General features: G+C 39.6%; 1 protein-coding gene across 1 annotated transcript; it reads right to left on the bottom strand.

Annotated features, from left to right (window-relative positions):
• Positions 1 to 5,148: 5,148 nt before the first annotated feature.
• NXPH2 (neurexophilin 2) lies at positions 5,149 to 114,228 on the bottom strand. Its single transcript, XM_027589960.2, has 2 exons — positions 113,679 to 114,228; positions 5,149 to 7,639 (listed from the first exon to the last, which is right to left on the bottom strand). The coding sequence occupies exons 1-2, from the start codon at positions 113,727 to 113,729 to the stop codon at positions 6,896 to 6,898; spliced, it is 795 nt and encodes a 264-aa protein (XP_027445761.1). The 5' UTR covers positions 113,730 to 114,228; the 3' UTR covers positions 5,149 to 6,895.
• Between the last annotated feature and the right edge of the window lie 29,951 nt (positions 114,229 to 144,179).

The raw sequence follows: 144,179 nt of genomic DNA on the forward strand, positions 1-144,179 counted from the left end.
GGATAAAGATGAGAAGGAAAATAGAATAGATTTATCAGTGATGGAATTATGGATAGCATTTTTAATTTTAAAAATTTGGGTATTTGAAAGTGATTTATGAAATTAAAAATGGAAACAATAACAAAGAAATGCATCATAATGCTTCAGCTAACCAGAATACACACCAAAGGGAACATCATGGAAAACTGAAGAAAACATTTGTAATCATTTAAAAGACTCCAAAACATATTAATATATCTCTGCTAGGATTCACAAAAAGTTTATACTATGATTTTCCTCTCAAGATGGGAAAGGCTGGCTATAGAAGAAGGGTAGGAGAGAGGTCTTACACTGTCTACCGTGTCGATAAATTGGGAATTATAAATCCATGTAAGCATATTACTAACAAAAAATAAAATGGAAAAGAAAACAGACTTTTCCCTGTCTCAGTAGGTGAAGTAGAATTAGCATGACCCTTAAATTGTTGTTTCATTCTCTTTTAAGAATTTTCCATCACTGTTTTATGTGAGCCATTCTTAACACCAATTTTTCAAGTAAATAACTTCCTATGTTATCTTTGAATGCAATTTATCATGTATATACCACTTAAAAGGCAATGGCTTTATCTGGGCACTGTGGGACATTCAAATTAAGTACAAAATGTAATCTCTGGCTTTCCCAGAAAGATTTTCTTTCTAGGACCCATGAAGAAGTACAAAGAAGAAGACAAGCTAAAACTGTGTGTACAGAATTATTACTGCAATGCCTAGCATAGACTGAAAGACACAATTTAAACAGATGGAGATCAGAATGGGCTCTAGTCCACAGAGAAGATTTTACGCAACGTTTGTATTGGTTAGGTCAAGATGAGGTGCGGTAACAAATCCAGCCTAATAATTTAGTGACTTCAAGGGGGATATCTTGGTTTCTTTCTCTTTTTTTTCCTTTAAAGATTTTATTTATTTATTTATTTATTTATTTGAGAGAGAGAACGTGAGAGAGAGAGAGAGAAAGCGAGCATGAGCACAAGATGGGGGAGGGGCAGAGAGAGAGGGAGAAGCAGGCTCCCCGCTGAGCAGGGAGCCTGACGCGATGCGGGACTCGATCCCAGAACCCTGAGATCATGACTCAAGCCGAAGATAGACACTTAACCGACTGAGACACCCAGGTGCCCCTATATTGGTTTAAGTCTTACATCACAGTCCAGGGTGGGCTTTTTGTTAGCTGGGAGGCTCTATTCCATGGTGTGAAGGGCACTCAGACTGGCAGTTGCTTTGCCTTCTTCACTCTCCAGTATCTCAGGACCCTCAGGTCGTCTCTCTGAGGCAACCAAAGGGCAGAGGGCACAGAGACGCCTGAGTGCACTTTTATTTGAGTCTATTACTGGAATGAGCACATCCCTTCCCTTCCTCCCATATTCCATTAACTGTAGCTCACGGCATGAGAGGCAGGGGCACACAGTCTAGCTGGCCAGACACGTACTTGACCTTCTAGTGCAATGGGACAAGGAGGAAGGTCCATTCTGGTGGGCAGCTGACAGTCTCTGTCACAAATGTGGGGAACATGGATGATTGGGAAAAATAAAAAAGAATGAATGGCTTTAGCCAGGCAGGAAGGACAATAGCAACCATGCTGTTAAACCTCATCAGGCCTCCATTTCTTTATCTAAGAAACAAAACGTATTCCAGATGATTTCTAAAATTGTTTCCAGCTTTTATGTTTCTGTGGTTCTGGGAGCTAGCATTCAACGGGCATTGCGTTCAGCTGGAGCAATGTGTTCTTGTTGGAAATGGTGCATGATAACTCTTGTGTTTGTGGGTAGAGTGGGTCTTGACTGATCCTTATATTGTGCTCGAAATTTTTTAAAAAAATCAAGTGACAGATATTGATCAAGTAACCACTTTTACCAGCTAGGTGCTGTGGAGGACACAAAAGAGTTAATTCAGTCTTTTTGAGAATAGATTACATACTAATTATGAAGGAGCTGAGCTGGATGAAGAAAGGGGAAGATTAAAAATGAAGCAGAAGATGGGGTGCCTGGGTGGCTCAGTCGCTGGGCGTCTGCCTTCGGCTCAGGTCATGGTCCAAGGGTCCTGGGATCGAGCCCCGCATCAGGCTCCCTGCTCTGTGAGAGGCCTGCTTCTCCCTCTCTCACTCCCCCTGCTTGTGTTCCCTCTCTTGCTGCATCTCTCTGTCAAATAAATAAATAAAATCTTAAAAAAAAAAAAAAATGAAGCAGAAGAGGTTACATGCCTAGGATTCCGGACCTTACCATATGGGGTAGGAGATGAAGGTAAATATAAAAAGACCCTTTATCTTCTATAAGATTTTTGTGAAGAAACACATCTCTAATGAGACCTTGTTTCCCTATGATTTGTCTCTTACAATTGCACATATTACATTTCCATTCATTGAAAGTTCTGATTAATTAAACTGGGGTTAACTGTTTTTACTGCAACTAAAAATGCATGACTCCATTCTCTATTTTATAGACCAATTAATTTAAGATTCTTTATAAGGTAAAATTGGACCTTCAGGCAATTAAAGTATTTCACACAATTTACCTAGCTCTATGAAAATATATTTTCAGGTGTTATAATTACTGGAAAATTCTGCCAAATGTGGCATTTTACTGATGTTAATTCTTAGCCAGTCATACCTCTAATATATCTCAGGACTCTTATCTTTGGATATAATCACTCTATCCTGACTTTATTTTTCTATAGTGGTTAGTTTTTAAAAATTTTATGTTCGTAGGGAAATTATAAGCCTGACGATTTTGGAGGGAGAGCATTTCATTTGCCTTCTGCATCGTGTCTTGTTAGACATTCACTGCAGTTATTTTCGTTTTGTCTTGAATATCAGTTTCAATGACTTTTTTTTATGTAACACAAAACCTGAGATTAGGAGTCAGGAGACCCTCATTTCATTTGGGTCTGCCACTTACTACTGGGCATATTCTTTACTATGATGGTGCCTCGGTCTATTGTCTGTCCAATGAGGGAGCTGAACTAGAAGATAGGCAGGTTGCACTCTCTTTGAAATATTAATCTTCTACATCTTAATATTAGGTTGATCACTTTTTATTTATCAATCTATTACTTTAATTTTTGTTGTTAAAAGGGTCTGTTCCTTTATTTATTCATTTATTTTTTGGGAAGTATTTTCAGAAGCTTACTTGAACCAGCATAACCTAGGATGCTTATTAAGATGTAGATTCCTGGGAACCTGGGTGGCTCAGTCAGTTAAGCGTCTGCCTTCGGCTCAGGTCATGATCCCAGGGTTCTGGGATCGAGCCCCACATCAGGCTCCCTGCTTGGCGGGAAGTCTGCTTCTCCTCTCCCTCACCCCTTTCCCCTGCTCGTTCTCTCTCTCCCTCTCAAATAAACAAAAAAAATCTTTAAATAAAAAAGATGTAGATTCCTGTAGTCAATGATATTGTAATAGCATTGCATGGTGACAGATGGTAGCTACACTCTTGGTGAGCATAACATGATGTATAGAGAAGTTGAATCACTATGTTGTACATCTGAAACTAATGTAACATTGTGTGTCAACTATACTTAAAAAAAATTTAAAGGTTAAAAAAAAGATATAGATTTTCTATAAAAAGTATATAATCCCTGTAGCACATTCACTAAATCAGACTTTCTAGGGAAATACTTCTCTTAGTTGTTAAATGTGTATACAGGTCACATGCAGATCTTGTTAAAAAGGAAACTCTTAATTCAGTGTGTCGGGAGCTAGGACATGAGATTCTGCATTTCTAACAAGCTTAGAGGTCACACTGTGGATCTGCCCCCCGCACTCTGAATAGCAGGGCTCGCTCTGGGAGATGTTACTGCAGCTCCAACCCAGCAGAACCATGTCTTGAATGAAGACAGAATTAGCCAGATTGTGGAATGTTTAAAATGTAGCAATCATGCCTAAAATGTAGCACATAGCATCTAAATCATGTAAAATAAAGAAGAAAGGTGTTGCAGAGTGAAGATTAAAGACTATCATGCAATATGTATCAGGTGCTCTTATGGGTGGTCATATCAGAGAACTACATCCTTTGTCGCTGTTATTCGAATCATGAGAATGCCTCGCAATTCCAAGTACCAAGCAGTAAGAAAATTGTTCCCTTTTTACTGATTGCTGCTTTGCTGCGTGCTGTCCACAGGCTCTTTCTCTCATTTCCCTTCCACAGATTTTATAGAGTCTGTGGCTGGTGTGATCACATTGTTCTTAGTCATGGAAATATGGTCTCTTTCCTGATTCAGTGTGGTGAGTAAAAAGATTGTTTCTGCTGAGGGTGAAAAGGTCTTCAAACTAGTTTGCTTTCTAGTAAGCAGCAAGCCTGGAGAGCCCCTGGAAAGACGCCCAACATCTCCCTGAAGATTAAATTTCTGTTTTTTTTTTAACTTAAAAATTTTTTTATTGAAGTATAACTGATGCGTAACATTATGGTAGTTTCAGGTGACAATGATTAAATTTTCATTTTTAAAAGCGTCTATTCTTTAACTTTTGAAGACTTTGTAATTGAGTGTAAAGTTAGCTTACATGAATGTCCTTTCCCTCAACTGCAATATTCAAAGGCAAAAATGGTTTTGTAGAAATGTATGCATTTGCATGTTTAAATGGGATCTGATTTATATTGTGCCAAGTACCATTACTGACAATTATGTAGTCTTTGAAATGAAATTATGACTTAAAAATGTATGTGGCATATGTTCTACTCCAATTAAAAAATATGCCTAGGGAAACTTTCTTTCTTTTTTTTTTTTAAATTCCACAAACCCTGCTAAAATCTAAGAATTGTGTAAACGGTGATCTCCATTTTTACCCTTTGCATGGATATGTTTATATCACTCAACATTTGAACATCAGAGAGTTCTTAATCATATTTCATGTTGTAATAATAATATTAATTAATATCAATCATAATAGAAGCTCACACTCGTAGAGTTCTCACCAGGTGCCAGGCTATACATCAAGTACTTTATATGAATTATCCTTTTACTCTACATTAACATCTTCATAGCCAAGGTGCTTTGTTTAATACATACATAAGGAAAATCTTAATGCTCACTTGGTGTTTTACACACACACACACACACAAAACCCTTGTGAGAATGAAACCAAGAAGAGTCTTCAAAAAAAAAACACCCTGAAGTCATGTGACAGATTTAGCAAATTCTTTTTATTTACATAGAAATGTGTACACATACTTTCTCTGTACACAGAAAATTCCAAGTATATACACATATATGGTTCCCACATATTTTACAATAAATAGTATTTTAATCCTGTTTCTAGATGAAAATAAAAAGATGCCTTAAAATATTTCACACCAACCACAAAATTACAAAAGCACCTGATGAACTCAGAGCAAAAGTTGCAAGCTTGTACTACCACACACTAAGCCTAGTACATTTTTTACAAAAGACAAAATCAAACACTGTACAGAGATCACCCGTAAACAGAAAGGAATGGAGATGCAAAATAGAGAACAGAGCTGTTGGCTCTTCAAACAATGTAGTAAGAGAATTTTTGTTGGTTAGACTGGTCTTCTTTTAGTTTCATATTTTACTTCAACTGATATTTTACAGATAAGGGGGCAAAAGTGAACACCTACTGTAAAAACAACCATTCCTTGAGTCTTATGAGTTCTAGAAACCTTATTACTGGCCAGCCAGACCCTCTTTCTGTGCTGATGCAAAGATCATCCAGTTCTATGGCACAGGATGCCTGTTCACCCCTCCACCCCCCTCCAGAGAAGATGGCAAGGACTCCAACTGTGAAGCCACATTAATTTGGAAGTGATTTCAAAAGCCTGGTGAGTCAGGTATCTTGGTTGTTAGCACTTAATAATCAGTCATGTTTAAATATACTCTTTATTTCCACATAGAATTTGATCCCTCAAATAATTAACTAAACACAAAGAGGACTTAATCTGGGAGGCTAGAAATAATGAAACCATAATCCTGGAATTTTGTCAGCCCACTTCCAATTTTTTTTCCCCTGTCCTTGCCTAGGGAACAATCACTTTCTCTCAATTTCAGAGTTGTTCTATGCATGTATATAAACTCACACTATCAAATGAATAGAATGAGGTTACAGGTTATAGTGTAGAATACAGATTTTACGGTATTTTTGGCAATCTCACGGCACTGAATTTGGCAAAAGAATCTAAAAACATCATGATCTTCATGATTGTGGGACTGACTTAAAATATATCCAGATTCGCTTTCCCAATGGGCCAATATTACTACTCGGATGAGAATCCTAAAGATGGTGACCAACACAGGGCTAAGTGTCTGAGTCACACCCCAGCCTCACTCAGATAACAATGTGTTTAGTTCGACTGTGGCACTGTAACTGCGCACATGAGTTTTGAAACAAATTTACCCCTTCATCTCTCATATCAATAACAGCACAGATGTGGGGGGAGAAACAGTGATAAAAAAAGAATTTGATGGCAGAAATGTGATTCATCTATCAAATGCAATCTTTTCAGTTACTTTACTGAATCTATTTTTAAGGTAACCTTCCAAAACATATTTCAAAGGCAGGCTCATTTCAAGAGCAATGTTTATTACATGCATAATTTGGTTCTTTCTCATTACATGTTGCTACCATTGATGCTGCTTTTGGAGAAACAACAGTATTTCTAGGACTTAGCCATCCTACATGAAAGCGATGGCTTCACACACAGTTTGACTTTTTGGATTAAGGTACGACCGAAACAAACACATTTCACATTTAAAGGTGTTTCTTTCTCTTCTTTTCTTTTCAATTTGAAAACCTAATAGGGAACTAAGGTTCACTGCCAGAAACAAAAGGGATCCTTTACCATGAAGAGTTGGGCTTGGTTCTTGGTCATTCTAATTAAATATATATTCACCTCTCATTTATATCACTGTGGAATGATTCAGCCAGAAGATAAGTATGGAGTCTCACTATGGTAATTGTAGTCAGGACAGACTTTTTGCACAAGTTTATAATCAACACTATAAAAGGCAATGTAAATGCAAATGACCTTGAAGGGTTTGGAGCACAACCAAGACACATGGCTCTGGGTCTGCTCCTGGTAGCAGATCTTCGATGGGTCAAAGTTGCACAGGGCAGTCTTCTTCGCCCGATCTGTTTTTTCATATTCAATGCGACAATTGAAAGATTTGGATTCCTTGGTCTCCAAGGTAGACTGCGGGGAAACTTCAAATTCCACTACTTTGGAGGGGGGTACCAAACTCACTGAAACATTGCCTAGGCCTGTGGAATTATGTCGGAAATAAACACTGAAGGTCCCATTTCCATGGTCAACAATTTTCCCTGTGATGAGGAGGTTGAGTTTAACAGTTTTAATATTGGAATGGAAGTCACCCCACCCAAACATCTTCTTAAATTTTCCCGTCTTTACTATTGGCCTCCGTTTAGTTCTTGCCAATGGCTCCTGAACCTCCGTGACATTGGCCAGCCAATCCCAAAAGTTTTCCATGCTGTCCGCATATGCCAAGTGTCCAGGCTTTGGGACTGGAGACTGTTTGACAAACAGGCGCAGAGGATTGATGATCCTTGAGTGCACCACGTTTCCGACCAATGTCCCAGGAGCATCTTTGTCTTCCCAGTCCAGCCCCTCTGTGGCATGCACCACCTTCTTACTGTCACAAAATAGCTGTTTGAAAAGAAGAAAAAATAAACTTGAGTTTAGGCTTTGGGCACACATATTAAAGCCAAAGCACAGGAGAAGTGCTTGAAGTATTACTTCAATTCTTGATAAACAAGCATTTCACACACACAGTTGGTTTCAACAGTGTAACAAGATGAGCATCTATTCAAGCAGTGTAAAATCATGAGTACAAATTTCAAATTAGGAAGAAAGTATTGCATTGTAATAGGTTGATGTGGTTTTAGTCCCTGTTTCTTAATCTTTACAATACTATCATTTCGGATTGGAGGAAGTAATATATTTTGGTATCTCATTTGATAAAAACATTCAATTTTTGAGATCTTCTCTTTCAGGTAGAAGACAACTCCAGAATGCTGAAGGTTTCTACCAAGAAGCTAGAAACCATCTGAATGTAAAATACTGATAAGTCTCTTAAGTATACTTGGAAATATTAAGAGTATTATTATTTTCAAAGGCTTATGTCAAATGATTTCATGGCTTTTGATATAACTCCATCTCAAACTCTGTAACAAAAAAAGGAAAGTGAATAGTAATAGGAAGTTCTATAAAAGTTTTAGTTGAAAAAACATAATTTCAAATTTTGTGGTCCTTACAGAAACAGAAACAAATTGGAAACATCTATTTTGAATTAATAACAGACTGTAGATTATCCAATAAATTTTATTACAATGGAATTATATACACTGAAAGAATTGCTAAGAAAGAATGCAAATGTTTTATGGATTCCACAGAATGTGGTTTGGATCACACCCACTGAAACATAGTACTTTATCTGCATCTGATGTTTCTTTTTATTCTTTCTGTAGTGTAAGAGTCCTCATAACTTCTAAAAATCATTTAATTAAGCCAATATTGATTTTGAGGGACAGAATCATTATATATGAAACTGTTGCCTGGAGTGAATATTTATGGATGAGTTATAAAGTCTGGAAAATAGATGTTTCTAGTGGAAACACAGATAGCCTCTTATCTCTAATGGCACAAAGCACTCTCGTAATGATTCTCCAGAAAACTGTCAGCATGATGAAAAGGATGAGAGAGAAGTGAAGCTGTATTTATGAACTGTTCCCCCAACCCTTCCAAACTTGGTAAAGCACCTGGTAAAACTCATCTCAGATTATTACAAAAATTATTGCTTTCAATCCAGTTTTTGAGAAAAAAAAGAAGACACAGCTTGGATTATAAATATTGCACTCGAACATATGGTAGAGCTTAATAACATGAGGTTATCTTCTATAGATTCATGAAAGTTTAGAAGTTTAAGTTCTAATAGAGCTTTGTGAAAACTGTTTTCACCTATACCTCGTCCCCAAGATCACGTTAGAGTCAGAAACCAAGGACTTCAATGTATGTGTGGGTGTTTTCTTTTTGTGTACTTTGGGTGGGGAGGTGGGGGTGGGGTGGGGTACATAATATATATTTGCCTCTGATTAATTTCCTGAAGGCTCTTCTTAATGTCTAGTATTTTTTAAATTTTTTTTCCCTTAAATTACTAAGATTTGGCAGAAGGGCAAATTGAAATGATGCACAGTCTTACTATTTTGAGAACTTAAATCTGTATCCACCTTCTTAGGGGTTTAGGTAACCTGAGTCGATACCCCTTTCTTCTGCTGATGTTGAAAGGTGAGTATATTCACCAGGAAAAGAAGAATCCTTACTCTGGATTTCTGGCTCAAAATATTCTGGGTATTTCTGACACGGTAACTAGCTTTCTGATTTTGAATACTCTTTTTTTTTAAGATTTTATTTATTTATTTGAGAGAGAGAAAGAGAGAGACAGCATGGTGGGGGAGGGGCAGAGGGAGGAGAGCAGACTCCCTGCCAAGCAGCGGGCCTGAGGTGGGGCTTGATCCCTGGACCCTGGGATCATAACCCAAGCCAAAGGCAGACACTTAACCGACAGAGCCACCCAGACACCCCTGATTTTGAATACTCTTAATTACGATGTGCAAATCTCATTCAAATCCTTTGGTACTAGCCCATGGGGTTCAGTGTTGGCTTCAATTATGACTTGAGTTTCCTGAGAACTGACTGATGAAGTCTGGTCCAACTGACATGGCCAGTCTCTCCCCAGCAAGACGTCCAAGGACACATGGGCAGATAAGAAACCCCTTGCTGATCAAGGTCCAATTTCTCTTTTCTGTGGTTGTGATTCTTGTTGCCCAGAGTCTGCTATCTATTTTCCATCCATTTCCAGTATTGCATGAGATGTGCCTTGCTTGGTCCATGCTGACAGACATACCTTCCACTTGCTGAAAAGCTCGTCCACAAGAACTTTACTTCCTGATCTCCACTCCCCGACTTGGTACAACTTACAAACTTCTTTCCTCACTCTTGCCTTCCTTCCACTCCTGCATTTTCCCCTTCTAAATGGTTTTTTAAAAAAACCTCAGATCTTACCCTTATACACAGTGCTGCCGATCAATACTTTATTACAGGACTAAGACCTATTTTCCATTCAAAAAATATTTTTTTGCTCAGAAGTATGAGAACATTCTTTGTTCCCAGCAGTAACATGATCTCCCCTCCCCCCAAAATGTTTGTTTTGCATTATATATTTTCCTGAATTTTTTCTACTGGATCATTTTTCCTCATTTAGTGCTTGGCCTGATTTTCTCCTTACTTTTCCATTATTGAAAACCTATCAACAGTGAACCCACCATCCAATGACAAATAAGTTTTCAAGTTAACTGGTATTGGCCTTTTACTCATTGTAGATGCCATTATGAGACACATGTTAGAAATCCTCTTATCTCTGGGACTTCTGCTGGGCTGGTTCTGAGATTACTCAATGATAATAACAAAACAAGAATAATAATACTAAATGATCATTTACTGAATGTTAAAAAAATATGAAGACTTTCTTTGTAGTAATTTATGTCGTAAAAATTTGACCCAAACATACGTGACTAATGCTAAGAAATTAAAGTGTAAAAGAAAAAAAAAACTAATTTTATCAAACAGATAACTTAGATGCAATTATTTGCTTTTAGAAAGGCTCTTCAATTCTTCAGAAAAGATCTTCCATATGAGAATTTAAAATGTAATTTGATTTCTAAAAAATATATTCTAACACAATACTCTACTTGTTCAAATCCATTCAAGGAGCTCTTGATTTTAAGGTAGGCTTATATAAAAAATAGTAAAATTTAACTTATAGCACAGACCTATAATTGGTCCCTGCTCTAAGGAAAATGCTAACATTATTTTATTTATTTTATTTTATTATTATTATTATTAAAGATTTTATTTATTTATTTGACAGAGAAAGAGATAGCGAGAGCAGGAACACAAGCAGGAGGAGTGGGAGAGGGAGAAGCAGGCTTCCCCCTGAGCAGGGAGCCCGATGTGGGGCTCGATCCCAGGACCCTGGGATCATGACCTGAGCCCAAGGCAGACGCTTAACCGACTGAGCCACCCAGGGGCCCCAGTTTTTTAGATAATAGACATTTTTAGATAAAAAGTAGATGTACATATATTTGAATTTTTTACTTTGCCCTAGATCATCACATTTCTAACTTACTTTGACAACAATATTAAACAAGTTGAGAAAAGCTGTGTATAACTTCATCTGTTTATTATTTTATTTTTTTAAAGATTTTATTTATTTATTTGAGAGAGAGAGAGAGTATGGCGGGGGGAGGAGGCAGAGGAACAGGCAGACTCCCCGCTGAGCAGGGAGCCCAAGGCAGGGTTCAATCCCAGAACCCTGAGATCATGACCTGAACTGAAGTCAGACGTTTAACCAACTGAGCCACCCAGGCACCCCTCCCTGTTTATTACTTTAAAATACATGACAGTTATCATGAATACTGATTTCCAAATCTAAACTCGAATCTCAAAAAGTTATCAGGTAATGACAAGAGTGTAATTAAATGGGTAAATATTTCGCTAATTGTCCTAAAAAGCTGATAATTATACCTCCTCTCCCAACTCACTCTCCTTCTGGTTTAACTTGTTCAGACTTCCCCCTGGACTGTTTTGTTAAGATGACTGCATCACTGTTGAGAGGGTACCCTCTCCTAGACCAGGTCTGCAAAGATGGTTGTATGATCTAAGTCCCCAAGGCTCATGCTTAACCTCAAAGACCTAATTAGGGATGACTGGGGTTGGATGAGCTATAACCCTGCTCCACACTCATCCCTACACTCCCAGTATGGAAGCAGCATGGTGGAAAAGGCACAGGGATCCGGTGCCTGATGACCTCACATCCCTCACTTCTCACTTGAGTGTTTGACGTGAGCCCATTTTCTCACCTATATCTTCCCTGCTGATTGATTGTAAGGACCAAATAAAAGAATGGATGGAAATTCCTGAGCCCAATCTCTGGCAAAAGGCATTGAATGACTGATGGCTCTTGCATGGTCCAGTGGATAGCACCATGTTTCCTCTTCAAGAACTGTCTTCAAAGGGTTGTATGAACTCTCGGGCCTCCTGGAAACTAATTAATGGTTAATCAAGCAGCTTGTTCAGTGCCATATGATAAATTAGTGACCGAGTAGAAAATACCTTTCTCAACCCCAGAACATCAATCGTTTTCTCATATTTCCAGTCTCACTGGCATCTGAGTCATAGCCAGATCCCAGGCACAGGTGAGCTCTCTTTGCCAACAGAATGTGTTTGTGGATCTTTGATTCTAACCTACTGAATGAGTCAGCAAAAGGACACGCTGGGAGAGACTGGAGGTGGTTCTGAACCTGTTGGCAAACCACTCTGTCCAAGTCAGCATTGTTAGATGTTACTGACAAAACACATGGCTGTATCCCCTTGGTGAGTTTTGTATTTGCTGGGGCTTTCGATGGCTATCACTGCTGCCGTTGTTCCCATCGTATTACAGTAATAATGCAAAAACATTTAACTGCAAGCTCAAAATGGAGTTTCAAAAAGGGAGAAAAAAGAGGAATTGCTGTGCTTTATCTGTTTGAACATTCCCTGATTTCCACCCATTTATCAAAGTGTAAGTAATTTATGTCTTGGCAGGGTGTATCAGTTTCACAAAGCACACACATTAGCGAGATACAATGATATCATATTAGCTTTTTCTGCATCTTCGAGAGGAGCTCAGAAAGATTAATAAAAACTCAAACCTTCATCAATTAAATGAAGCAGGTGGAAGGAAGGGAGTAGAGGAAGAAGACTGTATTTCATTTCAGCTCTTTGTTTTTAGGGGGGGAAAAGCTGACAGGTTCAAATCATTCATCATAACAAGCTGGAGTTGAATTTCACTGATAATTAAATTCATTTTTTCCCAAGAGGCAGAGAAGCTGCAATGAATTTTATAGTAGCAGATGTGAGAACTGTCACGAATTATGGAAATAATTTATAAACTAAAAAGCATCTTCCTCTGCAAATACTATATCAGAAGATCCTTTTAAAAACTATATCTGTCATATACTTTTCAGTAAACATTTTATTTTAGAGTAATTTTAGTTTATAGAAAAATTGTGTAACACAGAGAGTTACCATATATCCTGCACCCCATTTCCTATACTGCTAACATCTTACGTTACAGCACACTTGTCACAACTAATGAACCAATACTGACACATGACTATGAATGAAGTCTATACTTTACTCAGATTTCCTTTGTTTTTCCTTCCTGTCCTTTATCTACTGGAGGACCCCATCTGGAATCCCACATTATGGTCATCATGAATTCTTAGGCTTGTCTTGGCTGTGACAGTTTCTCAGTCTTTCCTTTTTTTTTTTTTTTAAGACTTATTTATTTATTTGAGAGATAGCAGGGGGGAAGGGAGGGAGAAAGAACCTCAAGCAGACTCCGGACTAAGCATGTAGCCTGAGGCGAGGCTCCAATCCTTGACCCTGAGATCAGGACCTGAGCTGAAACCAAGAGCCTGATGCTTAACCAACTGAGCCACCCAGGCGCCCTGGTCTTGCCTTGTTTTTGATGAAACTGTATGTTTTGAAGAGTACTGGTTAACGGCATTTTGCAGAACGTTCTTCAATTTGACTTTGTCTGATTTTTGTCTCATGATTACAGGTCTGGGGAGGAAGGGCCATTTTCATCACTTCAGCTCAAGGGCACGTGTTGGCAACACACTTCATTACTGTTGATGTTACTCTTTGTATTCTGGCGTAGAGAGAGAAGATCCTTTCTTTAAAGTTTTCCTTCCAGGATTTTCACAAGCCTTGCTCATTTTTGCTATCATAAGCTTCGTTTAATTCACATTTAGTTCAATGGCACTTGGTTTAGGTTTATTATTATTTTTTTTAAGTCAGGAATTCTCAAGCCTTTCAATTTCTAACTATTGCATCACTGATATAAAATAACCTCAGAGTTGTTTAGGAAGTCATATGCTCCTTATAAAGTATTTCAGCAATATTGCATGCTCTACATTTGTCTGTCCTCATTATTAGTTATTTTGTTTTTAATACTAATTTCTTAAACATTGGGTCCATTTCAGTAACTGATAGCTCAGTCAGAAGAGCTTATTCTATCAATATCTTACAGAGAATGAGATGCTGACTGTATTAGATTCAAATGTCCCTTTTCTCAGGTTTGGAGCTAGCCCACCATACTTGACTCTACACACCCAGTGAGTCAGTATCAACTTTTAGATGGGGCTTTCTTTGCGCCTGTTCAGCAAGGAGCATGGAGCTAATGAAAGAAAGCCTCACAAAAGAGCGTTCTATATTCATAGTACTCTGGGTGCTACAGGATCATGAACGCTATGTCCTCTCCCTTGGGATCTGGGAACAGTGAGACCTGTGCCATAATTTTCTATATGTCCATCATTGTGACGGCTTTCTTTTTTCTCCCTAGCTGCACTATATAGGGCTGGGGAGTGGGGAAGATGAGAGATTTCTTGACACACAGTGAATAACAAAAAGGAAGTGAAGGGCATTTAAAGCTTTGAGCTTCTGGCTTTCAAATTCCATTCAATACATACCACGCCATTATCAGTCCAGGTAGCTCTATCTTATAGCACCTCTAACAGATGGTGTTTTCATTTGAAGAAATGCCGACGGAGGAGATATGTCCACCAGGTTCACTGTCCCAGTGCGGTGTTTAACAATTATAACTGACACGCTCATGTAGCACCCATGACTCTTCACTGACGTGACACCAGGGGAGGAGGAAAGGCTTGAATTTCTTAAGCAACTGAAGCTTAGCACCTGAAGCTCACTGCTTCTATATGTAGTTCTACTGACTCTGCAAGACCAGACTGGATGACATTAACACACCTCGTTTAAGAAAGTAAGAAGCCTGAAACAGCTTGGAAATATTTCCACAAAAATTATTTTAATTTTGCAGGAGTAAATTTATTTCCTCACTGGCTTTTGCCTATCCCTGCTGTCAGATGAATGCGACTGGACTCCCACATTGCATTTGCAAATGACTGGACTGGGAGAAAAAAATGGGGAGTCCCAAACAAGTCCGTGCATTGCAGAAAAGAATCTGTTGGCACATCATCCAGTAGCTGATTTTGCCCAAACTTTGCATTCAAGAGTGATGGAGTGAATAAAAGAGGCAGGTACAAGGAATTCAATCAGAATAGGTTACAAATCGCAGCAGGAAAGAACGAGGTACAGAAAGAGCTGTGCTTTGATTTGCTGGAAGGAGTTGGGGTCGGAGCACTGGGATGGCAATCTGGCACTGTCACTTATGGTCCCATCATCCTGGGCCAGTCACGACCATTTTCCCAATGGTAAAACAGTCGGGCAGGGGCCGGGGGGGGGTAGGTTGGAGTTGCACTTGGGACAGAAAAAGGAGGTCGTGAGGTAGAAAGCGAATCAGAGTGAGCCTGCTCTGTGGGCAGGGCACTTGTAATGAGGTGAGTTCTGTAGTCCAGGGGATCAAGGTGACACAGAACCGTGGCCGGAGATGCATACATTCATCTTTAATCACTGACTCAACACCTATTGATTGAATGTCTTCCAGGTGTGGCATTTATGCTCTAGGTATTGGGAGCACATTGCTCAAGGGGCAGATAGAGTTTCTGCCTTCATGGGATTTGTAGAAGAGCAGGAAAAAGAAGCATTAATCATACATAAATAGCTCACTTATTTATAGTTGTCAGAAGGGCCTGGAAATTTATCTCTATCTCTACATCTGTATCCATATATCTATATTTATATATCTACATATATCAGCACAGCAGGAAGTAGAGAGTGCTAGTCCTAAACAGGGGGAGCAACAGTGCAGGGAGTGAATAGAATTGAGTAATTAATACCTTTATTCTGATGAGAGAAATGAAATCCAAGATTTACCAGTTGATGGTTGTAATAATGAATGAATCAGTGATAAGAAAACGAATCGATTTTGGTATTTATACTCCTTTTTTCCTTCTCCAAATTGTGTATTGATTTGTTTATAATTACTAATGAGAGTGTGATAACATTATAAGACAATAGTTATATTTCTTCTAGTGAAAGGTTAATTTTTTTCGTTTTCTTCCCCCCCCAGCTTTACTGAGGTATAATTGACAAACAAAATTGTAATATATTTAAAGTGTTCCGTGTGGGCGCCTGGGTGGCTCAGTTGGTTGAGCGACTGCCTTCGGCTCAGGTCATGATCCTGGAGTCCCGGGATCGAGTCCCGCATCGGGCTCCCTGCTCGGTGGGGAGTCTGCTTCTCCCTCTGACCCTCTTCCCTCTCGTGCTCTCTATCTCTCATTCTCTCTCTCTCTCAAATAGATAAATAAAATCTTAAAAAAAAATAAAGTGTTCCATGTGATGATTTGATACATGTTTACAGTGTGAACGGATTCCCAGCATCCAGTTAATTAACACATCCATCACCTCGCAGTTACCTTTTTGGGGGGGAGGCGGGTGAGAACCCTTAAGAAAGGGTTCTTCACAAATTTCAATTATACAACACAGTACTATCAATTACAGTCACCAAGCTGTCCATTAGATCTGAAGAACTTATTCATCTTATAACTGAAAGTACATGACCACTTCTGTTAACCATAAGTGGACTCCAACGTTCAGTCAGTGCTGAATTCCTGATTAGGAGGTCTAGTGCTCATAGGTGGCAAACCTTGTCGGCCTTGTCTTTCACCCTTAAACCTCCAAAAGAACTGCTGAAGGTTTATAATACCATTGACCCTGGAACAACATGGGTTTGAACTCTGCGGGTCCATTTATATGTGGATATTTTTCGATAAATACCGTAGAGGACTATAATTATGAATTTCCTCTTCCTTAGGAGTTCCTTAACAACATTTTCTTTCCTCTAGCCTACTTTATTATAAGAATACAGTATATAACACATATAACATACAGAATATGTGTTAATCAACTGCTTATGTTATGGGTAAGTCATCCAGTCAATAGGTTATTAGTAGTTCAGTTTTAGGGGAGTTAAAAGTTGTATGTGGATTTTTGACTACATGGAGGTCAGTGCCCCTAAACCTCCCTGTTGTTCAAGGGTCAACTGTATATATTCTTGGGGTCTGGGAGAGTCAGACCTTTGCCATGATTATGTTATAACCCTTTTCTATAATACTATACAATTATATATTAATGCTGATTGATAACGAACTAAGTATGTTCTGGATAAATAACAATATTCTGAAATAATGTAGGTTTGTCTTTATGTTTCTAGCTGTGTGAGAAGATGCTAATAGACACCAAATTTGGCTGATATCTATGATTTCCTTAAGAAATAATGAATGTTCTAAATAAAAGGTAAAACAAAGCAAACAAGTTTTCTTTTTCCATAATCACAGCACTGAAGAGACATCTATACCTCAAGAGGATGTTTTCAGTTTTCTGTGTTTACACTGAATATAAAATATTTACAGCCTATACAGCTTTCCCATGAAACACTTGGCATAATATATATAACATACAGTGCACAGATTGAATAGATCATCTACCATTAACAAGGAAGGCCATACCCTTAACTGTTTTATACTGCACTAAACATATGTAGTCCTCTGTCCATTAAAGGAAAAAAAAAAATTATGACTTTCCAGGATCAGGCAGAATGAACTGAATGCCTCAAACTTGTGGATTTGTCCCAAGTTGGGAAGATTGGCTTTTCCTTCATAACAGGAGTGGTACATCCTACAAGAGATAAATTGATACTGATCTGTACAAATATTTTTTAAAGGCAGCTGGCTTGCCCCCCTTGGACATCCTGGAAGCATTCATTCATGTTCTTTTCGAGTGACAATCATTGCTAAGTGCCAGTTTGGGAGGAGAACTGGTTTGTTTAGTAGATCTGTTTATAATGTTGTTCAAGATAGAATCCAGGTAGCTGACGATTAATTATTTTACTTGGGGTATGAGTTTAAGCCAAGAACCCCCAAAGTGACCACTGTTATACAACCTAGAGGCAGCCTGCAGATCCCATTATAGAGCCAGGAACCAAGGTGGTCTAAAGCCTCATCTTTGTTGCGTCGATATAGCTTCTCTAATTGGATTGCTTTAACAATTCTGTCCTGTATCTTGTAGTTAAAACTAAAATGACAACCTGCTCACCAGGGGGAAAAAAAAAAAAAATCCCTGTCATGATCAAACTCAGCATCCCATTAAATTTTTTGCTTGTAAAGGAATCTTGGAAGGCATTTTCTCTGAGTAGAAATTTTACAGATTACTGTGGTTGCCGATGAAATAGGAGCACGCATCTGATGGACAACACACAATGCTATATTGATGATTAGTAGTCTGGCTGGCGCTAAAGTCATATTTCTGGGGCTCCATTACTGAACTGTCATAGCAGATTAAAAGAAGAATGACAAAGGGAATGAAGGATTGTAGAATCAAACCTGTATCAATATACTAATTGTGCCTATTAATATTTGTGGCAATAATGTGGCATTGTTTCAAAATTCATTTTGCAAGTTGGAAAACAAATGATTGCTTAGGAGAAGAAAGCTAAACAGTGGACATCCTTCCTTTCTGCTGAGAGTAGCAAATTCATTTTACCTTCCAGATATCTTTTAATAGCTACCCTTTACATTTTTCTAAATTGATACAGGAACTAACAGGAAACATAAATGTGAAGACAGAAATCTTAGCAGTAAGAGCCAAAAAGCTAGATTGCAATGCTTGGCAGTAGTTTTATTGCTAAGGTTAAATATGGCAATTCTTATTTTATCTTGATGACAGTAATCTGGAAAATCAATGACACAACTTCTGCAAAAAAATGTACACACACACACACACACTGATACACAGAAATACCACGTGTATAAACACATGTGTGCATGCACATACCATAATTTCTGTAAACATTTAGGGGAAATGATGTGATAGGAAACTTAGATTTCATTTTGTATTAGCAAGCTGAATAAAAGGGGCTCTTATGCAAGCATGAACAGGCTAGAAACGAACGTTGAGGATGCCCCATGGATTTTTTTTTTTTCTCCCAGTCCAGAAAAAAATGGCTCCCCGCCAAGCAGAGAGCCCGACTCGGGGCTCAATCCCAGGACCCTGAGATCATAACCTGAACTGACTGAGCCACCCAGGCGCCCCATGAATCTGTGTCTTGACCTCTAAAAGTTGACCTTTGAAAAGGAAAGTTACAACAGAGGGAAAAACAGTCAAATGAGGAGTGGAAATGCCAGATACTGTTATTTCTATCCTTTTTGGCAGAGTTTCAATGTGGGACAAGAAAACACGGTGGGGGGAGGGGTGTAGAGAGAGACAGGAGATGGGGGTTAGAAGTGCCCTTGTGCAGGGCTGTGCACTTTACCATCATATCCATTTGATATTTCAGTCTTCAGGTACCATTAGTCTGGCAATTAGCATATACTGCCAGTGATGGTTAGTTTTAAAATTTCTTATTTAATCTCTACACCCAGTGTGGGGCTCCAACTCATGACCTGGAGATTAAGAGTCACATCCTCCACGGACTGAGCCAGCCAGGTGGCCCGTGATGGTTAGTTTTAAGTGTCAACTGGGCTAGGTAATAGTGCTCAGTTATTCAAACACTAATCTAGGTATTGCTGTGAAGGTATAATGTCGATGTGGTTAAATCCACAATTAGTTGACCTTCTCTTTTTCAGTTCAAAATGTTCAGTGCTTATTGGTTACCTTCTTTCAACAGACATGACATTTATTCGTTTAAAATAAAGCTTCAAATGGTTTTAGATACATAGCATGGTATTTGACTTGAATACAAACATTCACAGTCTATTGGAGATTTTACATGATCCTACATAAATGTGCTGCTTTATTATGACCCAATATAAATATGTTTTATAAAGTCACTGATAATTTCCATATGATAAAACACCTATTTAATAAAGAACACAAATGCATATTACTTGTGTATATGAAACTGATAATAGTGTTAAAATTATTTTTTGCAATAATTATTCCTAACATTTATACTGAGAATTATGGTCTTCATAAATAACCTCATTTGATTCTTACACTTACTTTGTGAGGTGTGGAGGGTAGGAAATAGCCTTAGAGAGCTTAAGAGGGCTTGTCTAAGGTCCAAGATTGAAAGGTAGCAATAAATCTAGAAATCAAGTCTTTTTTTTATCAAATCACTGTTTTTTCCCACACTAATACTCTAATGGGTTTGACACCAAAAAACAACTTGCTCAATACAGTGCAAATAATATGGTATAATATAACATATTTACCTTACAAATAAAAAATTTCTTTTCATTATGAAATGAAGTTTATTCTAGAAAATGAAATTAAGAAAACTGAAGAAAATTAAAGTCAAGTAACTGTGAATATTTTAATGTGCATTTATATTTTCTCCCTATGTAATATAGATAATCCATCTTTTGTATAGTATCTTTAATTGCTTTTAATTGCTTTTAAGAAAATATATTGCATTCAATTGCATAACAGTTTAAATGCTTTAGAAGAAAAATATCTCGCTATTACTAAGAGTAAAATCTAAATTCAAATCTGGGTCAATTTTCTCTAGACCTCCTCCCTAAATCTTTAACACTTTGCTGTTCCATCAGTTGTCACCCAAGTCCAGATCAGAATTATTTGGATCATTTTGGGCAGGAGCAAACTCACCGTCCTCTGGGGTGGCTCCACGCGTGTAGCCCAAGGAGGTCTTGTGTGCTCTGGTCTTTGCATCCATGGCTCTGCCCTCAGAGTCATTCTTTCTTCATCTTGTCCCTTCCTGTACCTTCCCTCTCCTGTACCTTTCATTCCAAGCTGGTGATATTTCTGGTGGTATGAATCTCTTAAAACCTCATCAGTTTCCTGTGTCATTCACTGGGGTGCAAGCCATTAACAAGAGTGCCCTCCACACATCTTTTCTGGATAACTCTATCTCTCTTGGTTTCTGCTGAGACAGTTGATTGGATCCACGAGTCATACACCTAATGTCTTTAGTAAAAGTTGTCCAGCCACACCTTTGGTGTTTTCTCCAGAGCACATCAGTCTGACTCTTAAGTAAAGGAGATTATTCTTGTTGGTGTGAGTGGGCATTATCCAATCAGTTGAAATGTCTTAAAAACAAAATTGTGGTTTGCCCGAGGAAGAAGGAATTCTGCCTCAAAACTGCAGCATTAACTCTTGCTTGAAAGTTTCTGGGGTCTGCCCTCAAATGTCGGACTTGCCAGCCCCCACAATTGCAAGAGGCAATCCCTTGAAATATAGCTTTTTAGGTTTCCATTTATCTAACCATCCATACATCTTTTATTTATCATCTATCTATCCTGTAGATTCTGTATCTCTGGAGAACTCCAATACACTACCTTTTAATTTTAGTAATTATGGTCATGTGTGAATATCTTATTTTCATGACTCATTTATGCCTCTTGCTTTCTTATATTGTCCGTGGAACCTAATAGAGGGGATACTTGATTGTGATTTCATCACAAGTTCAGATTTAGCGTCAAGTGTCTCCATGGTCTTCCAACAGTAAACTGTAAATCACTTCACACCTGTCATGTTATTATCATTATTATTTATTTTTTACTTGACTCTTCCTCCTGTAGACTCCTTGGAGGCAGCTACTCTATTTTGCTTGCCTTTATGTCTCCAGTACTTATCACAGTGCTTGATTCACAATAAGTGCCCAATAAAAGCTGAGTTCATAAACCTGACTGGCAGTGTGTAACATCCTGGACCTCTCACAACTTTTTATTTCCTTAGGCTTTGCTCTTAGGCCACTTTGGAAAATGTTCTAAATCCTAAATAAAATGGAGTCGATAAAGTAGTCAAGCAGAAAAACAGTGGAGACGGGGAAAGAGGAGCTACACGTTAGGAGTATGGAACTGAATAAGTAGTAATGATAATGTGATAGAGGAAGAATGAAAACTAAATAGAAAAAAATTTCAAAATAGTATTTGAAAGAGTTGGCAGTAATTATTGAAAAACTTAATTTACAGAGTATTATTAAAAAAAGACTGAATTCTATTACTCTCAAGGGGTAATCATTACCGTGACTTTGTCCTCCACCTAGAAGCTGAGATCCACTCACAGATCTTTACCTTTAGCCCCAGCTTTACCTGGAGTTCAAGATCTATGGATCTAGCTTTCCAACAGACAGGTTCACTTTAAAGAAGGATAGTCAGAAGAAAAGCAGGCAGGGACATGGGGCCCCGTCCTAAAAGGGAAACCACCCTTAAAAGGAAAAAGACTGAATCCTGTTATTCTAGGCTTTACTCAGTGCCCCAGCTTTAAGTCCTCCTACTGGGAGGACTTAGAACATGTATTTAACAGTATGGAAGGGAATGGTCTTGGGTGTTTTAACCCAGGCCCGGGGGCCAGCTCAACAGCCAGTGGGATATTTAAAAACGAAGAGCTTGATCGGTGGACCGTGGCCGGAAGGCATGCCTTAGGGCAGTGGCAGCCACCGCCCTCTTGATCCCCAAGGCTAAGAAACACCACCCTGGAAGGAGCCCTCCACCCTGTCCCAAGTGAACAACTACCTGATAGGTAGATGAGCTCGTGGACAAAAACCTGACTGGGTGACAGGTGCAGGGAGCATTAATCAGATTAAAACAGCCCACACCAAAGAACCCATAAAACCCCCTAGATTTAAAACGCCAAATTGGCAACCCTCTCGGTCCCCTCCCTCTTCTTCGGGAGCTTTGTACTCTCAAACTTTGCTTTGCTGCTAGTCATTCTTCTTGTCTGGTCTACCTCTTCATTCTTCTAAGTGGCCTGACCAAGAACCGGGGGCACTAAAGGAAAAGAAATCCTGCAACAACTTTAACCATGGAAAGTACACACCAGTTTCCCACTTTGTAAAACATATGATTCCTCTGTGATAGTGTAAGTAGCAGTTAAAAATGAGGATAGAAGGTTTTTTTTTAATGGGGGGGTGTAGGGGAGCTCTGTTACAACTCAAATGATTACAACGTTGCTTCATGTAGTCTCTACTGGGCAGAAGTTGTGCTCACAGGGCCCCATGGGCTTTGTACCTTGTGACAACTGGCACAACTATGGACACACCTAGGGAGCTGTCTTCCAGTCATCTGATACTGGCTAAGATCAGCCATGGCTTCTTTCTCAGTGTCTGCAATCATTTGCAAATAGGATCAAATCCAAGTCTTTGAAATTCTTGAGTAGGCCTTTCCTCCGTTCTCTCCATCCCCTTCTCCCAACACGTGGTTCAGAAGTCGTGGGGAAGGTCGAACAGGACTGTCCTGGGATGAGGAGCTGGTTTGGGCCCACAGGCAGTGGCCATGGCAACTTCTTGCCAACATTTCTGGTCAAGCCAGACCCATCAGGCATCTGGCCTCGTGCATTTTCTAAGATCTACTGTGATCTGATTGTGAGCCTTTAAAAAGCTCCCTGTTACCTAGAGCGATATCTTCACAATTACAAAGCAACGGAATGTTTTTTTTTGCCTCAAAGTAAGTTTTGTAGAATTTTAATACATACAAGAGACACCAGTGTTATTTATTAATGCACAATTATATGGGAGTTCAAATGTGTAACAATTATTATAAGCTTCATGAATGAGAGTAATAAGGATCTTAAAACAAACATAAAACCTGAAATCAGAGGTAGTAGATGATTGTCGCAGTCATATCGGCCTCAAAATAGTTCATGGCAACATCTCCACCATAGAGTGTCTTTGACAATGTAATGGACTTGGTCATTCTGAGTAAGGGACAGGTGGTGCTAAGTAGGGAGAGACAGATAGGGAGCTATGTGATCAGGCTCACAGAAATCCCCAAAATGTGGAGGTGTGGGGAAACCACAGATAAGGGAACAAACCGGACCCACCCTGCCCTAAGCACGTGGGATGGGTGTCTTTTTTATGATAATCACCTGTGACCAACAAAGAATAATCAGACCCTAAAAAGGATGTAAGCCATTGAAGGTGTTATCACTAGTCCTTGCTCAATGGTGATACCAACTGAGATGTTAAAAGGATTTAAGTTCCCTGGTTAGCTTTCTGTAAAAGATCAACCCTAAAGGCCCTCGTTGGCAACCCTGTTGGGACCCCTCACTCTTGAAAGTTTTTCTGTATCTTCACTTAATAAACTTCTATCACTTTACTCACTCTCTGTTGTCCGTGAGATTCATTCTTTGACTCCGAGTCAAGAACCTAGCTCTCCAGCTTCAATTCCCCACCTATTGGTGGGCCCACCATTATACTCCTATGAGAGCACCTGAGTTGGTTGGTGTCCCTTCATTAGGCTGAATTATTTTGAGATACAGACATTTTCTTATCCTTGATTATGTTCTCAAGGCCCACCATTTATTTTATGTCTAAAGTACACATGTGTAGTAAGCATACGTTGCTGAAAAAGTGTTAACTCTTCCCATAAAGTGCCAGTATAATTTCAATATTAACTGAATGACTTGGTTAAATTTTTTCAGGAGATTTCATATATTGTAAAATCATCCCTGGATTGTACCCAAATGACCATATAACATTTTTAGATTACTGGGGATCAAATTCAAAAAGTTTAACTGTCTGTTGTTTTTGTAGGGAACCTGGAAAGAAAAGCCATACTTGAGGAAGGAACAAGATGGGATGCTACAAACAATTTCTGATGGGATCCTGGCTACTCTGGACCTTGGAGACTTAAGCATAATCTCAGCCTCTGGGATCCAGAAGACAAGGGTTGTTAGGCTTAGTTGAGGAGTACTGTCAGATTCAGATTCTGCAAAAGGGATGTTGTGGCTTACCCCATTTAACCAGTGAAAGGGAAAAGACTACTGTGAAGAGTGTCCTCCAGTGACAAGGGGAGAATTGGTGCAGCATCCCCTGAATTGCTAAGGAGAGAGTATACTTTTCTAGGAGTGTCCATGTCAAAGTAAAGGACCAGGGGAAAAGCTACTTAGATAAGTTACAGTGTTGTGGAGAGATCTGATTTTTTCAGACTAAAAGTGCTCTGGACCTGAATCACATAGGTAAACGCTCCATTTCTCACTGTACTGCGCTTGGCTTTGGTAGGCATCTTTAACAATCTATGAAGTAAGCCAGAATACTTAATAACCAGTGGACACTTTCCCAATGTGTTATTGGGAAAGAGGAACAACCAGTGATTCACTAGGTCTTTAAGTACAAGTAAGTATTAAGAAGTAATCAACCTGTTAATTAAACTCGGTTCACATTGGTGCTTATTGAGCAACTATGATGTAAAGACCACTTGGGGAACATTCTCTCATTAAGAACTTGGCAGTGAAATGGATGGGGAGCCTGCAGGTGGTGGCAGAGGGAGGAAGTGGTCAGAAAACAAACAGCTAGAGACTGAGAAACTTGAAATGTAAACTTATCCTCAATAGTGCCCAACCCTTATGCAATAACTGGACATTTGTGCTTATTTCCTTTCTGATTTCTTTCTTGCAAACGTATTCTCCCCCCTCTGCTGCCTTATCTTTCCCACCTGGTGCATCTCCCTACACCAGTAATTCAACCCAGATCCTTGTGTTATGCTTGAAGCCCTCCCCCGTTTTCACCTTCCCCCATCTAATTCATCACTAATTCCTGTATTCTGTTCCCAAATCTATTTTATTTTATTTTATTATTTTATTTTTTGAGAGAGAGAGAGTGCACACATGTGAGTGATGGGAGGGGGACAGAGGAGACAGAGAGAGAGAGAGAATCTCAAGCAGACTCCCCGCTGAGCATGGAGCCTGCCTCAGGGCTCAATCTCATGACCCTGAGATCATGACCTGAGCTGAAATCAAGAGTCAGGACACTTAACGAACAGAGCTACACAGGTGCCCCCCAAATCTATTTTAAATCTGTCTCCTTCTCTTCACCTCTGCTATCTCCTCCATCAACAAGGTGGTCTCTCTCCTGGACACCTTCAGAATCTCCCGTGTCCCATCTTGACCTTTTCCTCACTCTCTGCATGGTGACTTTTATACGACCGGGCCATGTCCCTCAAACTCATCAGCATACTCCACTGCATTAAGAATAAAATTCAGACTCCTCAAATGGTGAGCAAGGTCCTCCGGCTATGGCTTCTTTTGCCTTTCCAGTGTGCATTCCACTTTCTCCTGGGGAGACACCTTCTGTGACCGACTTTCTGTCTATCCTTGAAAACCAACAGAGAACTTTCCTCATGGTTATCTTAAGGCACATTAATAGTCTGCTTCATTTTGCCTTCTCTCATTAGATTGCAAGTTTACTTTGGGTCTCAACCTATAACATCCCTTCCACACACACTTTGGGAGCACCTTGCATTGCAGGCACTGGGCTGGGCAATGAGGTGCAGTGGTAAGACGTCACGGCTCCCACTTTCTGGAGTGTGGTGTCTAGTGGGGAAGACCAACAGGAAATTTCTAAACAAATGCATTTACAAAATAAATGCAAACTGTGGGGGACTGCAGAGAGAAAAACCAACAGAAGATGCACCGGAGAATAGGGTAGGTCACTTTAGAGGGGGTGGCATTTAAGCTCACGTGGACAGAATTCCAGGGACATTGCAGACAGAGTGCTGTGGGCAGACGGGCAGCTTGTGAAAGGCCTCATGGCCAGGTAAAGCTTGGTGAATTCCAGGAATTATAATGAAGGCGGTTAACGGCAGGAGGAAGGGCACGAGGTGATTTTGGAAGAGCAGGCAGGGGTCAGGTCATTTGGGCATCAAGTTGAGCATCTTACTTGTAGGAAGTGTTTACTAAATATTTGTTGAGTTTTCATGAAATGACTATATACCAACTGCAAAATTCTACAGGTTAAGAAATCGAGACCCTTAAAATTAAAAAAAAATCTAGAACTAAGGTCTCCTCATTCTCTGTTGAGAGCCTTTTCTAAGTATCCTTACAGACTATCAAATATAAATGAAGACACAGAAGTAGTGTGGAGATGTGATTGCTCAGCATCTGCCAAAGACAATACCAGCTTCTATCACGCACAGATAGAACGTGACTGACGTGCATGAACCGACAGTCTCTTATCAGGATGTGTGACAGCTACTGACAGTTTTCCTGAGTCTGTCCTCACTCTAAAAGCAAATACTACTCTCTGCCCACATGCTCCCGCTTCCCCTAACTCCTTTGGGCTCGTATGCCCTGTGTTTTCTCTATCAGGAAAGTCTTTCCTCACTATTGGGACCGAATTACAGCTCTGTAATCTATGCACTCTTGGAACCTGAGCAGGCAGGTAACAAGTCAAATTACTGTGCTGGCAAGACTGTGTGTAGATGCTCTGAAATTACATGGTGAGGGCAAGGAGCCCAGGTGACCCAAACTTCCAAGGCCCCCCCATGCACATGAGTAAAGCCATCCTGAGCTCTTCAGAGCTGTTCCAGTGCCACGGAGTATCTCCAAGTGATCCCAGTAAATGCCGCTCAAAGCAAGAGAATCCATCAACTAAACCCTGTCCAAATCTTGGATCCGTAATATCACGGAGATATAATAAAATGGCTATTGCCTGAAGATTTCCAAATGTTGAGGATAGTTTTTTAAGCAGTCAGTAATGGAAACATGGAGGGCGTGTGTAAGTCTGTGAGGGGACAGAGTACGAGCCACAAGGTGCGAGCACTAACAAGATAATCAGAACTTTGTCCTGTAGACAAGGTCGTCTGCATGTGACGCTACCTGCAGCATTAGCCTGGGTGATTCAGCCCCGAGTCAGTCGGATTTATGGATCCCATACAGAGCCTGAGGGCCTTCCTAAACTCTGCTTCGAGGATTTCACAGTCCTTGCTGAGATGGTTCTGGAAAAGTCCAGACTCAACCTCGGGCTCCCCTGAACATGACCCCCTGATTCCAGACTGCTGGTATAGCTTCCACAAGACATGTTTGTACCACCAAGGAACCAAGGCTAGCTCCTTGCCAGCCAGTGCAGAGGTCTGGTCAATTTATATGTTTCAAGGATATTCGAGAAATGTGTATGACAAGCTCCAATGCTAAGTAACCATCTCTCTCTTTTCCTTTGCTTAAGAATTCCTAGCTATCTTGGGTCTTAATCAGGCACCTTTTTGCCCTGAAAAGGATTCTTAAAGGTTAATTCTGAATGGATATCTAAATAGAAGAAAATGATTGAGTATGTACTATTAAGCCAGGCCAGCAGAAAGCAGGTGAAATTCAGGATCATTGGTTTTTATTTATTTAATATACTCACAACAGACATCATTTTTATACAGGGCTTATTTGATCTTTAATATATCTCACTTCTCATCTTGTTATGACCTAATTCTAAAAAGTGGGTGCTTCAGAATACTTGGAGATGTGCAATATTTATGAAGGAATCACATCAATAGAAAACGATAGCAGAGGAGAAAACATTTAGAAGAGGCCTGGTTTCTTGTCAGTTGTCAGAACCTCAAGAAAGTCTTTTTCAAGTAAGTTAAAGTTTTTCCCCCTCTTACACAGTGCAAGTAAGTTGCATTTCCATTTCATGCATATTTTTTAAAAGGCGATTCAAGCACGGAATTAATGATTAATAACATTTAAAAACCTGCCTGTCTCTTTTCCATAGTATCTCCTTTTTACTGTCTTTGCTTGATTTGCTCTCATTGTTTGCCCCGTGAATGTACTTGCTTCTCATACTTTGTCTCTCAACATAGCTCAAACACGTAGGAGCAGTCACCTGCTCTGGCCACCATGGTCAATGAAAAGGTGGCTAAAAAATAGAAATCACCCACTTCCTCGTGACCTATGCACCTGTAGGAGAGAACTCACTGTTACAAACATGTGGGTGTTTCTCTATTACTGGCTTTTGGTCAAGTTAAAAATGTAAGGTTAAGGTCTATGCCTGTGAGTACGCTGGGTCAGGTATGATAAAGATCAATTCAGATACTCTAAAATCATGCAAATCAGCAGAATTTGAGACTACACTCTGAGATAACTGGTGAGGATCAGGAAAGGGTATTGAAAACTCACAAGTCCTATCACCTAGCTTTATTATGTGCACCTCTGAAGTATCTTCTATCAACTGGTGATAAGGAGTTTCCATATAATTTACAAATTCTTGATTGTGGCCAATTCTTGATTTCTTTCTCTCTTTCTTTCTTTCTTTCTTTTTTTTTTTGTGCATCAAAGGTGTGGCTATCTCTAAACAGTGAGCTATGGGTTTTTTGTACATCTGAAGGGCTGTCCAACGGAAGTCAGGTGAGATTTATAGTGGTTTGCCCTAGGTCTAAGTATGGAGACAAGAAGTAGGCAGACCATGGTTTGGTAAAAGGAAGGGATTTCTAACCAGAGGCCTGCCCATTGATAGAACAGCCTGCTCCTATGAGAGTGTTAGAGGTTGGATTGTGTCCCCTCAAAGACATGTTTGAAATCCTAACCTCCAGTACCTGTGAATAAGATCTTATTGAAATAGGATCTTTGCAGATATAATCAAGTTAAAATGAGATCATTAGAGTGAGCCCTAATAAACATGACTGGAGTCTTTATGAGAAGAGAAGAAAAAACACACAGGTAAAACTTGGGAAGGCAGAGACACACAGATGCAATCTCTCAAGATGGAGGCAGAATTGGAGTTACGCTGCCACCGGCCAAGGAACACCTGAAGCTGTCAGAAGCTGAAGCAGGCAAGGAAGCATCCTTCCATAGAGGCTTCCAAGGGAGCCTACTCTCGCCAAAACCCTGATTTCGGACCTGGAGCCTGCAGAGCGCTACAGAATAAATTCCTGTTGTTCTAAGCCACCCAGTTGGTAGCGCTTTTTACAGGCAGTGGATTCCTCTGTCCTCATCACTCCAGATATTAAAGCAGAGTGTCTGAGGTTGTAAAGGAAATTCATAAATTAACTAAGCATTAACTTAGACAAACTTTATATTTTTTTCCAGTCTCAAATTACCTTCATTTTTAATATACTTTCCTGTGGTCTGTAAATGATACCGGAGGCTTTGAGATTATAGAGCTACTATTACCGTTATTATTTAAAATCGTTGCCGAAGTTCTGACCAATCCAATAAGGCATAAGGAAGATAACTGGAAAAACTCTTGGCAACAAAACGACTACATTAGCACTACCTGCTGAAAAAAATAAGTTGCATAAATAAGGAATGCAAGGGAATCAAATGAAAGGATTCAAAACTGATACTAGTCCAACAAAGTAGCTAAACGATCAATAAAAAGCAAAAATAGTTTTCTATATCTTAATATTAAAAGCACTAGAATGTGATTTGAAAACGATGCTGTTGACGGTAGCAACCTAAATTCTGACATATGTACAAGTGGCTTTAACGGGAAATATCTAGGACTTCTATGGGTAAATTTACAGAACTCTACCAAGAGAAACGAGGGAGGTCTGCACTCAGTGGAGACGTAGCATGTGCTTGACTGGGAAGAATGGATTGTGCCAAATAAACGTATGTATTTTATGTCATTTGATCTACAAACCCTAACGGGATCTTTTGGAGAACATGAAAAAATGATTTTAAAGTCCATTCAGGGGGCGCCTGGGTGGCTCAGTCGTTAAGCATCTGCCTTCGGCTCGGGTCATGATCCCAGGGTCCTGGGATCGAGCCCCACATCGGGCTCCCTGCTCAGGGGGGAAGTCTGCTTCTCCCTCTCCCACTCCCCCTGCTTGTGTTCCCTCTCTCGCTGTGTCTCTCTCTGTCAAATAAGTAAATAAAATCTTAAAAAAAATCATTAAAAAAAGTCCATTCAGAAATAAATATTAAACACCTCTTGATATAAAAAAAGATTAATGAAGTTAAAATACAAGCACAAACTGATAAATTATTTTGAATAAATATGGTAGAAAAGAGATTCATTTCTTACCATATAAAGTGATTTTATTTTATTTTTTATTTATTTTTTTAAAGATCTTATTTATTTATTTGTCAGAGAGAGAGAGAGAGAGAGAGCACAAGCAGGGAGAACAGCAGGCAGAGGGAGAAGCTGAGCAAGGAGCCCGATGGGATTCGATCCCAGGGCTCTGGGATCATGACCTGAGCTGAAGGCAGACACTTAACCGACTGAGCCACCCAGGCGTCCCGAGATTTTAGATACCATTAAGAAAAGAGGTAAGAATCACGATGGCAACACAAAGGATAAAAACATAAATTTCATAAGAAAAGATATACAAGTAGCCAATGAATACTGGGATAAATAGATAAATATCTACTTAAAAATAATCAGATGGTATTTTCCAAAAGTTAAGTTGTTTTAAAAGTGACACAATCAACATTGAAGGTTGGGAACATGTCTGGAAAAATAAATAAGATGCCATCTTTCTAGAGAGAAATTTAGGCACATTAACTAACAGCCTTAAAATCTTTGATACCCTCAAGCCCAATATTTCATGTTTAGGAATTTACCCTTAGGCAAAATGATGTCCAAAGCAATGGGGCAAAATAGAGAGCCCTGAAATAAACAAATATACATATATCTATAGGCAACTGATTTGCAACAGAAGTGCCAAAGTAACTGAAACGGAAAAAAGTGGTCTTTTCAACTAATGGTGCTGGGTATCCACAAGGAATAAATGAATCTCTTACACCAAACACAATAATTAGATAAATCCAATAATTATTGGATCTAATGGACCTTAGATGTCGATGTAAAAGTTAAAACTATAAGACTTCTAAAAAAAAGGAAATAATCTTCAACAACTTGGCATAAGCCCAAAGGTTTCTTAGGATGTAAAAAACAAAAAGTATAGAAGAAAAAAATTAAATTGTATGTCACCAAAATTCATATGGTCTGCTCTTTGCAAGATGCTGTTAAGAAAGTGAAAGACAAGCCACAGTCTGGGAAAACATATTCACAATACATTTATCTTACAAAGGGTTTGTATCCCGAATATAGCAAAGAACGCATTCAACTCAATAATAAGAAAAACCATTCCATTTTTAAAAATGGGAAATGGTGAGCAAAAGAAGATATATTTCACTACAGAAATACAAATGGCCAATATATTCATTACAAAATGCTCCACCTCATTACTCTTTAGGGAAATTAAAATGAAATCCACAAGAGAGAGTACCACATATTCACGAGAATGGCTAAAATGGATAAGACTGACAGTATCAGATGGTAGCATTAGAATTAGATGTGGATTCACTAAAATTCTTGTACATTGCTGTTGGGAAAGTAAAATGTAAAATGCAACTTTGGAAGGCAATCTGACAGTTTCATATAAAATTAAAGACATACCTACACTAAGATACAGCAATTTTACTCCTAGGTATTTATCCAAGAGAAATGAGTATACAGGCATAACCTTGCATATATTGTGGGTTTGGTTCCAGACCACTGCAATAAAGCAAATATCACAATAAAGCAAGTCAAATAAATTATTTGGTTTTCCAGTGCATATAAAAGTTATGTTTGAAAAAAAGTAATGTTTATACTCTATTGTAATCCATTAAGTGTGCAAAAGCATTATGTCCAAAAAAAGGAATATACCTTAATTTGAAAATACTTTATTGGTAAAAAATGCTAACCGTGATCTGAATTTTCAGTGAGTTGTAATCTTTTTTTTTTAAATATTTTATTTATTTATTTGACACAGAGAGAGAGAGCACAAGCAGGGGGAGCAGCAGGCAGAGGGAGAAGCAGACTTCCCGCTGAGCAGGGAGCCCAATGCAGAACTCGATCCCGGGACCCTGGGATTATGACCTGAGCCAAAGGCAGACGCTTAACTGACTGAGCCACCCAGTCGCCCGAGTTGTAATCTTTTTGCTGGTGGAGGGAGAGTGGAGGGAGCGTCTTGCCTTGATGTTGATGGCTGCTGACTGATCAGGGTGGTAGTTGCTGAAGGTTGGGGTGGCCGTGGCCATTTCTTAAAATAAGACAATAGTGAAGTTTGCCATATTGATCGATTATTCCTTTCATGAACAATTTCTCTGTAGCATGCAAGCTGTTTGATGGCATTTTACCCACTGTAGAACTTCTTTCAAAATTGGAGTCAATCCTCTCAAACCCTGTCATCGCTTTTAACTAAGTCTATGCCATATTCTAAATCCTTTGTTGTCATCTTAGCAATTGCCACAGCATCTTCAGGAGGAGTAGATTCCATCTCAAGAAACCACTTTCTTTGCACATCCGTAAGAAGCAACTCCTTACCTGTTAAAGTTTTATCATGAGATGGCAGCAATTCAAATATAATAATAATGAAAAAGTTTGAAATGGTGCAAGAATTACCAAAATGTGACACAGAGACATGAACTGAGCAAATACTGTTGGAGAAATGGTGCTGAGAGATTTGCTCAACACAGGGTTGCCACAAGCCTTCAATTTGTTAAAAAAAAAAAAAGTGATTATCTGTAAAGTGAAATAAAGGGAAGTACAATAAAACGTGGTATGGTATGCACTTGTATATATCCAGACAAAGACTTTTACACAAATATTTATAGCAGCTTTATTCATAATAGTCCCAAAGTGAAAACAATCCAAATATCCAAATAATGGACAACCAAATATGAATAATTAAATAATGGATAATCAAATGGAAAATAATGGATAATCAAATTGAAAATAAAAACAATAAAACCACTAGATAAAAAAGTAATTCTCCAAAGAGGAATATAAATGGATAATTTCATACACTGAAATACCACTTAGCAGAAACAACAACCTACGGATTCAGAAAATAAGAGTCTATATATACAGCATGGTTCCATTGATAAATTCTAGAACAGGTAAAACTAATCTATAGGCAGATCAGAGGTTGCCTTTGAGCAAGGGGTTGGTGGTGTTGATTTCAAAGGGACTTGAGAGAAGTGTTCAAAGTGATGGGAAAGTTCTATACCTTGATTGTGGTGGTAGTTACACATGTGTACATATCTGTCAAAACTCTTGGAACTGTCCTCTTAAAATAGTTAAATCTATTATATATAAATCATACCTCTTAGAAGTTGATTAAAAATTTAAAAGAAGGGGCAGCTGGGTGGCTCAGTCAGTTAGGTGTCTGCCTTCGGCTTGGGTCATGATCCACGGTCCTGGGATCGAGGCCCACATCAGGCTCCCTGCTCCGCAGGAAGCCTGCTTCTCCCTCTCCCACTCCCCCTGCTTGTGTTCCCTCTCTCCCTGTGCCTCTCTGTCAAATAAGTAAGTAAAATCTTTAAAAAAAAATTTAAAAGAGATGATGCACACAATTTATGTACAAGAATTATAGTATTGGGGCGCCTGGGTGGCTCAGTCGTTACGCGTCTGCCTTCGGCTCAGGTCATGGTCCCAGGGTCCTAGGATCGAGCCCCGCATCGGGGTCCCTGCTCCGTGGGGAGCCAGCTTCTCCCTCTCCCACTCCCCCTGCTTGTGTTCCCTCTCTCGCTGTCTCTCTCTCTGTCAAATAAATAAATAAAATCTTAAAAAAAATTATAGTATTACTCATAATGGCAATAATATACAGTATATACATTTAATGGAAGCAATAAAATATAATTGATACAAGAATCCATTAAAGTAATGTAAAAAAAGAAAATTTAATAACATGAAAAATGAAATACTACTAATTGGGAAAAAGTGACACATTTTTGGAAAAAAATAGTTTATATACACATTAAAAATTATTGGCAGGACCAAACAAGACATGCAGATGGCCAACAGATACACAAAAAGACACTCAACATCACTCATTATCAGGGAAAATGCAAATCAAAACCACAATGAAATATCACTTCATACCTGTTAGAATGGCTAGTATCAAAAAGTCAAGAAGGAACAAATGCCAGCATGCATGTAGAGGAAAAAGGAACCTTCATGCACCATCGGTGGGAATGTAAATCAGTGCAGCCACTGTGGAAAACAGTATGGCGGTTCCTCAAAAAATTGAAAATAGAACTACCCTACAATCCAGTAATTGCACTGCTGGATAGTTACCCAAAGAAAACAAAAACACTAATTCAAAAAGACATAAGGTGCCTCTCTGTTTATCACAGCATTATTTAAAACAGCCAAGGTATGAAAGCAACTGAAATGCCCACTGATAGATGAATAGATAAAGAAGTTGTGCTATATATGTGCAATAGAATATTACTCAGCCATAAAAAAAGAGTGAAAATCTGGCCATTCACAATGACATGGATGGGCCTAGAGCATATCATGCTAAATGACATAAGTCAGACAGAGAAAGATAAATACCATATAATTTCCCTTATATATGGAATCCAAAAAAAACAAACAAATGAACAAATAAAAAAACAGAAGTAGATTCATAAACACAGAGAACAAACTGGAGGGGAAGGGGGGATGGGTGAAATAGGTGAAGGGGATTAAGAGGCACAAACGTCTAGTTATAAATAAGTCATGAGGGGTGCCTGGGTGGCTCAGTTGGTTAAGTGACTGCCTTCGGCTCAGGTCATGATCCTGGAGTCCCGGGATCGAGTCCCGCATTGGGCTCCCCGCTCAGCGGGGAGTTTGCTTCTCCCTCTGACCCTCCCCCCTCTCATGTACTCTCTCTCTCTCTCTCTCTCATTCTCACTCTCTCAAATAAATAAATAAATCTTTAAAAATAAATAAATAAATAAATAAGTCATGAGGATGAAACATACAGCATAGGGAATATAGTCAATAATATGGTAACAACTTCGTACAGTGACAGATGGGAAGGACACTTATGGCGAGCACTGAATAATGTACAAAATTGTCAATTCACCGTATTATACACATTGTACACATACAACATTATATGTCAACTATACTTCAATTAAAAAAAGTTGGCAAGAGTAGAAAAAAAATATTGGCAGGACATATACCAAGACACTAATTGGTTGCCTCAGGATAATGAATTCTTGGTGTTTCTTCTTTGTAGTTACGCTATGTTTCATTTTCTACATTAAATTTGTATTACTTTTCTAATTTGAAAAAAATTTAAAATGCTGGTATTGAAGAAAAAATAAAAATTGTAACTGACAAAGTAATTCTCTTTAGACTAAGTATAAGTGGATAATATTAACATTTAATAAAATATTCAACCTTATTACTAATGGAACAAGTACAAATTAAACAGATGCTTTTGCGACTAACAAATCAGAAAATAAATAAAATAAAAAAATAAATAAAATGTATGAAAACAAATTATGCTTTCAGAATGAGAATATCTACTACTGGAAAGGATATTTTCCCTACTTTGTTATGGCAATATAAATTAATAAAGCATTTCTGGAAAGCGATTTATAATATGAACAAAAAAACCTTAAAATTCCTTATTCCTTTTGATGTAATAATAATTGCACTTCTGAAGTACTAGCCTTAGGAAAATTTTTCAAAATACCAACTGTGATGTATGTACAGTGATGTCCACTACAGTGTTATTTATACTATGATAAACTGCATACAACCAAAATCTCTAAAAATTTAAGAAAATTGTTAAGTGATTTTGATACATCTATTTAAAAGCTTATTAACTGACATTTAAAAATGATATGGATTTTAATGACATGGGAGAATGCTTACTTCTACAATGTTAGGTTAAAAATGCTACAAAATTGTCTGTAAGGTATCATTTCAACTACAGTATATTAAAAATAAACGGAAAGAGGTTAGAATAAATATCCTAAAATACTTGTAGGTTACAACTAGGCAGAAAGGTCACTGATAATTTCCCCCCATTTTTTAAAAAAAGATTTTATTTATTTTTGCCAAAGAGAGAGAGAGCACAAACGGGGCCGGGGGAGGGGAGGGAGAAGCAGACGCCCCGCTGAGCAGGGAGCCCGATGTGAGACTGGATCCCAGGACCCCGGGATCATGACCTGGGCCGAAGGCAGACACTTAACCGACTGAGCCACCCAGGCGCCCAATTTCCCCCCATTTTTAATGTATTTGTATATTTTGAAAATAATCAACAATAAATATAGGTATAAATATAACTACTACCAAGTAAAATTCTGGAGTTAAAATATGCCCAGACCAAGGTTAACAGATAGCAAATTGTTATCTAAGGTAGAATCCTATAGTCTTCCAGAGTGGTGAAATGGAAAAGAGTAATAAATTTTAGGAATCAAACTACTTCAGTGCCTAGACAGAAAACAACAAGGCTTTAAACAAAGTTAGATTTGTATATAATGATGCCTAGCATAATATCTGGGACAAGATGGTTAAATAAGTGTGAGTTACAATGAACAGAAATGAAAAAAAAATATTGAAGATGTATATGAATGTGTATGTACATAAATACACACACATGATATAAAGCAATCTCCCAAACGAATCAACAGTATGTAAAAGGTTTCAACCCTATATGCAGAGAAAATTGGAATGAACACAAACCCCTTCCGCAGTGGTCAATGAAGTGCAAGTGTAATCTTTTGTGGGCAGAAGGAGTAAGTGTCTACTGAAATGCAGGCATTGCCCCAAAGCCCTGGGAGGAAGGTGCTTTTCCTCATCCAATCCCACCAGGGAGCTGTTGAAAGTAGAGGAAGTCAAGGAACAATACAACCTAGGTTATCAGTTGACACCTTGTGAACAGTTCATTAGGAAGAACCGTCCTTAATAGAGCAGAGGAAGAGAGGGCAAAATATTCCCTTCTTTGCTTTGTGCTTTATCTAATCTAGAAAATACTTCCTGTTCCAGCAGCATCCAGTCCCTGGGATGAGAGCTGGCCTAGAAATATGGCACTGAGAACAGATGAATAGGGTTCAAGATTTAAGTAGGTTAAGGGAGCTAGTCTATGGTGGGGTGAGAGTGAGGGCAGATCTTGCTGTGCCCAGCTTCTGAGAGGGCAGATGAAAGATGTCAGCACAAGGGGGCACTTTTGTGCGGGGATGAGACAGAGTCAGAACTTTGGGGGCGCAAGTATCCTACCTGATCCCAGCCAGTCTCCTGCTGAGGTGCACAGCACGAGCTGGGAAATACGTTCATGCTTATTTTCTTGCTCTTGGCAACCTTTAATTCCAAAATTCTACAGGAGGCCAAAACATATTCAAATATAAATTGAGGCTTTTGTGGCAGATCTCGTCCAGTGCAAACTCTATGCAAGAATGCCACACTGTTCCACGCATGTGCTGGATGTGTCCTCGTGCCGGCCGGTGCTGTTGGAGGACGTTACTGAATTCCATTTTCCCTATTTCCCAGTAAGCCATGTAGGCAAATGGTAATAGCCTCATTTTGCAGATGAGAGATCAGGGCACAGAAAGTTTAAGCAACGAATCCAAGTTCTCTAAGCAAGTGAGCCGCGGAAAACAAACAGAACCCTGCTCCTTTTATTGCCCCTACAGCGATGCATCTAATCGTCCATTTTAATCCAGCACTCAAACCATTTTTAACATGATCTATGCCTTTTCTTTTCATTGAATAGGTGGTATAACACTCAAGCCCTTAGTAAAATACATATTTAGCACTATAAACATTTAAACCTTAACAATTTGATGATCTCTTCACCTACTAACATCTGGTTTCTAATATTTCTATTTTGCTGAAACAGTTTATAATATTGCTAACAGTTACTGCTGGGTATCAGGCCGCATAAATATTTAATGATGTCATTAATTTCTGAAAGAGAAAAAGAGAACCTTGACACTAGGCTTAAATGAAGAAGGGATTTATTTCCCTAGATTTTGCACTGATATTTAATTTGAAGTTCTTGGTTTGAAGCCTCAGATCTATGATTGATTCGACTTTGACACTGGTCTTTAGGTATTTCTGTTCACCTTTAAATATGGGCTTTTTCCTGCCTTGTACAGCATATAAAAACTGGAACGTTCAACACTCTTATCAGACCAGCACCTGCTGACCATCCGTCTGTTGGATTTCTTAGTTAATGTCCTCCCTCCTCCTCGTTCCTTGAAAGCCTGCGAGATTTCACTTTACATTTGCTAAGACTGGTTCATTAAAATACTAATTTTAAACTGTAATTATCTGTGGGTTCATATCGGCGATTGAACCGCAGTGGTGCTATCTCCCAACTGCAGGAGAATTTCACATCTGTTCTCATCCCCTGGAGCCTCGAGCTAGAGTTACCTTGGCACTCAAATAAGGAGGCAGTTTGAAAGAGATGTAGAGGACTGTGTTTTAAGAAAAGCAGCAAAGACAGGCAGGAGGAATTGTAAATATGGTAAATAGACTCAACTGTAAAACTATTCATGATCATACCTTCTGGGGGAAAACAAAACAAAACAAAACAAAATAACAAAAGCAATCAAATAGGAAGCATAGCAGGTAATAGTCCTGTTGTCAAGTTGGGAGGATTTTAACTGTGCATCAACTGATCTAACTCCTGGAGGATTTGCAATCTGCTGGCCCACGTGGGTGGGAAGTGGGGTGGTGTTGGTTATTCCTTGCTTTTGGATAAAAGTCAATGATATCTTTACCCTGGGATGGCATCAACCAGCCTAGGAAATGCCCACTGGTTGGCAGAACTGAGTGCAATTCTCAGAATTATGGTATAAAATATGTGAGAAAGGAAAAAATAAAAAGCAAACTAAGGAAAACAGAACGGGTTTAAGAGAAGGGACCAGGAATAAAAGATGGACAGCATAGAGGATGACTGCAAGAGGAAGGAAAAGCACGTCCCTAGGAGCTGCTATAGAGTTTTCTGAGCACCCACTACTCACAACTCACGGCAGGTGTCAGACCAGTATGAAGGAGAGCTTCCTGAATATTCATTGTGTGCTTGATTAAGGTCTTTGGGTTAGATGAGAATTACCTGCATGGTACGGATGAGGAAACTGAGGCTTGGGGAGATGAGAATCCGGGTTTAAGACCCTGCTTGTCCAATGCCAAACTTTAGGTGTTTTCCATTACATGATGCTGATTTTCAGTATTTCAGAGAGAAAGAGATGAGTAAGACACAAATCCTTCCTTAAAGATCTCTTGGCCTATAGTACACATCTTTTTTTTTTTTAAGATTTATTTTTTTATTTTATGGGGGCGCCTGGGTGGCTCAGTCGGTTAAGCGTCTGCCTTTGGCTCAGGTCATGGTCTCATGGGTCCTGGGATCAAGCCCCACTTCGGGTTCCCTGCTCGGTGGAGAGTCTGCTTTTCCCTCTCCCTCTACCCCTCCTCCTGTTTGTGCGTTCTCTCTTGCTCGCTCTCTCTCTCTCAAATAAATAAAATCTTTAAAAGAATGGGTATTTAAAAAAAGATTTATTTATTTGAGAGAGAGAGTGCACACACGTGTGCTCCTACAGAGGGGAGGGGCAGAGAGAGAGAGAAAAGAATCTCAAGCGGACTTCCCACTGAGCAGGGAGCCCGAAGCTAGGGCTCGATCCCAGGACCCTGAGTTCATGACCTGAGCCAAAATCAAGAGTGGGATGCTCACCCCACTGAGCCACCCAGGCGACCCTGTAGTATACATCTTAAAGCAGTGTCGTCCGTATACTACAGAAACTCACCTCACGGCTGAGGGCTCTGGCCTGCTTATAGCACCTGTGTTGCGGCATTTAGGGAAATTCACTAGGTAATATTTCACTTCCATGTGAATGCTCACACACAGGCATCCACAGGGCTAGCTTTGGGAGGGAGTAGGTCCTGCCCATTGCCCATCACAGAAGAGGAAAGGTGGAGAGGCGTGGTCTGTTACTCCGGTTTAGGGCAAGGCTAGTATGAATATTGAGAGAATTCTCTGCAACGCAGAGGTTACTTTATGATTTTTTCAGAGGCAGTTTCTTTATCTTTTAATATATTCCAGACTCAGGTCCTGACTTGAGTAAAATTATAAATTTGGCCTTGGCGTCATATTGTCTCGTGGCTCCTACCCACAGCATCCACTCCCAGAAGAATTACAGATGATTCAAAATTTTTCTTGAGTTTTCTTTCTACTCCACCCCCACCTGCCCCCCTCCCCCATAACCTGAAGAAATTAATTTGGGGAGTGAAAACTCATGGTGGAAGCCCAGAAACAATGGGGCCAGAGGGACAGACTACTTTCACAGGGAATATTCAAGGCTTCAAATACAGTGTAACATATTGCTGCCTTTGTCCACATATGAGGAGCAAGCTGCCAGGGGCCAAGAACAAGAGACGTGAAAGATCTCTGCCCAGACCAATAAGAACTTTAACAGCGGCCAACTAACGGTAGGACAGAGAAGCCTGGGAGGGCAAAAGAACCTCTCCTCTGTTGTGAGTATAGAATGTAAAGCAAATGAGAGTTAAATCAAGCTTAATGAGAGCTGAATCAAGGAATGTTCTATTGACCAATTAATTTGGAAATCATTTAAGAAAAATTGTGCCTTAGCTCTTATGTATATCTGCCGGAGAGAATGGGCCATGTTCTCTCCCCTGTGTTAGATAACAAGTATTTAACCCAGGAACTAAAAGTCCATTTTTCTTTTATATCTCCAGGACCCAGGGACTTGGTTGTTAATAATTTAGCTAATTGAGTAAAACCTAATGCTTCAAATCTTGAAGCAGGGAAATAAAAATTCAAGATTTCCTATAGATATGGGATGCATAATATTTAACGCTTCAGAGATCATTAGTAAAAGAAAATATTACAGCCATACACACCCTCTGAGAGTCTAACTAATGGATGTCTCCCAGCTGCTGTTGAAAAATCAGCAGCAGCACTGGTACCAATTTCAGGAAAAAGCACAGCCGACAGATGTTTGAAGGGATAAATCAGGCTGTACAAGGATTAAAATAATAAGTCCCCAGCACCTTTTAAAGGCAGAGGTGCCACAGCAAACTATTCTCAGCCACTTGAGTACAGCTGAGAGACTGGGGGTCATTATCTAGCAGTCTGGTTGGTGTGTGAGCAGTATAGGACTAAAACCTAGCGCAGGCTCTAACCACACCAAGTTTTAAGTAAGAACAGCTTTTACTGTTACCTCTGTTTTAAGGGAGTCTCAAGGATTCTACTTCGGTTACAGTGTTTGGGATCTGACGTGACAAATGTGAAGAGGGCCGATTAACAAAACACAAATGACAGCGATCCTTCATACACATCGTCATGGGAGCTCAGCATGGTGAGGCAGCTATTGTCAAAAGGATGGCAAACAACCTCCTAACTGAGAAACACGTGCTTACGGGGTATCTATTCTGTGCCTATTCCTATTTATCATTTAACAAGGTGGGTGAGGGAGACTTGAAAAAATACGAATGGTTTGGCTTCATTCGAAACTTATAGAACCCTTGGGAGCTACAGACCTCTCCTACCACAACACCCTGGATATGACTTCATTGCAACATGTACTCAGTTGTGTTGTAATGGTTCAAATGCATGCTAGCTACATTCCCCTCACTCATACCCCAGTTCACGCAGTGAACTGACCGTGGGTGAAACCCGATCTGAGTCACCTTGTGTCTCTCAGAGCCTAAGACAATGCCTGTGATGCAGCATATTCAATAAAGGGCTAGCGTTTTGTGTCACAATGTGATGGTTAATTTTATGGTCAACTTGACTGAGCCACAAGGAGCTTAGATATATGGTCAGACATTCTGGGCATTTCCGTAAGAGCGTTTTTGGATAAGATGAGCATTTAAGTTAGTAGACTAAGTAAAGCAGATTTCTCTCCCCATTGTGAGTGGACCTCATCCAATCCACTGAAGGGCTCAATAAAACAAAAAGGCTGACCCTCCCATGAGTAAGAGAGAATTCTTTCTGCTTGATACCCTTTGAACTGGAGCACTGGCTTTTTTCCTGCCTTCAGATTTAGACTGGAATGTTGGCTCTTACTGGGTCTCTAAGGTGCTGGCCTTTGGACTGGAGCAACACCATTGGCTCTCCTGAGTCTCCAGCTTGCCGCCTCACCCTGCAGACATTGGGGCTTGCCAGCATCCATAACTACGTGAGCCAATTCCTTATAATAAATGATCCTGACTGAAAAAATGTCTTTGGGCTATTGAAGTGTAAAATACAAGTAGGTACGTAAGAAGTTACATGGAAGGCAATGACTGGCAGACAAGGCAGGCTCTCTAACCCTGTGCTTCCTTACTCTGGCTTTGGTTAGAATCAGCACTTCTTAAAGTATGAGCCACAACCTGTTACCAGTCCAAGATAAACACTTCTGTGTTTAGAAACTTTTATAGCCATTTGACATTGCAACAACACTCAATTGTATGTTTTTTCATTTTACACAAGTATCAGAACTTAAAACAAGCCACAACAAAAACAACTACTGGTCACATTTACAAAGATGGTTTGAGAAAACTGACCTAGAAAGCTTATGTCACCTCAGACCAATTAAATCTGAATGAGGGAGATGTGGAGCTGGAGCATCTCCTGGGTAATACACTTCTCAGGGGATTCTAATGTGGTGCTGCTAAATAGGTCTAACAACTGGTTCGGCACAGTTCCTAACCAGCCAGAAAGGAAGCCGGTCAGCACCCACCAATCAGAACTGACTCGGCTGTAAACAATCGTACTATAGTACCAGTACCAGTGGAAGATCGGCCTTTCCTATTACAGGGTCCAAATGGCATGAATCACTTCATGAAGAAGTCTGAGTTAATATGGACAGGTGCAGCCACATGTGATGGGAAGATATTTTTCCAGTCCATATAGATGTGCTTTAAAGGAATTCAAAATTGGAAATTTATAGGTACACACTGGCCTTGAAGTAGAGTAAAACTCCATTATGGCATGGAGCGAAAGATATACTGGGGCTCAAATGATAGCCCTCAAAATGTGACAACCGCCAAGAGTTGAAGACTACCATAATGTATCTATTGTGTCTTGTCTCCCAATAAAAAAATAAAGGGATGTCTATGCTTTTAGATTTCTATACTCTGACAGCTGCAACTCTATCAAGTGGATTTTTTTTTCAACAGAGTAGGACCCATCATAGTTTTCAAAGTAAGCATGATTAAGCATTATCAGACTTTTATATTTCTTTTTCAGATTTGTAGGTCATTTTAAATTCATATAACAGATGATTAATCCTTTTTAGTACAGATTGTCCTGAGTTATGATTTCCTGGCATTGCCACTATGATTTGAGAAGTTACGGTCATCTAATTGAATTTCCCACGCTATCCTGTATTCGTTCTCTATCATCGCTGCCAAGATGGTCATTCTGCCTGTGTTTAAACATATCCAATGACAGGTATCTCCAAGGCAGCCTGTGTCATCTTTAAATTCTCTATTAAAATTCATACTGGTGTGAGCTGAAATTTATCTGCCTATAACGTTATCTGGTGATCTGTGTTCTCTTGCTCTTTCTTTCTCTCTCCTCTCCCTGTTCCTCTGGAGTCCTAGAGAAGAAGCTCGATGAATCTCCCATATAATAAACACTCCAACAGCTGAGGACATCTGTGAATCAGCCCCTTTTTAGACTAAATGCCTCCGCTTGATCAACTATAAGCCGCCCTTCAATTGCCATACCCATCCTGGAGCCTTCCCTCTGATTACGATCCTGTTTCACAGTACCCTGACTGCTCACCCCTCGTGGGCTCTTCTCTGGTACCCACCTACTTCTTTTGAGTTGTAGGCGAGACAGCTATTTGTCTCCATCTTGTGTATGCCAGTTATACTGGTCATTTTAATTATGTAATTTAATAAAATATTATATAAGCTGATGAAATATGAGTGAGAAAAGAAAATTATGTAAAAATTAAGTTGAATGCTTGGAGAAACTTTGCAGATGAGTCTCTTAAAATATTGCTGTTAAAATAAGTGAGAGCAAGAGAACTGTAAAAGGAAAAAAATGTAAAAATTGTAGAACGATTTGGATTGATTAAAAGATGTCTTTAGGTACGTGCTCCATTAAAAAAAAAAAAAGCAGCAGCTAGAAATCTTAGATAATTCATTAAGGATGGGGCTTATTTAAATGAGAAAATGAAAACTCCAGTCAGGGGACCCATATTTAAGGGGATGATATTGCGAATACCATTATAACCAATGAGACCACACACCTAGCACATGAGGACAGGAGTCCGCCACCAACTACAGGCATGGCCATAGCTGTGTGCACTGGCTGAAGGTATGATCCATCTCCAGAGGAAAAGGTTTGACCCTATACCAAAAATCTATGGAAGAATGAACATTCATAGTGTCATTTAAACAGTATAATGTACATTTGACATTTTTATGAATCACTCCTAAAGAGTTTCTACTACACGATGAGCCGGAGATGATATCTGAAAAACGGTTGTCTGATTCCCAAAGAGCATGTGCTTGATATCTGTCTATAGTGCTTGCAAATGCTTTATGCTATCGCTGTTCTCTTACTAAATACCATAGTCTATTAATATAGTCTAGGATTGCATAAGCATTCTGGAAAGCTCAAGCACATTTGAAAAGTGTTCACCATATTGATGACTCACAACTTTAGTTTATTTCAGCTAAAACTTTTCCGTACTTGCTAACCATACATCCTTCATCCTCTGATGGTGGTTCTTTCTGTATCCAAGTACCCGACTTCAAAATGGTCCCTTTTAACTTTCTTCCTTGTGGTTTTGCCCCATCATTCTAACCTGCTGAGATCCTTTTGAATCCTGTCAGCCAACACATCCCCCCCTCTGCCGCCCCAAGCCTCACGTCATCAGCTAATTTAATAAGTAAGACTTGCGTCTTGTCTGCCCTTTTAAAAATCTGACCTTGTCAGAAGGCTCTCTGGGCAGTCAAGCTGATTACTATAGATACTTCCTCCATTTCTTCCTCACTGGAATACTTTGTGATTACAGTCACAACTCTGGCTGTCCCAAGATGCCAGGGCTGTCTTCCGGCAGAGCCTCATGCATGGCTCTGTGCTTGTCTCAAGCACGAGTGCATGTAGTCTAAACACAGGGCATTTAATAAGTGTGTTTAAAGCAGAGAACTTAACTCTTTTTCTGGCATAGGATGACAAGGAGGGCCTATTTGGAAAAAAAAAAAAAGAAAAACAAAACAGCTGCTACCTTCTCCAGCTGTCATACACACAAACCGCTTTGTGACAATCACCAAAGCCATGAACCTAAACGCGGGAGAAGAATGAGCATAGACTAATTAAGATGTTTTAACAAGTATCTGAGCGTGCAATTGAGCCAGTGCTATTTCTCACATCATGATTTGAATATCGTAGAAGACTGTATTGATTGCTTAAATCTAAAAATAATTTCATTAATGGAGGCAGATGTAATATGCAAATTAATGCTGCACTCACTGAAAAATACTAAATCACCCCATTTAGCAATTTGACTGAAATTAACTTATAAAATTCAAGACAACTTTGTTTTCCTTCACAATCTTACTGAAAACTCTTGAAAGACAATAAATGTCTTTGAGTTCGGAATATTCTACACAGCAGTCTAGAAATAGGCCCAAACTAATGTGAGGTATAGTGCTCATTACTCTTTGGATGTTGTTCTAAATTAAGGAGACAAGTTGTAGAAACGTTAACTGCTGTGAACTGGAAAACCTCCAATTAAGTGGTTGGATTCCAACCTCTCCTTGACTTAAAGGCTGGAGGGTGAAGGGAAATCAAGACTGAAAACAAGGGCTGGTTTAGGCAACAAAAACCCCTGATTCACTTTCGCCATGTTGACAAAATATATTCTATGCCCACAAACCTAGGCTGTGTCCACGCACCCACAAACCAATTTGAAACAAAAACAAGTGAGTATTTAAATTTAGACCAATTATGACAGCAAAAGCTGTGTTCTCTGGCATTCTACCAAACAAAAGCTGCGGAAACCAGCACTTCCAATATTCCCCTGGTCCCCATGTGTATTCTAGCAGCAGGGACTTGCAGTGGAGCTAATTGCAATCAAGATGAAGCTTTTAGACCCCACAGGATTGACTCTGGGAGCCGCTGGGGGGAAGCTGGAATGTGGGCTGGCGGTTCCCATTGTGGGTTATGGTGGGACAGAGGGCGCCTCCCATTCTCTCAGGCAAGAGGGGCAACTGTGGGGCCCGGCATCCCTGAAGAGGTTCCCTCAGGAACTGGCAGGCTCAAACTGCATTTTCTCTCTCACTCTTCCCCCTACAAGCAGCCTTTGCAGCTTCTCTTAAAAAAAAAAGAAAAAAAAAGTTTTTAAATTGTGGTAAAATAGGCATAACATAAAATTCACCATTTTAATGATATATAAGTGTATATAATTTAGTTGCATTAAGTACATTTCACGTTTTTGGGCATGCAACCATCACCAGTATGTCCAAAACTTCTTCATCGCCCCAAACAGAAATGCTGTCATCTTTAAGCAATGAATCCATACCAAGGCCCTGGTAACCTTCTTTCTGGCTCAAAGAATTTGCCTCTTCAAGATATTTTTTATAAGTGGACGCATACAATATTTGTCCTTTTGGGCCTGGCTTATCTTACTTAGCATAATGCTTTCAAGATTCATCCATGTGGTAGCATATGTGAGAACTGTATTCATTTTTATGGCCGAAGAACATTCAATCGTTCCTATGTACCATGTGTTGTTTATCCATTCATCTGTCGTGGACACTTGGGTTATTTCTACCCTTGGCTACCATGGATAGATTTTTCAATGAATGTTGGTGTACAAGTATCTGTTTGAGTTCCTGTTCTCAATTCTTTTCAATTTTCTTCTTTTTCAATATCTAGAAGTGGAATGCTGGGTCACATGGTAATTCTATGTTTAGTTGTCTGAGGAACCGCCAAACTGTTTTCACAGAGAATGCACCATTTCACATTCTCACTAACAATGTACAAGAGTTCCAATTTGCTGCTGATCTTGAGACCCAAGCAGAGTGGTTAGTTCACCCGCGGGTTACTTTGAGGTTACCTGGCATCCTTACTCCACCTCAGATTCTGTAAGATACATTTTACTATAAATTATTATCGTTTACCAACCTTACATCTCCAGTTCTCCCCTGGAGTTCTCCTCACTGAAACCTCCTTTTTTTGTGTCTCAGGTCAATCACTGTCTCACTAACACAGCCTTCATTTCCTCACTCTCCATCTGAAGTGTCTAATCCACCTCAGACTTTAGAATGCATCTAAACCACCCGGGCTCAACACAGATCCAACTTGGGACCCCCCTCACCCCTCCTCAGGCTTTGCCTGATCTCCCTTGGGCTACTCAGCACTTCTTGCTGATATGCTCTCCGCTCCTTACTTCTATGGATCTTGCTGCCCTCTTCCTAGAGCCAGCTTCTCACTTACTAAAATGAAGTGAGATGCTCCTTTTGACTCTGATATTGCACAATGCTGTCTTATGACTGGCATAATTCTATTTAAAAATCTTAGCCAGAGAAAGGAGGCTGACTAATTAATGAACACTTCGATAGGAATTTCCTTTATGTTTCTTCTAGCATTTAGACTTTCCTTTCAGTCATTCATCCTACTTGAGGCCATAGTTACCTCACAACAACAGCTTCCAGACTTGTCCAAACTTGTCCCTTAGCCTCTAAACTGCACCTCAGTCAGATGCATGACCTGAGTTCATGGAGCTGGTGCGTGTGTGTACAAGTGTGCACAGCAGAATGTCATTCCATGAATTAATTCAGTTGAATCCATCCTGTTGATGGCAATCATAGCATATCTCCTACAACACACATTCTTTTACTCAAACTCTTCAATTGTTCCTTAGTTCCTATTCAGTATATTCAAACACCTGATTCTAGAGTTCAGTCCTCCCACAGTGGCCCAACACACCTTTCCCACACTAGTTCCCACTATTTCCTAGCAGCTCCAATCTGCACAGCCCATGCATGTCCCTCTGCATCTGGCTCATGACTTGGCCTTTGGGTTCCCGTTCACCAAAGCCCTTTGCTTAATGAACCTCTGCATTTGTTCAAGGGCAGAACTTCTGTGCTAATTCCAGTTAGAGGAGAAATGTATATCCTTTGCTGGTCTCATGTACTTTGTAGCACCTGGTTTATGTTTTAGCTTGATCTGAAAAGCATCCAGTGAGCTTGGGGTGTCACTACAAGAGGGCAGATGGCTGTCTGCCAAATGGTCTCAATCAGGAGACCTTGGGGCATTCACCAATGTCAGGGTCTAATCCTCAGTATGGTAGGTGGGGAACCTGACTTTGAACAGTGCATGTTGGGAAGAATTGTTTCTTAGGAATGGATGCACATTACATGAGCTCATGGAACTGGGGTGTGTGTGTGTGTGTGTGTGTTTGTGTGTGCACTGCAGAATGCTATTGCATTATAACCTACATGGATAGAAGCATGTATGTCACATGAGTAGGAAGATTCTCTCCCTGATGGATAGACTTAAACTAGAAGCCAATCTATAATCAGAATATTAAGTGAGTATAGAATCAAAACAAGGTGCTGGTTCATTGAAGGGATTCATTCTTCTGCCTAGGGTCTGAACTGCTCATCTTCTTAGGCCAGTGAGCACTGGATTTTGGAGTTGTCTCCTCTCTGGGCTGACTACCTTCTCTTGATTCAGTTTTACTCTCAACGGCCTAAATACAGTTCACCACAATACTACCCCACCTGTCCCCCCCCGACCCTCCACCCTCCATCCTTGAGATATTCAGGCACCAGTGAATCTTGTTTTACTTTTCCCCAAATCTGCAGCAGTGTACTATCTTTGGTTTATCCTCAAATCAAGTTCAACCTTGCGAATGTGGCTAAGTGTATCTTCCTAGTTTAGCTCCAAGAAAGCAAAGCTTATTTCCCCATTCTTTATGTTCTTAGGGATTCTACTGTTCTGCCATGCCCTGATTACTCTGTGCCACTGAGCAGAAAATCCATTGCACTATAAGTGCTTGGGTTCAGCCCTTATTTCCATGTGTGAATGGAAAACTCCTTGAAGACGAGGTCAATGTCTCATATATCTGTCTCCACCCTACATGGCTTACACACAGCAGGTATCTAGCCAGTACTACTGAGTAAAGGAACCACCGGAGACCATCATAGTAAACACTCTGTGATAAATTCCCTCCAATTCTTCGTTCTCTCAGCTATGTCTACCATCACTAATTGTTTTGAGACAGTTTCAAATGTTGGTTGTTCACAAAAAATGCTCTGAGTGAAAAATAAATAAATTATCCAATGCTTCCAAGTCTTACATAGTTGACTGTGGAGAAACAACTGCTGCTAATTCCAAAAGGGATTTCCTCCCGGGAGAAAACTGGATTGGGAGGACACTCGGGGTTTGTCCCCACCCTGCAAGGCGGTTCTTCCTTGGAGTTGCTACTGACCTTGACTTCTGCCCTTCTTTTTTTTTTTTAAGATTTTATTTTTTTTTTTATTTATTTGAGACAGAGAGAGAAAGCACACACACGAGCAAGGGGAAGAGCACAGGGAGAGGGATAAGCAGATCTGATGCTGGGTTCGATCCCATGACCCTAAGGACCGGAGCTGAAATCAAGAGTCGGACAGCCAGCCCACTGAGCCACACAGAAGCCCCGACTGCTGCCCTTCTGATTGGGGTCTGACCTGCCTCAATTCAAGTAGCAAGCCTCAGAAAGTCATAGGAGAGCATGCTGAATGTTTTTGGCTCTATGGCTGGCCCGGTCTGAAGAAGAACCCTTATCCACTGGGAGTAACAGATTAAATTTTGTTTCCTCTGCCATCTTCAGAAAAGTCTCCAAATGAAGGGAGACAAAATAAAAATGGAGCGAACTCTGGTCACAGCTTTGCTGCTTAGTGCTGGGTTATCCAGCGTGCTCAGTGCTCATCTCTTGATTTCAGTGAGGGAAATGGAATGAACAGGAAATGGGAACACGAGAAACATAAAACCCTCTCTAGGGACTGGTTTAACTGCAAAGTCAACGGTAGAAGCCTTTTTTTAAAAACTTGCAAAGTTAGTGCAAGCCAAATCTCCATTTGCCCAGGATCCCGAGAGAAATGGCGCCATGACGTGTGTTCTGCGATCGGCTGTGGGCCTGGACAACGGACTGGGACAGGACGGTGGGCACAGGGGATACTTCCCAGCCTTTTGTTTCGCACAGACTCACAATGCACTCGCCAGGGGAATCCAATGTGTTACTTATCAAAGCTTTCTGTTTTCAGTGTGAATTACCAAACAATCCTCCAGATACTGATTTTTATCTCCTCACAAGATAAATTTTAGTTCCTACTGGCACATTCCTCGTCAGTGCACCACTCTCAAATTATGTAAAATCAAAACAGAACAAAACAAAAAAGCTACAGTCAGTAGAACAAAATAGTCCAGAAAAATCAGTGAGAAGGGCTTCTTTCTTTTTTGTTGTTATTGTTATAAAAGTATATGAGCTTAAATATATGTCCTAATGCAATAGGTCACTGATTTGGACTATAATTGTTGGTTATTTCTGGCCTCAAAATTCACACTGGAATAAATTAGATTTATTTTCTACCCCTGCTTCTCTCTCTTGCTGTGTGTGTTTGTATACGTGTGGTGGGATGGGGGCATACTAAAGAAAAGAGCAAATAAAATCTCACCACGAAATCACTACTAGTAGGATAGTTTTGTATTATTGGTTCTCTATTTTAAAAGATTCATTCATTCATTTTTTTCATTCATTCAAGAAATAATAAATATGAAGTGTCTGTCATGTACCCTACTCCATGCTGAATATGCTCTCATTTAGGTAAAATTCATATCCTGAATTTCTTTGAATTCCTAGAAATGGAGCAACCCTTCTCACATTAATATAAGATTTCCCTATTCCCGGCACTTAAGGAAGAAATTTCAAATCTTTGTGAAGACGATGTGCCGAGAGAATGCTGGACTCTTCTAAATGCAGAGGCAGGAAGCAGGCTGTGTTCACTTCCCCACAAATTGGAAATGGCACACTTTGCTGTTAATGGCCTGATAAAAAATAAGAGGTGAGGTACTGAAGAACCTAGGTCCACCTCTGAGATAATGGTGTTAAGTCATTTGGATTACTTTACTTCCACCATGGGCAAAATAGCACAAGGACAAAGGTCTAGCACCTGAAAGAAATTAGACCATGTGCTAAAACAACCCAACTTCATGCCATATATTATAACATCAAAAGACATATACACATACCATATAGATAGATACATTAGTGGATGCTGATACTTTTCTCTTTTCAAATTGTTGATGTCCATTAGCATAACCTCTATGGTTTTTTTTTTAACCACAGAAACACAGAAATCAGAGGAAGCATTACATATGTGCCATAAAGTTACTTGCCACGTTAGTTAAAGGCTTATTAGCCTTTTGTCACACTTTTAGTGAAAATCCATAAAACACTGTGGCCAAATTAATTTAGGAATTAATTAGAGATGTTAAAAAAAGAAATGTTGGACTGATACAAAAGAGCTCAGACAGAAAGTTATTTTTACTATATTAATATGATAACCAGCTGATTACAGTTTATCCTAATCACCAAGCACATTCTCCCTTGCTGTGCTCATTTAATTTTTTTTTTTAAAGATTTTATTTATTTATTTGAGAGAGAGAATGCGCGCGCGCGCGCGAGAGAGAGAGCACATGAGAGGGGGGAAGGTCAGAGGGAGAAGCAGACTCCCTGCTGAGCAGGGAGCCCGATGCGGGACTTGATCCTGGGACTCCAGGATCATGACCTGAGCTGAAGGCAGTCGCTTAACCAACTGAGCCACCCAGGCACCCCTCATTTACTTTTGATACAATCATGCTGGGCTCCCCCAGAACACTGCTGAAAATATTTCATAAAGATAACTGCTTCCAGCAATATGGTTGACTGTAATTTTTGGGAGGGACCCTCCTGCTGTACAAAAGACCCTAGATGGGGCATGCTTCCTGGTGGTCACAAAACCCCCAACCACAAGCCATTGGGAGTGGGAGTGGCAGGGAGGGGCATGGTTGCCCTGAGGTCTTATGCCATAAATTAGATCTTGAGCCTTGGGCCAACACCATAAACAAGCTGAGCCTGAGAATCCTGCTTTGAATTCTGATTCTCAGAGGGACCACATGGTTCCAGGTTGGTGCAGATCCTTAGTTCACAGCAGAAGCAGATATAGGAACTCTCTTTGGGAAAGCATCCCCACAGGATCCCCACAGAGGAAGAACAAACAAAAAAGCTAAAAATCAAAGAGCACCAAGCACAAGAGAAGGCAAGCTCCAGGAATGAGAGTAAGAGCAAATGACAAGGAACAGAGGTGACCCTCGAGGATTGCAGAGACTGGAACTGTCAGATATAGAATGTAGAACAGTTATGTGTGAACAATTTAAAGAAATAATATAGGAATTAAAAAAAAAAAAAGCAAGAAAGAAGGAATTACCAGAAATGACTTGGTAGACTTGTAAAGGAATCAAACAGAAACTCTGAAAATGGCAAATATTTTGGGGAAGAAAAAGGCAAGAGTGCCATTTGGATAGAGCTAAAGAGAGAAACAGGAAGAGACATCTGAAGAAAAGATAAGCATAGAGAGAAAAAAATGGAAATATGAAAGGTTCAAAAATATGAAGTGAATGAAAAGTTCTAGCGCATGTCTAATTAGACTCTCAGAAGGGGAGAACAGAAAGAATGAAGAGAAGAAACATTTGAAGAGGTAATGACTGAGAATTTCCGAGACCAGATGAAAGACACTAATTTACAGATAATAATTGAAAGGAAATGAGTAAAACAATTCCATGAGTAGACACATCATAGTGGAATTCCCAAATCAATGACAAAGATGTGAAATTTGAAGCAACAAGGCTGTTCCCTCAACTCCTTGTACACTCATCCAAACATGCTGAAAAGAGTATTTCATTGTAGGTCCACTATAGTCACTTTGTTTTTAACTAGAGTCTCTGTATTTTGATTATAATTGACTATAAGCTGATAGCTCTCTTGGAACAAAAACACTTATCTATTAAGTAGATTTAGAATTTGATTTTTCACTCTAAACTCAATTTCAAAAGAGCAGAGATTATTTTATGCTAAACACGTACAACTATTCCATTCAGTTGTTTAGAGCAGGATTTCTCAATCCTGGATACAACTTAGAATTACTTGGGGAGCTTTTATGAGGTAAACAATATTGCACAAATTTTTTGTGCACAGCTGGATGAATTCTAACAAAGTGACACACTCCTGGTGTAGGCTGATTTACCAAATGCTTTCTGAAACAGAGGGCAGAATTCACCTGTGACAGCATTCAGGCATTCTGACAGGCAGGCTTCCCAGTAGGGCATGCTGGCCTGGATATAGATGTATATATCCCAGGAGGCTGGGAATCCCACAACAGTCAAGGAAGAAGGGACTTATTCTGATGGTTAGAGGGCTTTCCTGTTTTTACTGATGGGCAGACCTGCTTCCTTTATACTTCCCTTTCCTCTCTGAAGTAGACAGACATGTATCATAAATCTCCATTTCTGTTCTCTCTCTCAGGTCCAGTACATGTACCAAGACCTTTCCCCCATCTCATCAGCCACTTGTTCATTAGAGAATAGGGCTTCCGTCTATGGCTGGACCATCCTGAACGTACCTGATCTCGTCTGATCCTGGAAGCTAAGCAGAGTTGAATCTGGTTAGTACTTGGATGGGAGGATAGGTCTTCGAATATTAAGGGCAAAACTTGCCATGCCAGCTCTGGAGTAGCCTCTGTATATTGGGGTGGGGTGAGAGCTAGCAAGGCAGCTGAATTGGCTGTTTTAAATTTAGTTCTTGGGGCGCCTGGGTGGCTCAGTTGGTTAAGCGACTGCCTTCAGCTCAGGTCATGATCCTGAAGTCCCGGGATCGAGTCCCACATCAGGCTCCCTGCTCAGCAGGGAGTCTGCTTCTCCCTCTGACCCTCTTCCCTCTCATGCTTTCTATCTCTCATTCTCTCTCTCTCTCTCAAATAAATAAATAAAATCTTTAAAAATAAATAAATAAATTTAGTTCTTAACTTACAAATTTTGGTGTTTTCCTGATGACCTACTCTTGCCTTTGTCCTAATTAACTTTGTACTTGGAGTTTCTTTGGAAGCTATCTTGAGAAGAACTGCTTTTGTCTCTCGTGTTTCTGGCTATAGTTCTTCCTATCCTGCTTCCTGTCTCCAAAATTTCCTTAAACTTTCTGGTCCACTGCTAACTCCATTTTTATTTTGCTTTGCTTTATCTTCAAATCATTTTTGCATTGTCTTCATATGCATATATCTGTTTTATTATTTCTGTGAGGCTATGGGGAAAGGGAGGCGGGTATTTAGTTCTTTCCCAGGCACTGATTCACGATATCTTGAATAGGCCCTGATGATCAATCAGTTCCACCAAGTTATCTGACATAGCTATAGTCCCTGCTTATAGAACCCAGTGAGAGAAGTGTTATGCAGTGGAAGAAATACTGGATCGAATGTCACGAGGTGATGTTTCTGTTCCCCTACCAGCTTAAATATGCTATGTACCTGTTTTTAAGTCGCCTCAACTTTCTGGGGATGTTTCCTAATGTTTGTTTGTTTTTTTTTAAATTTTTTAAAGATGTATTTATTTATTTGAGAGAGAGAGAAAGAGAGCACGCAGGGGAGGGGGCCGAGGGAGAGGGAGAAAGAGTCTTAAGCAGACTCCTCAGTGAATTGGTGCCTGAGGTGGGGCTCAGTCTCACGATCCCGAGATCACGGCCTGAGCCGAAACCAAAAGTCAGATGTTTAACTGACTGAGCCACCAAGGCACCCGTTTCTTCATGTTTAAAACTGAAGGACAATTTGTCAATACTTATCAAAATTAAAAATACATTTTTTAATGTAGATTCTGTCTTTAGAGGATTTATTTTGCAGGTCTAACTGTACATGTACAAAATGACAGATAAGATTATTCATTGCAGCATTAGAGGAAAGAATTCCTTGCTCTAATAACTGAAAGAACTCAAGTGTTTCAGGTCGATAGGGAAATAATTCAATAACTATGGTACATCCACACAGTGGAATACCATGAAGCTCCAAAAAAGGAGGGATCTTTCCATACATTGATAAGGAAAAATCTGCAAGACATATTATTAGAAGAAAGAAGACAAAGTGAAGAAGCATATACTTAATCTTATACTAAAACTAGAAGGAACAAAGACTATCCAAAACCTCACCTGGATAATGACTGTGAATTTAGAATTCCATACTTAAACTATTATTTATGTAACACTCTCAGTCATACAAATTCTCACAAAGTTTATCACTCTCAAAAGCTCTCCAAAAGCATTACTCAATAAGGCTCTCTAGCAGATCAAACACAAGAGAAATAATGAAGAAAGAGTATACCATGGGCCACAAGGGTAGCAGCTGACATGACTTAGAAGAAGAGAAAAAACTCAAAAGAAATTAAGAGAAACCACTAGACCTTCAGGTTTGGGGCATCATCCTTTGAGTGGCTAGCAATTAGTGTCTTAACATTATATTTCTTTCTCTCTAAATCCAACAGCATAATTTGTTCTGTAGTAAATATTGATAGGAGCATGATCTCATTAATGTCTCTTAAATCTAGGTTAAAAGCTTTGCATTGACTGATAGACTAAACAAGTAATACATAATCACGGTCACAGAACAGCAGATGTAAGGAAGGGCAGGAGGTAGGAGACTGAGCAGATACTCACTAGATGGTATAGTTTTTGTATCAGGAAGGCCATAGCTACTCTCTAAGGTCAAAACAACAACAACAAACACAGAAACAAAAACAAAAAGCAAAGAGGAAAATGTCATTTAAGTTGCAATGGTAACCCCAGAACTATAACACAGATCCATTTTGTGTTTATTCCTGGGGAAGAATGTTGGAAATAGAGCCATAGGGAACTTGACTTTTCATTTTTGTTCCTTCTGTATGATTTGACTTCTAACAATATATTAAAGACAACCCTATCAATAAAGGACTACTTAAATAAATTTAAGTTAGAATCATATAATGGAATACTGTCTGTAACCTTTGGAAAGATTGAGATTTGTCGATATATATTTTTGTGGAAAGTCATCCACGATAATCCACCTAATGTAAAAAACAAAATTTGCAAAATAATATCATGTCATCCTCATTAAGGTAAAAAAAAAATGTCCCTCTGCATGTGTATATGCAAATGCGTATAATAATATTAGGGAGGAGAAATTATAAACTGAGGGTACTATAAAAAGGAGTCTTTCAGTATTTGCTTTTATAATCTCTGAATTGTTTTAATGTTAGGAACATGTAATATACAATATGCAATATGTAAATATTACTTTTAAAATAAATTTTAATTCTTTTAAATTACAAAGGTAATATGTGTTGTAACAAGTCAAAAATGTAAATTTATAAATGTATAGTGCTATTCTTTCTTCTTCGGTTAAGACTCTGAATTATTAAAATTCAAACTATTTTTTGATTTTGATAACCAAATAATACCAATATTATTTATTAAATAAACTATTTCCCCTGGAATGGAAATACTCTCATTATCATATAGTAACTTCCCACATTTACTTATACACACTTCTCGATTTGATTCTATTCCACTGCTCTATATGCTTTTTCTTGTGTAAATAGCATTTTTTTTTTATTACATTAGCTTTAAAATAAATTCCAATATCTGGTACTACCTGAACCACCTCATTATTCTCTCTCCCTTTTAGATTCTTGAGAATTCTTGCATTTATTTTTCCATATGAACTTTCAAATCATCTAGACCCATACAAAAAAACAAATCTATTGAATTTTGGAGGGAATCACAGGAAACACACATTATCAGTTATTAAAAAATTTAAATAAAGAAAGCAGTACGTTAAAATCAATAGAGATCATTTGAAAGGACAATGCAAAGCAGGTGTGAGGTTGATTGTATGAAGAGTACCAGCAATAAGTATTAGAGAACCCTATCCTCGTACATAAAACAAAATCCTCAGTAACAGATAAAAGTATGTCTATAAACTTCCTCATAGGCAGACAAGAGCAAGCATGAGTGTTTATGGATGGCTGTGTTCACAGACCTGTGGTCATCATAAACTGAATGAGCAAACTTCCGTGAAGTGTGAGCATTTGTTAGCTCTGAATGGGTGGTGAGGGACAAGGCCACACAGTCAAGATGAGAGCTGACTGCCCCAAAGCTGTTGGTGTTCACACATAATCCCTAGTCACGCTCTTTTTCACAGATAATTAATCCTATTTATGCAACTGCAAAATTGATGACCCTGGTCACTGAGGCACTGTAGCTACAAAGAGAACGAGAAAACTCTGCCAGGAAGGGGCCTGCAGTGTTAGCAGGAGATGCAATCACAGGCACAGACGCGTGGCACCCAGCATGGAGGAAAGTTGACAAGCACTGGGGTTGTGGCAAGAAAGTGTGGCTCGGATCCTTGTTCTCCCATTGTTTAGTCATGGGGTCTTGGGCTCTCTAAGCTGCCTGTCTATCTGTAAAATATGGGCTAAACATGCTTGTGAGAAGCGCTGCTGTAAGCATGAAACAATATATACATTTATGTACATGGACAAACTCCACCTGATAGACGCCAGTGTTAATGACAACAGACAGAAATTGGGCAGAGAAGGTAGTGTTTCAGAGTGTCTAGAGTAGAAGAAAGTGTTTAAATGTGACATTGAATGATGTACGCAGGGCCTTATAAATACTTTTGTGTTGTAAAATTGAAAGTTGCCAGAGGGGGCAAGCCTGGGCAGATGGCTCTGAGGGACGTAGGATTTCAATTAGCGAGGGCCTTGCACGCTAGTGTGCTAGGTCAAGGAATCATGATTGTAGATTATGGCAGGTTTTTTTTTCCTTTTTCAAAATGGAGTAAAATAATAAGATTCATATCTTATAAAGACAGTCCTGGCAAAAGTACAGAGGATGTGCTACAGGAATCTGGAGGGAGGGCTTTTCAGCAATATTGCAGGCAGGGGACCATTTTATTTCAAAAGAAGCATTTAGGCCTGTTGTTGTTGTTGTTGTTCTTCTTCTTCTTCTTTTAAGATGCAATGGGAGAGAGATGAAATGTGCAGAAAAAAGCTCCTAAAAAAAGAGTATGCTGAGTAGCTAGAGAGGTGACACAAGCTCTGGGAACTAAGGAATTCCATATTGTGTTCAGTCTTGTTCTCTTAAACTTCTCCTGCAAACCTAAGACAGACAAAGGCTTAAACTTCCCCAGGCTGAGTAACCTTGTCAGCAAGTGGATAATGCTGGAAGTTCGCAGGATTTAGATGCAGCGGGTAGATATAAAAGTGTAGTGCACTTTGAGCATCCTGTCTTTATTGAATGTGCAGACCCACAGTAGTGATGGATGGAGCATGGCTAGTTTTGTTTCGAAGTCAGCGGCTTGATGGAGCAGAGAGTGCACAGGCTGCAGACACTGCCAGACCGCAGGCTGTGGTCTCCCTGCTCCACGTCCACTACAGGAAAGTTCGAGCCTCCCAAACTTAGTCTCATTTGTTGGTGTCTCTTTCATGAAATTTGCATACGAGTGGACGCGGATGGACATAATAAACAAACATATGCCAGAGATGATGTGTGCAGTAAAGACGAACAAAGCAACACAAGGGGCTAGAGAGTAACTGAGAACTGCTTGTTGTGTAAGGCAGGCAACGACAGCGTCCTTCGATAAGGTCCCACCTGAGCACGTGCTTGCAGGAAGTGAAGAAGTGAGTGTTGAAGATATTTGGAAAAAAAGAGAATTCTGGGCCTAGAAAACAGCAAGTGCAAAGGCCCTGGTGTGGAAGCAAGCTGGGCACGGGGGCAGGAACCTTGAGGAGGTGAGTATGATCGGAGTAGAAAGCCGTGGATATGGGAGCAAGCAGGTGGGATGTGTGGGCTGCGTGGAGTCTCAGCCAGTCAGCGCAGATAGGCATCCAGCCAGTCCCCCTCTGAGTGGTCAGAGACATGGGAAGCCGTCCTGAGCAGAGCAGAGGCATCCCCTGACTTGCGTGGGCATCAGGAGGCTGCCGTGCTGCATACCGACCCCAGACGTGTCGGAAGGAGAGACCATTCCAACCCTGAGGAGAACTGTGACGGGCCAAACAATGGAGATGAGATGGAGGTGGAAGGGTGGAAGAGTAGCTATATTCTGGATTTTTTAGCAGGTGAGTCCTACCAGGATTTGCAGACGGGTGGTCAAGGTATATGATCTTTGGCTCAAGAAATTTTGGTTGGTCTTATAAGAATAAAACAAAGTAAAAAAATAATAATAATAATTCCTAAAATTTGATAGTTGCTCAAAAACTCAAGTTCACGTCCATCTTCCTTGGGAGTTCTTTAGCCTCTCCAGCTGTTTGTAGGTTGAACATAGTCAAGAGTGGCACAAGGGGCAGAGGGGGAGAAAGAAAGAACGGTATGAAACCCCATATCAATTAGATTTGAATTTAGATTTTTCACCAGAACTTCCTCCTCATCAGTAGATGCCCAAATTAAAAATGACACAGAGAAGGGAAAATAAAATAAAGGTTGCGTGGGGGGAGGGCCATGAGGCCCTCCTTTGTTTCTTCAGTTCCTACCTAACTGCCTCCTGTGTCTTTGACTGCTTGTTTTCTGGGTGAAGAAAAATGACAAGGTTAAACATCACATTATTTAATATCTATCACTAGGACAAGCAGAGACAAGGACTGCTCGAGACAAGATATTTTCTTTCCCAGAACAACACTGAGGAAATTCATTATAGGCTTTCACATTAAAGCTCAACCAAGCAAAGCAAGCAAACAGTGTTTCTCAAGGCTCAAAGTCTTAATCCAAGTAGCTTTAATGAAGCCTTGAAAAGCAACAATTGACCGTGGTAGTGGATTTCGTTCCAGAAGGAATCGATGAAAAAAAGAAACTCATTGAACATTATAAATACTGGTAAATGGACGGAAAAGCCATGGTTTAGTACTTAGCATAACACCTGGCATTCGGAAAGAAACCAAACCATTTGGCTCAAACCTGTCCCTAAAATCTGGTTTTCAGTGATTAAACTGTAGGGCCTCTCTTCTCCAAGTGAGGTTTTCATGTTAAGCCAAGTGTTAGGAGCACAGCCTTGGGTCTTAGCATCCCAGCTTTTCCTAGCTGTTTCTTTTGGAAAACACTGAACCTGGCCCTTTCCTAAGGCATCTAAAAAGGTCCTTAGGTTTTACATCCAAAAAGGAAACCTACATTTACTGGGCATCTGCCTCCTGTCAGGTCCTTGGCATCACTCTCAGCTCTCACAGTGCTGCTCTAGGCTGGCTTTCACTATCCCCATTTTTCAGAGGGAGTACTTGAGACTCGCCCCAAGCCTCGCAGCTGTTACACCATGAAGCTGCGGATGGCTGAGCTGACATGGAGCCCAAAGCCTCTCCTCTCTGGCCTCACATGTCCTTCTCTCCCCGTGGCTGGTATTTATGCTCCCCGAGCCCCTGGATTCTTTCACCATTCCTCCAAAACCAACATTTCATGGTTTGCTAACATTTTCATGAGGCACGACTTCAGGTATGTAAGGACATTTTATGAACTTTAGGGCGTGCTGCATCGCACTTAGCATGACTGTTTGCCCTCATGTCTTCAGTTTGCAGTGCGTGACGCGGCTACAGCAAGTCACGCACTCGCCCTGGCCCTAACTTCACCAAACCCCTGCTGTCCAATGGGGTGAGTGTAAGTGTGTGTTCTTCCGGACCTTGGATGTGGCAGTGTGATGGCTCGGTGGGGCAGAGCTCAGCAGATCATTGCTCGCTGTTTGACACTTGACCCTTCCATCCTGACAGTTTTTCCCCCAAACTATTTACTGTTATTTCTACCTGTAAGAAAAGCATGGCCTCCCCAGAGAAAGTGGGGGATACAATGAATAGCTCATAATATATGACTGCTTCGATACTAACAGGATCCGGTGAAATGACAAAACTCCACTACTGATAATTGTTTGTGCGCATGTGTGTCTGTTTCTTGTCTAAATTAGTCTGTTAGTGGCTCAAGAAGATGAATATTATAATTGATTAATTAAACAAGCAGCAATGGAGAGCTCATTAATGCAGCAGGCATTACGCTACATGCTGTCTTTGGAACCAGGCACTCAGAACACAATAAGATTACACGTAGCTGAAAATCAATCTGTGAATGGAAGAAGCTACACCAAAGACAGCCCGTTGCTGTGCTTGCTATCACTACTACTGAGCCCTCCCTGCTGGTGTCCCACGTTGTGGAGGCTCCACAATTTTCTTGTGCTAACAAGTGGGAACAGTGAAAGATGAGCTAAGACCTAGTGTGGTTATAATACAATTCATATTTGCTTTGAAAATGTAGTCTGAAAGATAAACATGGATTAGGTCTATTCCGTAACAAAAGAGTTGAGAGGACAGCTAATTACTGAATATTTTATCCTCCTGTTTTAAACCTCTGCAAGTTTTTAAATGTGCAGGTATTTGAGGCAACTCACTACAAATATTTACTAAGTGGCTGCTTTTTAATTTTTTAATCTGGTGCTGTGTTAAATGGACTCTGCGCCCCCAAAGAGGTAAGACTAAACCCATGTATCTACCCATCCTCTGCTCAGATTTTACCATATTTTACTAATGTTCCAATCTGGGAGAGATAAGTCTGTGGGAGAGAATAGAGAAAGGAGATGAATCCAAAACGCTATGATTTCTCATCTGAGGGTCTGAGTCAGTAAACGTGTGTTGACCCGAAGGCAAATAATTATTAATAGATGTTAAATTGTGACTCTTTGTTTTAGGTAAATTTCACGAAAGCAAGCTTTTTTACATAAATAGTTTTAATTCAAGATTGCGGCAAAAGGGTATTCTAGGCTTATGTTACATAATATTTGGCATTGTAGATACACTGCTTTCTGTTCTTGAATTTATCCATTTGTTCCACCAAGCTATGTATATAGTTGCTCTTTGTATTTCAAAATAGTCTCTGACAATGAATTGTATTTTCCAGCTTCAATGATCAGTGGCTTTCTCTGACATTCTCTGTGCTTTTTTTATTTTCTCGCATTAAAAAACCCATTTACTGTGTGTAAAGAATTTTCAAGTGCACAGGTAAGAAGTATTATCATTGTTCCAGTATGGCTGCTTCTAGTATTTACTGCCATTCACATTATCTACATTTATATTCTTTCATGCATGTATGAGCTTGTCTCATCTGTGCCACAATTTCCTGACTATACCTTGATACTATAACTATTTGCATACTGACTCTTTCTCTTCAGCACCATTCATAATATCTCCCAAGGTATGGCCAACTGAGAGTTTAATTAACATAATGTTGATATATTGCCCTCTAGATTATTAACCCAGATACAGAAATTGTGTTACTGAAATGGACTATTATTATTACTACTATACCTTCCTTAGGATTTCTGGAGATTAAAAATATTCAATCCATGCTGAAGTAAGTTGCTTTTTTTTTTTTTTTTAAATTTTATTTATTTGACAGAGACACAGCGAGAGAGGGAACACAAGCAGGGGGAGTGGGAGAGGGAGAAGCAGGCTTCCCGCCGAGCAGGGAGCCCGATGTGGGGCTCGATCCCAGGACCCTGGCATCATGACCTGAGCCGAAGACAGACGCTTAACAACTGAGCCACCCAGGCGCCCCGGTAAGTTGCTTTTTTTGCATCAATTGGAAAAAATAAAACAAACACACACATACACACAAAATATCTTCAACACAGAATGAAAGACCAAATTGATTGGTTGAGTACATGAAACATGTTTTCATGTTACTTGACCTAAATAAATTTTTGCTGATTGCATTGCTTCTAATTTTTGTGTACCTGCCAAGGTTTCTGGAAGACAGAGACAGAGGTTACTATAACAGGCAAAGTGAGTGAACATGTAACACAGAGCTCTACAGTTAGACTTGCCTGGGTTCTAAATCTGGCTCCCATATATGCTGGGTATATGACCTTGGATGAGTTTCTTAATATCTCTGCATGGACTGTACTGGGTTCTTAAAAAAACTCACATGTTGAAGCCCTAACCCTCGATGTGACTAAATTTGGAGATAGGGTTTTCAAAGAGGCAATTAAGATTAAATGAGGTCGTAAGAATGAAGCTCCACTGTGAGGGCACTGGTGTCCTTATAAGAGGAAGAGACTCCTCAGAGGGTGAGTCTTAGACACTCACCCTCTGAGGAAAGGCCACATGAGGACAGAGAGAGAAGATGGCCACCCGCTGAGCCATCTGGAAGAGAGGTCTCACCAGAAACCATCCCTACCTCAATCTAGGGCTTCCAGCCTCCAGAACTGTGAGAAATTAATTTCTGTTGTTTAAACCATCAGGCCTGTTGTATTTTCTTATAGCAGCCCTAGCAGACTGACATAATCTCTAAAACGGAGTTTTTAATCCTCTGGATACAAAAATAGCACACACCTGATAAGAAGTGCTTGGATGAAAAAGAAAGTCATTTCAATTACTTAGCATAGTACCCGACATATAGAAAGGTCCCAATAAATATTAGCTATTACTATTTTTAATGAGCAGGTGCTTAATCTAGCAGAAGTCAAACAGAAGTCTTTTAACTGAAATACATTTTTCCTTAAGACATAAAATGATGCTTACAAGCATAAAGTATAAATAAAAATTCCTATCTGAAAATACCGCTGTAACAACAATGTAAACATACTTATTCCCTCATAAAAAATGTCTGCCATTATCTAGACGTCAAGCTGTGCATAGTGAACAAAGCCAAAATTATAGATTAAAATGGAAAAAAATCAGTAAAAAAAATCCAGATGTGGCTTTATAAAACATTTTAATCACTTCTGTTTTCATTTTTCAGTCTAAGTGTTGGGAATCATGTAGACACAGTTTTGCTAAAGAGTTTTAGCCATTTCCTTGTAGTTATTATTATTTTATGACTCTCATTAGTTTTCATTAGTTTTCTAGGGTTAAAAAGATCAAAACTTTACTTATATTTCTTTTTTATATTTCCTTTGATGCATATTGGCCTAAATATTACACTAAATTACGTGCTTTCCAAAGAAAGTCATAGACCGTGTCTGGGTCCATTCTTCTCCCAATGTTCAGAACTCTCCTTATGTTTTGCTAAGTATTTCATTATCGAACAGGTGATACCTGTTGTTCTTAAGAAGAAAACATCTTAGTTCTTCTTTAAAAAATGAGATTGATATTGAATTCTACTCAGAGTTCTATTCTTTTCTAGATGTATAGAGAGTTCGAATATATTCTGATTATTTTCCTGGACACATTGTATTTACTTGTTTCTTAAAAAAGTGGTAGTCCTTCTTTTATAAAGTGAGACTGATACTTTTCAACAGGTCTAATCTTTTATTTTTTATTTTTTCAAATTAAAAACACAGTTGTTAGTACTTACTTATATACTTGGAGTCCACCTTCAACTGGGGATGAAGGCGGGCAGAGTGCTTAGAAGCTGGAGGTGACATTTGCCTTGGGTAGTTCCAGCTAATTTCTTTCTACTCTACTTGTGTTAAAAGAGAGAAACATGAATAAAATTATGGGGGCTTTTTCATTTTTGGATTATTGTTTCCGGGGAGATTTGTTAAATTCCATTTGAAGAAAGTTCAAAAGATGCTTTATGTATCCAAAATAAAGCCTTTAATTTGCATTCACTTTCTTATCCGATCTATCTCGTTTTTCCCATCCCAGAAAATAGCATCTTTAGTTTCTCAAGCCGGAAATCTGGTAGGTGATCCTTTGTACTTTCAGTTCCCTGCAAGCTCACACTCAGTTCTTCATCAAGTCTTGCCAGTTTTACCTTCAAACCCTCTTTTGTACCTACCCGTTCCTCTCTATCTTCACCACCAGTCCCTTCCTCCAAGCCAACGACTTTGTTCACCTGAACCCCTCAGTTCACGTAATAATCAGTCACTCTGCTTCCATTTGTCCCCTTCCTCACAGCTGCATTAGTGCTTTTTAAAAATATAAATCAAAACATCCTTCTCCAGATTAACCTTCTAAAATCCTGCTGTACTTAGAGCACAATCTGAATTCTTTGCCGGGACAAAAAAGTCTTCAAATAGTTGATCCTTGCCTACCTCCTGGCGTTTACTTCTTCCCACGTGATGCCTTGCCCACTGTGTCCAAGCCACACTGGCCTTTCGGTCCGCCAACTGCCAAGTTCCTCCCAAAACGCTGCAGTTTTCAAACACTGCCCCATAACTTTCAACATTCCTGTCATGAAGAAGTGAGGTCCACGACTCCCTTGTTTGAGTTTGGGTGGCTTTGTGACTGCTCTGACCAAGAGAATACATAAGAAGAAATGCTCTGTGATATATCCGTTTGCTAAGACTATTGTAACAAAGACCACAGACTAGGTGGCTTAACCAACAGAAATTTATTTCCTTGCAGTTCTGGAGGCAGGAAGTCCAGGATCAAGGTGTTCAGAGGGTTGGTTTCTTCTGAGGCCTCTTTCCTTGTCTGTCTAGTCACGGGCTTACTGTGACCTCACTTGGTTCGTCCTTTGGTCTATGTTGTTTGTGTCCTAATTTCCCCTCATAGAGACACCGTTCATAATGGAAGGCCACCCATATGATCTCGTTTTACCTTAATTACGTCTTAAAAAGCTTTATCTCCAAAGCTTTATCTCCCTTATCTTCATCTGAAGTACTGGAGCCCAGGATTCAATATATGAATTTGGAGGGACTTAAGTCAGCCCATAACACATCTGAGGCCAGGTTATAGAAGGCTAGGCATCATCTGCTGTTTACTCTGAGGCCCTAAGCCACTATGTAAGAAATACGACTCCCCTGGGGCACCACAGGTGGAAGTCCAAGCCATTGGACAGGCCACGCGTAGATGCCTGGGCTCATGGCCCCAGCTCTGCCTAGTCTTTGTGTTGTCCCAGCACAAGAGCCAGACATGGGCGCAAAGTCCTAATAACTCCAGCTGATTTCAGCCCCTAGCCATCCACGTCACCCAGATATTTTAGTCTTCCCAGATGAGGCCCCATACTGTGTGGAGCAGGGACAAGCTATCCTGGCTGCAGCCTATCCAAATTCCTGACCCACAGGACCTATGAACACAGTAAATTGGTTGTTCTATGCCACTAAATTCAGGGTGGTTTGTTACACATCAATAGATAACAGTAACACCATCTCGGGGCTTCACATATGTTCTCTTCTGTCCCTGGAATGCTCTTCCCTCAGCTCTTGGTCATCGTCCTCTCTCTCACCTTAAACATCACCTCCTTAGAGAGGTCTCTTCCGATGGCCAGTATAAAGTGTCCCCCCCGCCCTTTCATCTGTCTTAGAGTTCCTTATGCTTCCCCTTCAGAGCATCCATAGACACTTAAATGGCATTTAATCATTTATTTTTATCAGTCAATTTCTGCCTTCTCCATGATACTACTTGCTTTTTTAGAGCAGGAACCACTTTCCATTTTTTTCCCGGATCAGATATGTTGTATATGCTCATAATCAGAGGCTGTGCAATACCTGTTGAGTAGATAGATGACTATCAGTTCAACATTACTCTGTTTTTGTTGGAAAAAAAATCATTGAAAGTAAACTGATGGGATTTAGGAAGAGGCTTGCTTAAATTTAAGCAGAGCACTTTGATTGAGGACCTGTTCTTGCTGGCTCTAATCTAGGAGCTGACAATGCAGTGACAACCAAAGAAACCCAAATGTCAAATAAATCCACCAGTGGACAGCACTGTGGCAACTCACAAATAGTCTGTTCTTTGGCACAGTCTCCCCAGGGCTTTGGCAACTTACAGTGGGAGTCAAAAGTGATGCAAGTACTGGCTCAAAATGCCCATGAGAGTCTGCCCTTGGTGGGTGAAGCTGTTTCCAAGTTCTTCCATAAATACTAGGCTCAGCCTTTTGAAGTCTATGCACACTACGGATGAACGATTTAAGCAAATCTGTAGGGAGATCTGTTAGAGATCACGGAGGTCAACCCAAGGAGAGGGCTGGAGTCTTAGGGCCCAATGGCAGCATTCTGGTCTTACACAGAGCGGCACCATTAAACCATCACAAGGAGAAGGCGATATCATGGCCTTGACAAGCCCAGCTTCACGATTCCTAAAACTCACTTCTTTTTGTAATAGTACCTCTTTGTCATTTTTGCCCAGAAGTTTGGCAGTTGTTTCTAGTTAGGCTTCTCAGGTCTCATGATTTATATATTGCCTCAACCTATGATCTGTGTGTATGCACCTCTGCCAAAATCTGAAAATGATGTCTGTGTAGGCTGTTATGAGTAGGCAGGTGTGGACGGGTATGTGGATAAAGAGGAAACAAAAAAAAGAAAAATGTGACTAATGTGGCAAAGAAGGTTAAGGAACTAGCTGATTGTTCTAGACATCTTGGTTTACATCCAAAGCATGTCAAATTAGAAATAAACCATGGACTACATTGCTTTCCAAGTCTGCTGATCTCGCACATGCTGTGTCATAAGGGGGGTTCTATGATTAGGGATACAATCATCTCAGGCAATCAAAAATGTTTTCAGAATCCTGTAGAGAAATTTGGCCCATGCAAAGTCCTAGAGAAGAGGAGGGGGTTAGGAAGCTCCTTAGGTGACCTGTCATATATATGGCCCTGGAGGAGAGTCAGATGTCTAACTGGACTTTTTTAAAAGGCACCCGCATGGTGAGGTAAGGAGAAAAAGTTAAAAAACGAACTTTGTTAAATGTCAAGGAGGGAGCTCCTTTCAGGGGAAGGTCTCATCGAAAGTTCTGTCAATGTCAGACCTGAGGATGTGGACTTCTTTCTAATGAGGAAAGATCCCCAGCTATGCTGACCCAGACTTTTGAGTCCTGCACCTTAAAGCTTCACTAGGCGGGCTCTGCCCTTCTCCCACCTTGCCATGTTGGCTTTATGAGCGTGTGCCGTGATCTCTTTGACTTACCTTTCAGAGCCCATGGTCTTCTCAGTGTTCCTTCTGCTGGTATTCTGGTTTTAGTTTGGGCCCTTAATCTTTCATTTGAAGTCTTAATAACTGGCTCTTCATAATTCTAAATAATATGGCTCTTCCTAGTTCCATTGCTTTTTCTTTTTATTTCACTTGTAGAGGTTTGCTCACTGTCATCAATTACATACATCATGGAATATTTGACATAAAGCCTCCAGATTAAATAGAAAAAACCTGAGGCAAATCACAAATATTTGGTATTGTGCAAAATAGGCTTTCAAGCAATTGACTACATTTCCTCCTTTTCAAAATGCAGCTTCTGTGTTCTTAAATCATCTCTCGTCCTGTTTAACGTGCACAAATCCTTCAAATACCTTACAGGACTTGTTTCTTTTTTTCTTTTTTTCAGAACTTGAGAAAAGTGAATTTGTTGAAGTGCGCTGTGTTGTATGTTCTAAGAATTCTTTCTCATTCCCTGTATCAACATGGCCTATAATGAAATGATTTGAAGGAGAAATTCCCTTAAAGATGATTTTTCTATTGACTGAAAAATTTCTATGAGATTGTTTAGTAAGAGTGGTTGAGTGATAAGTGTATTTAAAGAAATCAAGATAAACAGAATTTTGTTAACTGGAGGTAGCTTAGAAAGAAAGAATGGAAAGTTATAAAGATTTAGAGAGAATATCTGACTTAAAACAGGGGTTGAATAAATATCTAGATATTTTATTTCTGGGTAAATCAAGGGGGAAACCGCTTATCAAATCTGCAGGTGACTCCAAGCTGGGAGAGAGTATTAATCCATCAGATTACAGAACCAAGAATCAGGAAGATCTTGAAAGGCAAAAAGGAAAAATTATGAAATTAATGGAGAGAAATGTGAAGTCTTCACACTTAAACCTGGAAAATATTTCTGTGGAAATTGTTATTTCATGTGAAAAAATACCTGTATGTTTGGTTGTCCTCTAGCTATGCTTAAGCAAGAAGGGGATATAACATCTAAGAAAACTGTCCCAACTATTGGCCGCATTATAGAAGCAGATTATATGGGGCATTCGAAGGAGGTTACTGTACCCATGGACTTCAGATCATATCTTGATACTCGTACTTGGTTCTAAAAGGGGCATTAAGTAATGAGCTGTCTCCAGAAGAAGAAGCCCAGGATCTGGAAGTTTCCAGAAATTAAAGTCAGGGGTAGTGAAAGGATTTGCAGTTATACATCAGGAAGCAAGAAGACTTCAGAGACAATCAGAATGTTGTTTGTAAATATTAGACGAAGTGTCAAATAAAAGAAGGAGACATTTGGGTAGTTGTAAAGGGTAGGTCTAGAATAATGCATGGAAGTTACTGAGAAGCAGAACTCAGCTTGGGGATATTTGACCTAAGAAAAGCTTAATTACCTATTATGTTCTGAGCATCAGGAATACAAAGCTCAAGAGGGCTCCATCTCTGTTCTCAACTTTGCATTTTAGAAGGGGAGTAAAGTTCTAAGCTCCCAGTTTCAATGTATGTGGGGTTGTTTTCTCCCCACCAATAAACAATGCTCTGGCACCAGCTGGGTGTCTTCCAATTTAACTCAAATCTGACACTATTGTGGAATTATATAAAACTTCTGGGCATGAGAGAAAAGCTTCATTTCCCTTTCTAAAACAAATGGCTAATGAACTCTTTGTGAACTGGGCAAAAAGACCTTTGGACTGGGCCAGAAATAGCAAGTATTTTACAAGCAAATGTTTATAAAGTCAACAGGACAATGGGCATTCTGATCATTAGACTGTGGGTTGTAGACTTTTTAGAAGTACTACTAAACTAATTAAGGTACACCAGGAGTAGCTTCATTTGTTAGCACCAATAGAATAGTTGATCAATTTGTAACCAAAAGCAGCTCTGCCTGTTAGTACCAACCGACAATTTTTTTTCCTCTTTTATCTGAGTCATTAATTGCTCCCCTTCCTTTTTTCTCATAGAAACCCCTGCTTTCACCCCGTAGGCAGGACACTTCCTGTTTACTGCTGGAATCTGCACTCTTGAATTACAATTCTGAGATCCCAGATAAATGCCTTTGTTCTTTTTCAGTTCTGCCTTCTGTATAGGTTGACACTATCTATCCAGAGATAACTTCACATCCCACAGGTTATAACCAGGGTCAGTCCCAGGAGACTGCCCCCCGCTCCCCCAGTTTGGGATGCCAGTTGCAAGTCCAGGTCACCACCCGTGCTTCTGACCAAGCACCTATAGGTTGAAGGTTCCAATGACCTTTTTTGGGATATATATATATATATATATATATTCCTTATAACCCACAATATCACAGGGAGGCAATGAGATAAAGTAACTATTCAGTGTGATTGGTGACAGAGAGGAAGATATGTCCAAACTAAGGAAAGCTTTATGGACATGGTTGTGTTTAAGCTAAACCTTGAAAAGTGAATGTGTGCTTGTAGAAGAATAGAATATGGAATAGAGGGAGTGAACACCAGTTAGAAAGATGACAGTAAAAATCCAGATGCCAGGAGTGGTAGGAGATTTGGACGGGGCAGAATGAATAGGACCTAATGCTGGTGGGGGTGGCTAAAGGAAGTGAAGGAGAAATGCAACCAGGGTGGTTCTAGGAATTTGTATTTGGATGCTCGGATGGCCGATGGTACCATTAATGAAGAGAGGCAATATAGTGAGCAGGGGATGTTCAGGGACAAGAAGAGAAAACAGGAAATTCACTGAGCTTGTGGTAGCTCAGAAGCATCTTAATGAAAATGTAGAGTGGTAACTTAATGAAAATTGTAAGTGGTAACTAGTCTTGATAGTGGGTGGTATTATCTGGGGTGTGGTAGAGAAGATTTTACTAAGTGAGAAAGCCAAGAATAAAATCTTGAGGAAGTCAGTTGTTTGAGGTCAGGTAGGAAAGGAGTTTGTGGCAGGCAAAAAGCTGTGCTTAAACTTAAATATGGTACTATTCTGGAAAATCCATGATATCGGATGTCTGACCTTGGATACTCGTTTTTATTGATCTAAAGGGTCATATATCTCCTAGGTACTATAAATGCCAAAAAAAAAAAAAAGCTTATGGTTGAGACTGATTTTTGTAGGCGATTTTAGAGTTAGCATCCCATTATGGTATCCTTGTTTCTTACTTTCCCATGTCACTGATCCCCACACATTTTACTACATATTTCAGAGCCAATCTGTCTCTGGAATGTCTTGGCCTTCCAGGGATATTCTCTCTCAAGTCGAGAGCAATGTGATGGAATCAGTCAGAACTGGATGGCCCCTCCAGCCCTTGAAATTGCTGGTATCTTAATCAGTATCTGTAAAATACACAACACACAACTTTCAGGCAACTAATGAGGATAGTGCTTCTTTGACTCATTATGTAGTGTGTCATCCTTTGAAAGACACTGCCAGTCTAATCTGTGGTTAATAATCCAGTGACCAACACAAAGGAGTTGTTCTACTGTCTGGTTCAACTGAACACCTTCATTCTCATATGTAGACAAAGTCCAGTGTAGTAGAAAGAAAGCAGAGTTTGGATTAGGTTTTGGATTCCAAACCCACTTTATCACTTTCTAAAACTTATTTTCTTTATCTGGAAAATGGTAACGATATGGGGCTTAGGGGCTTGTTCTTGTAATTAAATAAAACGATGAAGAAAAAAACACTTGGAATAGTGCACGACAATTAATGGACTCCCCCCTGCAAATGGTAATCACTATTTCTAATTTTATTTTCATCTTCCCTCACTGTGTGCAAAAATCTTTATCTAACCGTTAGAGATATACCTATTACCTCAGACTACAAGGGATAAAAGACTTTAAAGAAAACAAAACACTGTGTTATTCAAAGGATTTTCATGGCACTGACAAATGGGTCTTTTGTCCAATATAGATTTCCTCGATCACTTCAATGCTCATTATAGAAGCATCTCTGTTCTATTCTCTCTTTTACAGTTTTGTTCCTACAACAAAAGAAATCAAAGCACCCAAGTTCAATGTGATACAGTGCAACCCTAATCTAGCTTCATTGAAACAAAGAGTCAGAACCGAGGGGACTGCCTGAATTTGCTCCCCTTGCTCTGCCTGGTTAGTGTTGCTTGCGGGAAATATGTTATCACACATGCCATGTGCTGCAGCATCAAAGGGGGCAAGCAGGTGAACTGGGCATTTTGTCTCTCATCAGATTCTTTGCGGATGGACACACCTGTGACACCATCCTCAGAGACCTTATCTGCCTGCAACCCACAGACTCACTACCCGGTACAATGGGAGCCAGCAAACCCTCAAAGGCTTCAAAGGCTTCAAAAATTAACAAACTCTTGGGAAACAGGGTCTAATTTTTTAAGAGGAAAAACTTCTTAAAACAATAGGTTAAAGTTCACACTGGATACAGGATGGTGAATAAGTTAGCAATGATTGCTTCCGTGAGCAATGTTTTATTGCCCGAGGAGTAGAAACTACAAAGCAACTCTATAAGGCATACCTCACTTTACTGCACTTCAGTTTATTGCATTTTGCAGATATTCTGGGGTTTTTTTGTTTTTGTTTCTGTTCTTCTACAAACTGAAGGTTTGCATTGAGCAAGTCTATCGATGCCATTTTTCCAATAGCATTTGTTCATGTCGTGTCTCTGTGTCACATTTTGGTAATTCTCACAATATTTCAAACTTTTTCATTATTACTGTACTTATTATGGTGCTCTGTGATCAGTGATCTTGTGTGTTAATACAGTAATTGTTTGGGGGCACCATCAAACATGACCACATAAGACAGCAAATATATAAATGTGTGTCCTGACTCTTCTACCAACCAGCCAGTCCCTTTTCTCTCTCCTTCATTTTGGGCCTCCCTACTCCCTGAGACACAACAATATTGAAATTAGATCAGTCAATAACCATACCATGGCCTCTAAGTGTTCAAGTGAAAGGGAGAGTCACATGCCTCTCACTTTAAATCAAAAGCTAGAAATGATTAAGCTCAGAGAGGAAGGCATGTTGAAAGCCGAGACAGGCTGGTGCCAAATAGCCAGCCAAGTTGCAAATGCAAAAGAGAAGTTCTTGAAGGAAATTAAAAGTGCTACTCCAGTGAACACACGAATGATAAGAAAGGGAAACAACCTTATTGCTGAAATGGAGGTTTCCTTGGTTTGGATAGAAGATCAAACCAACCACAACATTCCCTTAACCAAAGTCTAATCCAGGGCAAGGTCCTAGCTCTCCTCATTTCTATGAAAGCTGAGAGAGGTCAGGAAGCTGCAGAAGAAAAGTTTGAAGCTAGCAGCGTTTGGATCGTCACGTTTAAGGAAAGAAGCCATTCCCATAATATAAAAATAGAAGGTGAAGCAGGAAGTGCTGATGCAGAAGCTACAACACATTATCCAGAAGATTTTCAATTTAGTCAAAGCAGCCTTCTGTTGCAAGATGCCTTCTCAGACTTTCATAGCTAGAGAGGAGAAGCCAATGCCTGGTTTGAAAGTTTCCAAGATTTTCAATTTAGTCAAAGCAGCCTTCTGTTGCAAGATGCCTTCTCAGACTTTCATAGCTAGAGAGGAGAAGCCAATGCCTGGTTTGAAAGTTTCCAAGGACAAGCTGACTCTGTTGTTAGGGGTGAATGCAGCTGGTGACTTGAAGTTAAAGCCAATGCTCACTTACCATTTGAATCCTAGGGCCCTTATGAATTATGCCAAATCTACTCGGCCTGTGCTCTATAAATGGAACAACAAAGCCTGGATGACAGCACATCTGTTTACAACACAGTTTAATGAATATTGTAAGCTCACTGTTGAGAGATTTACTGCTCAGAAAAAAAAGATTCAAAATACTACTGCTCAGTGACAATGCACCTGGTCACCCAAAAGCTCTGATAGAGAGGGACAATGAGATTAAGGCTGTTTTCATGCTTGCTAACACAACATCCATTCTGCAGCCCTTTGATCAGGGAGTAATTTTGACTTTCACATCTTATTATTAAAAAAAATATATTTGCAGAGCTATGGCTGCCCTAAATAATGATTCCTCTGATGGATCTGGGCAAAGTCAATTGAACACCTTCTGAAAAGGAGTCACCTTCCCAGATGCCATTCAGAACATTCATGATTCACGGGAAGAGGTCAAAACATCAAGCATCTACTGGGTTTGGAAGAAGTTGATTCTAACTGTCGTGGATGACTTTGAGGGGTTCAAGACTTCAGTGGAAGAAGTGACTACAGATGGATTAGAAAAAGCTAGAGAACTAAAATTAGAAGTGGAGACTGAAGATGGGACTGAACTGCTGCCATCATGAGAAAACTTTCACGGATGAGGGATCGCTTCTTATGAATGTGCAAAGAAAGTGGTTTCTTGAGATGGAATCTATTCCTGGTAAAGATGCTGTGAAGATTGTTGAAATGACAACAAAGGATTTAGAATGTTACATAAACTTAGTTGATAAAGCAGTGCCAGGGTTGGAGAGGACTGACTCCAATTTTAAAAGAAGTTCTATTGTGGGTAAAATGCTATCAAACAGTGTCACATGCTACAGAGAAATTGTTCATGAAAGGAAGAGTCAATCAATGTGGCAAACTTCTCTGTTGTCTTATTTTAAGAAATGGCCACAACCATCCCAACCTTCAGCAACCAGCTCCCTGATCAGTGAGTAGCCATCAACATCTTGCTGAGAGTTCAGATGATGGTTAGCATTTTTTACCAATAAAGTATTGCTTAGTTAAGGTATGTACATTTTTTTAGACATAATGCTATTGCACACTCAACAGACCACAGTGTAGTATAAACATAATTTTTTTAAGATTTCAGTTTTAAGTCATCTCTACACCCAGGGTGGGGCTCGAACTCACAGCCCTGAGATCAAGAGTTGCACGCTCCACTGACTAAACCAGTCAGGCAACCCCTGAACATAACTTTTATAGGCACTGGAAAACTAAAAAAATCATTTGACTCGCTTTAATATGATACTTGCTTTACTGCAGTGGTCTGGGACCGAACCCACGGGATCTCTGAGCTATGTCTATGTCAGTGATAAAAACAAAGTAGCAACAATAATAAGCATAACCACAACCACAGTCATAATAATGTGCTTTAATTATGCAAAAAGTAATCATCGAATACCATCTCAGGTTCCAGATTTGATTGCCGTACTAGGAGGCATGGCGGGGGGGCGGGGGGCGGGGTGGACAGAAGGAGGGCCACGGCACCCGTGTAAATAAAACTAGTAGACACAAACATTCACAATATTTGCCCCCCAAATTTTACACACACATACACACACACATTCAGAAGAGGGAGAAATAAGCATTGACCCCGATGATCAGAAAAGGCTTCCTATGGTAAACAGCAGTGAACTGTGGTGAGGAGCTACTGTGGAAGTAGAATAAGGAATGAGCTAAGGTATGCAGGGCACAAAGGAGGAGGAAGGGAGTGGCCAAGGGAGGAAAGGGCAAGAAGTCCCACATGCCTGTCACCTGCAATGGGGTCATGTGAGGCAAGGCCAGAGGAATATGGTGGGTGCAGGTTACAGAGGGACATGAACACCAGGTTGAAGAAATGTAATTTTTTCCTCTGCAGATTAGTTGATGAAAAGCCATCTGCTCTCAAGCAGGGAAATGACGTATGATCAAAGATGCAGTGTAAGATTAACCTAGCAGTAGTGAGTCTGCCTCAGGAATGAGGCAGGAACTGTGCATATGCATAAAGAAACAAAAAGATATATAATATATATCAGCACTGTACGGAGTAGGTTAGACTGTGAAGGGGTAAAAAAACACAAGCAGGGAGAACAGACAGGAAGTAGGGGAGAAGATATAGTTCTGGCCCTAGAATTATTAGGATATGTACACTTTGAGTTGCTTTTGTAACAGCTGTGGCAATTTTTCCCTAATCCATCCATATCTGCTCCTTAAAATCCTCTTTTGCCGAAATGGTACAGATTTGCACACCAGTGTTGTTAATCCACAGAAAAGAACCATGCACACTGGGGCTCAAGTTCACGCTCAGTTCTTCGCCTTAGGGCCCTGGTGGCACGAAATGCCTGACCAGCTGGAGATCATGACTACAATCTGCAGTAGAAAAAGGAGGGACAAGTCAGGAGTAGATTTTAGTAACTAGTTCCTGGTTAACTTAGGAAGAGAGGGTCCTAGAACTGCAGATGTCTTTGAGAAAATCTGTCCATTGGAAAACAAAGAGTTAGGAGCTGGAGTTAAAGTATTATTTTTCAACTTTCTGGCTACAGGTACTCTGCTACTCTATTTTTTTCTCATTTTCTCTATTAATCAACATGCCACATAGGTATCCAATTGTTCTTGAACTTTGTTTGTTTGCCTGCACACCTTTTCAGAAGATTATCGAAGTGTGATGTGGGGTTTTAGTCATCCTGAAGTGAATCAGCTAATTAAATTAATTTTATCTCGGGTATATTGCTTTAGTCCAATTAAGTTACTAAGCCAATCACATCAGAATAAATCAACCATTCTGTTACATAATTCTTTTTAATAAACAGAGTTATAATTATATGAAGGCAATTCTGAGGATACCATATGCTACAAAGCAGGGAACCTAATTTATTTCCTTGATTCGGAGAGACAAACTCACTCATATGTAATAACTTTTATCATCCAAATTTTTAATTCTTATTGTATTATAAAGTTTAGAGTCTCTTGCTTGCTTTATAGATCACAGTAAGAATGAGTTCACGATGGGCCTTGTGGGGGAAAGGGAGGCTTTGACACAGATCTGAAATGATGAGCATAACGCCATGCTGCAAATTCGCTTAGGCTGTGTCAGAAACCAGTGCTGGTGCCTCCTGTGCTTTTGAACAGCCAGTGTAAGGAGAAATGTGAGTGGGGGTTGGGTGGGGAAAAAATACGTCTTGAAACAGATCCTTAGAGAGAAGAGCCATGTTGGGACAATCCCCTTGCTTCCCACATCCCCCTCCACATTTTCCTGGCAAGTCATAGGCGTTGTTATCAACTCCTGGTGAAAATGACTTATTTTAAAATATAACAAAACAGAAATCCACTTAACAGATCTGAGACCAGGAATGAAAACACCTTTGTTTGACAACTTGGCCTGATTCTCCGCGAATGCTGTTGACGGTTCGGCTTTGTTGTGGATGGGAACGAGTGAAGCTTGCAAGGGGAATCGGTCCATGGTAACATGATGTTCAGAGACAGCTACCGTCTCCAGCCAAGATGGTGTTGGCAGAGCGGCAGACACCATTGGCCCAAGGGATGGATGGCCTGCACAGCCGTGCACACACTCATTCCTGCAGCTACTCAGACAGGGATGAGTGCTGGGGAGCTCAGAAATAATGAAGAAATGGTAGGCCAAGGTCCCTGAGAGCTACCTTTGCTTACCATCTCTTTCAAGTGATTTTTTGAGAATGTTAGAAAAATAGGAAATCATCCCCCACTTTTTTGGTTCATATTTCTCACTACTGAAGTTCTGAAATTGTATGATCCAAATCCCAGTTATTTCTGGAAGAGATGAACGAATAACCTAATTTCTCAGTTGGGGATGGCACCTCTTATCATTTAATTTCCCTATGTGCAAAAGTTATACCACTTGTAAATAAAATGAAATGAAATAACCTAGACACAAATATCTTAATTTCACGAGAAAAAATCCAGGTTAAAGCAACAAAAGTTGCAAAAATTGATGTGAAAGCAAGGCATTTAGTGTATTATATACTTTCTGTAGTGGTTACATCTAATTCCATTCTGGATTGCTACTAGAAATGTTTGGATATCAACTACACTTACTTCTGTTTGCTTCCAGCCCTTATATAATTACCTAGATGCCGAACAGAGAGAAGTAGAGGATCCCCAAAGTAGAGAAAGCCCTGTATTGCACTCAATTTGAGCATTAATGGGTAGAATGTTACCATGGTAAAATGCACTATTGTTAATTCATGGTTACACATTCCACAGAAGCCAGCATATTGCTCTCTATTTATGAGCCTGAAAAGTCAATCCCATGCCATCATTAGCCCATAATTCCAGCCAACTGTCAGCATTCCAAATGAAAGAGAGCAACACAAAATTTGGCTCGAATTGAACCAGTTCATTACTGAAGTATTAATCCCAGGAATAATGAGTCTTGGGCTCAGAATTCAGATTGTTTTATTTATCCTCACATCCTTGCAGATGTGAGATGTCTCTGAGCTAACATTTGACTCTATCTTCAGGCGCTCCTCTGGGATGAGGGGCTGGAGCCCTGGAGGAGGTGTGGGCTTTTTCCTGGAATCTACATAGGTTAAAATACTGAGGAATCCTGGGAGAAAGTGAGTGCTCTCTAACATAGTGAGAAAAACAGCAGTCGTTTTTGATAATGAAAAGATGAATTTGGATCCTATGGGAAAGTATCGATGTATTTTTGACAGGAATTTTCTTGTAATATTTTTGCTGAATATTCATTTCAAAAACATTCTAGCATGGTATTGTAATAGCAGGGTATAGTGACAGATAGTAGCTACACTTCTGGTGAGCTGCACATAGCATAACACATAGACTTGTCAAATCACTATGTTGTATACCTGCAACTAATGTAACATTGTGTGTCATCTATCTTTGAATTAAAAAAAAAACTCTGGCATTATTATAGAGTCATATAAAATGAGATTAAAGGGTTTCTTCCTAAGATTCCCAAAACATCATAAGTGTCCGCTGACAACAGTTGATGCCACGATGTATGAACGTGACAGGAGTGTGTGTAAGACACCAGCAGGACACACCAATAGCAATGCAAATCCCTCACTTGGCTGAAACTGTATTCACTCCCAGCAAGCAGGCACCACCACCACCCCAGCCCCCACCTTTGCTGGGCCCGGGGCAAGCCAGATTTATTCCACAAACTCAAAGAAAAGGAAATAGTGACTTTTTAAAATCTCGACTCAAGTTTTGCCATGTCGACAAAGTGTTTTTAAAGTTTAGGTTCCAAGGGTATCCAGGAAGCATACAAACTGATCTGGAACAGAACTGTCTACATCACAATAGAGACTCGAGATATGGTAGTGATTAAAAGTAACAAATATTGTTTGACCTTGGATATGGCAAACACAAACAGCAATAATATTTTTATCATGCCTTTTCACTTCTAAATCAATGTGCATTGGTATAAGTCCATGAGATCATTTCATATTTGCAAGACTATCTCTTCTGGTAAATACTGGTAATTCACATTTCAAAGAGTTGGCCAAAAGAAAGCATTCTCAAATATATTTGAAGAGAGTTACCATAGCGTCAAAGTAGTTCTTTTGATTGCTTGTGACTAAGGCTGTTAGTCTGTACCCAATGCAGGGACAAATGGATTTACAAATGCCATGAGGTATCTCTTTGAGATCATAATTATCTGGACAAGATCCACTTCTAGTTGAAAAAGACAAAATAATGTCCATCAACTGGTGAATGTATAACCAATCGTGGTATATCTAGATAATGGAGTATTACTCAGTCATACAAACGGGTAAGTACTGATAACTGCTATAACATGGATGGACCTTGAAAACATTATGCTAAGTGACAAAAACCAGCCATAAATGACCAGAAATTATGTGATTCCATTTGTATGAAATGTCCAGAATAGGCATTCCATAAAGAAGTAACTTGAGTTGTCTAGGACTGGAGAGAGTGGGAGATAGAGAGTGACTGCTAATGGGTATAGGATATCTTTTGGAGGTAATGAAAATGTTCTAAATTTAGATAGTGATGGTTGCACAACTCTGTGAATATAATAAAAACCACTGAACTGTACATTTTTGAAAGGGTGAATTTTATGGTCTGTGAATTACATCTTAATGAAACTCTTATAAAAATGACTAAAGCTAGGGGTGCCTGGGTGGCTCAGTCGGTTGGGTGCCCAACACTTGATTTTGGCTCAGATCATGATCTCAGGGTCATGGGACTGAGCCCTGTGTCTTCGGCTCTGTGTTCAGCGGGGAGTCTGCTAGAGATTCTCTCTCCTTCTGCCCCTCCCCCCCACTTGCTCTCTCTCAATAAATAAATAAATAAAATCTTTAAAAAATGACTGAAGCTATCCTGTTATTTTATTTTTAAAAACCGTATCTTTGAATATCCTACTCTCTTTATGATCATTACTAGTAGAGGAGTGGCTTGGCCATTAAAAAAAAACTGTATGTTTTCAGTAAGCATAATGTTATGGATTGGCTGTGACTATCAGAATATACTGTTCTAAGGATTTTGTCTCCATATATAAAATAGATGACAGCATTTTCCCCCTAACTAGTACAGACAAATAATCTGTGAACTGGTGACTGACTTAAGAACGGATGTCTTTTCTGTCCAAAGAAAGTGGCAAAAAAAAAAAAAAAAAAGACAAAAAGAAAGGCTCTCTCAGAGGGAAGGAGGGTAGTAATTCATTGTTATCTTTGGCATTGGTCCTACTGTTTCACATTAGTCTTAAGAGGCCTGTATAAACAGGTTGTGCTATCAGTGTCCACCACCCCCTCTTAGACTGAGCTTTGCTTTGATTAGCTCAATGTTTTGGCATTGGGTAGGTGTCCATCTGATCCTCCCTGCAGTTACTGATGCCCTCAATCTGCTACTCCCTGCTGTCATCTTGCCTAGGTCTCCCTCCTTCTGGTGTCCAGACGTCCTTCCTCCTCGTAAGCCTCCCTTCCTTTATGGACCAGCTTGAACCTGCTTCCTGGTTACTCTCTCTTGGGCACAACTCTGGTCCTTTCGGTCTGGCTTTTTCCACTGCCATGAAGGGAAGCCCCACCGTGGGAGGACCGACGAGCCAGGCTCATTCTTCCTAGGTTGGGTGGGGATCTCTGAGTGCAGACTGCCGCTTCCAGAGACTTCCTCCCATCTCCATGTCCATATACAGTGGACAATTAAGTGGTCATCTATTCCTCAAGAGTCCAGGACTCTCAGCCATGCATCCCTTAGGGTGCATATGCAGACACATGCATCCAGCGGTCACTTTTCCATGTGTGGCTGGCAAAGCTACAGAAACAGCTGCATCTGCTACGATGCCTCTCTTTTCTCCAGTTTTAACTTACTGTCTTGCTCTGTCCTCGCTCTGACTGGATTCTGCCTCCACGCCCTTAGCTCTTAATCCTCTCACCCCCAGGCCTTCCTTGCTCCTCTCATTGTTTCTAGGTGATGTTCACAGCCTCCCTCTGACATGATATATTTGAGGTTAGGTGACTGGGTTTGGAATCAGATGCCATGGATTCCTTTTGGCCTTGACATTGACCAGGGCAAGTGATTTCATGAAGTCATTCATCCAGTGTTGCAGGGATGCTGCTAGGTACCTGCTACCATACTACATGCTAGCGACCCTGCCGTGTGTCAGGAAAGACGAGGAATGACAAACCATTAGTTTGCTTAACCTCACCAGCCTGTTTCCTCCTCTGTGGCACAGGAACAAAACGGTTATATCAATCTCAGAGGACTGCTGAGAGGACTGCCAGAAAGTTCTTACTTAGCTTAGTGTTTCAGAGTGAGCGCTCACTGAAAAGCTAGCTCAGTGTCATCTTTTATATATCCTTTACAGGTCTGCATGGCATGAGTATCCTGTTGGCCAGTGGGGCCACTCCTAGGGCTGCCTCCCCATCATGGTCCAATCGCTGGACGAGAATGACAGAACAAACAATAAAAAGGTGTGCAAACGTTATGGTGTCAGCTAAAAAGATTTATTACTAAAATGCGTAGAGATGAGCTGGAAATGGAAAATGCCTGCATTTGAGATGTATGCTCACATGCGCACACACACACACACACACGATAATATATGTGAAAATGGATCAGGAGAGGAAGAAGAAATTGCCGTATCTAAATAGTGGAAATGAAACTTCTGCTTACTATTAGATTTGCTTTTAGAAATCAAAGATGGCATCTTACTGCAACCCTAAGAATAAGGGGGGTCAATATACAAAACAGAGCACTTGGAGAAAGTTTTTTTTAGAAAAGTATGCACTGTGGTCAGCAAGCTTAAGGACTTCTCTGTGATTATGTAATAAAACGGAATAAAAGAAATGTAGGTTTGCATTCTTGCTCCTACTTCTTCTCTTACCAAAAGGCTGAAACGTATGACTTCGTTCATTTAGTCCTGAATTTTCTGATTTGATTTAGTAAAGTTATTATTAATGATAATACTTTATATGTTCCTTTATTTTTATCAAATTACTTTCATCTACATTGCCTTATGTTATCAATATGCTTTTGTATTTTCTAATGATGGATCCCGAATATATATTCAAAGAATAAACTCTTTATTAAGAAAACAGAAAATCTAAAACAAATTCAAGAATTAGATGTGTCCCCACACCTTACCTTTCATCTGCCTCTTTATCCCAAGCTGAATTCTTAATTTAAAAAGTAAAACAGTGAAAACACTTAAAGTTTTGAGGACAGTTGCTTGAACTACAGAGGAGAAAAAGTGATAATTTTAAACCACAAATAGTTAAGAGTACAGTTTATAATGTCAGGATGCAATAATAAATTTTACTGACATGAAATATTTCTCTTATGAAAACACCACATTTAAGTTTTGTTCCTCATAAGAATGAATTTAAATGGGCAAACATTCCTCTACCAACTTAATTTAAGGCCAGTGCAAGCGTTTCCTGGTATCTTAAATCAAACCGATAGCAGGGACTGTGTTGATTCTATAAAGGACTTGTTTTGTTTTTCATTTCAAAAGATGCTTACACGTCAGGTTGAAGCCAGAAACCTAGGGGACAGATGTCCATTCCCTTTGAGTCTCAGGGAAGATAGGGAAATGGTAGGCATTTCAGTTCAAACATTTTTTCCTTTTGGTCTTAAACAGAAAACTCACAAGTGATACACACACAATGGGGTGATGTGAGGCTCCTAAAGGATGAAAATAATAATGCAATCTTTTGTTGCATCCAAAATGCGGGTCTTATTTTATTCTTCTCTATGGTGATGACTGAAATGTTTCTTTTTATAGTTCACCATTTACTATGTTCAAAAGAAACATTTTGTGAATGTGAAAGTCATCCATGTATTCTGCTTTTAGTATCTCCCACGGAATAAAGATTTCAAAAGCCCCAAACTTGGAATATATGCAAATGATCTAATTCTAAACATTAATATACAGTCCAAATTCAGCCAGTGACATATGCAAATGAAGAATTAAATAATTCGATCTAGGCATTAAAATAAAAGAAGCTCATGAAATAAGAAAAAAATCTATTTGGAATATATTCTAGATATCACCAACATCATGGATCTAGCCCAGCAAGCAGAGCTATAACTGGGTAGCAGCAGAGTGGAGACTCATCCATCTGTCCATTCATTCATTCACCAAACATTTATTGAGGGCTGCTACAAGGACATGAACTATGCTTAGGTACTAGTGACACAAAGGTGAATAAGAACCAGTCTTTACCCATGAAGGCCTTCCAGACAAGTGAATGAATAGATATTGTCCCCAAAATCTATCGGGCAATAGTATGACTTCAAAAATTAAATTAAAGGGAAAAAGATGTACTCATAGCCTCAGCCACGTCAAGACAGCCAAAATTAAAAATCTAAATATTACAAGCTATGGTAAAATCAGAAGTGTTGGGGCCCTCATTCCAAGTTACAAATAATAGTGGTGGTTTCTATCGCCAGAGGCTATTTTGTGCCTTCTCACATTGTGTGGGACAGGACAGATCCTTCGGCTGTCGGACCTGGCAAGCCTCACTGAATGAGAACATTCTGTGGCCAAATGCACCCCCTGAACATGATCATACATTTTTAGGTTACTTAAAAAGCATACAGAAGAAACTAACCGAGAGTGAGTTGACTATACTGAGTTAAATTAAACAATTTATTTTATTCAATATTTTCTATCAAATGCTTTGTTACTTTAAAAAGTATAAAATAAACCCCCATGGGAGGCACTCGGCTTAACGCTTAGAACTGTTAATAAGTTTGGGAATATATTTACTTGATGAATGGTGTGTGACATAACCGTAAAGTAATGATGTAAAGCTCTTTAGCGCACAGAAATATGCTTCAAAATCCATGGTCCTAAGCTTCCTGCTAGATACGGCAAGAAGACCTCATTAAATACTTCTTTCTGCTAACACCTAAACCCCTCTATTGGCCACTCGCAGATTATTTTCCTCATTTTACCCTTTAGTTCAGAGATAATTCCCTGAACATAAATTAAAAGTATAATTAAAATGACCATACATTTTGGTGTTTACAATGGTAGGCCCATGAATTTACTAGATTCCTTCATATTGCACTTCAGTATTATTCCTAGCTTTAAAAAATTGTATTTTTAATAAGCAGCAAATTCATGTCTCTTGATCCAATATATATTTTTTAGAAGAAGCAAGCCTGTTCCCATTAATACCTTCCTCATTTTATGGAAAAATATTCCAAGAAAAATGTAAGTCTATTTACATCTTTTAAGGACACAGTCTCCTGTTTTATTAAACTTCTCTTTCAAAAGCTGCATTGTGATAACATCACCATCATGGGAGGCAAAAAGGCTTTCTGCTGAACCAGATAACGTTAAAAGGTGCAGTGCCAGAATGAGTCTAAGCATCCTTTGTTTAACATTTATATTTTACTATTTCAACGTTGTTATGCAACTTAATGCCTAAAATGGGCAAAAATGAGCAAAATGGGCATCACTGCATCTTCTGTTCCCTCTTTCTGGGAACAGATTCTCTTTTCTCAGGTATTTCCACGTCTGGCAACTTATTAATGCCTAAAATGGGCAAAAATGAGCAAAATGGGCATCACTGCATCTTCTGTTCCGTCTTTCTGGGAACGGATTCTCTTTTCTCAGGTATTTCCATGTCTGGCTTCTTTATTTCTCTCTGGCCTCAGCTGTAATTTTAAGTCAGAGAGGCCTTGGCTTACTGCCCTCTATAAAACTTTGCCACCTGCTCAACCCTACATGCGTTCCCATGGCCACCCCCCATCCCCCCTCTGTCTCATTATCCTGGGTTTTTTCTTGCATAGCCCCTTTTACTGTCTGCCGAAATCCTGAGGGCTTATTTACTTGCTCTCTTCTGTCTCTCTCACTAGAGCACATGCTCACGAGAGCAAGTGTCTGTTGTCAAATGAACCAGGATATCTTGGGACACTGAAGCTACTTGGAAAGAAATATTTGTGCAAGAAATCAATGAGCAATACTGATCACATAGTAGAGAATATACCATGCTCTCTCTGAGACCTAGCTATTCACAGAAACCCAGATGAGAAAGATAATATTTAGAGAAGATAATTTTAGGAACAAGCTATATATATATATATATATATATATATATATATACTCACACACACTCTTACTTGTCTAACATATTTTCAAAGTGAATTAGAATTTGGAATCTCCTACAATACACATGGACTACATTACAATATCATCTCAAATAACTATGTGCATTGAACTGCCTTTTATTGTTATGACTCCAATCTTTTAGTCAGTTTTTATGAGAAACTATATAAATTTTATTTTCATAATGGCTGTGAAACCATTGTGAACAATTTTTTTATTTTACCCCCTCAAAATACCCTAAATAATAAATTCTTTCAGAATCTGAAACAAGAGAAAGTTTTACCTAAGTATCTGGTATGTTCCCTCTTCAAAGGAGACATATAACTTAATCACATTTCCTTGTTTTTCCTGGCCACCAGATAAAACAGTGGCAGCTTTCATGATGAATTTTAACAACTCTATTAACTTTTATAGCTAAAGTATTTGCTTATCCCCTCATAACTCTGTTCAGGTTTTTCTTAAATTAATTTTACTATATTCTTCTTTCTAGGATAACTTCAATTCTTACTTGAAAGGTTGTGAGGAATACTGAATTTAAATTGTAATGCTAAATATTAAATTTAATACTCAACACTAAATACTCCATACTAAATTGAGTAACAGACATCATTGAGATTATGGGGTGATAACTTTGGGAATATTTGAGATGCCTAAATTACTTTGTGTTTGGTCTCAAAGACACATTAATGAAATGGAGGCCTGAAGGGATTAAAAAATAAATTTTGAGAATAGAGCAATAAAGAATGATTTAATTCTAGCTAACAACATGGCTTTAAAAGCTTCCTGTGTCTAACAGTGTGAAAAGGAAATGTAAAGCGAAAAAGCCCACATATGATTTCATTTCCACCCAAATCTTATTTGTTAGAAATAGAATTCTGACAAGCCCCCAATTTTCTCTCAGCATCAGACTCCTTATTCATAGATCTGAAGAAAAACACTCTCCCCAAGGTGTCGGGGCGGGGACCGAATAAAATTACAAAAGGAAGGCCTCTAGTGGAATTTCGGGTCCTGAATTAATGGCAGAGCTTTCCGGGGAAGGCCTCTGATCTGAGATTAGGCCCTGCCCTAGGTCAGTTTAAAAGAGATGGATGTGTACATTATATATCACAAACACTTTAAACGTTTTTTAAAGAAACTTTTTAGTTTATAAGTTTTTAATTTACAGAAAACTGTGAAGATATTACAGCATTCCCATCTACCCTGTACCTGATTTCCCCTATTATTAACATCTTCCATCAGTACAGCATATTCGTTGTAATTAAGAAGCCAGTACTGGTACATTATCATTAACTTCGTTCAGATTAGCCCCTACTTCGTTCAGATTCCCTAAGTTTTTCCCGAATGTCCTTTGCCTATTCCAGGATCCCATCCAGGATACATGGTATTTTTAATCATGGTGTCTTAGGCTCCTCTTGACTGTGAGTTCTCGGACTTCCTTTGTTTTTGATAACCTTAGGTTTGAGGAGTACTGAGCAGGTATTTTGTGGGATGTCCCTCCATTCAGATCTGTCGGATGTTGTTCTCACGATGAGACTCTGTTTTTAGGAGGAAGACTACACAGCTAAAGTGCCACACGCGTCCCACTGTATCAAGGAAATACACTATCAGCATGACATCCATGTTGAGTTTAACTTGATCTGGCTGAGGTGGTATTTGTCAGCTTTTTCCACAGATTAGTTTTCCCCCTTCCATACAGTATTACTTAGAAGGAAGTCACTATGCACAGACCAAGCTTAAGGAGCGGAGCTACGCTTCACCCCTCCTTGAAGGTGGAGTGTCTGTATAGATCATTTGGAACCCTTCCGCATGCGAGATTTGTTTATTCAGTAATTTGTATCAATAGAGACTCACTTATTTTAAGCCTTGGGTTACAATCCAATATTAATTTATCTTGCTGCTCACATTACCCAGCTTTAACCACTGGAAGTTCTTTCAGTTGGCTCTTGTGTCCTTTGGACATATGTTATCATTGAGGATTTCTTTTTTTCTCTTTTTGAGCACTTTCTTAACTCTCTGGCACTACAAGATGCTCCAGATGTGAACTGTATTATCTCCTGCCTTAGTTCTAGAATTGGTTGTTTTTCTAAGGAGCGCTGGTTCTTTTTACTGAAAAAATGGTATTAGAAACTAAGATGTGGTTGATAGGTGTGCTCATTGCTACTGGGTTGTTGTTGCAGCAAGGTCCTCTCAGCGGGCAGAGCAAGGAAATATATGTGTGTGTGCTAACTTGTGTATATACATACATCTATAAATATTTCTAAGTACAACCATCCATATTTATACTAAACATGAGCTCATCCTGATGACTCCAATTCTAATCCATTACCACATGGATCATTTTGGCCTCCTCTCCTTCCTTATCTGTAGATTCCAGCTCCTAAATAAGAAATCTAGCTCCCACATGCACCACACATTTACTTAGTTGATTGATTCCAGTATACATGTATAGCGATGTAAAGACTATTGACCTGGACCTCCAGGGGAAACAACTTTATCAACTAGAGTACAGTGCTTATGTACAGTTTTTTGCAGACCCCACTCCTTTGTAGTTACTTAGGCCAGCAACTCCCCCTGACCTCCATCCTCTTCACTTCATACATTTGTAATGCAGTTAGATTGTTTTGTCATACATATTCTGCATTCTGTCCCAGAATCCCTTGACCTCCTAAACTTTTTTTTTTTTTTTTTACATGCATGAAGAATTTTGTGCTGCAAAATTGTATGCACTGTAACAAAGGCCTGGTGTCATATATTCACCATTATGGTATCATATTGAATAGCTTCACTGTCCTAAAATTTCTCCTATGCTCTGCCATTTGTATCCTCCCCTGCCCCGTGAACCCTTACCAATCACTAATCTGTTTACATTCTCTATAATTTTGCTTTTTCAGGACTGTCATGCAATCATAAAGTGTGTGTCCATTTAGCCCGGCTCCTTTCACTTAGCAATATACATTTATGATTCATCCATATATTTTCCTAGCTTGACCACTCATGTTTTTTTATCATTGAATAATATTCTATTATACATATGTGCCATTATCTGTTTATCTGCTCACCTATTGAAGGACATCTTGTGTGCTTCCAGTTTTTGGTGATGATGAATAAAGATGTCATAAACATTTACATGCAGGTGTTTGTGTATAAATATAAGTTATTTTAATTCTATTGGGTAAATATGTAGAAGCTCAATTGCTGAATCCTATGACAAAACTATGTTTAGCTTTGTAAGAAGCTGCCAAACTGTTTTCCAAAGCGTCTGTACCATTTCGCATTCTCATCAGCAATGAATGAGAGTTTCTGTTGCTCCACAATCTTGCCAGCAATCGGTATTGGAAGTTATTTGGATTTTAGGTATTTTAACAGGCGTATAGTGGTATCTGATAATTGTTTTAATGTGCAATTTCCTATGACAAATGATGCTGAGCATCTTTCCATACGCTTATTTGCCATTTGTAGGTCTTCAATAATGAGATTCAGACCTTTTGCCTATTCTAAAATTGTTTTTATTGTTGTGTTTCAAGAATTCCTTGTATATTCTGGATACAATTCCCTTATCAGATATGCACTCAGCAAACATTTTCTTTCAGTCTGTGGTCTTTCTTTTCATCCTTTTATTAGTGCGTTCACCAAGAAGTTTTAAATTTTAATAAAGACCAAATTATCACTTTTTTCTTTCCTGGATTGTGCTTTTGGTTTTCTATTTAAAAATTCATCAACAGGCCCAAGATCACCCAGACTTTCTCCTGTTTTCTTCTAGAAGTTTTAAAAAGTTTTACATTTTATATTTAAGTTTATAATTTTGAGTTAGTTTTTATGAAAGATGTAAACTCTGTGTCTAGTTACATATTTTGCATATGTATATCCAATTGTTTCAGCATCATTTGTCGAAAAAACTGTCCTTTCTCTGTTGAATTGCCTTTGCTCTTTTGTTAAAGATCAGCTGACTATATTTGTGCCAGGTCTATTTCTAGGCCCTCTATTCTGTTCTATTGATCTGTGTGTCTATTGTTTTACCAGTTCCACACTGTCTTGATTACTATGGCCTAATAGTAAGTCCTAAAATTACAGTAGTATGACTCTTCCAACTTTGTTCTTCCTTAATGTTATGTTGGTTTTCTGGGTCTTTGTCTTTCTATACAAATTTTAAGACCAGTTTGTCAATATCTACGAAATGGCTTGCTGGGTTTTTTCAATGGTATTGCATTAATCTGTAGACCAAGTTAGTAAGAAATTACATCTTAACGATATTGAGACTTCCAACCCATGAACACAGCATATCTCTCCATTTATTTAGCTCTTTTTTGTTTTCTTTCATCAGCGTTTTGTAGTTTTTCACAGATAGATCCTGACATACTTTGTTCGAATTTTTATGTAAGTACTTCATTAACTTTAGTGCTGTTCTAATGATATTATTTTTTAAATTTCAAAGTCCATTTATTCTTTGCCAGTATATAAGACAGAAATTGACTTTTGTATATTAACCTTGTATCCTGAGACTTTGCTAAACTCACTTATTAGTTCCAGGATTTTTTGCTGTTGTTGAGTTTTGGGGTTTTCTAGTTATATAATCATATTACCTATTTTATTCATCCTTTTCTAATCTAAACACTACTTATTTTCCTTGTGTTAATGCACTAGAAAGGACTTCTAATATAAACATATTTTTATTTTGATCAAAATGTAAATATGCCAATCTTTCATTGTAAGATCAAGAACTTTTCTCTGAGAATGGGCCCATGATTGCAGTTACATGTCATATTTCTCATAAAAAAACACACTTTCTCTACGATTTACAGTATCAATTCCTTTAAGTACCTCCCAAATGAACATACTTGCAAAGTAATCTGGATGCAGAACCTGCTGAGAGTTTTTGAAGAGTGGCTGCCTTTTTTTCCAGTTGCCTTGCCCGTGCCTAATTTTCCCGCAATTAGAAAAAATAATTAGCCCTTATTTACTCTTTCAAAGACACCTAACTAAAATTTTATAAATGAAATTATCTTTCTCTTCAGAAATAATTTTTATCAATTCACAATAATAATTAAGTTACAGAATCACAATAACAATTGAAGGTGGCATGAATAAGCTGTGCAAAAGAAAACAGACTCGACAACAGAAACTCTGTTGTACTAAGAAAGTGCTCAGAAAGGTATCTTATGGATTCAAACTCTCACTGTCCCATAGGATTTGTCAGTATGACAGAGAGAATTAAAGCCACTAGTTTGGCTGGCAGACCAGTTAAGTGGGTTAAAAGGTAATTTATTAAATTATAGCCGTAAATTTGGATCAATGAAGAGTGAACAATGTGTGTGTTTACACACATATATGGCTGGATATATATATATATGTATGTATGCATGTATGTATGTGTATCTATCTATCTATCCACTTACCTAATCTTCTATTGGTTCTGCTTGCCTAGTTGAACCCTAACTAATGCACACAACAATGAACTTTCTCCCAGAGTCATATTTCTGAGTGACAAGAGTGGTGGTCCAAGGAATGTCACTGTTAATGACGTAGTTTTCAACAGGCTGTCAGAAAAGGGAGAGGCACAGGACGAATCAGGGATGACTCTCAGATAGACTCAAGTTTTTAAAGAAATTTCTATCTCCTATAGTCCACAGACTAGATCTCAAAAACAGAGACCAAAACCCTTTTAAGACGGAGAATGCCAGAAAAATGAAAAATCATAGTTGAATAGGACTGCCCTTCTTTTGAAAAAAACTGGCCATGAATCTTGAATGTTATCACCTGGATATAATTGCCAAGGAGCTATTCAGGCACCTAGGAGGTCTGTGCTTGAAATCTGCTCTGACCCGAAGGACCTGATCCCTCTGTCCTTGTGAAATTACTGTGGAATCATAGAATTTTAGATCTGAACATAACTTTAATGTTCATGTAATATTTTCAGGGAAAAACACCAAGGTTGAGTGATATGACTTGCTCAGAATCACACAGCTAGTCAACAAGAAGGATTTAATTTTCAAGTTTAAATTCCTGCCCCCAATCCAAAATTCCTTACACAATACTATTTCTGTGCTTGATGCATGTCTCTACTTGATTGAGCCCCGTGAACTCCTACATAAGCCTTCTGGTTGAAACATGCCCTGCCTCACTACAAAACATCCTAAGTTTGTTAAGTCACATGCTTGTTTTTCTAAATTCCAGTTCTCAAAATTGAAAGACTCATAATTAGAGGTGCAGTTTGTAGATCTCTTTCTCTGACTGGTTTACCAAGTCTGGAGAATTCTTAAGTACTCAGATTTTGTTTACACCAATTGTACCTCACCAAGAACCCCAGCACAAAGTTCACTGAAAAGTTGTTCTGGAACATTCCATTCTCAGTCTCCAAGTCTGCGGGGATGAGAGCTGGTCCAGTTCTTACATCATAATATGTTTACGTCATGGAAGTGTTTTCTCTGGCTACTTTATAAGATGTAGAACTCACCATCACAGATTCTGAGACATTTTGTGGTCACTACCTCAAGTTACAAAGCAATCTGCCACCACGTGTGCTATTAAGAGGAACAGACTGTCATTCAAAACTCCTTGTAATTCCTTCTGAATCCTGTCAGGCTCTGGTGCATGGTCTGTAAGGACATTTTTCTTTCTTCCTTTCTTTTTAACTAAGGTGTGTCCTGTTCATAATGGTTCACAGCTATCTTTGACAATGGGTATTTTTATTTTTAGGTTTTTTTTAAGTTTTTATTTATTTATTTGAGACAGAGAGTGCATGAGCAAGGGGAGGGGCGAGGGGGGGGAAAGGCAGACTCCCTGCTGAGCGGAGACAAGGATAATGGGTATTTTTATGAAGGTGGAACAGTTCATGAAATGTTTTAGTATCCTGTATCAATTAGGACAATATGTGGCTTAAATAGGCAGGTACTCAAGAACCAAGGAATCCTGAGACAGGCAGGCAATGGCTGACACAGATGCTCCACAAAGCCATACGAGACCCAGGCTTTGTCACCATTCCTCTCTGTTGTCCTCAAGATGTAGTTCTCTGCCCATGCTTGCTGCCGCATGTTCACAGGATGGCTGCTGCACCACCTAGCTACAATTCTAAATCCAAGTGGAAAGGGGGTAAAGTGTGAAAGTTCGGCAAAAGGCATTCCAACCAAATTTATCCTTGTTTTAATCAAAAAAACAAAAGGTTTCCTGGAAGTAGCACTCAGCAAATTTTTACTTACATGCCACTGGCCATAGCAATGTCTTCTAGGAATTGTAAGAATTTTACAATTCTACTTGTGCCAGAATTTTACAAAGATCAAAGAGGTTGTAGATGGTGATTACGACAGCCAGCCAATAGTGTCTGCCACAGACTCTTACGCCACTATTCTTCTATAAAGTGTTTCAATTAACAATCATCCCGAGAAAGGCTTCAAAATCATATCCCATTCTGAACTTTTTTTTTTCCAAATCGAAAAGCTAAAACTCACCTGCAATTTGTTCATTCTCAAAGACAAGTGACACAATTAACAAGCCCAATCCTACGTTGGATAAATACCATATGTCTAAGAAAGACAACGGTAAAATAAATGGGCCACCAGCGCACCAAATACTGGTGAATGATAAATCTATCTGCAAGATGCTCTCCTTTTTGCTCTGTTGCATATTCAGAGTCCGTCCCCATACTCAATATCTGCTTAAGTTTTAAGATGACTCAGCCTGACCCTTCAAAACAGAAAGGACTATGTGTTAGAAACACGCTTACCAACAGTGAAATCCTGGGAAGTTATAATGAGTATGGGGAACTACATCTCATCCATTGCAGAGGGTCCCTGCTTTGGAGGACAAATTCTGTCAGGATCCTTAGGTAATGCTTTGTCACTAATGGGCTCTAGAGCAATAGTTTCTAAAACGAAGTAGAACCAGCTCCCTTTAGGCTAGTGTTTCTCCAATTATCTCTAAAACCTGCATTAGAAACCCTTTAGATGTTGCTTAAAATTCAGGCTCCTGGGCCTCACCTTACACACCTGGTATCTATCTCGTGGAGCGGCAGCTAAGAACCTGCAGTTTTAGCCATCTTCCCAGGTGGTCACAAATTAAAAGTTGAGGACCACTCTCTTAGATTAATATGCCAGACTCAGAGACTGAGTGGACAGGCTGACCGAGTTCTCAGTCGGACCAGACAGGGACCTTCTTTCTGAAGCCAAATGCTGAAAGAGCAATAATTTCACTTTTTACAAGAACCAGGCTGAGGATAAAGTCCTAAGCTCCCTTTGCTAAGCAAACATCCAGGGCAAGGGCAGACACTAGACTAAACCAGGCTGTGGCACGTACAAGCCTCCAACCGACAAACACTGCCAAGTAAATGCCTGTCCCATGGAGATTTTCAGGGTGCTGGAGCTAGCTCTACCTGAAGCTCAGAGACCCATACGGTCCAAAGCTTTTGTCTTCGTGCCTGACCTACTGCCACTACCTGCCCCACCCCACCCCCACATTTGAACCTCTCCAGATCATTCCAGTCTTCCCTGCCTATGCTCTGCCTAACCTCAGTCATTTTACCAGTCTCTGAAACATTCCCTGGCTGCCCGTGGCTAACCCCCATGCCACACATGTTTTTTTCTGATCTGTAGTACCTGATCTTAGCGCTCACCTATGGCTGCCCGTTGTTCTAACAATGGGACAACCTTAACACACAGTTCCTTGGCCAGGTCCCCAACAGTCAGGGGCCACAGCATACTCCCAGTCACATTTATGCATCGGAGCTTTTCAATGTCATGTGGCTGTATTTCTTCATAGTTTTGTAATTTCTGTGATTTACTAATACATCTGCTGTGCCTCCTGTTGGCTCTCAGCAAGAAGCTGAAGTGTGTTCTGTGGCACAGAAATGAAAGCTATTCTGAGAGAGCATGCTGTAAATCTGAAGGGGGTTTCCTGTGCCATTTGAAGCTGAGAAAGGAGGATCCTGGCTTGGGCTTTAGTACCCAAGTACATCTTCCTCCACCCCCAAAGTTCACTAAAATAAAGTTGGGAAAGTGGTTTTCTGGCCGCTTGCAGATACAAGAACATTTAACTTTCAAAGATTCTGATTGAAGTACCTATCTAGAGCAAAATGCGTTTCGTCGTGTGCATTCAAATGTATGGATTATCTGAAGATAAAAAAGAAGGTTGGCAGATTCAGCTAAAGAGAACCCCAGCAGCTCTGAGATTTAGAAAATTACAAGCCAGACATCTGAAGCTAACCTTTTAAGATGCTTGCAGGTGTTCAAGAGGGTGACGTGGGAGTCGTGCTAACCACACAAAACGTTGTCGCATTTCGGAGTATAGGGTTACAAAGGTTGAAATCCTAGATTAGGCTTGTTAAAATCCAGAGTAGCGTACAGGTTAGGCACAATTGATATTTAGAAAGCTTTCTTTCCTGACTTAGAGAATTATGGTATATACAGAATTGGGAAATAGCCAGGACCACATGGGTCCCAGGAGAAAGAGCTTAGCAGAAGTTTCTGTTAGAAAGCATATTAAGTAGATTCAAAGCTGAATGTATGTGGGGCGAGAGAAGGCAACAGATGTAAAGAGAAAAAGCATGACTTCTGCTTATTTATAGCACACCCTGTAACCTCTCTCTGACATATCTGGGGACACGAGCCTTGAACTACACTGTATTATGTCATCAACAAGGTCAACTCCAGATAATGGGAGTCCTAAAGCTATGACATGTATTACATCACTAAAGGAACCAGATTTCACACCAATACTGGCACATCTCTCCCCATGATTCACACTTTACCCAGAAGCCTCTAGCACCCCAGAAGTCTTAAGAAAAACTTTAAGTCTCTCATTAATAACATTCAAAGATGACAGCTTTGCCTCCTGCAGGCACTCATCAACTACCGTTCTCAGGCTGCAGGCATGTCATTTAATAACCACTTGGATACATTTGATTTGGTTCTATATCTCCCCAGTATAAACCCAAAGACAAACAGATCAAAACCAAATATTATAAAAGGAATTTGCTTAATGATTTGGTCACATGCCTTCACTGAGTCAATTTTGATGTGCTAACTTAAATATTTTACAACATTTAAAAAGGGCTTCTTATACCATAATAGTTTGTTGTTCAGAACCCAGAAGAAAAGCTGTTCCGGAATGAAAATGCAAGAACCTTCCCTGACAGCCTATATGGGGATGTTGTGGATAAACAGAGGATGCCTTTATCACACGGAGTTGGTGAGCTGTATCCTGCTTAAACCATAACTATCTACAAATAATACCCTTCCAAATGAAAGTAGATCTGCTCCCTTATCTGCTAGAAATATACTTGTTTAGTATAATGAGATGAGGCACCATTCCCTACAGAGCCATGCTTGGCTCCTCAGGTCAGGCCATGCCTACTAACATGCGCCATTATGTTACATTACAACTACTTATATATAAGGTGGGACAATTGGGGCATGTCTCATTGTTACAAGAAGATTACAGTGCTTACTGATAGGTAAGGTGATGATTGTTAAAACCATATGTGGTCTTTGAAATTTTTAAAAAATCTCAATCATGAAATGATCAACTTAACACTAAATAAAAATCTGGTACATGGTGATTACAATTTGAAAAGAGGAATAAATTAAACTATACTAAGAAAGTGGCCTTGGTATATAAATATCAACAAATTAAGCCCACTATCTCACAAAATAATAAATAAATGAAATAAGGAGATTCATGTGGAAAAGCACTAAAATAGCAGATTAAAAACCAGATCAGAAAACTTGATCATAAATTTAAAATTGTTGGAAGTCTAAATCCTTATTTTCATGATATTTTTTCTATCAAATGATTGATTCTAACCTTTAGAAATAAAAATTTTCCCATATTATCTATTTCTCTAATTATTTAAATACTAATATATTAAAAAGAACAATAGGCAAAGCATACTTTACTAAAAACACGAGTCACTGATAATGATAGGAAGAGATTATAAAGCATTATAAAGTGCATATTTGCAAATGAACGTCAAATTTTAATTGTGCTCATCTATTATTTATTTCTAAAAGAGTAAACTATGGAATCAATCAGTTCCTTGGCTATTGAGAATACCCTTCCTTCATTCCAGTAGAAGATAACAGACAGAGCAAATAAATCAATTTTTGTATGGTGCTGTAACCTAGGTGTATAAGTTTTGTCCCAAAGGATCCTTATGATAATACCATTAAGAAAATTTAAGGGCCTTTTCCCATATAAATCCAGAGGTCCAAAACAAACGGGGTTCAAGTACACTTTGAAGGAGGTCAGTGACGCTGACATCTAAGGGCTTAGATTTAATTTGCCACTCAAATGTCTTCCTTGTAGTCTGTCACAGGTGGTTTTCCATTAGCTTTGAAGCATAGCTTAGCAGGGGGGTTACTGAGTGATTTCTCTCAATAGTTCATTCATTCAGTCACCTGAGCATTTATTGGATGCCTACTGGGTGGTTGGCTGTGGCATTAAGGATCGATGTCCACATTCTCTGTGTTTGTAGACTGCACTGATGTTGAGTGGAATATACAAAGGTGCACATCCATAAAGACCATACCACCACATAACCGCTCTCATGGAGGTGTGCCTCGTGTGCAGGAGCCCAGAGAGAAGCACTTCACACGCCTTTGGAGGAAAGGTCTGCAAAAGCTGGGAAAACCCCTGGTGTGTGCCCCGAGGGATCTCCTTCCTGTGATGGTGGCAGTGTAATCAGGAGAGCTGCAGCTCCTTCCCTCGGGGCGGGCTTATATTCCACCCACCAGGGGTCAGGGCTCCCAACAGCATCGTAAATTCATAAAGCCAAAGAACATCTAGGAGACCATCTGGTCTAGGGGTTCCTAAATCTGGCTGGGCTCCAGCAGCATCTGGTGCCTTGGCCCCAACCCAGAGACACTGATGTAACATGCCCGAAGGCTCTGAACTGAATCCAACCACCTCAGTTTTCAGAAGGAAAATTTTTGAGGAAATTCATACCTACAGGAGTGAAAAGACTTCCATCAAATTTCAGGAACGTTAGAACAGCAATGGAGAAACATCTGGCAAGGAAACTTTTAGCACAAATACTTTCAAAAAATATTTTCAAGACACATGACCTAAGCTATATATAATAGGACCATATGTAAAAGAATAGAAGGTCAAGAACTATATAGTGGGAGAGAAAGACTTGAAGAAAATTGAGTTTAGTAAAGGTACTTGTTGCTATGAGCTGTAAATTAGCTCTACTCTTCCTGGTAGAAAAAGTTAATAGGAAACACACAATTGAAAACTCTCATTCTTTAAGGATTTTTCTTTTTTTATATATTTATATATATTTTTCTTTATCAGGAAAAATACTTTTGTCCCTAGGAATATATTCTAAGGAAAAGCTTGGCCTAGTTACTATGCCTACAGTAGACCCTTTAACTGGCAAACAAAGCAATGAATGAAAATATGAATATATGTGTTACCAAAAAAATGTTTTCCTATGGCTATTTCCTACATTAACCTTTGAGGGAAGCTAAGAGTATATCAATAAATAATGGCTTGTTTGGCATTTGTAGAGAGTGACATTAGCACAATATGAGCAGGTCTATAACTGCCAAGGTAGAGACTAAACATCCTCCTGCCAATGAAAAGATACCACTTTTGATGTGGTGGGAAAAGTTCAGTAGGAGAATGTTATCTGTGTACGTGCATGTGTGTGCATGTAAGGGCAGGAGCAAGAATGTACTGGCCTGCCCAGGGTGTCTGCAACACACTCACTCCGGAGCCTATGGGAGCCTATGCAGACGCTCAGCCACCATAGATAGAAAGGCCTAGCGCATAGTCCACAGTGGTTCTCAGACTTTATCCCAATAAGTAAAGTCATTATTTATACATAGCTATAATTTCATGAAAATATACCGCACTTCAAATTTTAACACCAACAGGGAATCTGTTTACTTGTTTATTATTACTGTGTTTATCTCTGGGGGAGAAGATGCAACTCTTATAGTATACCTTCATAGATCCCTTTTTTTAAAAAATGAGAACTGCCTTAAAGAAGAAATTTAATTAAAAGTGCATTCCAATGTAGAGGAAAGTGATTCATACCATTGATAAAAATAGAGTACCTCAGAGTTTACATTTTGGCAAATTTGAAAATCCCCAATTTTTCCATAAAAAGGAAATGCATTCTAGCTCCTAAGAGCTGAATTTAATAGTTTTAAGTTACTTTTTAAAATCTCAAAAACACTGGATCAAATTTTCCATTCAAAAGTGCTACTCTCTAGTTTTGATACGCATAATATAATCTGGGTTTTGATAAGCTCTTTGAAGACTGTAATCCCACTATGTTTTAATTGTAACAAATACATACATCAAGTGTGATTTAGTTCACATTTTTATTAGCCAACTATTATTGATGATCATCTTTTTCAGTTTTATTTGCTGTCTTTTAACTTCTACAAAGTTATTTTTTATCTTATTACTGCATTTTAAAATATTGAAATTCAAAGGCTTTACTAAAATTCTCTGAGCCAGCCCTAACAACTGATAAGAGCTGTACCAGAGGCAAAATGAAATGTGTGAATTTCTACTAAAGAGGGAAATCTTATCCAGGAGGGCAATATCAGGGGGATCATTCATCCATTTCCCTTAAAAAGGAAAATTTGTTAAATAGAGATGTGTACCCTAGGCAGAGTGCCTGACAGAGCTACACTAAAAAACATTGTTTGAATTGAACTGAACTGAGAAACTGAGATGGGGGGGAAAAAAAAGTCTTAAGAAACTAGGTCTGTCTGTGTAAAATGCTGACCCCTTCCCAACAATGCAAAGACAAAGTATTTAATTGGAAGAGGCCAAAGAGGTCACTTGGTTCAGCTTCTCACAGCAAAGAATCTCCTACAGCAGTGGGCCTCAGTCTGGCTGTGTTTGCTTCCCAGGGCACATTTATCAAAGTCTGGAGACATTTTTGGTTGTCACAATTGGGAGAGTATGCTACTGGCATCTAGTGGGAGAGGCCAGGGATGCTGCTGAACAACCCACAATGCACAGGATGGCCCCTTTATCCCTACCCCTAACCCCTCACTTGAGTAATTCCTTGGCCCATAATGTCAACAGTGCTGAGATTGGGAAACCCTGCCCTACAGCATGACCCAAGAGATTGCCTCTGCTTACCCCTTTTTTCCAAATTACTTTATTGAGGCATGACTGACATACAAAAAGCTGTACATTTATCATGTATACACTTGGAGATGAGTATACACTCATGAAACCATCACCGCAGTCTATGCCGTTAACATACCCAGCACGTCCCAGTGAAGGCACACGCATGACCTCACAAGCATGCCTTCACACGTGCTGGGAAGCTCCCTCCACTAAGAAGACCTCCCTTATTTTGAAATTCATAGAGTGATAGTATTTGTCAAGAACACTACACAAAAAGAAGTGCACTTATACAAAATCACACTGGAAAGTCAAAATGCCATCTCCACTTTACTATTAAATGTATTATTCTAATCTGTTTATATGACAGAAAATGTAAAAGCACACTGTAAATAAATTTACATGCTGAATCTTTGTTGGTTTTATTATTTTTAATTCTTCTATTGTTTGGTAGCTTTTAAGATTTTAAGTCTATTTCTTAGTTTTTTGTTTTTTTTTTTTAAGATTTTATTTATTTATTTGAGAGAGAGAGAATGAGAGATAGAGAGCACGAGAGGGAAGAGGGTCAGAGGGAGAAGCAGACTCCCCGCGGAGCGGGGAGCCCGATGTGGGACTCGATCCCGGGACTCCAGGATCATGACCTGAGCCGAAGGCAGTCGCTTAACCACCTGAGCCACCCAGGCGCCCTATTTCTTAGTTTTTTAACATTCGACAGCTTCTCTTAACTTCTTCCTATGAAAGATGAGGAAACTGGCATGCTTAAGAGTTCACCAGCATGAACTTTAGCCCTGTTCTTTTCAAACTTCTTCCCGACTTTTAAATTTTGTCAGTTATATATTTCATTTCCAGGAATTCTTTCTCACTACCCAGTAGATCTTTCCTCATTGCAGCCTGTTCTTATTTTCAGGATGCAATATCCTCCTGAGTTTCTGAGAATACTAATTAGGAATCCTAAAACTTGAAATCTATCCCTTATTATTGTTTCCTCCAGGATAGCTCCTCTTCTTCTCCTCCTCCTCCTTTTTGCCAATGATTTCTCTTAAATGTCTGGTGACCTTTGGTTGTGTAAGTCTATGAGTGAAAAATCACACTAATTAAGATGAAGAGCTGGAGATGTTTGGGTCTCTTTCTCTAACAGAGTTCTTCCTTTAGTGGGAGTTCTGATCACAAGCTCTCTAAGGGAACATAGAGTGTTGATTCCCTACAATGTGTAGAACAGTTGATCAAAGTATCCCCCCTTTTTCAAGCCAACCAGATGCTCTCAACCTAAACATGACATCTTAAATGAAGCAAAACAAGGACTGGAGAAAAAAAAGGTTGGCATTTATTCATCCTCTTGCCTAATTGATACTTTCCTGATAGCCAGACCCTTGATTCTGCTCTAGACATGCCTGGTTCTCCAACCTTTCCTGTGAGTCACCCTGTTCTCATGAATTTCTTCTCTGCTTAAGTTTGTCAGAGCTCCTGTTGCTTGCATACCAAGAAGCTAAGATGTTGCAGATGGAAAGGAGCACTGATCTTTGTTAAGCTAATGCTAGGTACTAGGCATTTTACATTTTTTGTATATAATCATCACAACCTTACGAAATAGCTATAATTGACATTACTGTATGAAGAAACTGAAATTGAGTAGATGTATTGGCTTGTCCAAGATGCCAAAGAAAGCACTGAATCCAAGTCATTCTGACATGAAAACCTGGGCTTTCCCTCCACTCGGACGTACTCACGGAATATGAAGGATACAGACCTGGCTGCAGTTTATAGTATGTGAGGAATATTGGACAAGAGATTTAAGGCTGGAAAACCAGGCAACAAAATGTAGATGCGATGTGTTAAGAAAACGGGAATCACAATCTCATTCTTAAAAGTTGAGTGACATAGTAAATCAAAAGAGGATTTAAGAAAGATGATTCTATGGCATGTGGAGTGAATTTAGAAGGTTTGTTTTGGAATAAAGTAGACCAGCTAGGAGGCTGCTGTAGTGATGAAATGGCAGCAGGTGGAGAGGAAGAGACAGTTTACAGAAGGATTTGGAAGAAAATTTCATAGGATTTTGTGACTGAATGGATATTGTAGGGGATGAAGAAAAATGAGCCAAAAATGACTAAAAGATTTCCAGTTGCAGTGGGGAAAGCTGAGTGAATGTATTTACCTTGCCTCCCTCCCAAATTTCCAATGACACGAACTAGGAATGCAAAAACAAGAATGAATGCATAGTGGTGCTAGAAAGAGGAAAGGATGCCAAGAGTCCACAAGATTTGAGAACCTCTAGAGGAAGGAAGAGTGAATCAGAATGATGCAAAAGCCAGATGTGCTGAGCACATCTGTAACCAATCAAAGGCAAAGGAGAAGAGTGCCTGAGCAGAAGCTAGGGTTTACCCCCCCAACCCCAACTGAGTACCCTCTTCCCACCACCAAGCTCAGCCTAGGAGGAGCTGGGAGCACACACAGGCACCAGGGCAGCTCCCAGGAGGCTGCAACGTCCTCCAGTGAGCAGAAAGAGGGCTGAGGCTCGGGATGCTCACCTCTTAATGTGAGGCTCCATTCACCTTGGACAGCTTACAGAATTAACGATGGAATCTGCCACAGAAAGCTTCTAGTTACAGCTGTAGATCTAGAAAGAGAATGAAGGCAGTCCCCAGCTACTACTGTTCCAAAACATACAAACTTGGGGGGGGAGGATATGGTGTAAATTCACAGATATGAAGTAAATTTTTAAAAATTAAAGTAATAGTATATACTATTTTATGCTAAATAAATTTGAAGATGCACAAAAATGCATCCTTTTCTTTCAAAATTAATAAAATAGAATCAATAAAAGTTGAAAAAAAAATCTAATAACAATGAAATGTTTATAAAAGATCTCTCCTAAAACAAAAAGGCTCAAATGGATTAAAATGATTCCCAACAAACATCCCAGGGAGAAGCAATTCTCAACTATCTTAATTTCTCCCAGAACTGAGGAAAAAAATAGAAGTCTTTCTAATTATGATCCTAGAATAATCCTAATGCAAAACCTGATGTGTTCCACTTTTGCTATACTTTACTTATGAATAATCAATGTTCCTAAATAAAATACTAACAATATAAAAACACATGTACCAGTGTATTAAAATACAGATTACTTAACTTGGTTTAAACAGCTTAATATTAGGAAAATATTAGGAAATATGTTAGGAAAATTATGTTTCATAATTCAAAAATATGAAGAGGTTAGCATTTTAAAAATATATGATCATTTGGAAGGATGCTACAACATATCCGAAATCCGGTACCTGGGTGGCTCAGTTGGTTAAGCGACTGCCTTCAGCTCAGGTCATGATCCTGGAGTCCTGGGATTGAGTCCCACATGGGCTCCCTGCTCACTGGGGAGTCTGCTTCTCCTTCTGACCCTCCCCCCTCTCATGCTCTCTCTCTCCCTCTCTCATTCTCTCTCTCAAATAAATAAATAAAATCTTTAAAAAAAATTTAATAAAAAAAACATATCTGAAATCAACCTCTGATCAACAAATTTATTCTAATGAGGAATATAAAAGTATATTCTTGATAGATTATCAGAAGCTAAAAGTAAACATCATATTTGGCAAAGTTTCCATTAAAGTTGGAAATATGAAAACTATCTTTCCCAGTATTGATAGTCAACAATATTCTGAAGGTTTTACTCAGTATACTAGGAGAATAGATTTTATTTTATTTTTTTTAATATTTTATTTATTTATTTGAGAGAGAGAATGAGATAGAGCATGAGAGGGGGGAGGGTCAGAAGGAGAAGCAGACTGGGCGCCTGGGTGGCTCAGTTGGTTAAGCAACTGCCTTCGGCTCAGGTCATGATCCTGGAGTCCCGGAATCGAGTCCCGCATCCAGCTCCCTGCTCAGCAGAGAGTCTGCTTCTCCCTCTGATCCTTCCCCCTCTCATGTGCTCTCTCTCTCTGTCTTTCATTCTCGCTCTCTCAAATAAATAAATAAATAAAAATTAAAAAAAAAAAGAGAGAAGGAGAAGCAGACTCCCTGCATGACCTGAGCCAAAGGCAGTCACTTAACCAACTGAGCCACCCAGGCACCCGAAGAATAGATTTTAATTCAAGAGGCATCAGTGTTTAATATTAAGAGCCAAATACAAGATTATTTATAGATAATATAATTATCTATATATAAAATCCCCCAGGAGAATCAAATTAAAGATTATTAAAAATAATCTAGTTCAGAAATAGAACTCATACAAACATAAATGCGCTAAAATAAATATCTTTCCTTGCATGTCAGCAAAAAATAATTTTAAAATGTCAGGCATAGAAACAGTATCCACAACAACGCCATAATGTATAAAATATCCAGGAATAATAAAAAACAATTGTGCAAAAGCGATATAAAAAATTATAGAAGTTTAAAGCTGTAGAAAAAAAAGAATGGAAAAATTAAGAAAATTTGTAAGAAGAAGAAATACAAATGGTTAAATGTGAAAACACACTTCACCTTCCTAATAAACAATGAGGTATTTTACTCTAATAGATTGGCAAAGTTAAAAAAAAGGGAATACACTCTCCACATAGGCACATGGATATGCAAATACACTGTGTGTGGGTCTGTATTTTGGTATAGTCAATTAGGGGACAATTTATATTTATCAAAAATCATATTGTACATTCCCAGCATTGAACCAGTATTTTCAATTCTAGGAATTCATTTTATATATTCACAAATATACTCAAAAAATTCAAAACAGTCAAAATATTAATAAGGGATTGATCAAATACATTATGGCATGTCAGTGCTATGAAATAGTATGAATCCTCAAAAATATAAGTTGTTCTATATTGTATAAAAATGGCCACAATATATTACTGCATTAAAAATGTTATAGAACATTATGTTGTGTTGATATAATTATGATAAAAGCATACATATCCATAATTTCTGGAAAAATACACATTAAGTTATTCATAGTGATTATCTCTTACTGTGAGATGGCAGAAAGCAGACAGTGGTGAGAATGGCTATTTTAAAAATTTCTGAATATGAAAAAAAAAAAACATTTAAACAGAAATCTTCGGTTGGTTTCCCCAGAAGCAGACCCTGAGACAAGTGTTTGAATGCAAGTGATTTCTAATGAAGCAGTTCCAGGAAAGTCCGGGAAGAGCATGGGGCAGCAGGTCAGAGAGTGGAAGGAAGCCACGGAAGGGTGTGATCTCAAGAAAATCCACTCGAGACTCAACCGCCTCAAAGGGAACTCTGGAATATTTCACCAAGTCTCAGAGCAAGACAACCCTAGCACCTGTGAGTCATTTGTTAAGAGCTGGCTCAAGAAGGGGAGGGAAGGGACTGGAATGACATTCTGACTCTGAGTGCTTTCTGGCAAGGTGCATCTAGCACCCACACCTGGGGGTTCTTCTCTGAAGGAGATTTACAGCTGCCCAGTGTTAGAACAGAAAAAAAGTGGAGGGGAGGGGGTTGTCCATAGAAATGTTAAAAAAACAGATCCAAGGAGATCTGGGTGGAGAGCCAACAAAATCCATTCTGATATACTATCTTTACAAATGTAGGAAAGGGAAGAGAGACAAAAGGAAGTTTGCTACTGCTAAAGCACAATTATGTACGAATGCTCGCAAGTTCGGCACAAGTTTAAGCACCTACAAGGTAGCCCCGCCCCATCCCCCAGGCTCCTTCTCATATTCTGACCTGCCCCTTAGATAACCGGGATTAACTGGCCTTTAACAGAAATCAAGACCTTTTGCTCTCTTCCTGTTCATCTTTTCAAATCTCATGTGGTGCAGGTTGAGATCTTGAGAAACTAGAAGCACTCTTAAATCTTCTGTTGATCCTAACTGGAACTACATTTACTCGGCCAACAACAGCCCTAAAGCTACATGAAAGCCAAAGTACTTGGCAAACTAAACTCTGGGAGGCTAAATTCTAAATGGAACTCCTGGTTAAGGGGTACGATCCAACAATCTGTTTCTTGTGTTTACCTTCTTTGACTTTATGACAAACTGGTTTAAAACTTTCCTAAAATGAAAGAGTTGAGGTTTCTACCTCAGCATGGACACTGAACAGAGTGAGATGTTCCCTAGAAATGTTCCTTGAGCCTATCGTTCTGGAGGTCAAAGACAGATCTCATGACCTTCTGCTAGAAATGGATGCTGCCCTGACCTAAGAGCTGGACTAGGGAGACAATTCAAGTTTTATCTTTTTCTGGTCTACAGCCCATCTCTGAAACCTTCAGAGCTTTTGTTCCTTCATCTGTAAAGTGGATGCAGTCACTACTGTTCTGCTTACGTTCCAGAGCTGACGTGAAGATAAAACACGAGATCACATATGTGAAAGAATCTAGTAAACCATGTAGCACTTTATACCAAGTCACTTGTTTGAACATAAAGATACCACACATTAAAAAGGGGGAGGTGGTGACTTTTAAAATCTGAACCCATGAATATTAGAAGGCACTTATTCAGGAAAGATATGTGTGACTTTGAACATGGTGAGTGAGTGTGAGTTGGTAGTAAAACATCCAAGTCAAAATGAACGGGAAACTATGGAGATATGGTCTTGGAGCCTGAACAGCAGGGTAGGGAGTGAGGTACAAATTTGGGAGTCATTGACAAGATTATGGAAAACTCACGATTATGGAAAACACACCTTTGAAAACTTCGCCTCCTTTTTCTTTATCTCCGTAGGAATATTCCTTATACTGATCCCAATTGTCTTCTGTTTAGATTATCAAAATGTAAAACTTTGTTAATAAAAATTATTATCATTACTACAAAATGTTAAATAGTTCTTTAGAGTTCCTATTCTCTTATTGTATACATTATCCATTCAAAATGTCGTGCAGATTTTTATACTCAATCAGCCACTTCCACTGGTTAAGTCTGCACACACAAATGAGGGATAGAATTCTGGGATGGAAATCCCATGGACTTTATAGAACCATATAAATTAAACATGTGGTCTCTCCCTGCTAATAATCTAGACTATTTCTTAAGTTACTGTTCTGAATGAATAAATACACATGCTATGTACCTTACGGTAAAACTGATAAGATTTTAAAATTGTCAGTATTATTACAATGCTTGAAAGTCACAATCTTGCATATTCTTGCATGAAGAGAATTAAACAAGTGTTTTTATGACCCTAGAGTTACCTTATTTGGCCCCAAACAGCAATATCACAAAGTCAGGGTTCATTTCTAAAGACATTTACATTGTTTAAAGTGTAATTGGAGTGAACCCCAGGACTAGTCGGTCTGTTTCAGATGTTTCCTAATGTTAAGACCACTGACATATTCTCCACCTTTGATAGGGTCTCACATGCCAGCTCTTTGTTGGTTGTCTTTTAAAAATTCCGTACCATTTACATCTGAGTTCCTGAAACCTTCGTATTTAGTTAAAAGTATTTCTGATTTGGGCGCCTGGGTGGCTCAGTCGTTTAGCGTCTGCCTACGGCTCAGGTCATGATCCCAGGTTCCTGGGATCGAGCCCCGCATCGGGCTCCCTGCTCCGCGGGAAGCCTGCTTCTCCCTCTCCCACTCCCCCTGCTTGTGTTCCTGCTCTCGCTATCTCTTTCTCTGTCAAATAAATAAAATCTTTAAAAAAAAAAAAAGTATTTCTGATTTAAATAGGCTAGATTCTATTGAGGCCTACAGAAGTCACATGATCATTTTCTGGTTGAAGTACAGTATTACACCGTTATGTTGTTTATCTTAATAATTAGAATTAAACTGAGAGTCAATTTACTTTTTATTTAAATTAAGGCAATGACTAGATGTTAGTAGTTTACAATTTAAAAATAGTAGAGAGGGGAAAAAGCCTGAATACATCATTTTAATTTAAATTTTATTGATTTTGTTGATTATATGGGTTAAATAAATGCTCATCAATTCCCTTTGCCTACTTCCACTAATTTTCTCTTACCATAAGCAAGGATAACATTAATCAATTTTGCAGTGTTTTAAATCTACTTCTAAATATACATATCATTTGTGATGTGGTTACACAGCATAAACTCCATGTAAAACTTATATTTAGGGACGCCTGGGTGGCTCACTCGTTAAGCGTCTGCCTTCGGCTCAGGTCATGATCCCAGGGCCCTGGGATCGAGCCTTGCATCAGGATCCCTGCTCGGCCGGGAGCCTGCTTCTCCCTCTCCCACTCCCCCTGCTTGTGTTCCCTCTCTCGGTCAAATAAATAAAATCTTTAAAAAAAACATATTTAAAACAATTATGTTTGTATGTAAGACATACTTCAAATTGTATAGTAATTAAAGATGTAATTCATAAAAGGAAAAACCCAGAAACGCAGTTACCATATAATAAAAAAAGGAAAGTGATGCTAGAATCACTTTTCATCCATTTATCGTTAATGACTTCATTTATAGGCGAGGGGTTGAGGTTGTTAAGTGATTTTTCCAAGACACATACACATGCATGTGTGCACACACATCCACACAACTCACACTCTCAGACCAGCCCTATTCTGCTTACTGCTATGTCCTCAACGTCTGCTATAATCTCAGTGCATAGTCTGGGTCAAAACAGTCAATATTTGTTGAATGTGCAATTTATTTAGAAATGGAACACCAAACGCATTGTTCATTCCAATCTACAAATGGAAACATTTAAAATGTCCTTCTCAATCTTATAGTTTTATATAAGGAGAGAAGAGAACGTGGTAAACTGTATGGAAGAAACTTGAAAATAATAAGTATATGCAACTCTAAGACAGCATTATTATTGTAGTTTAAGTATACAAAACTTCCCTAGTCCTTTACCATACGTCTATAAATCTAGGACAGACAAAATTTATAAGAACGGCAAGTTTAAAGACACTATTTTAACTTCTTGAATGATCTGGCAAGAAAAAAAGGAAAATACATTCTACAGCTTTTGGGTTTAAATAATGACATTTTAATTTTTAATGGTCATTCTACAAAGAAACAGAATTCCTTATTACATATTGATCTTACAGCACAATGAACCATACAGTTGTCTGAAGGTTTTTATCTAGATTTCCATAAATTAAAAATAACATAAAATGGAAGTTTTCAATCAATCGTATCTTAGAACTCCTTCTATAATATGAAAATCTATGCTGTAAATTGCATTAAATCATTTTTTTACTGAGCAGGGTTCTGAAATAAAGAATGGAGTTGTATTAACATCATCGGTCATTTCAAAAGTAGTAAAAAAATTTCAAGTAGATTGTTAGCAAATAAAAATTCACAAAAATAATCATTAGGGCATCTGAATTTGGCACAATTAAAAACATTTATGATGAAATAGTGTTTCAAAGTCTTACAATGGTGCAATAAATGGGTTAATTGGGAAAGGATTATTTTAAAATAATTTAAACACTAAAACCTCTATGCCAGACTAATACAGAAATTAGTTTGTTAAATCATTGTCTTGCATACTGTATGAAAACTGAGAGAGTACCCTCACATGGATGAGTGCTCAAAATCATTTGGACCAATTTTTTAAAGCAGCTTTAAAATAACTGACTCCCAAATCAAGATATTAAATGCCAACTTCTTACCGGCAATAATGCTTATGGCTAAGATAGAAATGAGATGCTTTACAGAAACGCTGATACAGCCCTAACTGTAGGCCCTTGAGTGTGCAGCTATAATTCTTTTTTCAAATCTTAGCCAGCAATGCTTCAGGTAAAGGAGTCCGCAGAATATGTAAACAGTAAGAGACAGTCTTAGAGCTTTTACAAAATCACAAACCTGGGACACATTTATATTCACCTTTGGTTGCTACTACTAAATGTCTAAATCATTCAAAGTGTATTGATTAGCTCTTTAATAGGTAAAAGGTGGGCAACGTATTATAAAATCAACATTTCTTAATTCATTTGATTTGCAAGAGCCACACATTTTAAGCTGACAATGTAAAACCTCTAAAAGGTTTTTCAAAAAGCCTTCTGCCTTATTTAGCATTTTGATCATTAATCAGAAACAATAAAAAAAGAATATTAAAAAAACACAACAAAGATTAAGAAAGCTTTCTTTTCCATTTGGAAATCTATTACGCTATAAAATAAGTTCCCAAGAGGAGTCAGTTTCCTATGTGGAAGGCATTTAAAACTGAACCAGATAACATAAATCTCAGAATAGGCCAAGGGAACACAACTTACACTGAAAGGTGAGTGGATAGCATAGAGGACTTAGCTGTCTAATCCTAATTCTCATTTTTAAGAATGTCTAAGATAATGATGCTTTTAATGAGGAATTAATTTTAATGCCCCATCAACTCTAAGTTGTAACCATGATATGGTGGTACTTTTACTCTTGTGCATTGTCATCTCGCCAAGAGACCATTGATCCTACACTAGAAAATACTGTTTTGATGTTTATTGATCAGAACTGTATGAGGGAAATTATGATTTTTGAATGGAAGACAGTCATGAGTTACCACTTTTTGTAAATATGGAGCTGAGAATAAATATATGTTACGAATATCATACTAAACAAACATTAAAATTATTAATTTGTTAAAAGATAAACAAAGTACACTTAATAAGTTCATGTGGGATGATACTGCACAATGAGGATGAACTTAAAATTGTAATACCTTGCCTCACAGGTGTTCTGGTTTTATAGAATTCTAAAAATTCGCTAACTTACATCACTTCTAATTTATATTTTACTTTATAAAATCATTATATCACAGGGCGCCCGGGGGGCTCAGTCGTTAAGCATCTGCCTTCGGCTCAAGTCATGATCCCAGGGTCCTGGGATCGAGCCCCGCATCGGACTCCCTGCTTCACAGGAAGCCTGTTTCTCCCTCTCCCACTCCCCCTGCTTGTGTTCCCTCTCTCGCTGTGTCTCTCTCTGTCAAATAAATAAATAAAATCTTAAAAAAAAATCATTATATCACAGAAAAAAAGTTGAAATGTATAACAAACTTATTTTAAAAATCATCACTCAATTTTATCTTAAAATCAAGCTAATAATCCATTTAAATTCAAATTTAATCTTTTACAATCTGCATTTTACTTAAAGGCAAAAATCACACTTATTATGAGTTCCAAATTATCATGTAAATCTGTAAGAAGTTGTCATCTGGTGAAGTCTTTACTTTGTATCATGTCAGGAAATAACACTCATTATATTATAATATTAATTCCAAATGCTAATTTTCTCATCATTAGATGGCAGAAAAGAAATAATGTGCTGTTAATACTGTAATAAAGAATGTGTTGCTGAATAAGGATTTTGGAGAATATAATACACGCAAGGTTGATATTTAAATTGTGCAACTGCCTAGTAATCCTATTTATTAGGTAAAGCAAGCTATCTGTTACAACACTGGACACAGGAAGGAGAACTGGACAAGGGCAGGTAACACACACACGTACTTCATAGGCTACCTGCAGTATTTATCAATTCAGCTGACTGTTTTCTTACAAATTTTAAGTATTACAAAAACAAGTAAAAACATTCTAGTTATTGTACCAGTATGATGTGGTTAGTGACTTATTTGAACCCAACTCCTTGTGACTGTTTTCGATGAAACAGACAATTTTCCTAAAATTAAGTTTCAAAATTCCCAAATGAATCCACTACTTGTTTAAAATATTTAGCATGTTTTAAAAAGTACATTCTTCATGTTGCCAGGGTGGATGAAAAAATAAAATCCAATTCCAGCAATAACCCAACCTTGCCCCCGCCCCTATTCCCCCAGTGGCAGATCTACTAAATATATACGTTTCTAGTTCCTAGAAAATTAAAAGACTAGTTTCTAAATCAAGAAAACGTTTTATCCACTTGCTATTGGGACTCAGCAAATAAGTTCAATATCAGCTTGAAAAAGGTAGAATAAAACTGGGAGCCATCTAAAGGGCCAAATGATGACCTGCCCTCCTTGATACCTGCCAGGGTGGGGTACATGGTGGGATTGGGGAATGTTTTCATTGAGGTCTACCTTCCTCAGCCACTCTGTTTTCCTTTCACATCCTAACCCCCTTGTGTTACAGGGCTGGAAACAGCTCTAAGAATGTGGAGAATGTAAACAGCCTTTTATTGTCCAAAAGGATGGCGGTATAAGGAATGTGTGCTTATCACACAGCTGCAGCCCTGACCTCACTTACCATGATAAAGTGCTCCAGGAAAAAAACATTACAACCCAAGCACAATCCAAAAACGGATTAGAATTTGACATAAGCTTCCTTAAAAATGCATCAATCAATCCATGCTGTAATATTAGAATCTAGCTCTTAAGGAGGGTATATAATCCCTTCAAGATGTATTTCCTATTTCCTATTGACTATGGTGGTGTGAAAAAAAAATGTAACATTTCCAATACGGTGGCTGACAGGAGAACTTTTTCCCATCATATGCCCAAATATATTTCCTCATCTTTAAGAGTCTAACACAGTGGAACAGATACACAGTTCATGATCACTGAATGCAAAATTAAATTAACTAAGAGATTCATGAAGATAACCTGAAGATCTTACCTAAGTACCTGATTTCTCCAGGCTTTTGGAGTTTTACTTACACACACCATACAAATGCTGCTGGTTACACCATCTTTTATTGGAATCCAGATTAAACATTTTAAAAAGCAAGTGATACTAAGGTCTAAGGTGGCATATATGTTGCATGTACAATGCCTTAGATGTAAAATTTATTTTAACATGCAATATTGTGTATAGGCAGGATGTGATGGCTCAGCAAAGGACATCTGGGAACATCACTGCATTTTCCTCTTGACGCCACTGAAGAATTTCTTACCTAATGCTGTGCAAGTGAAGCTAATCTCTGTTGTAACCAGAATGGACAGGCCTTTCCTTATCCTCTCCCCTTCACGAAGACCTTTTAGAATTCCCTTCCATCCTCAAAATTTGCAAGTACCTCTGCATCTACAGTATCATACATCTCACAGAGAAACTTTGGTAAGTTACTGGATCTCATCCTCTTAAAGGAAATAACAGAGATAGAGGAGAGGAGAGGAGGAAAGAAAAGAAAAAGGAGAGAGCGCCGAAAAGAAAAAGGAAAGGAAGAGATCATCGTTCTCTAAGTGTTTGGTTTCCTTAACCTTGTTTTAACAGCCCAGAGCTACCTGAGCAAAATCTTAAGTATAAGGACCAAAGAAACCGTGGAATCTGGAGAAAACCCTCTTAACAGCACTGAATCAAGGTAGGTGCCTGGAGAGCACGAGAAATCCATCACACAGGCGAAAGCAGTCCCTTTCTCTAATTTTACTTTAAAAGTTGTCTTCTGCAAGATTTTACTTGGGATCGCCCTTAAGTATAATTAACAATACATACAGTATGGAGGTACATTTCAGAAGGAGGAGAGCGCGGCGCCACGCGGGAAAAGCGGGGACAGAAGATAGTTACAGTGCGAACAGTCGCCCAAAGCCTCGCTGGCGAACCCTGAACCACCTTCTAATACCCTTCATATTCCTCAGAGCCCCCTCGGCCAGATGAGGCAGGAGAGGTCTTTGGTAGCATACTGCTTACGAGATTCCCGAGAGGGGGCTCCAGCGTGGAGTTGGGCGTGAAAGTTACATCCTGCATCCCCAGCGGCACAAAACCCCATCCCAGTCCCCAGCGCCAGACGGAAAACGAAGAGAAATCCAATCTGCGCCCCCCACCGCATCGGTCTTTTGCCTAAGTTTTCTCCTAGCAAGGAGCTACTAATTGACCCTGAGAACAAGGAAGCACGATGCCAGGGTTTGAAAGGATTGCAGGCATCCGGGCATAATACCATGAAACATAAAAACCACCAAACCCCTTAAACTCTGGGCTGGAGGCAAATCTTTCAGACCATCCTCATCGTTTCCCTCTACCCTCATCCCCTCTCGCACCTTCTTCCTGGCCACTTTCTGCCTACTTTACCCCAGCCCTCAAGTCCCAATCCTTGCTAAGCCCTTCATCCGCCTCAAGGTTCCCTCTATTAAATTCCGCGATTCTTCCCCTCCAACCCCTAAAGCAACCCCAAACTCCCTGCACTGCGTGCGCTTCCAACCCCGAGGTCCCATGCAACCCCAGTCTCTGCTTCCGAGTCGGCCACGGACGCGGTTTTCCCGCCGAAATGCGTCCCCAGCGCGCGAGGCGCGCGGCGGGCCGGACACTCACCAGCTGCAGCAAGCCGGGGACCACGACGAGGGGCAGCGGCCGCAGGCGCATGGTGCCGGCTGGCGCGGCGTCTCACGAGCTGCGCGCCCTCGCCTGCCTCTCGCGCATCTCCACTTCGAGGGGCAGGACTGAGGACGCCAGGGACACCGCGCGGCGCTTTCCTCCCGGAATCCGAGCGCAGCTCCGCGCCGCGCGGGCCTGGTGGGCGGGCGGGGAAGGGGGAGGGTGGGCTGGCGGGAGGTGCTTCTGGGGCCCCCCGCGCGCCCCTCCTTAGAGGGGACCTGGAAAAGAGCGTGCGGGGCTCCAGGGGCGCCTGGGGCTCCGGCGTTCCGGGGTCGGGGTGAGCGCGGGGGGCGCCCGCGGGCTGGAGGCGGCGGCTCGGGCGCTTTGGTGCCGGGTTCCCGCGCGAGGCTGCTCTAGTGATCCGGTCCCGCCGTGCGGCTGCCGGGCAGAGCTGAGCGCCCCCGGAGCTCGGGGAGGCCCGGAGCCTTCTCTGCCCCTGCCCCGCCCAGCAGAGAGCCGGTCCGGTGGCTCGGCTCGGCCAGCCGCCCTGCCCACTGACCCGCTCCCGTTTTACTGGGGAGGTAAGGGCGGGGGGGGGGGTGTCTCCTTACACCGACACAAGAAAGAGGGCTCCGGGAGAACACCCGAGGAGTTTGGAGGGAAGGAGATAGCAGGGGTCTGGGCGGGGCATGGGGGGCAGCGAACAAGAAAGGCTGATGCGGGGAGGTGGGGCTGGAGCTCGGGACTCCCCGGGAGAGCGCCCCACTCCACGTCAGCGCCCAGCTCCAGAGCCCCAAGCGAGGGGTGCAAATTGTGGCTGGCGCGGCTGGAAGGATTTCTGGAAGTGGGAAATAGTGGGAACCGAGAGGCACCTGGAGGAGGGGTGGCGGCAGAGCCGTGAGAAACCGAGCTAGGTGGGCGGTCAGGGCTTGATCGGGTTTAAAGACGATATAGACAGCTGGGTGGCCCGGAGACCGACAGAGCTGCGCCACACAAACCTTCTGCCAGGACGCGGGATATCTTGGAGAGGGGTGGGTATCTTTGAGCCCGGGAGAGGCTGTAAACCTGCAGCCAGTGAGCCTCACCCCCTTGTTAACAACTCGCCATTGGAGAGATCTTTAACCTTCAACTACCTCTGTGCTGGACATTCGAGGAGAAAAGTCAAAGGGCAGTGGGCCTCAGACTCTTCCACTGTTTATGGCGGATGAGAATTTAACCATCGCTCATCGACCCATTTATTGAGCAGGTGGGAAATTTAAGGTCCAGAGAGGTAAAGCCACTTTTCCAGGGATGAGTCTCTAGGCAGCTGCTTCAAGAAGAATGAGCAAAACAAGCTTATTTCCTATTTCCAGAAACACAAAGCTCTTACTTATGGAAGAAAAACATGTTGAGGCAAGGGAGAAGAATTGCGATTGATTTCCAGTCTTCAAAAAATAAAACAACAAAAAGTGAAGTTTGGGCTGAAATTTTAGGGGAAATTCCTAGGGGAAATTTAGGAAAATCTTCCTCCTCTTACAACCCACCTTCCACCCTAAAACAGAAATGAAAGGGGAGTCTGTAAGCCTTTGAATGGTTCAGGACCACGTTTGAAGCAGAGCAGCCTCCAAGGTAGGTCCCAAGGATAGTAGGATTGACTTGGGTATGGCAAGGTCCCATCTTTTCACTGGGTATGCCAAGATTGTACAGACGGGGAGAGAGTTTATTCAAAAGTATTCTGGGATCCCAGTGTGACTTAAGCATGTTGTCTCTGAGGCTGCAAGTGGGGGTATCTCTCTAGTACAATTCCATTCTGGGTATGGAAGGAAGGGGGGAAGGTAAGTGAGGGCCATGTGTTCTCCTTAACCCCTTGCCAAGCCTGACTGGGGGTTCCAGAACTCTATAGCAAAGGATTCACCAGCTCTGTCCCTCTTCTTGTCCTGGGACTCTTACTATTCCTTGCAACAAACTCTTAGACACAATCACTTTTTGCCTATCTAAATCTATAACTCACCTCCTATAGCTACCCCTCAGGTCCATAAAAATTATCTCTTTACCAAGACTTAGAGACCACTTCTAGAAAGTGATTTTATCCCACAAGCATAAATAAGATCATTTCAAAAATTGGAAGAGGTCTCTATGGGTTGATCTCCTTGTCCAACTTTAGGTCCCTGGATAAGGCTGCATGTTATTTACAGACAGTCTTTGGGAAATAAGGACTAGATGGGGAAGGGTTTGACAGAAATAGAGGAACCGCCTTTTAGAGAGGTGCTGCTAGAAGAGGAAGGGGAAGGCAAAGGACTTTGCAAGATTTAGATTCATTTAGATTTGGTGTCTGAGCTTCAGCTGACTCATCTATAAAACCAGAAGGTGGGCTCCCTTCCTGACTTAGTAGTTTCTAATTCTTTTATCCCTAACTCTCTAAATGATGAGTGGTTGACTTAACACACGATTGAAATAATAATTAAGTGATTTAATTACTGGAATACTTAACCCTTTAAAGTGGTTCATATTTCTTAGACCATTTCTGTACTTTTGGGACACAGACATAAAATTTTAAAGGGGCCTAAACTTGGACATGTGTCCAATTAGTACAAAGTATTCTCACAAAGGAACATGCTGAAAGGTGTCAAATTCCAAGCTAACAGCTAAGGAACATGAGTGAACTTTTGTGTTCCATTGATAAGGCTGTGTAAGAGAGAAGCACCAAGGGCCTCACTGACTAAGATCTGGTGTTACTATGTTTTTAATAAGGTGACTACTGGTAATTTACTGTATTCCCCAAATTTTGCTATACATACTATGGGAAAGTAGGAGAAAGGATGGAAGGAAGGAAAGAAGGAAAGAAAAGAAGATAGAAAGGAAAGAAGAAAGGAGAGACAGGCAGAAAGTAGCATTTAATATGTTGCTTTGTCCTTCAGAATATACAGTCTAATCAGGAAACATGCAATAAACAAAACATAATAGACATTACAAGAAAGTATAAGCTTAAGGGCTGCCTAGTACAATTCAAGGGAAGAAAGATCATTTTAAACCAATACAAAGGCTTCGTGGCAGAGACGAAATGGGAGCTGGCTCTGTTTCCAAGAATGGCCAAGATGAGTCTATGTGGGAGGAAGAGCATGAGAAAGGGCAAAGTGGAGGGACTTCGTATGACATCACTGGAAGCCGGACAATAAGTGGATCAGACTGGCTGGAGGAAATGTGTTGAGGAAAAGTGAGAGGAAAGTTAGGTTATGGGCTAGGCAGTAGAGATCTGAGAATGCCAAGCTGAACAGTTTAGCTTGATCTGCAGGAAATAAGGAGTCTTACAACTTTTTGGAGGAGGAAAGTCACACATCAAGTGGCATAGATGTACACGCAGGGTGGTCTTGAGGATGTTGCATGATGAGATGGTCATGGGCATTGGAAAGACAAGAATGGAGAGACGTGGGTGCATGAGCTGTTGTAAAGGAACAGCGAACTGAATTTGGGGTTGGAATATTTTTAAACTTTCCTGGCATATTGGAGGATTTTTTTTTCTTCACTTTAAACATCACCACTTTCCCTCGTATAGGCAATTTAACAGCTAGAGAATCAGATCATTGCCTTTTCATTTTGCAAGGGTGGTTTTCACAGTGTGAGGGGAGTGAAAATAGTCTTTTCATATAGACAAGTGGCAGAAAGTAGAACCTAACAAATTTTACTGCCATATGATTCCATTGTAGTCTTTCAAACAGGCAACCTACAGGGATGCCAACGCTTTGAAAGCAAATTTGTCAACTTTTGCTCATCTGGACCATAGCTTTCTTCTTATGCTTCTCTGTACTTACTTTCTCACTCTACTGTTCATTAGCATCATCACCAGCATGTGGATAAGAACATTCTACGCAGCGTAGCACTTCAGAGTCTCAGTAGATAGTAGACATTAACCAACTTTCTCCTTTGTGTTTAAGGAAACAGAAACTCAGTGTTATGTGACTTGCTGCAGGTCATCTGGAGACATGTGGGCAAATCTGAAACTTGATTCAAGGCCTTCAGCTTCCTATACGGTGCTCTTTCCAATTCATCACTCTGCCTCAGGTAGTTTTCAACTGGCCGGCAGTTATAAAAGTTTTGATGTAGTGAATGAATGAACCTTTAGCTAATAAGAGTTGTGGGAATGATCTATGGATCCTAAAAGCCCCAGAGTCTATCTTATTATTAGGAAAAGATGTTTGACTGGACTGAGACTGATCTAGTAACAATTTTAGAAGAGTGAGGCATGAGGAGAATTACATGGCATGGGGCTACTCGGCAGCCCTCAGGGAAGCGGGACTCAGGACTCAAGAATATGGCAGTACTTAACCCAAGGAAAGAGGGAATTCTCAGGGAGTCCTTGGAACTCTTATACCTCTGTAATAAGCTGGTGGGCTTTTAGTAGCAATTCTTAACAACTTAAAATCTTTTCAGTTGCCACTCCTGTTGAGTAATTGAATATTATTGAGTCACTATTTAATAAAATACGATGCCATATTACATTGTCTTTAAACCCTGACTGCACAGCATCACTGGGGAATTTAACATCTCTAAAAGTGGACTTGAGCACTGACATTTTTCACCCAGGAGTTTTTATTATATAGTCATGGTTGAGAACTACTGCTCTACCAGAAACTTATTTTTTTTTCTTCCTTCCTTCTCCCCTCCCTCCCTCCCTCCCTCCCTCCCTCCCTCCTTCCTTCCTTCCTTCCCTCCCTCCCTCCCTCCTTCCTTCCCTCCCTCCCTCCCTCCCTCCGTCCTTCCCTCCCTCCCTCCCTCCCTCCTTCCTTCCCTCCCTCCCTCCCTCCTTCCTTCCTTCCTTCCCTCCCTCCCTCCCTCCCTCCTTCCGTCCCTCCCTCCTTCCCTCCCTCCTTCCTTCCCTCCCTTCCTCCCTCCTTCCTTCCTTCCCTCCCTCCCTCCTTCCCTCCCTCCCTCCTTCCTTCCTTCCTTCCTTCCCCTACAGAATTGTAGCCAACCCCCATGTGGAATGTTCTGAGGTTTTAATGGAATATCATTTGAACCTATTTACATTCTTAGTTATACAGGACTTGTCAGGAGAGAGCTAGACATTTCCTTTGTAGATATTTGGGCCATGACTGGGGAATTTATAAAAGTTTTATCACATGTACCAGTGGCTCCTGGTTCAGACATAAATCAAAGGATTCCTCTGTAGTGAAATGTTTTTTTCTCCACAGTTGGTGGCCACAACTGTATGTCTTCACCGTCTCATCCTCGGATGTTAGAAGGTGCTACCGGGAGCGAGCTACTGGTTGATACCACTATCAGCAGCCGAGGGGAGAGGTAGAGGGGAGAGGGGGGCCTGGGGTTCCCAGTGGGTCCTATAATGAGAGGGCTACTGGGTAAAGAGAATATCACTCAAGACTGACAAGGCAGGAGAGAGCTTCTCCCTGAGTTTTAATACTACATCTCTATAAATCAGACTGATGTTTTAAATAAACCTTTCATTATTTTTCCATGTATGTTTCCATGCATTGTCCATATATGTGTTTTATTGGACTGAATAATCACCTTTTCTACTTATACTTCAAATATGATGGGTATCACAACTATGAAATCATTTAACCTGCTTTGGATGTTGCTTACTAGATGGTGTGAAGGCAGAAGAACAGAGCTTAGAAGGTTATAATTATAATATCTTGCTTAACCCCTCAGTTTATAGGTAAGGAAACTGAGGCTCAGAGAGGGAAAGTGATAATCCCAAGGTCACACAGCCAGGCCATGGCCAGAGAACACCAGACTCCAGAGCAGTTGCTCTTTTGACTTCAATTGTGCTAGGCTTATTCTGGGGTGGGATAGGGTGCCTCTTGCACATCCAGAATGATTAAAGAAAGAGACAGCAAAGGAAAAACACACTTACACACACTATCTTAGGTAATCAAATGGAAATTTTCCAATTTGAATTGAATGCTTAGGGTTCAGAAATCTGGGGTGCACAAAGTTTGGAGAGGACTCCCTCCCCCCTCCCCACATATTAACAGGGCACCCTTGGTTGCTAGTGCCCAAACACGGCTCTGAAACAATGACAATGGAAGCACATAATGGCTCCCATGAATAGGATGTTCAAAGACTGAAGGTAGTTTCAGACAATTTGAGGCTAGATTTAGAAAGTTTTGAGCAGAGTATTGGGTTGGCCATCTTGCGTGTGTATGCGCGTTAAAGTGGGCTGGGGGCAGCAGTTGCAGAAAGCTTGAAATTGGACCCCCAGAGAGCAGGGAATAAAACCCATCCTCCCAGGAGCTGACTTTTATAATAGCCCGACACCCACAACCACCTCCAATTTTCTGCAGAAGGAAGCTGAAGTTGTTTCTTTAGTTTTCTCACTGATTCTTTTTCAGATGTCTTTTTTTCTTAACACGGTCTTTTCTTGCTCAAAAGTGCCTCCAGGTTTCTTTGATAGATATTTGAATGACTCTCATCTCCTACCTGTTCACACTCCGGGTTTTCTATATCTGCCTGGACAGCACCTCAGTACCCATCACCTTGCTTATGGGCACAGACCCACACTTGCTCTATCAGATGAACCAGGGATGCAACATGTGGAAGATGGTGCAAAATCACAGGAACGGCTAGCTTTACCACTGCCTACCTCTGACGAACAAGAGTTCCTCCTTACGCCCCATGGAAGCCGTCCCTTACCAAGACATAGCATCAGCCACACTTACGGGTAGGTTTAACCACGCCAAGGCACTGCCCACCGGCTTCCAGCAATCGTGACTGAGTTTTTTGTTTACAGCCAGGTTCTTACTTATTCAAACATTGCATTCGGAAATACACGTAGCTTTTGAACTGTGCTCTTTAGCGGGATGGATGCCTACTAACTACATTTTGAGTCTTTCTGTGAAATGCAACTGCCGTATTCCACTTTGTGGTTCCTCTGGACCTCAGCATTACTATTCAAGTGCTGCTTTCCTGTTTTATTTCAAGCTGTGTCAAATGAATGGTGGTCTCCTTGCCTTCAAACAGGAAACAAGTGGGCTAATTTTCCTACCCTAATAAAGTACAGATTTATATTAAAAGGCTACTGGGGGGCATCTGGGTGGCTCAGTCGTTAGGCGTCTGCCTTCGGCTCAGGTCATGATCCCAGAGTTCTGGGATTGAGCCCCGCATCGGGCTCCCTGCTCCGCGGGAAGCCTGCTTCTCCCTCTCCCACTCCTCCTGCTTGTGTTCCCTCTCTCACTGTGCCTCTCTCTGTCAAATAAATAAATAAAATCTTAAAAAAAAAAGTCTACTGGGATTTGGTACAAAAATCCCAATTTCTAAGCATTTGGAGCCATCTATTCTGCCCCTACGCTGATCTAAAAATGAACTTGTCTAATGTTTCCCAGGCAGTGTTAATAATGGCACCAAGAGCCCTTCTCTTCATTTATTGAAATATCTTGAGTGCTATCTACTGGCCAAATGTGGCATTGCCTCATGAAGCATAAGCTGCTGGCAAACTGTCATGACTCAAAAAAGTATAACTTTGTTTAGGGACTGAATACATCCCATATGCTTTAGCACATACCGACACATACTGAGCACCTGCATTATTGAGTGATATCACTGCTAGGGATCACTCATTGTCTTCTAGATCGGGGAATCCCTCAATTAGGAGTCATACAGTTGTAATATAAGTGAAATGTAACAGGAGGGCACAGGCCTTGCTTGTCCCTTCTTTAAATGGATGACTATCGATAGCTTAAATCTGATTCTCACTTTGCTGAGTAATGTGAATGGATAAAAATAAGCCATTAATTTAAAATCAGGTATACGGGGGCGCCTGGGTGGCTCAGTTGGTTAAGCGACTGGCTTCGGCTCAGGTCATGATCCTGGAGTCCCGGGATCGAGTCCCGCATCGGGGTCCCTGCTCAGCAGGGAGTCTGCTTCTCCCTCTGACCCTCTTCCCTCTCATGCTCTCTATCTCTCATTCTCTCTCTCAAATAAATAAATAAAATCTTAAAATAAAATAAAATAAAATAAAATCAGGTATACGGAATCAATCAATATTCCCATGTCTTCATGTGTATATAAAGGAAGAACAGAGAAGTTAATAAAAAATCCTTTCCAGTTAATGTGTACTATTACTAGGCAAAAAGCACATGCCCATACTAATAGTATTGATCAGAACAATTGAAGGCTAAGAGATAGCCAATATTTTGTATGAGTTAAAATTCATCTGATTTATGCTAACCAGACCATATTTTCTGTCCAGGGTCTTTCCTTTTTAAGAATCTTTTAAATTATCTGGAGAAGTACATTATGCTTTAATCTGGATTTCAGAAAAGAGCATATCATGAGGGAGTGAAAAACAGTGAACAAATGAAAGTCAATGCCAAGTGATTTGGGAGACACAGCCAAAAAGCCAGGGGATCTTACTTATTGTAGTAAAATGAATGATTGTCCCATTTAGGACAAATAGCTGTAAAGGAAAAGCCAAGGACAGGAGATCACTATTGATTATCAAGTAATAATAAAGAGAAAGCCCTAATGGGTTGACATCAACTTGGGCAAAGATCCAGATCATGAAGCTGTAGTTAGCAGGAAGTCCATGTATATTAACAGTATACAGGGCAACAGAATGTCCTACCTGAATTTTTAAGTTACTAAAATAGAACTTGCGCTGCCTCTAACTCAATTATTTTCAATTGTTTATTCAGTAATTTGGAGCTATTCATGTCAGCTCATACCTATGTATTCTGCTTCAAATTATAAGTTAGAATTGAATATTCTGGATTCTGGGACTGTATGATATATGTAACATATTCAGTTATCTGTATGTTATTAAATAATACATATCAGTATTTTGATTGATAGCAAAGAAGAACATACATTAAAAATATATAACTATAATTTAAAACCATTCTGTTTCAGCAATTGAATATTTAAAAAATTGTATTTATAGGCACAAGCATGAATCTCACTAATACTTATTTTTAATCATTCCTAAATTGGACTTTCTATTTTTTTTTTAACCCCAGATGCTGTACATATATTATCACGTGTAATTATTACAACAACCCTGTAAGGCGGGTATTATCTGAAATTTGCAATGACAAAGCTGAGGAATAGAGAGAGGAATTAAGTATTTTGCCCAAGATCATTTAACTCTTATATGACAGGACCCAGGATTTAGACCCAGACGCTCTGGAACTTTCTTTCCTAACCATCACACAACATTATCTCCTACTGTTGTTTACATCTTGTCGGTAAAGTTCCAGATCCCCCCAAACTCTTCATTTTTCTCATTTTAACCAACAGAAATGGGGGAGCATATAGTGTGATACCACTGAAGAAGTTATGTGTATGTGTGTGCATGCGAGTGTGTGTCAATATCCACCACAATGTCTAATACTGAGTAGGAATCCCCCCCAAAACTTGTTAAATATGGATCAAGTAAATGCTGTTTTCAACCAAAAAGGAGATGTTTTACTTTTTTCATTTCACTAATAACCACTGTGATAGGTTGCTCTATGTGATTCCCTCAAGCTAAGGACCACATTTCCCGGTGTCCTTTCCCCTGTATAGTTGTGTGTTAGAGCTGGCCAAAGAGCTCTGTGTCTGCATGAGATCTGGAAGCCCACAGCCATTCCTCTCTCAAGGTCTTTGGTTTTTAACAGAGGGACACAGATTGGACACAAGGGTTCTAGCCTGCCCTCTCTCTCCTCCATCGTATCCAGCTCTTCCCAAGGGCTCTGCCCTCTGGCCAGTGACTGCCCCAGGTCCCTCTCTAGATGCTTGGTGTGGATCCACAGAGTGATGGTCATAGGGACATCTTCCCCTGGATCACCTTATGGATTCCCCTTCATGACCCTGCTTGGCTTCTCAGAATAGCCTGATATCCTGACCGAAACTTTTTTTTTTTTAAGATTTTATTTTTAAGTAATCTCTACACCCAATGTGGGGCTCGAATTTACAAACCTGAGCTAAGAGTCACGTGCTCTACCGACTGAGAAAGCCAGGCAGCCCATCCTGACCGAAACTTGACTGACATCGTCTCTCAGTTTTATTCTCCTTTTTAAATTCAGCCAGCTGAAAATTGGCCACAATGGTCACAATTGGTCAATAAGCTCTGAGGCCCTCAGTTCCCCTAATGTTGATTGCCTGATTATTTACTGCAAAAAAGTCTTTCTCGGGGTGTACTATGCTCCTCTTTTAGTATTTAATGGAATAAATATTACTACTGAGTATTTCCTGGCTTTTCCTTCCTCTGCCTGCTAAAGAGGGTTCTGCTTGGACCTGCTGATTGTTTCCCTCTCTCTCCTCCCTTGAAGAAAGTCCTACTTTGCCAGACTCCTTGGACCTCAGTGGCAATTCAAGAGTAAATGGTGAGAGAAGCAGAATCGAAGGAGACATGAGGTAGTGAGGTTGGAGGGGTTTTCCAGGAGTGGTTAAGAAGAGAGAGCTGGAAGTAGTTTTAGTATATAAAGGCAGTGGAAAGGAAAAAGGGGGATTCTAAAAAAATCACATGGACTAGATAGCTTTTTCATGGTATTCAAAATATTAAGTTAATATTAAGTAACAGGTTATTAAGTAAAATAAATAAGTTATTAAGTGAATAACTTGACTTATTTTGAAATAAGTTTCAATCCCATGGATTGGGTTCTTTAAACTATGACCCCTCTGTGGGACTGGGCCATGGGGCTGTGGATTTGTAAGGGTTGTATGTATATAAATAGGCTTCATAAATACCACATGGTCTCTAAATCGGCAGTCAAAACAATTCACTCAAATCTTTCAAATTTCTCGAGACCTCAATACTTTTTCTGAATCCAAAATTAATCTTTTAAGTATTATCCAAAGTGCAAAAATGTATTTCAACATCTGTGGTGTTTTTCAAAGTATATTTCACTAAACCACCTCCAAGGAAAGTTAATAGATATGAAGAAAAAATTCTGAGTTCAACCAAATTTAGGGAAGACTTGATGAAATAAAGTTAAATAGGTTTATTCAGGGACTATTTAAAGCCCTTAATTTTTTTTTTCTTGAAAGTTTTTGAGAGCCTCTTTTGTGACTACAGTAATCAAAAACATATTTTGAGAGACACAAAGAGAACCACATAATAACCCTGTCTTCCTGCACACAAGAGAGATTTAGTGGGTCATGTGCAAAGTCAAATGTGTCTGGATTTTTGTCTCTGCATTGATCATGGAGAAGGAAAAAGTAAGAGCAAAGGTTGTGAGTTAGACTTATTTATTCGACCTGGTAAGAGCCCAGCTTTTGTAGTATCCGGTTTTATCCCTTAATGATAGTTAGCATATTTCTGCTCTAAGAAAATTAAAATCAGTGTGGAATAGAGGTGGATGTTTTTGTTTTTATTTTGCATACAGTAAAACTTCCTTTGTTGTGTATGGTTTCATGGGCTTTGGCAAATGCATAGTTTCCATTTCCTCACAAGTTTCCTAGCTATCCCTTTGTACTTAACCCACACTTCCAAACCCTGGCAGCCACTGATTTATTTTCCATCCCAGTGGCTTTCCTTTTTTCTGGAAATCAAAAAATATGTAGCTTTTGGGGTCTGGCTTCTTTCACTTAGCAAAATGGCCTCATGGTTCATCCATGTTGTTGCGAGAATAAATAGATAATTTCTGTGTTTCTGTGTTTCTCCTGTGGAAGGATATCTAGGTTCTTTCTTGTTTCTGGCACTTCTGAATAAAGCTGTGTGAACATTTGCTTTTCAATTTAGCTCGGTATAAATACCTAGTAGTGGGATTACTGGGTCATATGTTAAGTTTAATTTAAGTTTTAAGTATAATTAAGGTTAAAAGGCACCAATAAACTGTTTTCCAGTGTCGGTAGTCTATGACAGTTACATTTGCTCTACATCCTCATCCACATTTGACATTGTCAGATTTTAAAATTTTAAACAATTTTAATAGCTTTGTAGTGAATTCTCATTGTGTTCTTAATTTACATTTCCCTAAAAACTAATGATGAGGAGGATGCTTTCGTATGTTTATTTGCATCCATATATCTTCTTCGGTAAAGTGTCTGTTCAAATGTTTTGTCTATTCTCAATACAAAACTTTTACCAGATATATTATTTACAAATACTTTTCCTATTCTGTGGGTTGTCTTTTCATCTTGTTAACAGTGTCTTTCACAGAGCAGAAGTTTAAAATTTTGAGAGTCCAAGTAATTAATATTTTCTTTTATGTGTTGTGCTTTTGGAGTGGAATCTAAAAACTCTTTGACATACCCAATGTAGTGCAGATTTCTCCTAGAAGAATTTTTATAATTTTACATGTTACCTTTAGGTCTATGATCATTTTAAGTTTTTTGTTTGTTTGTTTTAAATATAGCAGGGGATATGAGTCAAAGTTGTTGGTTTGTTTGTTAGTTTGTTTTTTGCATGGATGTCCAATTATTCTACCACCATTTGTTGAAAATCTTTCTCCATTGACTTGTTTTTGAACATTTGTTAAGAATCAGCTTAGCTGGGATGCCTGGGTGACTCAGTTGGTTAAACGGCTGCCTTCGGCTCGGGTCATGATCCCAGGGTCCTGGGATCGAGTCTTGCATGGGGCTCCCTGCTCAGCGGGGAGCCTGCTTCTCCCTCTGCCTGCCGTTCCCCCTGCTCGTGCACTCTCTCTCTGACAAATAAATAAATAAAATCTTAAAAAAGAAAAAAGAATCAACTTAGCTTGGGGCACCTGGGTAGCTCAGTCAGTTAAGCGTCTGCTTTTGGCTCAGGTCATGATCCCAGAGCCCTGGGATTGAGCCCCGAGTCAGGCTCCCCGCTCAGTGGGGAGCCTGCTTCTCCCTCTCCCTCTGTACCCCAGCTTGCGCGCTCTCTCTCTCTCTCTCTCACTCTCTATCTCAAATAAATAAAATCTTAAAAAAAAAGAATCAATTTAACTATATTTGTGCCATCTATTTCTAGCTCTCCACTCTGTTTGATCTAGGTGTCTATCCTTTTGACAATTCATTGCCCTGATTACTATAGCTTTAGAGTAAATCTTGTAATCCATTAATGTGAAGCCTCTGACTTTGTTCTTTTCTTTTTCAGAATTTCAGAATTGACTATTCTAGATCCTTTGCCTTTCCATGTAAATTTTAGAACCAACATGTCAGTATCTGCAAAAAAAGCTTTCTGAGATTTATTTTGGGACTGAAATTTGAATCTGAAGATCAAATTGGGGAGAAGAAATGAGGAATGTAGTTTTGATAATCATTTTTTGTTTTGGTCTTGAGATATAATTGATACAGAGCACTGTATAAGTTTAAGGTGTACAGCATAATGATTTGACTTACATATGTCACGAAATGATCACTACAGTACATTCAGTTGACATCCATCATCTCCTATAGATAACAAAGAAAAGAAAAAGAAAAAAAACAATGTCTTTGTAATGGGAACTCTTAGGATTTACTCTCCTAACAATTTTCTTATTATCAGACAGCCATGGTATACTCATCATGCTGTACATTATATCTCTAGTCCTGATTTATCTTATAACTGGAACTTTGTAACTTTTGACCATCTTCATCCAATTCTCCCTCACCCCACCTCTGGTAATCACGAATCTGATCTCTTTTTCCATGAGTTTGGCTTTGTTGTTGTTGTTTAGAGTCCACATATAAGTGAGATCACAGAATATGTCTTTCTCTGACTTATTTCTCATAGCACAGTGTCTTCAAGACTCATCCATGTTGTTACAAATGGCAGTAGTTCCACCTTCTTTATGGCTGAATAATATTCCTGTGTGTGTGTGTGTGTGTGTGTGTGTGTGTGTGTGTGTGTGTGTGTACACATATATACATTTACCACAGCTTCTTTATCCATTCATCCATCCATGGACACCTAGGCTGTTTCCATGTCTCGACTGTTGTAAATAATGCTGCTACGAACACAGGGATGCAGCTATCTCTTCAACATAGTGTTTTCATTTCCATCAGATATATTCCCAGAAGTGAAATCGCTGGATCTTATGGTGGTTCTATTTATAATTTTTTGAGAAACCTACTTATTGCTTTCCATAGTGGCTGTATATTTGGTATTTTCTTTATGACTATTGAACAAGTTCTCCCATCTCTGAGCCTCAGTTTGCTTGTCTATAAAGTGGCAGGGTAGGGAAGATGATGACTCAAGGGAGGTGTGGGCTACATTGTCAGCAAATTCTCCTTGTTCTGATATTCAATGGCCTAACATAATCTTTACAGTGTTTTGCATTTGTTTACTGCTTAGCTGTCAACAAAGCGTGTCCTTCTTTAAATTTTCTTTTTAATTACCTCTTGGATCTCTATAAACCCCCATGAGGTAGTCTGGGCAGGAAAGAAACAAGGCTCACATACCAAGTAATTTTCCTAAATCTTAAAGAACAAGATTTTTTCCAAAACTGGAGATTGGAGACTGGCTGTTAGCAATCTGATGTCTCCTTTTCGTTGTCTTGTGAGCTGGACAATCCTTTCTTTGTGTTTACCTACTGAATGGCTATAGCTTCTCCCTTTGAGGGGAGATAAAACTCATGAATGTCCTTAAACTGCTGTTAGGCACCCAGAGGAAAGCTTGGTAAAAGATAAAGAACATTTTTGTCAGTAGAGAGTATCTTTAAGCCGATTGATCATCATTTCTTGACTAAGAGAATAAACAAACAAAACCCAAACTTTAAAGGCTCCTTCCTATTAGAAAGTGAAACTCAAACACCATAGCCTGAGACTGAAAGTCGTCTATCCTTCAGCAACAATTTATCTTTTTCAGCCTTTACTTTATAACTTTTCAGCCTAGGTTCTAGTGCTCTGATGTGCAGTGCTGTCCTCATGCCCATTAATTTATTCCCTTGACTCTTCCAAAATTCTACCTCCCCCTTTATTTCAAATCCATTTTCAAGGTTTAACTTAAGTGAAACTTTCTTTGGTTTACATAACTGGTAGTCGTATCTTGGTGTCTGAGTTCCTTCCATAGATATTTGTGAGCACCACTCATTAGATGTTTCTCAAATGTTGTAGTGTCTGTTAGTGTCATTTTTATCTGAGAATGCCTTATCAGAAGCACCAGCTGGCAAACTCCCTGAAGGGAGAGACTGTATTTATTATATTCTTTTCTCTCTCTGCAGAATGTGAGAGTATGCAGTGTACATGACTGATACCTCTACGTGTTAACTAATGAGAACAAACTAACTTTCAGTGTTTGATACACTACAATAAAATATTAAGACTCCGAATATGACTCCAAATTTAAGTATTTGGCCTCGGAAGTATTTGGATTCGGATAAGGCTGTTTATGCAGTTCATCTCCCTAGTTCTAAGTTGTCTCTTTCATTTTCTCCTCATTCCTCTTCGTCTCCTTCACTGCCTTGGCATCTGGGTGAATTCACATGGTACTGGGAGGGGGGGTCCCCTGTGTTAGATCCTCTATGGAGGGGCCAAATTTCTGAGACTACTTATTTCATTCTTCTGATCAAACATTTCTTCTCAACTGTACCATGTCCCCAAAGGTATCTTCTTTTCTAAGTGATGTGTGTAGATCAGAAAGAGAAAAGGAATTTTGATCTGATGATATACTAACAGAATTTGAGTTAGGAATTTTGGTGAGAAGGGTATGGTTTTTGAAGTCAGAGAGTTCTATATTCAAATCCAAACTCTACTAGTTACATTTTTGTGACCTTGGGTGAATTGTGAAGTTTAACTAAAAGCATATATAGTATTTCTAAAACCTGAGAAGCACACTCCACGTTAGTTTCCTTGTTCCTGTTTTTCTATAATCCTTTCCTGAGAATACGGTAATGGCTATTATTTATTTAACATTTCCTGTATGTCAGAAACAGTGCTAAGTGATTTATGCACATTTTCACATAATCCTTAAAACAATCTAACTTTCTGGTATTACTATACCATTTTTCATAAGAACAAGAAAAGACTTCATTTAAAGAACATTTTGTAAGGTCATAAGACTGGGAAGTAGTCAACTTGGCATTTGAACCTCAATCTGATTACTTCTAAGACCTGGGCTTTTATTTATTATACCACATCTCACTGCGTATAAGCTCTGTGTCTCTTTAGAAGTGTCACGTGTGGAGTCAAGACTGGGGAACATTCAACATCAAACAAGCTTCTGGGAGATATATTTTAAGTTGCATGGATTTCTCATCTGCCCTTCAGACCATACCACAAGAAGCATTTACCTGTAACATATGGTTATAATTTGTACAGTATATTTTAGTTGGGCAAGATATATATATATATTTTAAATTTTTTATTGTTATGTTAATCACCATACATTACATCATTAGTTTTTGATGTAGTGTTCCATGATTCATTGTTTGTGCATAACACCCAGTGCTCCACGCAGAACATGCCCTCTTTAATACCCATCACCAGGCTAACCCATCCCCCCACCCCCCTCCCCTCGAGAAACCTCAGTTTGTTTTTCAGAGTCCATTGTCTCTCATGGTTCATCTCCCCCTCTGACTTACTCCCCTTCATTCTTCCCCTCCTGCTATCTTCTTCTTCTTCTTTTTTTTCTTAACATATATTGCATTATTTGTTTCAGAAGTACAGATCTGTGATTCAACAGTCTTGCACAATTCACAGCACTCACCATAACACATACCCTCCCCAATGTCTATCACCCAGCCACCCCATCCCTCCCACCCCCACCGCTCCAGCAACACTTAGTTTGTTTCCTGAGGTTAAAAATTCCTCATATCGGCGAGGTCATATGATACATGTCTTTCTCTGATTGACTTATTTCACTCAGCATAACACCGTCCAGTTCCATCCATGTCGTTGCAAATGGCAAGATCTCATTCCTTTTGATGGCTGCATAATATTCCATTGTGTATATATACCACCTCTTCTTTAGCCACTCATCTGTCGATGGACATCTTGGCTCTTTCCGCAGTTTTGCTATTGTGGACATTGCTGCTATAAACATCGGGGTGCACGTACCCCTTTGGATCCCTACATTTGTATCTTTGGGGTAAATACCCAGTAGTGCAATTGCTGGATCGTATGGTAGCTCTATTTTCAACTGTTTGAGGAACCTCCATACTGTTTTCCAGAGTGGTTGCACCAGCTTGCATTCCCACCAACAGTGTAGGAGGGTTCCCCTTTCTCCACATCCCCACCAACATCTGTCGTTTCCTGACTTGTTAATTCTAGCCATTCTGACTGGTGTGAGGTGGTATCTCATTGAGGTTTTGATTTGGATTTCCCTGATGCCGAGCGATGTTGAGCACTTTTTCACGTGTCTGTTGGCCATTTGGATGTCTTCTTTGGAAAAATGTCTGTTCATGTCTTCTGCCCATTTCTTGATTGGATTATTTGTCCTTTGGGGGTTGAGTTTGATAAGTTCTTTATAGATTTTTGGATACTAGCCCTTTATCTGATATGTCATCTGCAAATATTTTCTCCCATTCTGTCGGTTGTCTTTTGGTTTTGTGGACTGTTTCTTTTGCTGTGCAAAAGCTTTTTATCTTGATGAAATCCCAATAGTTCATTTTTGCCCTTGCTTCCCTTGCCTTTGGCGATGTTTCTAGGAAGAAGGTGCTGCGGCTGAGATCGAAGAGGTTGCAACCTGTGTTCTCCTTTAGGATTTTGATGGACTCCTGTCTCACATTTAGGTCTTTCAACCATTTTGAGTCAATTTTTGTGTGTGGTGTAAGGAAATGGTCCAGTTTCATTCTTCTGCATGTGGCTGTCCAATTTTCCCAACACCATTTGTTGAAGAGACTGTCTTTTTGCCATTGGACATTCTTTCCTGCTTTGTCAAAGATGAGTTGACCATAGAGTTGAGGGTCCATTTCTGGGCTCTCTAGTCTGTTCCATTGATCTATATGTCTGTTTTTGTGCCAGTACCGTACTGTCTTGATGATGACAGCTTTGTAATAGAGCTGGAAGTCCGGAATTGTGATGCCGCCAGCTTTGCTTTTCTTTTTCAATATTCCTCTGGCGATTCGGGGTCTCTTCTGTTTCCATACAAATTTTAGGATTATTTGTTCCATTTCTTTGAAAAATTGGATGGTATTTTGATGGGGATTGCATTGAATGTGTAGATTGCTCTAGGTAGCATTGACATCTTCACAATGTTTGTTCTTCCAATTCATGAGCATGGAACGTTTTTCCATTTCTTTGTGTCTTCTTCAATTTCTTTCATGAGTATTTTATAGTTTTCTGAGTACAGATCCTTTGCCTCTTTGGTTAAATTTATTCCTAGGTATCTGATGGTTTTGGGTGCAATTGTAAATGGGATCGACTCCTTGATTTGTCTCTCTTCTGTCTTGTTGTTGGTGTATAGGAATGCCACTGATTTCTGTGCATTGATTTTATATCCTGCCACTTTACTGAATTCCTAAGAGTTCTAGCAGTTTTGGGGTGGAGTATTTTGGGTTTTCCACATACAGTATCATATCACCTGCAAAGAGTGAGAGTTTGACTTCTTCTTTGCCGATTTGGATGCCTTTGATTTCTTTTTGTTGTCTGATTGCCGTGGCTGGGACTTCTAATACTATGTTGAATAGCAGTGGTGAGAGTGGACATCCCTGCCGCCTTCCTGACCTTAGGGGAAAAGCTCTCAGCTTTTCCCCATTGAGAATGATATTCGCTGTAGGTTTTTCGTAGATGGCTTTTATGATATTGAGGTATGTACCCTCTATCCCTATACTCTGAAGAGTTTTGATCAAGAAAGGATGCTGTACTTTGTCAAATGCTTTTTCTGCATCTATTGAGAGGATCATATGACTCTTATTCTTTCTTTTGTTAATGTATTGTATCACGTTGATTGATTCGCGGATGTTGAACCAACCTTGCAGCCCCTGGATAAATCCCACTTGGTCATGGTGAATACTCCTTTTAATGTACTGTTGGATCCTATTGGCCAGTATTTTGGTGAGAATTTTTGCACCCATGTTCATCAAGGATATTCGTCTGTAATTCTCCTTTTTGATGGGGTCTTTGTCTGGTTTTGGGGTCAAGGTAATGGTGGCCTCATAAAATGAGTTTGGAAGTTTTCCTTCCATTTCTATTTTTTGGAACAGTTTCAGGAGAATAAGTATTAATTCTTCTTTAAATGTTTGATAGAATTCCCCTGGGAAGCCATCTGGCCCTGGGCTTTTGTTTGTTGGGAGATTTTTGATGACTGCTTCAATTTTCTTAGTGGTTATAGCTCTGTTCAGGTTTTCTATTTCTTCCTGGTTCAGTTTTGGTAGTTGATACATCTCTAGGAATGCACCCATTTCTTCCAGGTTATCTAATTTGCTGGCATAGAGTTGCTCACAATATGTTCTTATAATTGTTTTTATTTCTTTGGTGTTGGTTGTGATCTCTCCTCTTTCATTCATGATTTTGTGGATTTGGGTCCTTTCTCTTTTCTTTTTGATCAGTCTGGCCAGGGGTTTATCAATCTTGTGAATTCTTTCAAAGAACCAGCTCTTAGTTTCGTTGATCTGTTCTACTGTTCTTTTGGTTTCTAGTTCATTGATTTCTGCTCTGATCTTTATTATTTCTCTTCTCCTGCTGGGTTTAGGCTTTATTTGCTGTTCTTTCTCTAGCTCCTTCAGGTGTAGGGTTAGGTTGTGTATTTGAGACCTTTCTTGTTTCTTGAGAAAGGCTTGTATTGCTATATACTTCCCTCTTAGGACTGCCTTTGCTGTATCCCAAAGATTTTGAACAGTTTGTGTTGTCATTTTCATTGGTTTCCATGAATTTTTTAAATTCTTCTTTAATTTCCTGGTTGACCCATTCATTCTTTAGTAGGATGCTCTTTAGCCTCCATGTATTTGAGTTATTTCCGACTTTCCTGTTGTGATTGAGTTCTAGTTTCAAAGCATTGTGGACTGAAAATATGCAGGGAATAATCCCAATCTTTTGGTACTGGTTGAGACCTGATTTGTGACCTAGAATGTGATCTCTTCTGGAGAATGTTCCATGCACACTAGAGAAGAATGTGTATTCCGTTGCTTTGGGATGGAATGTTCTGAATATGTCTGTGAAGTTCATTTGGTCTAATGTGTCATTTAAAGTCTTTATTTCCTTGTTGATCTTTTGCTTAGATGATCTGTCCATTTCAGTCAGGGGGGGTGTTAAAGTCCCCCACTACTACTGTATTGTTTTCAATGTGTTTCTTTGCTTTTGTTATTAATTGCCTTATAAAATTGGCTGCTCCCATGTTAGGGCAATAGATATTTACAGCTGTTAGATCTTCTTGCTGGATAGACCTTTTAAGTAGGATATAGTGTCCTTCCTCATCTCTTATTACAGTCTTTGTTTTAAAATCTAATTTGTCTGATATAAGGATCGCCACCCCAGCTTTCTTTTGGTGTCCATTAGCATGGTAAATGGTTTTCCACCCCCTAACTTTCAATCTGGGGGTGTCTTTGGGTCTAAAATGAGTCTCTTGCAGCCAGCATATTAATGGGTCTTGTTTTCTAATCCAATCTGATAGCCTGTGTCTTTCGATTGGGGCATTTAGCCCATTTACATTCAGGGTAACTATTGAAAGATATGAATTTATGGCCATTGTATTGCCTGTAAGGTGACTCTGACTGTATATTGTCTGTGTTCCTTTCTGATCTATGCTGCTTTTAGCCTCTCTCTTTGCTTAGAGGACCCCTTTCAATATTTCTTTTAGGGCTGGTTTTGTGTTTGCAAATTCCTTTAGTTTTTGTTTTTCCTGGAAGCTTTTTACCTCTCCTTCTATTTTCAATGACAGCCTAGCTGGATATAGTATTCTTGGCTGCATATTTTTCTCGTTTAGTGCTCTGAAGATATCATGCCAGTCCTTTCTGGCTTTGGGCAAGATATATTTATATGGTCACAGCATTCTGCTGAACTTTCTCTACCCTGATTCTTTATAGCCAATTAATCAGGAAGCACTGCGCAGTCTTTTATAATAACACCATTGCTGGTGTTATTTCCATGGACACTTCAAATATGGTCCAGCTTGACTCACAAGAAGTCCACCTCAATTCTAGTTATGGTGGCGTGGGAGGTTGTAGGAAAGGACCTGTATTCACAATCAGGGCTACTGCCTGCACATCTGCAGCTGTCCTTCTCAGGGCTCTGTTCCTTTGGGTGACTATTGCAGCTGCGCTTCCCATAGCCCCTTGCAGCTGCTGACCTACCAGCCATCTCTGAAGAATCAGCCTCTAGGATCTGGCCCTTCTCGGCCAGCAGGAAAATAATTTTTCTTTCTTGTGACCAGCTTTCTCTGGAGATTTTCAGGAAAGGGCAGTGGGGGTTCCTAATGGCATGGTTCTCTCTCTCCTCTCCCTTCTCCTCCTCCTTAACTTCTTGTAAAACTTTGTTTTTTTGTTGTTGTTTTGTTTTGTTTTCCTGTGTTTTTTTTTTTTTTTTTTTTTTTTTTGCTTGCTCTGCTGAGCTCAGCCCCAGTCTCATCCCCACCCGGCCCAAATCCTATTAGGGAAGTCATTTTCACATGTGATGTCTTTATTATGACTAGGGTTACCATTTCAGTTCTGGAAATGTTTCCCACTTGGCCACATCTGTTTCTTTAAATTATTTTCTATTTTGGGGGGCGGGGAGGGGAACGCTTTCTACTGCTGCCCTTTCATTTCTGGTCAATATCTCATTTTCCAAATAATTACATCTTTTGCAATTCTAGCATCTTACTGTATTTATATACTATTTTAGGGATAGGTAACCAATTTTTGTGCTATTGCACAGTGTTATTCTTAAAATTTATTAGTATTACTTAATTATAAAATTGATGTATATTCATTGTACAACACGAATTTGCCCAGTCATCCAATTACCTAGTGTCGAATCCAAAATGCTTACTATACCCATGCCATTAACTAGTCTGCTATACTATTTTATTAACCTAAGATATCTTTTGCAACAAAAGAAACCATGTAAATGCTAATTATACATATCTTATTATACAAATCCATCTAAATTATTCTCTTTTGGTCTTATTGATATTCAAGTTCCAAGTCTATTACAGTACCAGCCAGCATTTTCTCAGAAGTAGTTAATTTATTTATGAATTAATTCACCATTCAACAGATATTACATAAGCACCTACTCTGTTCCAGATTGTGTTCGATGTTGGGCAATCATTGGTGAGCAAATAAGAATTACAGGATAAGTTAAAGTTAAATCAAAAAGTTTTTGGCTGATTCCCACTGTAACAGGACTTCTTCCAAATCATCCTCTGTAGTCACGAGTGAAAAATCAGTGAACAACTCACAGGGATATGTAATGGGGGAAAAGACATATGTTGAAAGGACAATGAACAATTAAAAAAAAATTCAAAATTAGCTATCAAATAAAAGCAACCACCTGCAATGTAATCAGCTATTTTTATTCTCAAATTTATGCACCATCTTGATATTTATATTACTGCTTCCCCTAAAAAACTAAAATAACAAGATACTTCTGAGTTCAGCAAATTTTGGCCTGAGGACATAAGGAAGTAGGTTTAGTTTGTATTGTTGCCTTTTTAGTTTTGCCACGGTAGGACAGGGGTTCCTCCAATGGTAAACACGCTCTTTCTTCTATTACTTGTAAAGGAGTAACACAGAAATGGCTGACTGACTAATTTTTTTTTTTCTTTCTGTTGAACAACTGTGTCAGTGTTATATTTCTCTCACACAACAACATTTGGGGAACTTGGCTTGAAGCAGTCATTTGTAACTGGTTGTGCCTCAGAATCATCCGTGGTGGGTTTGGAAACTTCAGGTGCCTGGGCTCCACTCTGCATATCCTGAAAAGCTTCACATGTGAGTGATTTTGCTGGACCATCAGGGTTGGGAAGCCCTGGGCAGCAGCGTGAGCCAGGAAGGGCATTTCATGCTTGAATGAAGGTGCAAAAGTTAAAAGCATTGTGTGTGGAGGTGATATTAAATAAACCAATTTGGCCGGAAGGGGGTTATGTTAAAATATTCAAGAAGAGATAAGATGGTGGATATTTCAGGTAAATTTCAGAGAGCCTTGAGTGCCGGCTCAGCTCATTTCCCTGGCCAAGTGCAGTGGGTTTCAGATTACCCTTTGAGACTGTTTTAATCAACAACCTCCTCAAACTCTAGAAGCCACTAAAAATATAGAAGAAATCTCCCCTAAGGGTTCCCGGCCTTCCTTTCCATTGTAAAACAATTGGTCAAAGTCTACAGGCAGAGATGTAGAGATGCTGCCTATTTTGCATGGCCCGATGCCACGAAATCTTCCCGCCCAGCTGGGGAGCCCTAGTCAGAACAGATCGCCTTTAAATGCACAAAGCCAGGTCAAATGTTCCAGAACAGACTGAGAAATATGAAGCCAAATATGATGAATTGTGGTGAGTAGCTGGCTCTGAGAGAATTTGGCTCTGTGTGCTTCAACACACATCGCTCAGGGAATGGTTTGCTTATTGATTGTGGGGTGCATTTTAAAAGCAGAACTCTGTCCCCTCCTACAAATATGGCCCAAAATTCTTTCCTGTATGCTGCATTACTCTCCAGCTGCAATAAGGGGCCGATTAGCATAAGCATTCGGTATTGTCCGGATTGGTCACAATTAGGTGACACCCAATTTTTGTGGTATTAGCTGGAAATAACTCAATTATCCCTTTAACTCCTCCAATACGCTTTTTCAATTTCCTTTGTATTTCTCTGCTGTGATTTGATGTCCGGAGTTTTCTCTTACCTATCAATTGCTTCCAAAATCTCTTCGTTCTATATCATCTCTTTTTCACTTTTATTTTTAAATCATAACTTCATTCATGTGTCTAAGCACCTAGAGTGGCTCTCCATGTGAGTCGCAGAATGTGATTCTTACGCATATCATTCTTTCTATTCTATCTAGCTGTCAGTTGGGTTTTGTGTAAAATATAAGGAACATACTGTGTTTAAATTACAGGATACTTTGGCCCCAGTGACATATTCCAGACTGTGCCCTCAAGAAGGATATTTTATTTTGTTGAAAAAAAATTATTTTAATCTAAGAATAAGTTGATTTGGGATACATGAATTCATAAACCCGGCGTCTACTGTTCTCAACAGCTGGGAGATTCTGGCCTGCACTGGGGTCATCAGAAGTATTTAAATAGACAGTGATGCCCGGTCCTGGCTGTGCATCTCTGCCCCTATGCTAATAAATGGATATTTTGGACAGCTGCTCTTTTGAGAGTAGGATTAAAAAATTACACAACATTTTAAATGCAGAGACAGAGAAGAATTTAAAATAAAAGAAGAGAGAAAACTTTGAGAACATAGACACATGTCAGGATTAGGAAAGAAAGGGAATAAACCTCAAAACAGTATTTAGAATACTTACTTATTTAATTTTTTTTCCTTTTAGGTATTTTTTTTTATTTTATTTTGTTATGTTAGTTATCATACATTACATCATTAGTTTTTGATGGAGTGTTCCATGATATTTTTAAAGTGAGTATGATACTGTTTGTAGTGTTTTTTTTTTCTTTTTAATATCTGTGGTTGTTCTCCGTAGTGATTTTAAAATTTTTCCTACATATATGTCTACATTTTTTTTCACATTCTCTACAATAAGATTAGATTAAATTACATTTGATTTTATTATTATTTTTTTAAGTTTTACTTATTTAAGTAATCTCTACACCCAACATGGGGCTCAAACTCATTACCCTGAGATCGAGATTATAGTTTATAATCAGAAAAATGCAATATTAGGTAAGTCATTAGATCTGCAAAACTTCTGTTAGGGGGCGCCTGGGTGACTGTCGTTAAGCATCTGTCTGCCTTCGGCTCAGGTCATGATCCCAGGGTGCTAGGATTGAGCCCTGTGTCAGGCTCCCTGCTCCGCGGAAAGCCTGCTTCTCCCTCTTCCTCAGGTTGTGCTCTGTTTCTCTCTCTATAGAAAAACAGAAACAAAAACAGAAACAAAACAAAACAAAACAAACAAACAGAAAAACTTCTGTTAGGTTTGGCAATCTACATTAGCACCATTCCTTACCCATGATGTTGGGGGCGGGAGTGAGGAGTCTCGCTGGGCTAAGACTAATCATGGTTGGATGACCTCGGGCAAGTCGTTTAAACTTCCTGAATGAGAGATTCATCATTCCCAGTCACCTAGAGCTCCACTGTCTAAGATACTAGACACTAGTCACAATGCAGCCAATGAACACTTGAAATGTGGCTGGTCTGAAGTGAGATGTGTTATAAACGTGAAATACACGCCTGGTTTCAAAGGCTTAGTACAAAGAAAAGGTAAAATATTTTATTGATAATTGTTTTTATATTGTTTACATACTGAAATTATAATACTTAATATATTGGATTAAATAATACATTAAAAATTAATTTCATGTTCTTCTTAGCTTTTTAATATGACTACTAGAAAATTCACATTTGTAAATTGCATTATATTTACATTGGGCAACATTCATTTAGAAGATGTAGGTGTTTAACTTAATGATCTTTATTTATTTATTTATTTATTTTTAAAGATTTTATTCACTTGACAGAGAGAGAGACAGGGAGAGTGGGAACACAAGCAGGGGGAGTGGGAGAGGGAGAAGAAGGCTTCTCGCTGAGCAGGGAGCCCGATGCGGGGCTCGATCCCAGGACCCTGGGATTATGACCTGAGCCGAAGGCAGATGCTTAACGACTAAGCCACCCAGGCTCCCGACTTAATGATCTTTAAAGTCCTTCTAGCTCAACACTTTTATGAATTGAGAAGAGCATGTGAACTATGTGTCAATACGTCAGAGAGGATCAGGATGGAACATATCATATCTATCATTTTGGGGTTAGTGCAAAAGCAATCCATGAGTTGAGTTTTGGGGGGTAGAAATAATGTAACTTTTCTCCCTGAGGAAAGTATCTGAAAAAAAATTAAGCAAAATGATGGGAAAAAAGTATAAGAAAAAAAATGAATAGTGATACCTCATATCTAATACAGTAGATGCTCTCTTACCTTGCTTTGTTTAACCAATTAAGTTGTTTAACTGACAAGTTTCTCTTTTTACATGAAACGTATTATATTGGCTGAGGCCCATAAGTGTAAAACTTACGTATCTCATGGCTAATCAGGTGCCCCGAAGTTATGCACCCATCAACTGAGTCATATACTTACCCGAGGTCACTTGTCTTGGTTCCCAAGCCTGTTTATGCCCATTGGAATTGTTATTGTAATTACATAACTAAGTGATGAAATATAAGTGTGAAAGAAACCTGTTTCTATGAAAAATTGGTTTAATGCTTTGGAATCTCAATAAAGCCCAGTTGTTAAAATATGATGTCAAGTTATATCTAACAGTTTCTTGGGGGAACTGTAAAAATCTACAAAGATTCTGTACTCACTTTGCTTTACAATGTTATTAAGATCTATGAAAAGCCTGGAAATTATAATGATGTATTAGGTAGTTTATACAAGAAAGAATGAGGACTTCTAACCGATCTTTGTAAAAAGATAATGCATCTATTTACTTTGTTACATATTGAGACACATGCTTAATGCTTGTATGTAGCATGTTAGATAATCCCCGCTATGACCACTTCTAAAATGTGACTAAGTATTGTTCCTGACCGTCGAGTAAGATGTCTTCTAACTTGAATTGATCTCCTTCCCCTAGACTCTATTTTTATAAATGATTACTCCCCACCCCCAATCCTCTTATTCTCCCAGGCCGAAATCTGTGGCGTTTTCCACAATCCTGTCAAGAGACAAACTAAACTTCTATTTCTGGAGGCTGGAATCCAGTCTATCAGGATCCAGCCTCAGGTTCACCCTGCAGCTTTATTCCTTCTTAGGATCCCTGTGTTCCAGAAAAACTGAACTAGTCATTGGTACGGTAGTCCTGCAATTTCCTATCTTTACTCATTTAATCATGCTTCTTTGGGCTAGAATATTCTTATCCCTTCTTTCATAATCAGGATTCCACCACTTAACCACTATGTAATTTTGGAAAACATTACTTACCGTATCTGGTAGGATTGTTATGGGAAAGAATGAGGTAAAGTGTGTAATTCGCCCAGCACAGTACCCGATAGATAGTGGTGTTTACCAGTGTTATCTCCTTTTCCTTTAGAGGAAGGTTTCCTTACCATTGGAAGGAATTAGCCCCTTAAGTCCCTTAGCTTTTTATCTGCACTTCTTTCAGGGCCTTTAGATGGTATGTTAATTTTATTTGTTGACATGAAATTTGTAACTAACTGAAAGTGACAATAATTGTTAGTTTCTGATCCTAACATTTATTCCCCCTTCCCTTCATCTTCTTCTTTTTATTTTTTAGATTTATTTATTTATGAGAGAGAGGGAGTGAGTGAGTGGCAGGAGGGACAGAGACACCCGGCTGAGCACGGAGCCCCACGCGGGGCTTGATCCCATGACCCATAAGATCATGACCAGAGTGGAAACCAAGGGTTGGATGCTCAACCAATGGACCCATCCAGGCACCCTTCCCCTTCCCTTCCGAGTAATAGAATCCCGCATTAGTGAAAGCCCCCTTTTGCAGTAACTGGTCATTTGACTAAGTTCTGTTCAAAGATACATACGCAGAAATGTATGAGACATCTGGGAAACTATATAAAAGCCGGGAGGCAAGCCATTCTTTTCTACTTCACTTGTGCTGTCTGGAATGCAGATAATAGTTGAAATGCACCGGCCATTTTGGGCTGGGAAATGATCTTGAGATCTATTTTGGTTAAAACACAACTATTTTGGTTTTGTTCATAGGCAAATGAACTTTTTCTTAATTGATAGGTACATTAGACCTGCTGCAGGAAAATTATTAGTCTAACTTACCTTTGTATACATAACACTAGTGTTTCTCTAATTAACTACACTAAAGCACCAACCTCCCCCAGCCCCCAAGCCATTGGGGTGGGCACTTTCATAAAATAAACTAAAAATTAATTACTAGAATAATGAAATAAAACATACACATGCAAGTCTCAATTCTTTATTATTAGATTTAATAGGCAAAATTACAGTTTAATGAATGTACTTAAGAAAAAAACAACATATGAAAAATTTAAAACAATACACATTGTTCTTTCCAAGTGTGAATATAAGATGATTAATATAGAGAGTCACTATTATACTCCTATCTTTTGATCATTCTGCAGTATAATTGAACAAAAGGTTATGAGTGAAATGCTGACTTCATATATTAAACTCCTATTTGTTAATTTTGACTGAACACCATGTATATCAATATTTAAAGTTCTTTATATATAATGAATGATCTTGCTTGTTAATTTATTTATCTAGATTGGATTGATAACATTGCTATTTTTAGGGGATAACATATAGAGGGTTATTGAAGGGAACGGTAGAAGGGATTTTAATGCACACATTTCATTTCGATTCCCAATCTCTATTTATATATTGGGCAGCTTTGCTGTTGCCTGCTTCTTGGTGTAGTTAGAAACATGGGTTCAGGAATCGAGCTCTCTGGGTTCATACCTTCGTACATTGTTTACTAAATTATCATGCATTAGGCTATTTAAATTAGCTGAGTCTCACCTTCCTTGTGAATAAAGTGGGATTTATAATCTGCATCGGGTTGTTGTGAGGGTTAAATTAATACATAAAGGGTTTCATAAGTGTTCCCCTCCCAAATTGTTTCTACGATTTATCAGAGACTAAAAGCAGGAAATTGTGTTTGATGGTGTCAGAGAAAGGGGCGGGCAGGAGCGAGAGGCTGTTCGTTAAAGAAGCACCTCCAGTGTGTTGCAGGCATGGCGGAGAAGCCTTCCTTCCTTCATCCTTCCGGGCACTTGCTGATCATGGGAGGACCCTGAGGTCAACTGTCTCTCAGTTAGGGGTTGGTGGGGGTACTGGGGGGTCGGTTGACCCTAGCTGAGGTGGCGCTCTCCCCAGCGTCCTTGGACTGGATCATCTCTAGATACCTTTTAGCTCCAGTTCGCTACACTCACCGAGAAGACTTCTGGCTTTATTTTGGTTTGCCCCACACATCTTAAAATATGGTTTACTCTTGACTGAAGTTTTACCACTCTGACCTGTTTTATCAGGACTTTACGTCTTCTGTGTAGATCACTGAGCTCTCTGACAGCTGGTGATAATACACTAAACTCTGGAGCCCTGACAAGTGTTGGTGAATTTCTCATTTCTCTTCCCACCTGGGTGAACTCTCCTCATCTGTCAGATGTCTGCTTCCGCCATGAGTCCTGGGCTCCTCGCTAGAGTGTCTGGTCAGCCTCACTCTGAGCCTGAGCTCCTCACCATAGCCTCTTCTCAGCCTTCCCATTAAAGGTGCACATGATGTTTCCTCAGGCTCTGATCTCCTGACAAGTAATAGTAAGGAAACATTCTGGATTTCTCATGTCTGACTGATAAGAAGCCCATTTCTTCCTTAGGACGACTTAATTTTGGAAACCTTTGGCAGATTTATGGAGTTGGTTTGGGGGGGGGAAGGTAGATGCTACAAATCCATATTCTTTGACTATCCAGAATAGGCCATGGATTACCCAGGGCTGACACTCACGGAATTGCAGGAAAGGCTCCAGTAGAGTCTTCTCTACGTGCTGGTGTCAGACGGTGGTTGGATCTGAGATTTCTTCCACTCAGGAAGCACCTGCAACTCCTCAAGCCCAAATGGCCCAGTGTTGGCCAGTGTTCCAGGACCAGTTGCTTCTGGTGTTGCCTTTGGCCTCCATCGCCTATTTAACAGCCATATAATACATGACTGTATTCTGATTACCTGGGACGGTATTTATAGACCATGGGAACAAGCTTCTAATTAACTCAGTCCCCAAACTGGGCCACTTCCATGAAAACACCTGTCAGCTGAGTTTATCTGTTTCCTTCAGATTTCCACTTACTAAGGATACTTTTCATTTATACAGTGCTTTACAATTTACAAATATATAGTATATATTTGAAACAGATGTGGATAAAGTCCAACTTTTTATTTTAGAAATAAGGAAGCTGAAGCTTTGAGAGGCTGTGTGATATACCCAAGTCCACAGACATGTTAATGGCAAGGCCAGGGCAAAATTTATGCTTCTTAGTAATAACAGCTAATATGTGTTAAACAAAGAAAACAGAATACATATATTCTAGTCTTAGAAGCTAGACCTGTATCACAATGGGAGTCACTGAGGCTTAGAGAACTTGCATCATTTGTCCATAGCTGAATGGTTAATGGTGCGGTTCTGAGTTGAAGCCCTTATTGGAGGCTGCAGAGCCCACAGTTGTTACCGGATTCTGCTCCCTCAGTCTATCCTCTGATGCCTGGTACTGTGCTACTAGCCTCCTCCAGTCCCCATCACAGCTCCATAAAGGAAGCAGAGAAGGTCCCATTACTGCAATTTGGCAAGTGAAAAAATTGAGGGTCAGAAAAGATGGCCATCAGGGAAAGAGTTTTAAGTTATCCCCAAGTCTCCCTGCAGTGAGATTCCAGGGCTTTTGTTATTTCCAGGAAGAAGGATGAGGTTCAGACCTCAAGCATGGTAAGGGGATGAGTCTCTGTATCCTTCACTGGCTGATCAGGGAGGTTTCTGATGGCTGGGGGCCCCGTGTCCTGTCAGCAGCTAACTATCTTTAATCAGTCCTGGTAACAAAGTAATCAGCAGGAAGCACTTAGGCTTCTAGTTTATTTCCCCTAACTGACCAATAAAGAATATTCAAATTCATAAATGTTCT

This window comes from Zalophus californianus, chromosome 3 (genome assembly GCF_009762305.2).
Source record: "Zalophus californianus isolate mZalCal1 chromosome 3, mZalCal1.pri.v2, whole genome shotgun sequence".
NCBI classification, from domain to species: domain Eukaryota; kingdom Metazoa; phylum Chordata; class Mammalia; order Carnivora; family Otariidae; genus Zalophus; species Zalophus californianus.

Excerpts from the sequence above, each read along its gene's own strand:
- NXPH2 (XM_027589960.2), bottom strand. The coding sequence starts at position 113,729 with ATGCGCCTGCGGCCGCTGCCCCTCGTCGTGGTCCCCGGCTTGCTGCAG. Across the intron at positions 7,640-113,678 it reads TCCCCGGCTTGCTGCAGCTG|CTATTTTGTGACAGTAAGAA; the intron begins GTGAGTGTCCGG and ends CTTTTCAAACAG.